Raw genomic sequence first — 113,402 nt, 5'->3', positions numbered from 1 at the left:
AGTATAAGCCAGCATAAATGAACAACAGATAAGCTAATTAATGTATTAATAATTATGGTACCACGAGGTGATGCATGGATTTTCACCATGACTTGCGCTTAACTCATAATATCATCGTTATCAATCAAATTGTCATCCCACTAGCTAGCTGTACGTAGTAGTGTGTGGTTTTAGAATGAAAGAAATTCACTCATCAAAGTCAACAACCAATATATTAAGCCTTACATTACCTGTTGTGTCACCACAATGTTCAAAGTTTATTCAATAAAACAAAAATACAGAAATGTAACAGAATATTCCTTCTGTAACATTGTTACACCTTCAATAGTTTCATACAGCGTTTTGTCTGTTGTCAAATTTTAATAGATAGAAATAATTAAATAAATGTTGGAAAAAGTGAACAGAAGCCGTCTTAGCTCAGTGGTAGAGCGCGTGGCTTTTAACCACGTGGTCGTGGGTTCGATCCCCACAGACGGCGTTCTTATAGTCTTTTTTTGTAAATATATAAATTTGTGGTCGTGGGTTCGATCCCCACAGACGGCGTTCTTATAGTCTTTTTTTTTTTGTAAATATATAAATTTGAACTTCCTTGTTACTATTACTAAGGAATTACTACTAAGGATTTAACTTGGTTGATTGAATTTGCAGTGTAAGTTTTTACATATTATAACCACGTGGTCGTGGGTTCGATCCCCACAGACCGCGTTCTTATAGTCTTTTTTTGTAAATATATACATTTGTGGTCGTGGGTTCGATCCCCACAGACGGCGTTCTTATAGTCTTTTTTTGTAAATATATAAATTTGAACTTCCTTGTTACTATTACTAAGGAATTACTAAGGATTTAACTTGGTTGATAAGTTTTTACATATTATAACCACGTGGTAGTGGGTTCGATCCCCACAGACGGCGTTCTTATAGTCTTTTTTTGTAAATATATAAATTTATGGTCGTGGGTTCGATCCCCACAGACGGCGTTCTTATAGTCTTTTTTTGTAAATATATAAATTTGAACTTCCTTGTTACTATTACTAACTAGTTTAGAGACCCGGCGTTGCCCGGGTTAGATATTAAATAAGTTTTATAAGTTTGTGTGCACGAATACACGTGTCAGTATATTAGATTGAATTTATTTAAATTTACAATTATAATAATATCATAAAAATAAATATAAATATTTCAAAAAAATTAAAAATAAATATAAATGATGAGATGAATGTCCAATGCAAGAATAAAAAGTGTAACAAAATCAATAATGAATTAGTCCAAGTGGTAATAGTTTTGGGTCCTTTAAACATGGACTATTACTTTCCCACCCTATTGCCTTCTCCCGCGCCCTGTAAAATTTCTAAAAATGCCCTTGTGCATTCCGGATTTTAAAATTCGGATTCATGTTTACTATTTCGGATTTTATAATCCGGACAAATCTTATGTATAATTAGTAATCAGACTCCCTCACATTTCAACAGTTTTGAGTTTTCCTTTAAAAACAACAAAAAAACTAAGTAAAAAATGGTAAAAACCTGTCAAATAATATCATAAAAATATAAAAATAGTACCAAAAAATTCTAAAAATCAAATAAAACTAATGGAAATTTTTTCGGATTTTTCTGAGAATATGAAAAATTAATAAAAATGAAAAATGGGTCTAAACGATGGAATTTTGGATTTTGAGGGGCGGAGTCCCGTAAGAAGTCCCTTCTAGGGGAGTCATGGCCCTTGAATTTTTTCTGATTTTCTGGGGATGTTTCGGAGCAATCCGATCAAGTAGCCCGAAAACCCGATTTTTGTTTAATAAAATATTGATTTTTAAAAATAGAAAAAATAATAAAAATATTGAGAATGAATGTGGAAGTGACATGTGGCATAAAAAACCTTACTTTATATATATACTATTGATCGATTGATTGATTGATTGATGTGTAGTTTGTTGAGATAAAAAATACTGAGTGCATAAGATCAAAAGTTTGTTGAGATATTTATGTTAAATAAAATAGAAAAAATAATAAAAATATTGAGAATGAATGTGGAAGTGACATGTGGCATAAAAAACCTTACTTTATATATATACTATTGATTGATTGATTGATTGATTGATGTGTAGTTTGTTGAGATAAAAAATACTAAGTGCATAAGATCAAAAGTTTGTTGAGATATTTATGTTAAATAAAATAGAAAAAATAATAAAAATATTGAGAATGAATGTGGAAGTGACATGTGGCATAAAAAAACCTTACTTTATATATATACTATTGATTATTGATTGATTGATTGATTGATGTGTAGTTTGTTGAGATAAAAAATACTGAGTGCATAAGATCAAAAGTTTGTTGAGATATTTATGTTAAATAAAATATTGGTTTTTAAAAATAGAAAAAATAATAAAAATATTGAGAATGAATGTGGAAGTGACACGTGGCATAAAAAACCTTACTTTATATATATACTATTGATGAATTACTAAGGATTTAACTTGGTTGATTGAATTTGCAGTGTAAGTTTTTACATACTAGTGTAACCACCCGTGCCAAGCACGGGAAATAAAAAACTTTTGTTTTATCAAATGTATAGATTTTATATTATTTTATCTTAAAGTTATAAGTGCTTGTAATTTAAATTTGATATGGAAAAAAATATCATATTAATTTTGTTTATTTTGTATACATTCTGAAATATCTAAACACTGCACATAACGATTAAAGTATTTGGAGTTATACTAATTATTTGTAGTTTAAGATGTTGATCAGCCTTAATCTCAGCAAACGTTAGATTTTTTTATATAACAGTCAGTGTCACATGCATAAACGTAGTCGGTAAATGCAAACGTTAAATTTTTTACGGGTGTGTATAAACACAGTTTGGGCTACAAAAACGCCGATTGTTATTTGTTTTTAATTTTTACAAAATTAATAGTCTAATGTAAATATTGTATTTTAGGGTAACAACGATGTAAAAAAAAGGTTCCGCAGACTGTTAAACCTGAAAAATGCATCAATTAAAAGTCAATGACAGAAGGATCTGCTTATATAGAAATTACATGTCCTGTAATGACCAGTACGACTTACAAAGAGATTTAAAAAAAATGATTTACAAACAATATGCAACTTTAGTTTTGTAAATTATAGCAACAACAATTCTAAAACAAAACCAATGATCATACTTTTTGAAAAACTTCACGATACACAACATTTGTGGTCTCCTTGCAAACATTATTATCTTCATCCAGGATGAGCAACTTCAAACCTTTTCTAGAAGTAACTCGAGAGACAGCGACATAAAGTTGTCCATGCGTGAATACATGCTTAGGAAGAAAAAACCCCCACGCGAGATAAAGATTGACCCTGACTTTTATTTATTGTCATTGCAAAACAAAGCGTCAATGGAAATTGTCTACGCCTGAATTTGAAGGGTAGTCCTGGATCACTCGGAATAAGATTCATCCTGGGAATGAATACCCTGGTACCTGCCCTTTTTCCTGTAATTACGGTAGCAGCTATCGTGCTCTTCCCTAGATGTGTAACTGTCAGCCTCGTACCATTACATAGTCCATTGGTCTGATCGATGTTTCTCATCAGCATAACTGGACATCCCACCTTTAGTTTCAACCGGTGATTTGGAATTCCAGAGCTGTTAATACCATTAAGAAATTCGGTTGTGAACCACTCGCTTTGGACATCAGAATTTTCACCCGATCGACAAACAGAATCAGAGCTTAAATACTCTTTCTCTTCACCTGGAATCAGCGACATCATATATTCGTTAACATGCTGAACTAAATCAAGCGTCGGTGTGAGTATTCCCCTTTCTTGGAAAAATAGCTGGTCGCCAAGGTTATCATTCAGATCGGGATACACAAAGTCTATAAGTGACATCAACGGATTTGTTGTGTCCGATATCAGCAAATCTTCAGGAATTTCTACCTTCATTTCACCATTCTCATCCGAAGCATCGTTGCCGTCTCCAATCGAGAGTATCCACTTGCCAAAATTAGCAATTTCTTCCTGCTCTGCAAGAACCGAAGATGCACCCAATCTCATATTAACAGTAAGCCTCAACACATTACAATAAGCCCATAACTTTGACGAATTGACTGAGGCATCAACAATATCTGGCCTCGTTGCCCCTCGGATAATAGGCAATATCTGCCTGAAATCACCACCCAAAACTAATGTCATTCCACCAAAAGGCTTAAGTGCGTTTAGGGGATCATTCTTGAACATGATATCACGCAATGAACGGTCAACTGCCTCGAAACACCATCGGTGCATCATTGGAGCCTCATCCCAAATTATCAACTTTGCAGCACGCACAAGTTCTGCCCTAGGACTGTCCTTTTCCATCGTAAGCGATGATGCCTCATTAATCTCAATAGGGATTGTCAGCGTCGAGTGCGCGGTTCTTCCACCTGGTAATAGAAGAGCCACTATACCGCTGGATGCAACATTCAATACAATTAACCCCTTCGATCTAACAGCAGCCGACAATGTTTTCCATATAAAGGTTTTTCCAGTACCACCGTAACCATATAAGAAAAAGAAACCACCGTCGTCAGAACCAACGGACTCCATGATCTTGTCATGCACACATCTTTGTTCATTAGTCAGCATAAGTAACATATCAGCGTGTGTCTTTTCCAGCTCATCTTTGTTGTAACTTAGCTCATCAACGATAAGCTTGTTTGTGAAAGTTGGCATGTCTGCTGCGTTTGGCCTTGGCATAGATTTGAAGTCAGTAAGCGACCGTCCGTTTTACTGAAGCAACATTTCAATTTCAATCAAACACAGGTTCTTCAAGTCATCGTCACCGATACGCAAATCTGCATGTTAAATGTAAAGTCACGAAATTATTTTTAACACCTGAAGAAAAATGATAGTAAGAGAATATATGCAATGCAACGGAAAAATGATATTAAAGTTACGACTCAATTCTTAATCGAAAAAAGCTCCTTTCAACTTAACTCAAACAAAAAAAATAAGCTTGTTTACTGTATGACTGCTGCTATGTGAGCAACAGTATCATTTCCAGAAAGTACACGGGCAGAAAGAACTTCTCTCAACTCTTAAATTTTGCTATTTTGGTTATTGTGATTACAAATCATTTTGATTGCATTGACAGTTATCACTATTGTCATTGGATGTGCATCAATTCGGTGTTCCTTTATTAAATTCTATTGCAATTTATTTTAGTTTCATTGACATTTATCAATATCATCTTTGATATCCCCCATTAGCTCATTGTTTATGTATGTATCTTTTGTTTGCTTGATCATCATCTTTCAAAGCAGTAACGTTGTCCTGATCCCTACATCAATATATTTCTTAATTTTTTGCCGAACTGTTGACAACATTTCATTCTCTTTTGATAAAAACTAACAGGATCCCATCGTGAAGGCCAGAAACAATTAGTTCCGCAACTGGTAGGTACTGTATGGGAAGCGTGTTCTGCCCTTAAAAAGACCCATACTTCAAACATTACAGCAATTGGGCGAGGAATGACAAAGTTTGAGGTTTCGGTGAAGGATGTTCTACGCGAGATGAAAGAACTGAAGCTAGTTTCTAGTGATGATCCAGCTGACACGGAGTCTGAACCATGCGATGATAATTCAAGGTCTTTATTTACATTCTCTAGTTAACATAATTTTTTACAATCTTCATAAGAATTTTTTCTTTCGAAAGAACATTGTATGAATCCTAAGATATTCTCTACATTCGATAGGGCTTTATCCTCTCCATCTAAATATTTTCATAAACAAAATTGAAAACTAATAATGATGAATGATGTTAGAGTAATGAAAGTTAAGCGCGTGTGTGCGCGTATATATATATATATATATATATATATATATATATATATATATATATATTAATTGAAAGCTAAACTCATTACCTGCCTGTTACTTCAAATCAGTGTCTCTCATCCAAAACACACCAAGTAATCAACATATCACTCATAAAGATAAAAGATAAAAGTGGATGACGGACTTTAATTAGGTTGAGTCTTCACTGTTACAATAGCTTATTTACGTATTGTGTTTGTGTGTATAAATATCACCTACATCTCCCAATATAATGCATGCAATATCATAATAAGTCTCTAGTTCAATTATAATACATCAGTGATTGCCAATACTTTCATTTCATTGTATTCAAATTTTGAAAATTCTTCATAAGATGAAGCTTTTACCAATATCTTGTTTAATTCTGTTCTTTTGTGTTTATTGTCACTACATAAATAGAGAAGCATAAGTTATTAAGATAGGCATACAATACTTTGAGAAACATTACCCGGAATATTCAGACGCTTCCTACGTTCAAATAAGATACCATCCGACAGTAACCGCCATGTCGCATCCCATACTACATCAGGGCTCGTCATTGTGCTAGTGGTTAAGAGATGCACAAACAACCAACGCAGTTGATGGCCTGAACCTAACTCAACATTTTCCGTGATACCATCTATGAACTCTTTGTCGTCATCAAGTAATCCCAAAGCAGAGCATGCTTCCTGGAACGTGTCATAGGTATGTCCATTAATCGTTTTTATGCACATATATCCCATGCAACCCTTCTGAACGGTCAATAGTATCGTCATGTAGTACAACTCCCTTATACCAGGCGGCGTGTAATGAAGCCTTCCAATTTGATATCCTGCTTTACGTGGCTGCCACCTTTTGTCTTTCTTCTTATAAGTAAACCTCGTTGGAAATTCAGCATACGTTAGATCGCGACCGCCTACATACTGACGATTTGCTTCAAACCACGCGAGAAACATGGTTGACGCTTCCTCGTTATACATCACCACGTCCTCAATGTCATGATCATCATCATATAATACCGATTGTTCATTATGCAAATGAAACGTTAGTTTGAGAACAGGAGGCCATTTATGGTGTATATCAAAAGCAAATATCCTCCAAACAGCCTCGCAAGGTGAAACATAACGACAATCGTAATACTCCTTTATTTCATCAACCGGCTTGGACTTATCACGATTATCACCGTCAATAGACAACTGCGTCAATGCCTCATCAGGGCCTTTGTTCACGTATTTGAAAAGTTACTTGATGGAGTTGGATTTGTTGCAATATTCCACATTTACATGACCCCCGTATCTGATGAGAAGATGTGGACTGTACGGGACGACATAGCGATTATCCAGTTGGACCCCCTGCTTGTCAACATGTATCCCAAAGTCGCGACATTTGTACCTCGGATAACCCTCGTCGTCTATCGTCGTAGTTCCTTTAAAATCCTTCGGATAATACTTCGTACATCTACCCCTGTCCATGCAAGGCGAGAAGGGACGTGCACCACCACATGGGCCGTGCATCATATAAGAAGAAACAGCATCATAAAGTCTTAGATAAAGTGTGCTGTCAGGCAGCTTGGCTGATATGATCTTATCAATGTCAGTACCTGTCTTCAGTTTGTTCTCTGAACTCAACCACACCAAGATATGAGCATGCGGAAGACCTCTTTTTTGAAACTCGACTGTGTACATGCCTGCCAACAAAAGAATAACCGTTAGTACAGTTGGCAATAACAACACAATAGGTCGCACTCGAAAATAACACGACTATGACATGTTTATTACGAAGACAAAAATAATGTCATAATTTATTTCAAGACGAAAATGGTGTAATAATTTATTTAATAAATAAATAACCATCAAGAATGTATACCTTCCTCAATTGTCTGATGCATAATCTGTTAGATTTAGCAAAGCCATCTTCTAATATTACTTTCTGCTGCATATTATTTTTTAAGCTTCCTACTATGTGGTTGTGACTGATGATGGGATTTACATGATTTTCAAAGTCAATTAGCTAAAAAATCTAATTAATATTCTGCTTTTATTGATGATATCCTACTATGTTTTTCTAACCGTAACTTTTGGCATCACATAGGCTAGTCCAAGTAACTCTCCAGCACCCTATGTATCCAATGGATTATTCGTTGCCATCTATTGATAAGGTTCGTTATGATTAACTCTGATCTCCTATTTTCTGGTCTGCCTATGTGCATTCAAAATGGTAACCAGTCTTTGTTGAATTTATAGACACAATGCCTAATGTGAACTTCTTGACTTGTGAAATAGTCATAAATATGTCAAGGATAAAAAGTGCCATTAAAGAAGTGCCTCGAGAAAGATAGAATATAACAGAATGCTTCAGAAAATAACACAGAAAAAAGTGGACCTTAAAAAACACGGTATTTGTTTTTTTTGAAGGATAACATGGTCTTTTTTTTAAAAAAGCTAAAAAAAACATGGTCTTATTTTCTTTAATAAAGCTTATGGAAATTATTGATATTTCATTGCTCATATTTTCAGTGCTTGAAAATGAAAAGAAAATACTACTAATATTACAGTGTATACCTGCGTCAACTTTGCCAAACAATTCTTCCTTCTTAAAATCGTCCATCAATTTATCCAACTTCATTTTGAACATTCGACAAACAATATCAGGTCTATCAGATGCCTTTAAGTTTCGTTCTTTAAGAAAATCTTGAATTTCTCGCAAGTTTGAATTGCACGTGATTGTTACGAACAGATCGGGATATCCATATTTCTTACAAATTGCCATTGCATCCTGGCAATTATTAAACATGTAACGCCTGCCACCTGTAAAGGACGGCGGTAACACTATCGTTCTTCCAACGTTAGATGCATCAGTTTCACCCCTATCCATTGCCTCGTGCAAACCATTCAGAATGCCGCACCTTATGGTCTTTTGATTTTTTCTAATGTACCTCAACCGTTGCGATTCAATCATAGTATGGCAATCAACAGAAAATTGTTGCAGCAATCTCCTCGAGTTAACAACGTTGCCATACTCAACGACCCTGTTTTGCATCCTATATGCAATCCATTCGCGCATGGTAACTGTTATCCGTGTCCGCTTCTGATTTCCATGATCAACGGATCTAATTGGAATATTTGTGCTAAAACCATCCTCCCCGCGAGGAAACAACAGAGGATACTGTAAAGGTATAAAATAAGGCTCGGTTTCGTACAACCTCTTATACTCCCCAGCCACATTTCTAGCAACAATATCTCTGCCATTCTCCATATCATTTGAATCACCAATAATTAGAGCAGCAACTTCGTCGCATGTCGGTAGATTGTGCATCCTCGCGTCTCGTGTACGTTTTCCAAGCAATCTAACCAAAAAGTTTGGTGTTCCGCCATGTTCCACATGATCCCGCACCTGACGAAATTTATTTGCATATTTATTAAACGCATCAACCATTTCCTTAAGTTCCTCCACCAAACCTGTGTTGATTTTATTAACAGAATCACCAGAACTGCAACAATTAAGTATAAGTTAATTTTATTAGTCTATTATAGATAGTTACTGGTAAAAAATTAAGGAGAGTAAAAATATACCTGAAATGTTTGACTCTATTGGTAGTCTCGTTACTTGTATCATATATATACAGTTGGGCAAACTTAGGAGTTGAACCCTGATCAGCCAACAAACCGCCCATCCGATGATAATTTTGGCCACGCAGTATGAACTGCGGTGGACCACCTCCGTCGTTTCTGTCACGCTCTATCTTTCCACCAAGAGAAGTAAAAGAAAACATGCTGTTGTAAGATCTAATATTTTGAAGATAATTTTTACTTTTTGCATGGTTCCCATTCATTAAATTGTACAGCAATTCAGGTGGTTTTTCAAGTATCGGCAAAAGGACCTTGCCCTTCATGCAGCACAAAGAGAATTTTGCATTATTAGCCGTCATATCCAGTTCCGCGCGTTCTTCAAACCAAACACGTGACTTACAATCCATGCATATCATCACTGGATCACCGACATCTAGAGACACTGCAAAGAAAATCATACGTCATAAAAATTTGAAAGCAGCAAAGACGTATCTCTTAAAATGTTGAAGACAAAAAAATATGTTCAGGATTACATTCGCATTCGGCCTTCTCGTGTATAGCAGAGTGATGCATTGAACTAAATTCCTCGCCCTGAGTCAGTTATAAATGTTAGTTATGGTAACTACATAACAAAAATTTCAATCGAACCTTTTCTTAAATAACGCTCTCAATTTCATATCGCTGTTTGGCACCTATATTCATATTACCTGGAAGAGGGCATCCAGTAGGATCTGTTTCGACCGCAAAGTCATCATCATACTCAAACCGGTAAGCATTGTTTAAACTATCACCCATGTCGGGACCAGCACCTCGGTTCATGTAACGGCCTACATAAATATTTAATAAAAAATAATAAGAAATACTTTTGAACGAAAAAATTGTCCATGTTAGCAATTCTTAATTGCAACAATATAACCATAACCATGTGTGTCTTGTATATTACCTGTACTGCATGTATTAGCTGTGCCAGAAGTTTCCCCTTGAAAAAAATTCTTCTTAGATGTTCCTAGTAAAATAAAATAAAATTAGCTCTAGGTAATATATACGTCAATTAAAATTTATAATGCCAGCAGTCAAATTGAACATGATCTATGATTCTTTGAAATTGAACATGATCTATGATTCTTTTAAATTGAAATAATACAATCTGCATATAGTGTTTCTCACCCGTGCATTCTAATGGGTAGTTTAGAGAGAAGGTGTAGAAAAATCTTACCATAGGAATTAGTTGTAATTTAATCACAACCATTAATTACTATTAAGATTAAGGGTTGAGATTTGGAGTAATTCAAAAGAGTTACTCTTGGAGTCAATAGATCCCTTATATATAAGGGATTCATTGACTCCAAGAGTAAGTATAAAAAGTTACTCCAAATCCTAACCATTGATATTAATATTAATTAATGGTTATGATCAATTGCAATTAATTCTTAGTGTGGACATTTTATACTCCCTTCTCTTGAACAAATACATGAGATACACCAGTGAAAAGGAAAAACGTATATCCCAATTTAGTTGTTTTTACCATTCTCTTATAAAGAATTCTACTTATCGAATTCAAGAAAAGATTGTTTTTTTTGTTTGGATCTCAAAAAGACTACAATTGAATGAGATATTTTTTATTCATAATCAAAACATCACAGTGCAAGAAAGAAATTGGATAAAAATCATAAAAGTGCAATTTTTTTTTAAGATTGTCGTATTACTGGTTCCTTTTTTTTGTTTTTGTTACAATTGGTACCGTTTAGAAAGAAGGAGCATATAAACCTAATAATGAGGATTAATAGCAATTGATCACAACCTTTAATTAATATTAAAATCAATGGCTATGGTTTGGAATAACTCTTTATACTTACTCTTTGAGTCAATGGATCCCTCCTCATATATATATATATATATATATATATATATATATATATATATATATTTATATATATATATAGATATAATATGATGTCTTTGTTTTTTTGACGTCATTTGCTTATTTTTCTATATTAAATATGAAAAATATAAATTTATATTTATGGGTTAATGCAGTGAATGAGGGTACATTTGAATTCTAAGTCAAGAAATTTTTTAATTTCACATAAACACTGAGACCCAAACAATTGCTAAGAAAAAAAAACCTTTTGGTTCAAAAAAAATAATTTGAAAATTTAGTCTCTATATGATTTTTTAAAGATTTTTCATATTTTTGCATAATTGTCGTATTTTTTACTTATTATTTTCAATGACGCGGTTATATCTTTTTTATTATTTTTTTTGAGTAATATCTTTTTTATTATTATCAAGACATAATTGGCTCTTTAATTATTGTGAACGATCAAAGTTTGCACATATAAGTAAACTTTAAGACTCATTAAATATATGTTTTCCTTATTTGCATAAATTGTGGTATGTAGTATAAAAATACTTGAGAATACAATAATGAAAATAAATGTTGACATTTTAAAATAGAAAGACTCGTTAAAATTATTGATCGTCATATTGATTGTTTGTTAATTGGACTTTTTCATCAATTAAAATGATTCTGAAGTAAATGTTTTTGAACAACAAATTCACATGAGACGGGGGCAAAAACCATGGACAGTTAAAACCTACATTTTTTAGCAACTAATATTTTTTTTTAAAATTAAACCGATATCTCTAACTCTATCTCTATCTTTATAATAAATATTTTACATTTATTATAAAGATAGAGATATTAGTTTTGATTATATTTACAAACGAATTATAGATTAACTTAATGTGTGTAAAGAAATTCAATTTTAAAGCAATTTAAATGTAGCTCTGAAATTGTTTATTTCATTTTACGTGGTATTCAAGGGCAGAGATACCTTTGACATTAAGTTTATTTGAGGGGAATTGGATTGGGTTTTCTTAAGCAAGGTTTGAACATAGTGAATGAAAAAAAATGAAGCTTCACTAAATGTAGTTCACACCAATAATATGATTAAAATTGAAAAATACCTTAAAAGCATATACAAAGGAACTCCCCCACTTAGATCTCTAAGTATGTTTCACACGAATAACATTTCTTTTTCCCTTCTTTCATTCACTTAATAATGTATTTCTCAATAATAACTAATGATATGACTATTCCTATCTATAATCTTGTATCATATTCTCACACAAATAGCATTTCTTCTTTCCTTCTTTTCCAAGATGCTTCAAGGAGTATATTTGGTTTATCACTTGTATCCAACAATCCTACAAAAAAATTAATCACTAAATTTTATCAAAGAATGCAACAAAATCACAAAAACCACAATTCATTAAGAAATTATAAACCAACAACATCTAGTGCATCAATTTGATGTGATTCAAAAATAATTAAAGGAACACTTGAGAGAGATGATATTTGTTATAATAAAGTTAAAAAAACGTAAGTCAAAATGAAATAACGAATAAGGGTTGGAACGCAAATGCAAGAGAGATACTCATAGAAGTGCAAAACATGTGTAGCTCCGGCATAAATCAATGGAAGACAATAACCAAATAAAATAAGAGAATTAAAGAAAAAAATGGCAATGCAACAAAGAGAAAAAAAAAAAGAATTTTAGAGAAAACTTTCAACAATATGAATTATGGATCGAAAGAGTGTTGTGAAAAGTGAGAACTAAAACCAATATTTATAGTCAAAGACATCAAAATCAAAATAATCATTCCCTTGATTCATCATGATAAAGTGAAAAATAATATTGTATTTTAATGTTCATCAATTCATACATATGAAATTAGAAACAAAATCATGAAATTTTAAACCCATGATTTTCTCTTATTGATTCTATTTATTTGACCTTTACACTTTTTTTAGAGGGACATCTACACATCTTATTTTTTTACCAAACATAGATATGTATTTTTTTTGACAAATAGATATGTTTTTTATTTATTTAAATTTAAACGTGTAACAAAAATAAATTTTAAATTATACAAATATGACATGTATTGTTTTTTATTTTATTTAGTAGATACTAAGTTATCTATTTCAATTTATTACTTCATGTGAAGAAAAAAAGTATAAGCAATGAAAGATATTTTAAAATTCACATGAGCGAATTCTAAATAAATTAAGGCAATGTTTATAAAAAAAAAAGTTAAAAATCTCATTAACCTATCGGTTGCGGCTCATCAGAGCATGTAAATGTTCGGTTTCCATATTGGTGCATTAAATACTCCTACAAATTTTAGCAAATAACATTTTGATGTTTATATGAAACAAAACATTAAATGCTCCTATGAACAAAAGGTTGCCACGTGTACTATCAAAATAAAATAGCTGAAATGTTTATAATAGAGATTCCATGTATACACCATGGTTAGTATCCAAAAAATGTCGCACACACAATTATTTCTACAGTTTTTTTTTAAAGAATTATTTGTACAGTTGTGTTTTTATTTGGCAATAATCAAAACATTAAAATATCAATTAAGACTTTGATTTTAATCCATATTTGATTGGTATTCAGTAATCGAAATTGTGAGGAGAGATTTACCATAAAATGCTTCTTAATATAGAATACCAAAAATGTATGACATCAGTTACTATATTAAAAATTTACCATATTATTATATTATTATGAAAATAAAAATAAAAATAAGATCATTTGCATTAATTGTCAAATGCATGATATGCATGACATTGTTTGATTTGGTTTATAGTGCTGAAGAAAAGCTTTAAAGAGCTAAACATTTCTATAAACGCATTAGAGGAAAATTCACAAATGTATAGTATATAGATAGATATAGATAGATATAAATAAAAAAAAATTGCAACTCCATGAATTTATAAAAAAATTGCAACTCCATGCGTTTTTGAAAAAATGGTCTATAAACTTCATTTTTTAAATATTCATTGTTAAAAAACACCGATAAGATAGATTCACATTTAGTTCTCTCCTTTATTTTTTTAATCAAAGAAAAATCAATGCCACAAATTAGCAAAAAAATAATGTATAAAATTATTAGTTTTTTTGGAAATTAATTTACGTCTTAATATTTATTTTAAACATGGAAACATGATCAATTACATATTAATACTAATTTAATTTATTTAGGCTTAATTACAATATTAGTCCAAATCTAAGTTCATGTTGACTTTCTTGAATTATATAATTTGTTAATGAGTATGTGATAGAACACAAAAATAGGCCATAATAATATTGAGATATGATGTTCATCTTGACATTCTTGATTCAATAATACGTTCTTCTGATCTATCATAAAATTTGTCGAGGAAAACACCTAAAGATAACAAAATCAAATGTCTTAAATTTATTGGTAAATTTGCTAAAATGAAAACAAAGTGACCAAATAGCGAAAAAGTTAGCATTTTTCTTCTTTTCTGAAACATAATAAGTTAGCATCTATCTAAATATTAAAACGAAAGTGAAAACAACAAAGGGAGACCCACAATCTAGTACTCATGATAGAAAGATTATATAAAAAAAATAGTTTTACAAACCTATGTAAATTAAACTACCAACATATGAAAGATTATATAAAAAAAATTAAATAAATTGAAATAGAAGATGAAACTTGAATAAAAATTGAACTGTTGTCGTTATGCCATATGCAATGCGTGCAAAACCCTTGCCAAAATCAAATAAAAAATATGTTAGTATACAGTTTCAACCAACTATTAACGTCCTTTCACAAAAATAACAACTAATAACGTAAAATACAAAAAATAAACAAAATAAAATACAAAAAAATACACAGAATTTCTTTATTAAAAAAGAAAGAAAAAATTAGTGAGCAATAAAAATAAAAATTGCGAGAACCAAAAGATCAATATTTGTGAAAAATGTGTACAATCGGAGGCTATATTTATAGTAAAATAAGGTTAATAGTGACATGATGAAAAAGATGCAATCAAAGGAAATAAGTAATTTTAATGCATATCATTGACCAAATCATCAAAATAGCAAATAAATTTAAAAAATTATTAATCACAATTATGTAAAGGATTACATTAGAGAAATATTCCTTTTAAGGCTTTACTGATTTAATTACAATCACAATTATCAAATGCATTGTTTTCATGATGCCACATGTCACGTTACAACCACAACTATCAAATGCATTGTTTTCATGATTTTATGATGCCACATGTCACGTTTCTATGAGGCTTCCATAGAAAAGGTCGTAAATTTATATTATATAGATTATCCTCCCATCAAATCACAATTATTGATATATAATATTACATTATTGACTAACATTTTTTTTATTACAATTATTGAATAACATTTGTTACTACTACAAGTCAACTTTGTGGAGTTAGCCCATTCAACCCAACATGAAAATATGCTAAATTGTAGGCTTTAATTTCGATTTTCCATGACTGTTGGCTACTTTAATCAAGGAGGTTTAAATGGAACATGAATGTAAAACCTTGCTGGAAGACACATACATACATTCCAAACTCCAATTGAAATACACATGTGCAGTATAATTCTATATCTTAATCCTTCTTTGCAGTTAAAATTACTAATAAATTAGAGTAAAAACAGATTAAACAGGCAATCACCAGTGAAAAATATTAATGATGTAAATCCCAATTGAAATACACATGTGCAGTATAATTCTATATCTTAATCCTTCTTTGCAGTTAAAATTACTAATAAATTAGAGTAAAAACAGATTAAACAGGCAATCACCAGTGAAAAATATTAATGATGTAAATCCGAAGAATGCAATATTTATGTACCAGCTACCGAAGGTTTCTTAAATGTGGGATGGGGAGGGAGTTATTGTCAGAAAAGGTTTATGTAATACTCCGTTAACAGGTAAAATTTAAACAAGGAGAAGAAAACAGATAAGTACTTTAAGCAAGGTTATGATCCACTCACAAACTTAGATAGATACTATTTAAAAATACAGTAATCGATGTAAAGTGTAAACCCATGTAGAGGATGATCTAGTGATATGCAAGAAGGATCAAAATGATCATTTCTTATACAGAACACAATAAAATGATTTTCTTTATTTCTAGAGCAAGTCTGCTGCATCAGTCCTTGCAACAAAACAAAGGAAATGAGCTATTAACTGGAGATTGAACTGAGGCAAAAAGGGGAGCTTATTGACTAGAGAAAGCCGCTTCGGTCCAACTGCTTTAACGTTCAGTATTTTGAGGTCATTTTTAAATTGTAGTTGCAAAAGGGACTTGCATGTCGGTGTAAGACTATTTTACATTGACAGTGCATCTCCATTAAACTCACGCTTGCACACACGCACACACACACATATATATATATATACACCAAGAAAATGTTAGCATGAAACACAAGGAATTTGAAGATTAATTTTAAAGAATATTATTTTATTTCCAAAATAAATAATGAGTTGAGTGGATTTAACACTCTGCTGTACAAACTTCATGACTCAACTATCAATACAACCTTCCTATTGCAAGCTCAATTGCTTCACAAAAAATATTTTGAATCAAAAAATGATTAACAAGGAACCCCAAAAAGACAAGCTCACCAACAACCTTTGTTGCCCTACAAAATTAATATGAAGCAGCTATGAACAATGAAATAATCCTATACATCAAACCACTACAAGGAAAAGTATGTGGTTAAGTATACTTGACTCAGAACAACTGAACAGCCATTTTGAGTTTGTTCTGTTTCCATTTTGGCAACTTGTAAAATTCACTCCTAGTCATTCCCAGTCTCTCTTGGAATTCATCAGGTGATAGATAAGCCTGCATGCCCCAAGCTCAAACATGTCAGAATGAAAATGAAATCACGATTTAATTATAAAATTTAACCTGCAAAGAATAAAGTAAAGAAAGAAAAGACAAGTTTATATGTTGACATTGTCATAATAGTATACCTCTCGTTTAGTCACGTCAATGTCTGGCATAGGATCTGTAGAATCTGTTTTAACACTTTCATATGGGTAAACTGGAAGACCTTCATTATCTTCAGGCTCACCCTCGTTCACATCTTCCTGTATAGTAAGAGATTCTTCTCGGCTGCCCGTAGAATTCTCGTTGTCACTATTTGTCTCAGGGTTTGATTTGGAAGTATCTGTGCTCCCATCACATCATAGCAGCTCAGAGAAGAGAATACGCATTTTACAAAAGAACAAATTCTAACATATAATAAAATCACAATGAACTCATCTACTCATACCTTTAAGTGACCGAGGAATCAATTTTTCTCGTGCTGATGGTGGTTCAAAAGTAGAAGCAAGATGAGATATGGCTGATGATTTAGGTGCCAGCGTTGCTGAATCTGGTGTCATGGATTTTGGGTACAGTTTTCTAATCATTGGAGGTGGAGTTGAAAGGTTTCTAACATTTGAGTTCTCGAAAGTAGCTGCCAATGCATTGAAGGCCGGAGATCTTCCTCTCACACGAACACGGTCAGGACTAACAGACATGCTGCGAGAGCGCTGGGATTTCTCTGGCAAACCACCAGACCTTCCCCCATAAGATACAGATGCTCTTCTTTTGGGTTTCTGAAAATGTATTAACAAAACATATCAATGCAAATGCAATCAAGAGTGAAAGTCCAAACTTGCTCTTGAAAACAGACATCGAGACCTATTTCAGTCTATGGTAAATGATAAGTATCGATTTGATTCTCAAAAATCTCAAATGTTAGGCTAAATTAGTCTTTTATATGTCCTTAAAAATCATCGTAACAAAGACTAACTTGACCCACATCTGTAATTTTTTAGAGTCAAATGAGTACTTTTCATTTTTCAAGAATAAATAGGTCTTTTGTATTTTTTTAGTACAAATATGGTTCTTTACTCTACGATCAAAATATTAATATGAAGACCAGGTGCTTTCCCTACAATTGTGTAAGTGGAGCAAAGAGTAATGTTAAAATCATCTGAGACAAAAGTCAGAAAAGTAATGTTAACTATATTATTATTTATTTAGGGGGAGGAACTAGACCATGCACCCTCAACGAGGATTTGAATTTTCAGTCCCTTCAGAAAACAAAGCTATGCAATCACCACCACTAAGCTAGCACACAACATGCAAGTGTGGTCTGATTTCGACAAACATAATACAAACACAATACACATGATTGTAAAGGCAGCATTGACTTGATGACTTACAACCAAAGGTGGAGTGCCCCCATTTTTCATGATTGCGAGCTTCCTTTGGTATGAGTTTCCCAGCATCTACCGTAAAAAGGAATTCTCAATTGTCAGAATTTTAAGACTATTGCAAGTCATATAATTACGCTATTGCACTGTAAAACTTACTGCAGATTTTGCAGAATCCCATTTAAAGAAGCGAGTGAAGAAAGGCGGCTCGCTGCCTTCCATGACAATATATATTGGAGCAGAACGAGATATTGTTTCTAGAAGAAAATCTTGTTCGAGAAATTTCTGTACAATTCCAAAATAATAAGTTAAGAAATATACATATGACTTCAGATCTTGTCAAAAAAAAAAATTACTCATATGACTTCAGAAATACTAATACGGAATAAAAGACATTCAGTGCTCTTATTTTGAGACAATAATTGCTTAATAGATTTAAACAAATGATTCCGCCAAGGAAAAGCTCTGCCAGACTTGCAGTTAAAATGCTTAATGGTGTTTTAACAATAGAAAAAAATGTCACAGTTAAATTCACACTAAAAAATTAAAAGGAGGAGGAATTAACCAAGGTGTAAGATTTTAGGTTGATGAAAAACTCTTCAAAGTATTAGTGACTAAATTATACCAGCATGTTTGTAAGTTCCAACCAACGCTAAACCAGTTATACCTCACCAATTGGTAGAGCCTGCATTCTACGTTTGGGGTCAACCTGCTGGCCAACCCACACAAAGATTTGAGAGTGACAATCCAAGATGAAAATATCTTCTGTCATCAAATCATCCTGGGAAAAGTTGTGTATCTCTATCACCTGTAAATAAACATTTCTTTCATACCATGGGATCAACTCAACACAAAATATTCAAAAATCGTGCATTTGAACAGATCAATGGGTGTACACACCTTTAAATTTCCTGCATGTTGACATCAGGCAGGGAAAGAAACCATCATAAATAAGTCAGTCACTATTTGCCTTGAAGAAGAAATGGGCGTGGGTGGGTGAATATCAAACAAAACTACCCAGCTAACAAGAAATTGGTCCTTACCTTCTGAGAAATTGCAAGAAAATAGGTGAGGATCATTTTCAGCTTCCCTCACAATCTTTTGACTGGAATATTCTGTTTTCACTCCTAACAATTCCCAAAACTGTTCAGTTTCTGCACCTTCCTTTTGTGGTCTGCATTGTAAATCCGGCTGCAGACAATTGGCAAGCATATATGTTGATAAATACACAGTTATATTTTTGCATAATTTCTGGGCAGGGTAATGTGGCTTGGGATAAATAATGCCTTCTGGGATCAAAACCAAGGCACTAGAAAACTGAGGCAATTCTATACAGTCCAATGGCAAGTTTGGCAATAACAAGTTATCTTGGGGATTCATAATCTCTTTTTTACATGTTTTTTCAAACACTTATACAAGTGTTTGTCTTAAGAAAGTCAAATAAGCTCAATATTTTCTTAACCATATATATGCAAACATATAAAATTGTTCAACGTGAACATGTTAGTCAAACATTGTGGTGTTTGTTTGGACTATTCAAATTTTTCACATTTAAGTATCTTGAAACATACAAACCTTAATTAAATCCAGCATTCTCTCAGCGAGTTCTTGGTCATCAGAGTTTGTAAGATTTCCATACCATGTAAAAACAACGGACTCACTCTGAAGTATGTAGCAATAAGAGGAATTCAAGGAGGAAGCAGCCTGGTTGACAAAGACAATGAAAAGAAAAATTGTGATTATTTTTATTTTATTATAAATTGCCCATACAAAATGAGGGGCTAGAATCGCCACTACAAACAGACAAGATGACATACTGAGTCAACTTGTATAGCTTGCATACTCTCTGGTCCAGAGCCCTGGATGCGGAACAATGCAACACCATCTTCCTTGTATGTCTCGTCTGGAATTTCATTCTCCGCAATGTAATTCTTATATGCATCACTAAGTCCGCCCTAATAGACAATTGAAATAAATGACCAGTATTAAAGAAAAAATAATTCAACCTATAAAATAGCTTTTTCTTAGTTACACCAATCAAAATCCAACAAACCTTAAAAACAATCAAGCTTTGGAGGATGGAATAAAATTGAATTGTTTCACTGCCTTCATAAATACGAGCCTTCAATCAATTACACATGGATAACATCAGTAAGGACATGAGAAATGAGCAGAAATAATCTCTCAACAAATTGAAAATATCAATTTAAGAAAGAAAAAAATACCATAGATGGAATAAACTTCATTGATTCGACCATTTTGCTTGCTAGTGAAAGAGATGAAGCTCTTTCATCCTAATTTCAACATAGAAAGCTTGTAAGAAACGCAGGATAATGCAATTTTATAACAAGACCAAATTAGTTTATGCATTTATTCAACACTTCCTGGTCCCAGAGCAGAGACCAATTTTGTGTATGGTGTAATAAAATTGATAAGCTATAATTCACCAACATAATTTTCAGCTCCAGGTGAATATCTTAAGACAGATTTTTAGATTTTTAGATTGAATAAATCAACACAAACACACGCATTCAGAAAGAACTAGAAAAAAATACTATCAATCTTTCACCTCAACACTGTTCTTTCCAATCCATGTTCCTATAAGATGCTCCTCCCTATCTTCTCCAGGATATGAATACTGAAAGATGTAGCAATCTCCGCTATAAAATTTTGACTGGTCAGTGGCTGCGAGAAGATTTTTTTCTTGACCATTCACACGCCAAACCTGAGAAGTTATGGTATAACACTTGTCAACAACACGAACAATTAAGCAAAATAAAATGTTGGAAATTAAGTCTATTATTAAAATCACAATCAATCCATCCAAAAAATAGGGATAAGTACAGAACATGTCTTTTGAAATTTCTCAAGAGATTTTGAATCCTTAAATCCTAATGTTGTAAAATGTGAGAAACTTAATTGGACTACCAAAGCAAAAGGACGCTACCCAGAATAGCTTTTTCAATCCTTAAATGAGGTTATATACCTATCACTAGTAGGAGAAATAAATCATTTTACAGTTGACTAGCTCCTAACTTAATCGCTAGAAAAAACCTAACATAGTCTGGCAGGGAGAAAACGTCCCTTTAGTTTCCACTGATTTAGTTTTTGACTGTAAAGGACAATACCTTACTAACTGGAAACTATAGGAACCAAACCTTTGTGTAAAATAGGGAACAATGGCTTATTGGGTAGAAACAATATCGACAAACCCAAATGGTTAAGAACCAATACTTTGATGTGTGGACCAAAACCCAAATTAGTGAAAATGTAGGGACTAGAAACCAATGTCTAGCAGGGAGCAAACACAAATGGATAAAACTACAGGACCAAAATCTTGTTTTAATAAAAATTCAATGTGATAAGAAATTGGCCCAGGGTTAATAGTTAGCAGATAAATCAGGTAAAACAAGGATCACAAGTTTGATATTTCTACATCCATTTTGTTTAGGAACTGTGAAGTGTGATGCTGGCTATTCAAAGCATATGATAGAGAATGGCTCCTGTGCTTTTAAGTTTCTCATTTTGATGATCATCTTTAGAATGGGGTAGAGTTTTGAGAATATACTGATTGGAATTCTAAAGATTCTCCCACTTTGAGAAATCAAATACATAGGGGATATAAGACCACTGAAATATTAAATATAACACTGATAAAAATTGCATCATGAGATATCAGTTGTGATGAGTTATTTGATATAAAATGTATTCGAGTACTTGTAAATGTCCCGTGCAGTCGATGTAGGGTTGAGGTTCTTCTTTTACTGGATCAGCTTTCACGAGGCCCTTGACATCCAATCCTTGACGTTTAAGAAGTGCTGGATGTCATAAACAAGACACAATATTAGAATAAGATAACAGTCAGGCAAATGATGCTGAAGAAACCTATTCAGGCTACCCCTCAACAAAAAAATCTTATTCTGGCTAGTTACATTAAAGTTTATTTAAAACTCACCTGCTACCTTGCCACGGCCATCTTCAGGCATTGCTGCATTAGTTGTCTGAGGCCAAGAATCAAATTTGGACCTGAACATCACTGTTTCAAATCCTTCCATTACGCGAATTATCTGGGATTTTGGTCGATTGGTGCTACTGACTAGTTCCTGTTTTTAGCCAGCAGAAACCCAATAATCATTAACACTCCTAACAAATGCTCAACAATACCGAGAAGCAAAGAAGAGAAATTACATCTGTAGATCCACTTGCGCTTTTCCTTTCATCGAGAGATGTGTTTCTTCCCATCCAAACAAACACCTCTAACCCACAATCTAAAATATAGCATTTGTTGGTGTCCAGAAATTCCTTTGTCAAAGAATTGGTTTCGACAGGCTCTGCCTTCCCCTTTTCCACACTGAAAAAATGATAATTTTATTATAAATAGAGTATTATAGAGTCTAATGTTTCGATATAATTTCATCGGTGTAGATGTCGCAATAATTAGAATTATTTCCAAGTCTTCTGAATTATCAACTTAAGCAACTTCAGGCTAAAATGGTAAATTTACTACTTTTTTACATTGATAAACAACATAAGTTTACAGAAAATGGGGAATTAAAACAATAGTGAAAGAGTAGAACTATAAACACACTCAAACATTAATGAGTTGCATCCAAATATCATTGCTAAAAAGTAAAGGAATAAATTGACAGTGTAAATGAATATATCAACTGAAAAACTAAAAGAACATATTACCAAAGCAACTTTGGAGGATGAGAATCAATTGTCTTATCATCATCACTGACTGTTTTACGCGGAAGAGGAGCAAAGCCACCAAACAAACCCCAGAATTCTCCAGATTCAGAGTCAGCCATCAACCTTCCATCCTCTTCATGGAAATACAAGTGTAAACATCCAATACACAACAATGACCTTTAGAACATCCGAATATACTAGTAAACTTACCAATAGAAGCCACTTCACATTTCCCATCATGGTAGGTATCCTTAATATATTGAACAACTTCCAATGCTTTAGCCCTTTCTTGAATAGATGAATTGGAACCATTAAATTGGAAGATTTTTGACTCAGTATCCAGAATAAAAATATCATCATGGTTGAGTGAAGATCGAGCAAAAGGAACCTATAACCAATATAAATATTTAATCAAAAGGTAGAAACTAGCGTTTATATTCGTGTTTGTGTAATTGTCTATACTAATAATGTGCAAGTCTGAAACCTCAATGAATCAATAAAAGGGGAATAATATCAAACTTGCCTCTTTGACATACACAACATGTTTCCCTTTGCATACAAACAACCGTGTCTTATGTTCTTCAGCTTCAACGTGCTTAAAACCAGAGGCAGCTCCACCTTCTTGTGGTATAATACATGGTTTGAAATATGACAGGAACTTCTGAGTTTCATGACCCTGTACTTCACGATACTGAACAGCACGTCCTCCTAGAACTGCATCCAACTCAACTGTTTTGATGGCTGCGGCACCAGCTTCGTCCTATTTTATAGTTATGATCACCATTGAGTAAATGGGAAAATTATAACAAATAGTGAACTAAAAACAGGCGAAAGGGGATGACAATATACGAACAACAAAACTTACCTGACTGGTGTCTTTACCAAGCCAATAATGAATATCATGGCGCAGAGCACCACTTTTCGATGCCGTTGTCTACGTGAAGATGATAGGGAAAAAGAAAAAATTAATACCAATGAAATACATTGTTGCATACACTATTACGAAGGAAGTACCATAAACTCAGAAAAACTATAAACTACTGGATTAACATAATCCACAAAAACCAAAGAACAACAAATAGTGTGAATTTAGCCTAATTAAGGGATACAGAGGTTTGAGATTTGAACCAAAGATTAATAAATTATATTTCTCAACAAGACAAAAATAAAACTTGTCTAAAGAAGCCATCAATGTCTTCATGTATATTTAAGACAAAATGTTATATTTTGTAAATGAAGAAAATCATTGTTGCAACCATCATTTTGTCCCAAAATTCAAAAGCATGAGGAAACAAAAGTTCCTATTAAATAAAACTGACCAAGGTGAGTTAGATTCCTGTATGAGTTATTTTATAACACAATTTATGTTTCCTTGTATTTCTTAATACATGATGACAATCAAAGGACTTGGCGGTGTAAATATTTAAGCTTCAGAATTTTCTCTGATATAATTGTTAGCCCCATAAGAACAATAATAACAATGTCGATAGCATGGCATATAAGTTTTGCTTTTTTTAAAATATCAATCTCTATATAACACAGTAATACTAAACAAAAATACAAATTTCTTGCAAATGTGAATACCAACATGAGGCGCATTATATGAACAAAAAATCATCGAGAACATGTGACTTACCTTCAAGATCACATATGAGTCTCCAGTGAAAAACTTTCCATGAGAAGACTGAGGGATGGGAACTGGATTAAAGTTCTCAATGCGCCATATTTCAAGTCCACTATATATTGTTAAGGAGAACAATGCAAAAGCATTCGAAACCAAACATTCACAACTAAATGAAGCATCAAGCTTGAATGAATTAATATGAGAATGAAAATATAATAAACCGTAAACAATGCAATACATTATTTTGAACTTGTACAGGATACTCTTTTTGTCCAGCTCCCTTGAGAGCTGGGTCCAAATCTCTCACAGAAATACCCATGTTGTTCTTCTATTGTTTGGTCTTTCACGATCTAGCAAACAATTGCCCTGAAAGGAAGCCACCAGTCATATAATCTATCAAGAAAAGTAAGAATTATACTACAAACAATGCATTCCAATTGTTGTAAGAATTTGGAATGTAAGATGCAATAGTAAATGAAAACGAAAGGGAAATGAAAATGGATAGAAAAGTACCTACCAATTTAGAAATCCGTAAATTTCATTGTTGTTTGTTCTTGGAATTTAGACACATTATTGTTTGTGAAAATTGAATTTTGAAAGAAAAAAAAATTGTGAAAAAGTAGAGGAGGAGTGAAGGAAGGAAATGAATGAGCGGAGAAAGAGTTGTGGTAGTGGAAGAGCGCATTGTGAGGATTGGATGCGAAAAACTAGAAAAACCGGGAATGGGGGACTGTCAGTTAATTTACCGCCCAATCTTACACCTACATATCATTCATTTCATTTCCACTAGACCATCGACCCGTGCTCCGCACGGGTCCTACCAGCTTACACATGCGCGTTTGAAGTTACGATTATTAGTCTCTTCCTATATTAATTGGTTATAACTGAATCAATATGTAAGTAATATTTTATAAAATTCCAATTACGATAAATATTAGTCGCATAATGGTGACTTTAGTAATATAATTTGTTGCTACCATTGGAATGCAATAAATCAAAATATCGTACAAAAATCATTGATTTTTAGCACAACTTATCTTACATTACGAAATACTTTTCGATATACTACATTTGAAGTCACATTGGCATCTTGAACATTTTCATCCATTGTAAGCATCTTCAATCCATCTCTGGAGGTAACTCTTGATATTGCAACATATAACTGACCATGTGAAAACACATGACTTGGCAAATATATCTCAACTTTCTTCAGAGATTGTTCTTGACTTTTGTTAATAGTCATTGCGAAAGAAACAACTATCGGAAACTGTCTCCGTTGAAATTTGAAAGGTATCATGACATCAGAAGGAGTAAGAGATAATCTTGGTATAAAAAATTTTCTTGCATATATTGCTTCGAAATATGACCTTTCCTTCAGGCACAAATTTACCCATTCTAGTTATGATTAGTCTTGTGCCATTGCATAATCTTGATCTTTGATCTGTATTCCTTAACCACATCACTGGAACACCAACCTTTAACCTGAGTTTGTGATTTGGAAGACCAGATGTATTAATTGTGTTGAGAAATTCAGGAGTGTGGACAACATCAATTGCATCGCCATTCGGGTTTGTTGCTAACGGCGAATCTTAACTCAGATACATTTTTGCTTCGCCTGGAATCAAATCCAATATATAATCGTTTATTTGTTTGACAATTGAATGCTTTGGAGTTAATATGGACTTGTCTTGAAAATAAGCTATATCAGTCATGCTATCTAATATATTTGGATAGGTGATCTTGACAATAGTCGCAATAGAATTCTTTGTGTTCATTATAACTTATAGTATTATTATTGCTTTCCATTAGTGATATCAGCAAAAGGAGTGCGCGGGCTTATATTACGACTTTTTTACCTCATATGAATACAATGATTCTCTTTAGAGGATTCTTGCGAAACTTTTTGCCCATTTCATGCTCAGTTTGGTTTTTTTTTTTCCTTATATGCTTTAGATAACAAAGTCAATGGTCCATTTTTTGCAATGACGATTAGTTGTCCATCAGTTAGGTATACACACACACACACGTGTGGAGTCCTCCCATACACATGCGGCTCATATCATAAGTACCGCACAATTATAGATGTAAAAACAGTGCATGCTTGCTGATATATACGTGCTTTGTGTATCTCAATACAATAACAACTCTTCGTTTTATGCATGATTGCATTTTGGATCCACCAAAGTTACATAACGGTACAACTCATAACCAATGTCTTTTGTATGGTGTGTACCCAAAAGCATATAATCATGCGACACATATTGCATAACAAAAAAATGCAATGTCAATTAAACTTCTCTAAATAGCGGCAAAAAGAGCATTGTAAACAAAGAGCATCAATAAACAATAAAAGCACAGAAACTAACAACAATATCTTATGACCTTAGTTTGTGAATCGATCTAAATAAATCTTATTTACTAAAGCTTAACCCGTAAAGCTAACCCTAAACCTAATTTTTCCCCCCCATTTTTTCCTCCACTTTTCTAAGTCATTGGATCTTGCGCATTTAGGCGCCATTCAATTTTAGCCATTGATCATATTATATTTATCTCTTCTATTTTCCGAAACAACTATTTCGTATTTATCTCTTCTATTTTCCGAAACAACTATTTCATATTTATCTCTAATTATAATTTTGGTCATATCCGAAATTTGTTATCAATTCACTTAAATCCGAAATTTGTGTCATTGGATCTTGCGCATTTAGGCGCCATTCAATTTTAGCCATTGATCATATTATATTTATCTCTTCTATTTTCCGAAACAACTATTTCGTATTTATCTCTTCTATTTTCCGAAACAACTATTTCATATTTATCTCTAATTATAATTTTGGTCATATCCGAAATTTGTTATCAATTCACTTAAATCCGAAATTTGTTTTGCTATAGTTTTGGCCATCCGAATCCTTATTTATTAATTAACCTAACAAATTTCCCTTTCAAAAAAAAATTAACCTAACAAATTTCATTCGTATCCTTCTTCTTTTTTTTTTTGAAACAAATATTTTCTACACTTTTACGATTGCAATCTTACTTACTAAAGCTTAACCCCTAAAGCTAACCCTAACCCTAATATTTTCCCCCCATTTTTCCCTCCACTTTTCTAAGCCATTGGATCTTGCACATTTAGGCGCCATTCAATTTTAGCCATTGATCATATTTCATATTTATCTCTTCTATTTTCCGAAACAACTATTTCATATTTATCTCTTCTATTTTCCGAAACAATTATTTCATATTTATCTCTTCTATTTTCCGAAACAACTATTTCATATTTATCTCTACTTCCGAAACAAATTGGCCCTACAACTATTTCATATTTATCTATAGCCCTATTTTTCCGAAACAACTATTTTATATTTATCTCTTCTGTTTTCCGAAACAACTATTTCATATTTATCTCTTCTATTTCCCCCAAGCTAACCCTAACCCTAATATTTTTCCTCCATTTTTCTAAACCATTGGATGCTCATCATTAAAGCACCATTCATTATAAACCATTGATCATATATCTTAATGCTATTCTCTTTGCTATCATTCAACTCCTCTCCCAATGCATGTTTCCAACGTGACTTTTATGTTCTCAATGCATATTCAAAATTTTATCATTTTCCAATGTTCCCTTGATGGTATCTACACACGGCTGTGTTCATCTCTATCATCTCATTTTTTCTGAAAATGATATCTTTCTTCTTCTCTCATCATTCCAAATCCTCTCTCTTTCTCATGGATCCTCTCCACCCTTCCCATTCAATTGATTTTTGTCCATCACTTTTACCTTAACCACGATATGCTTGTGAGTTCTCGCATGATCTTTTCCGAACTTCTCTCTCTTGCCATGCCAACCATCGTCGCCGTCACCGGTCACGCCTCCGCTACAGGTTACTTCCTCACATTATCTCACAACTATGTGTTAATGCGATCAGATCCTAGATTTCTCTACATGAGCGAACTTGACATCGATCATGTGATTCCGGCGTGGTTTATTGCGATTGTTGATGCGAAGGTTTGTGATGCAGCGGCGAGGAGGAAGATTGTGATGCAGGCTGCGAAGGTGACGGCGAAGGAGGCGGTGAGATTGGGGATTGTTGATTCAGCGCATGATAGTGTGGAGGAGACAGTGAGATTGGGAATCCTTCATAGATGAAATATGAGGTAACAAAGCATCAGATTTTACTTTTGTGTATTATTTGTTTTGCTTATCTTATTTTCTATTTCTTTATGGCTATTGTTTCCTCCCCACAACACACAGAAGGATCATGTATATTGGGAGGGTTGGTGATTATACAACCAATTTCTTAGTGAAATCAATTAGGAAACAACAAGATCTACATGTTTGTGCTAACTTTTTCTAGGTTATTGATACCTTTGTTAGACTGAGTCCCTTTAATCTGCTCTTATTATGATATGTTAATTTGTTTGGATCAGCAATTGAAAGAAAGTAATTTTAGGTTATGAATTCGTTTTCAGGTTTTTCTCACAGACTTTGTCGTGTTTCTGTTTTGCTTTGGAGTGATCTGGGCTGGTTTGCCTCAGCTGTAGCAGCTTCATGCAATTTTGCTTCTATTGTGTGGTTTTTTTGTCGCCTGCTGCATCAGTTTGTATTATTCAAGTCTATGGTGTTCTACTGCATTTATTTTGTGTTGTGATGCCTTGGTTTAGTGTTTTGATCGCAACGAATCTATCTGGACCGTTGTGCCAATTTTGTTTCTGAGCATGGGTGCGTGTGATTGATGATTTGGCTTTAGGCGGTGGTCTTCGGTCTGCAGATTTTGTACTGTATAATTATTTTTTTGTTCTCAATGCAATTCCCTCTAAGGCTGATGGTGTTAATATTTAGTGTTATGGATATGTAGCTTATGCGGAGATTTGTTTTGTTAGTATTTAACTGTTTAAGTATCTTCAAAATGAGGGTTGATATCAGATTGAGAGAATTTTATTCATTGGGGGTTCAAATGTAACCTACTAACAATTGTGAGTTCTTCCTTTTTGTTTGTCAATTTTCTGCAGTGGTTCTAAAATGATGGTGTTGGTGTTGTAGTTACAGTGTTTGGTACGAGTTGTTATGTAGCCATGGTATTATCATCAATTAAAGCTTTTGATCAATTGCAATAACATCAACTCTTTCATTTAATATGCTATAAAATTTGAATCTTCAAATGGCATTTGTCTTGCAGTTTTGCATAACACCGGAAAAGGAAAATTGTTTCTTTGTTGTTCATTTCCACTGAGATTATGAAAGTTACATAAGTTGTAATCTGGTGATGGAAGGAGGAGGATGAAAGCATATGAAGGATCATGATTTGTGGAAAAACATTTCACATTGTGTTTGAGGTTAGTATCTATGATCACATTGTTTGTAGTTTTCTTTTTAGAATACTTCCAATTGCAAATCACAGCTTTTTATATAAAAAGTTTGGTTCCACATTGCTTTAAGTTTTGTAGTTTTTCTTTCGACATTGTTCTTTTAACATGAACTTTTTATTGTTAAGAAGAACATTCTAATTGTCTTTTGATCAATTTTTCTTATTTTTTAATGATTTATTTTGCCAATCATACAAGATTTGGAGTTTATTTCTGATTCGCAGTTCACATAGTCATGGTCTTCACTTATCAGTTAATTTCGGATTGAATTTATACTTTTAGGTTGATTTCTTGATCTGCATACAATGCTTCAGTTCCTGTTGGATGCATCTCATTTGAATAGGCGTGGTCCTTTTGCCTGTCATCGAGTTGAAGTTCCTCAGTCTGAGTAGTGTGTTCCAGTTTTAGCAGTGTTGAGATATGCATATTGTTTTCGGATTTTGGCTGTTTAATTAGATTATTCAGGTCATCACAAGTAAAATTAAATTAATGTTACATATCTGATGATTGCTAATTTTCTTTAGAGGGATTCGTTTTTGTTTTATGAATAATGTTGCTTGATTGAGTTTCCAATTGTTATGTTGTCATAGCAGGTAAACAAAATGGCACATTTGAGTGAAAGATGAACATGTTCTAAAGTGGTGTTGGGCTTGCTTATTGCTCTGCGATTTTTATTGTGGTTGTTGCAGTGTGATCACTATGTTTTGGTTCAGCTATGGTGTTACCATGGATTATATTTTTGTATTCTCTTTTGGTTACAATTGGATGCATGGGCATAGTTTTTGAGGGTATTATGTGCAGCTATTTTTGGGTCCCTTAGTGGTTGTTTTAGGGTAGTTTTTATCTGGTTTTTGAGTGCATTATCACACAATTTTTTGATGTGCTTTGGCCGTTCTTTGTTCGCATATAGTATACCCTTTGTGTGTTGTTTTTGTGCATTATCAATGAAGTTTGGCTGTTTAAAAAAACATATAGATGTTGTTATATTTTTTTCAAGTTTCTATGTAAAATAAGGTCTCCACAAAAATGTGTTTTATATTACATCGTTTGATTTAATCAATATTAAAATGAAACATACTTATTCTAAATGTTGATTTACATGAAGTCCACAAACATGATAAAGAGAATAATCATCTCTATTGTTTAAATGTACTATTGTTTTGTTTCTTTTGTACTTTTGCATCCACCATATGTTAGATTTAATGCTTATGTGAACTTTCACCCATAACTTTGTATTTCAGCTAATGTCTTAAAAAATTGATTTTGAATATGAACTACTCATTATATCATAGCTCAATACATTGAATCATTAAGTTTGGTTTTTTAAGTGACAAGTTTTGGTTTTTTGCTAAAATAGGTTTTTATTTTTATATTCAGTTTGGTCCTAATGATCCTTTATTTTTTGTGCTTGAAGGACAAGCGATATCTGGAAGTAATATAGGTGACAAAGTGTTTATTCCAAGATTATCTTTAACCCCATCTGATATCAGAATTCCTTTTAAGTTTCAAAGAAGGCAATTTTCGATAGCTGTTTCTTTTGCAATGATTATCAACAAAAGTCAAGGCCAATCTCTAAAGCATGTGGGAGTATATTTACCATCGCCTGTCTTTTCTCATGGTCAATTGTACGTGGCATTGTCAAGGGTGACTTCAAGAGATGGTTTGAAGATATTAGTATCCAACGATGATGTTGAAGAGGCGGATGTAACGTCTAATGTGATTTATAGAGAAGTTTTTTGAATTAACCATGTTATAGTCCATCTCTTGGTATGACTTATGCAATACTGTATCTTTAATTCTAAACTTTTTCCTTAGTGTTGAGTGGTCTATTACAAGTTTACATATTTTTGTTAATTTTTACAATCGATATGACCTGTGCGGAGCACGGGTCTGAGTTCTAGTTTATTACTTAAAAAAAAACACGTCAATTAAACTTTTCTAAACAACGGCAAAAAAGAGCATGTAAAGGAAGTGCATCAATAAACAAAAACACCACAGAAACTAATGGAGAGCATTAGCATATGACCTTCATATGTGAATCAATCTAAAAGGCCCTAAGCCCCAAAATTTCTACAAATAAATTTTTTTACCGAAAAAAAACTATTTTTTTTAAAAAAAAAATTATTGGAAAAAATTACCGGGATTTTTTTTTTACTTGAAAAAAATATGAAAAAAAATTTTACCGGGAATTTTTTTTTACCGAAATATTTTTTTTTAAAGTAAAAAAATATTTTACCAAAACTTTTTTACTAAAAAATATTTACTTGAAATCAACATTAAATGATGGTACCAAAGCTTGCATAACACACCAAGGAGACATTAATGATGACATGTCCACACTTGGGAGGGAAATTCAAATTTGAAAACTTGAAATCAACATTAAATGCATCATTAAATGATGGTACCAAAGCTTGCATAACACACCTAGGAGATGTGTTTGGGAGGGAAAACACAAAAGCAATTAGGGTTAAGCATTTGCTTGACCTAACTGGCTTTTATAATAAGTATGATTAATTTATAAAATCATCTTAAATTACCAATTTAAATACTTCCTCCTCTCCCGTCCTTATGAAACAAAATCAAAAAACATCAAAACCAATACAATCCTTAATTTAATGAAATTTTTTTAATATTTTTACGAATAGATCCTCATAAAAAATTATGAAACATTAAATAAACCCATTAATATTAAAAAGATAAGGATTAAATGGGGGATAAAAAAGTCTTTTACGCAATAATTACACCTTCAAAGTTGTGACGTTTTCTTATAAATAGGACCAACTTTTTTTTAAAAAAAAAATCTTATACTAAGGACCGGAGTCTTTTAATGCATAATAGTTTTTTATTGTGCACTTCGTTAGTTAGAATAGTCTTTCAATATTAACATTAAGTCTTTTATATATGGACTAATAAGCTAATAAGTAACTATATTGAGAGGCTAATTTGTAAATTTGAGACTTTAAATTTACAAAATAAAATTACTCATTCAAATTGTCTGGCATTCGTCAAAATGCTCCTTTAAGAGGATTCACACTACCTACAATAAGAGTTTCATTTTCATATTATGATCTAGAGGGTGTGGGACTTCAACCGATCGATAGAAACTCATTGAAAACCGATCGATAGAAACTTATCTACAAACATATTAACGACAACAAAAGTTAAATCATATATCTGAGGAAGCAATTCAATTCATACATTATACTTTTATTGTTTCAAAAAAAGAAGTACATTATACTTTTATCACAACGACAACAAACAAGATTACAAGGCAACACATATGCTTATGAAATGAATATTGGTTTCCTTATACCAACATTGATACATATAATTCAATTAAATTTTATACTTATTTTGTTTAGGTTATTTATAAAGTCTAGAAGTACCCAACTTATTTTTAGTTGCTGCATGTATTCCTCCCTTTGATCAATCCATCCATGGATCACACAATGTCTTGGTAAAAATGCCTCTTGAATGCATTCATATGAACCTCTTGCAAACAAATAGCAACCAACAAAGATCCATCATCATCATAACTAGGAAGAAGCAAAGAATCTCCATCTGAATCATGTGTTCCTGGCCCCATATAAACTTCTTTCCCCCATCCAAAATCAAGTCCATAAATTGGCAATGTCAACCAACTAACCACTCCTAAATTTGGATTCCCATAAAATGGCCCTTTATCATCACTCCCCATTTTAGCATGAAGATCTTGAAACTTAGTCAAATCCTCTTGCTTCTTAAAATACTCGATTCCCATTCTCACATACTCATCATTCACTTTCACAATCGCTTCCCTTATCCTACTTGAAGCATACCCTAAAGGCTTATACATTAAATCCCCTGCAAGACTAGTAGCTACAACATCCAAAGTCCCATTCCCACAATACCCTTTTGGTAAATTAGGCTCCACACGATTCCTCCAATCAACACAAACACCAAGTGAAGTTGGTTGGTCATTTGCATGCCCTCTAGCTTTACTTGCACTTCTCCAAACATGACCCGTTAAAGTTTCATACCTCGTATAACCTCGACCATTACTAGGTTTTTCCCAACTTTCATTTGCTGTTTTTCTCAACTTTTCAACTTGTGTTTTACTCACTTTGAGCATAGCTACTGTTGTTTTTTTCTTCCTTTCTTCAACATTATTCGAATTTCCTAACAATAACGGAGGTTCATTAAACTCCCATTCATTAACATTAACATTGTTACCATAATTTGACCTTGACGTAAACACGTTTATATCAAAATATGGCATTGTTTTCACAGGCTCGCCACGCGCAAGCCGTGCCCACTCAGAAGTGAAATGCAATGCGCTTCGTCCATCAGCAACCGCGTGTGAGATTAACAAACTAATGCTAGCACCACCACATTTGAAATTTGTGAGCTGAACAATAACCAACGGAATGTCTTCAATTGGGCGTGTGTAATCGATGTGCGGGATAAGGTAAGGGTAATATTCACAAGAAGGTGAAAAGTCACCTAGTTCGGATAATGTTAACGACGATTCTGCTTCGATGAATTGAGCACCCAATGAGTTGCAATCGACATCAAAACGACCGTTTTCTTTCCATTGTAAACGACCAGCTAGTGGATAAAACGGCACAAGGACTTTGCTTAATGAGTCTTTCAAAGTGGTGGCGATTTTATTGGGGGAGGCAAGCCATTTTTGTGGGGGGCGGTAAAAGTAAATTGTTGAAACGTGTGTTATGTTTCCAATTTGATCCCATTCGGATAATGGTAATCGACCATACCATGTTGGTTCCATTGGTCTCACAGAGTAACAACTTTTCAATGTTACTTTTGAGGAGGAGGAAGATGATGACATGTTTGCTATCATATTTCCGTCACACTTTGTTGTTAGTTTAGTTTGTTGGATCAAAAGTTCATGGAGGTGTGTTATATATATACTAATTACTAAGAGGTTGTGATTAATTGGGAAAATTGAATAAATATGAGAAATTAAAAATGTTTGTCTTTGTTGCCGTAAATGGCGTGTTCAGTTGGATGAAATGAATTTCATGTGATGATGTTTTTGTTGCATGAAAGAGTCGGAATTTTAGCTTGAAATTAACCCATGCAATGTGTACATGATACATGCAGATTTCATTTATGAATTAATTTGACGTTGTTCTGATTGGATTATTCAATTGAAGTTGGCTTCTATATTTGTTCCTCACACGTAATTCACTTTTCTATGCTAAAGGAAACAACAGCATTTTCAGGGTCTACTTTTTTTTCCTCCTTTTCAATTGACAAATATTTTCAATCTCAACATTTTTTAATAGTTATTATTATTATAAGCAATTTTTTTTGGTGAGGTTTGAACTTTGAAACAAAGTTATTTCATAAGCTTTTCTGATAATTTTTTTTTTTTTTGGTGAAATACATGTCCGATTCTAATTAAGTTCTCACCCTGTAGTTGTCCACCCACTAAATCACATGCATTTTTACAAGAAAATATTGCATACTGCACTTCAAACGAAAACTACAATTGATTCTGTCAAATGACTTTTATATTGTATGCATATAAGTGAAAGATACCCATCCGTCCCAAATTATACGACGTTTTGATCATTTTATTATAAATAAGTTTACAAAATTATCTTTCATTAATAACATAAGAAAGAGAAATTAAAAATTTTAAAATGTATGACCCAACCTTATCCTACTTGATCAAAGAAAACAAAGATTTGAAAAAATATAAAATAATAAATAACTGAGGGCAGAGTACGAAAAATAAAATTTAATATTTTATTAGTATTGTAAAATGATTGATCATTTACGACAAATGATGTATAATTCCTAAAACAGAAATGATAATTAGACACAAAACTAGAGACAAATATACGACACCACCGTATAATTATACTGTTTTTCCTTCTTTTTTTTTTTTTTTCATTTTTTCTTTCCCTCTCCAATTCCATCTCCTCCTTCCGTCTTCTGTTTCTGCTCATGCTCTCCCCCTTGCATCTCTCTCTCTCTCTCTCTCTCTCTCTCTCTCTCTCTCTCTCTCTCTCTCTCTCTCTCTCTCTCTCTCTCTCTCTCTCTCTCTCTCTCTCTCTCTGGTAATACTTTGGTGACATAATGTCACCGTGACATTAAATCTGGGCCACACAAAGGGTTGTGTTGTGTGGCCCAGATGTGTTGTATGGGTGACATTAAATCTGGGTAACACAAAGGTGTGTGTCATGTGGCCCAGATTTAATGTCACGGTGACATTATGTCACCAAAGTGCCACCCCCCCTCTCTCTCTCTCTCTCTCTCTCTCTCTCCATTTCAACTTTCTCTCTCTAAGAGAGATGGAAAAACAGAATGGATTTCGTACGGCGTCCGAACAGATCTCGAACGGCAGTTTCGGATCTCCGGCGACGTGAGAGAGGAGAGAATGGCACCGACGGCCTGAGATCTACATCCGAGAGTGATGGTGGTTAGTGTTGGACGGAGATGAGGTCGGCGGTGGCGGCGAGGAGGATAATGGAAGAAAAGAGAGAGATGAAGAAGAGGGGGTTGATGGTCGTCACTGTTGAGAATGATGGTGGTTGTGGGGAGGACGGCGGTGAGGATAGCGGTGGGAGGATGGTGGTAGTGAGAGGAAAGTGGAAGAGTGGGTTCTGCAAATGGCACCCAGAGAAGAAAGGAAGAAGAGGGGTGTGATGGATTTACAACAATGCCCCTGGTTTAAGTTTGAAAAGTCTAAAATGCCCATGATATCTGTATTGTGTCAAGTAAAGTGTGTTCAGTTATCATTTCTCATTCCTAAAAAAAGTGATATAAGTATTTTTGGATCATGAAGTGTTCGGGTGGGTCCTTAGCCTTTTCTCTTTTCAATTTTTGTGTTGGATGAAGTTTTACTTTATTTTTGAATGGGGATTTACACAGCTTGTACGTATTGCTTTTTTATTTATTGTAATTTGTTTGCCGCTTAAAATAATAATTTAGGATCATGAAATTGAAATCAAACATATAAAAGTATTAATCTGTCATTAAGAGAAAATAATTCTAGTTTCATCACATCAAAATTGTTCAATCATTTTTTTTTTAGGAGACTAAGTAGCTCGCTAAAGTGCATAAAAATGTGGAATTGTTAATTTGAACCCTCGCCCTCAACAACATTGTTTAATCACTTTAATAGATCTAAATAGACTAAGTTATATTCAATTCACTTTTAATTATAATCAATTTATTACACTTTAGCTTCTTAAAAAAAAAATTATTACACTTTAGAATCAAACACAAACTGGTAATATGCATACAAGTATAGGTAGTAGTGGCGGAACCATGGTTATTATAAAGTCTGGGCAAAAAAAAAAATTGCAACACATTTATAGGGGTTTACATACGAAATTGCAAGCAAATAATCAAAAAATCTAAAGAAATTGTCTAATTTATCAGGGTTTATATGAGAAATTCAGAAAAATTTACATAAAAAATTGCAAAAAATTTTGGTCAGAGTCCGGGCAACTGATCTGGCTCGCCGGACCTTAGAACCGCCCCTGATAGGTAGTATATGTATTTGGATGTGTTCGCAGCTTTTTTAGTTCAATTGTCGACTGATACATGAAAAGTTTGTCATGTAATGTTTGTTGTAGCATTTTTTGTGTGCTATTGAGGTAAAATCACAATAACACGTAAGATGGAGTGGTAACAAATGATTAACCTTCACACATGAAAAATTATATAGTAGATAATTGAGATTGAGTCCAGAAGAAAGGTTAGATTTCCACGACGTATCAAATCAATATTCAAGTTTTAAGTGGAAGAGATATCCATATTTAGTGTATAATGCCCCTCAAATAGGATTACTTCGGGTAGGGCAAATCTGTAATAAACAAAAATAAAAGATATGGGTGCCAAACCCACATGCCTATTCGTTTAATCAGCTTAATCAGACCGAGTTGAAGTTTGAGATCGTACCACTTAAATTGACTCAAATTGACTAATCTCACTTAATCAGTTGAAAAAGTGTGACGATAATGAGCAAAGCGGGTCAGTTATTGGGTCAATTTAAAAAATCATGTGCTTTTTTCGATTATATTTTCTGCAACAATTTGCTTATTTTTTCACTACAAGTCAATAAACTTATAATTTAACCTCCCTAAAAAAAACTTATAATTTTACCGTTTATGTAATGGTTGTTCTAGTTGTCGGCCCCTCGACCGGTCGAGAGTCAATAGTTTCAACTTGAGTCATGTCTATTCGGAGCAATGTAATATCGGTAATTTTACATTTTTTTGTCTTAGTTTCTTTCAATAAAAAAAAAAAAACATGTTTTTTTAAAATAAAAAAAAATAATATTAGGCTTGGAAATTCGGAAACACTGACTTACAGAGTTGTTGGTGTCGCGGCGGGTAAGAAAGAGAGTGTGGGTTTAGGGTTTTAGCGATGGCGTCTCGACCGGAGCGGGTGGCACCACCTGAGATATTCTACGATGATACCGAAGCTCGCAAGTACACTTCTTCTTCCCGTATTATCGATATTCAGGTTCGGTTCTTCTCAATTTCCATTTCCTCTCTCTCTTCCAATTCAATTCATTTCTCATGATTTTGCACATGATCCCAAATAGGCCTCACTCTCAGAACGAGCATTGGAGCTTCTCGCTTTACCTGAAGATGGTGTTCCCAAATTACTCCTTGACATAGGTATTATATTTCAATTTCAATTTCAATTTCAATCCATTTCAATTATCATATACACCGCATGATTTGTGTAGGTTGTGGATCCGGACTCAGTGGTGAGACACTCTCAGAGGAAGGTCATCAATGGATTGGTCTCGATATTTCACCTTCAATGCTTAGTATGTTTTCCTTTTCCTCTATTCTCGATAAACAACTTAATTTGCAGTAATAGTATAAGCGTTTTTGTATAAGCTAGTTCTGTAACTAACGATGAAAATAAAAATTAAACTAAATTGCTTTATATAAGCTATTCGCTGTTTTCATAAGTGCTCCTTGACAATCACACAAGCGCTTATGTCGGTAGATAAGCTCAAATAAGTCAAACCAAACAAGCCATAACCATAAGTATTGTTGTTCCTATCTATTTTTTATTGTTCGTAATCTTATTTTAAAATTCTTAACTCGTAGACATTGCATTGGAGCGAGAGGTTGAGGGTGATCTTTTACTCAGTGACATGGGTCAGGTATTACATTCACCTAATTTCAGCTTTGTGTTTGTTTTTGTTTTTGCTTCTGTTCATGTCAGTTAAATGTTATTATGCAATAAATGCTTTCAGCTTCCTTCCCTTTCTGATTATGTCCATGTGCAATGATTAACTTATCCATATCTAACGACATTAAAATGGATGCTCTGCATCCTGCCTTACGGTTGTATCTTATACTGTATCTTTGGTTTCAGGGTTTGGGGCTTCGTCCTGGAGTTATTGATGGGGCCATCAGTATATCTGCCGTTCAGGTATGCTTTCGATAACTGAGAAAATCAAACTAGAAAAGATTACGAGAATGTGTTAGGCCTATAGTATGGAAGAAATGATACCCAGTTATAGTGGGTCAAGTTTAAAGTTTCGGAGAACTTTTTGTGCTACCACTTTCCCTATTTTGGACCGGGTGTTATTTAGTTATGTTTTTCCACCTTTTCTACCAAAAGTGATTGAGGTTTACTCATTTTCATTACTAATTTTGTCGACTCTTGTATGATAATGCAGTGGTTATGTAATGCTGATAGATCTTCTCACAACCCTCGGTTAAGATTGAAGTATGTTCCTTTCTTTATTTATTATACTACTTAGTTGTTTGTTTCAAAACCCATTTGTGTTGAATCTCTTTTAACTCCTCTAAGCATATATTCCACATTTCTCTGACTTACCATCTCTATTAAGATTGGATTATGCTTGAAATTTTCACTTTTACACTCACTCCATAACTATATAATTCATATTCTTTTGCAGGGCTTTCTTTACATCTTTATACAGATGTTTGGCCAATGGCGCTAAAGCAGTTTTTCAAGTGTATCCTGAAAATGTAGACCAGCGTGAATTGATTTTGAATGCTGCAATGCATGCTGGATTTTCTGGTGGCATAGTGGTGGATTTTCCACACAGGTATGAATAAATCTTGCAATACCACGGGGTCTCTGTTCCATCAAAAGTAATTTGCCTGAAAAATATGTTTTTATTCATTTCTAGTGTTTGTTTTATCCATCAGCATCCAGTATTTGGTAGGTGTCATAATCACTGGGGAATGGAGTCTTGTGACAGATTAACATTATAGTGTAAAAATTTATCCGGAAAAAAAAAAAAAAAACATTATAGTGAAAAAGGTTCATGTTATATTTGACCTTAATGTGATATAAAGTAAAATAATATTATGTAACTCGGGCGTTCTCTATGTCCATTCATCCATTCTCCTGTCACTGCTTGTTTTGGCCTAACATTATTTGTGAGAATCTATAAAGGCCAGATACTCTGAAATGGATAAAGTATCCACGACGTACTCGTGACATGCGTACATACTCCTGTATATGCGTCCAAGGAGTTTCATCCTATTTTTTTCCTTTTAAAAAAAGTAATGACTTGTACATTTAGGATACTTCTTCGTTACTTTGGGAGACAGATCCAAAAACATTTCAATGTATTTTGTACAACCTTGTTCTTCATGTTGCGAAAGGAATTGTAGAACATACTACAGACTCCTTTGTTCATTCTTTGAGGATATAAAAATAGACGTTGTTGTGGTATTTCAGTGTAGATGTATGTGATCTATTTGATGATAGTGGCACTTTAATTGGGAGAGTTTTATATTATGCATTTACATAAAACAAGTATATTTGTTTTAACATATCTCGGTCGTAGCATATCTTAAGTTCTTACAAATTTTCAATATTTGACTAATTATGTTGGTACTGTGCCCGTATCAATCAAGCCATAGGTGAGTTGAAATATATTAAATGTCTTTCTGAATCATCTTAACTTCCTCACTCTCACCTGAAAAAGTAAACCATCTTAGCGCCTGCTGAGATGAAAGATGGGATAAAGATCACAAATGTGTAATGTATCTGGTCATACATTGTTGATTATGTAACATGTTTAAAAGAAAATTTACGATAGTTCATTGTTACGTGTTTTTGTTTTGTTCGATTTGGTTTTTAGCATTGCTTTATTTTGAAAATAATTGTTGCATAGCCTTCTTGAGCATGGATTTCCACTAACTGGAGAACAATTGTCTTATGTTAGTTCTAAGAAGAGAAAAGAGTTTCTTGTTCTCGGATGTGGTCAACTATCAACGAAAGCATCCTTGTCCAAAGGTAAAACTGAAGATGAAGAGATGTTATCCGATGAAGAGAGCGAAGATGAAGAAAATCAGACAGTAAGTCTCACCACATCTGTGTATTCGGTTCAGGAATTTCCAATAGGCACGATGAATGTTTCTTTAAATTTCATCCTTCAAAGATCACTACCTATTCATTTTGTTACAACTTATGCTTTTATTTTGATTAGTTAGATTTATTTAAAGATCACTATCTATTAATAAAATGGACATTTCTCCTTTAAAGAGTGCAATTTACTTTACATGGTAATGTGAGAAATCTCAATTGCTGATGAAAAAAATAACATGCATATAATTTAAATTATGGATGTGTTAATATGTCAATTATTATTTTTCTTATAAGTGGTTAAGATAAGATGTCTTTACCATGTTAAGTGAGAGTTGCATTTCAAGGTGTTGAATTCCCATAAATTTATTTCAGATATGAAAAATGCAAAATATGATGATACATTGCTTATGTAGATGCAGCCCTCCTTTTTGTATCGAGCTTATATTTAGTTTAAAAAATACTGCAGGTGCGTTTGTCAGACAGGCATAGACCCTTTAAGAAGCAGAGAAAGAATAATAAGAGCAGCAAGGGAAAGGAATGGATACTGAGGAAGAAGGATCAAATGAGAAGAAGAGGAAACGATGTCCCTCTAGATACCAAGTACACTGGTCGGAAACGAAAGGGCCGCTTTTGACAGTTTTTGGTGTTTGCCTCAGAGTGTTGCATATTTACTTTGCATATTATTAGGTCTTGAAGTATGTTGTACGCGTTTTTTAAAAGATAGATCATAAAATCTCAGTTTTGATCGAATTGGTTCCTACATGTACACTTAAATATGCGCGGTCCAATTGTAGAATACAAGTAGGTTTTTTTTGGGTATTTATAGCTGTCTCCATTTTACATTTTATCAATATTTGGTCTTGCTGTACTTCTTTTCATGTTTGAGATTTATAAATTTCGTAAGTTATCTTTTTTTTTTTTTTCGTGATTATTTACTAGTGACTAATTTTATGATTTGGTTTATCAGCTTAATGATATATCACATGATGATTGTATTTTGCTATCCAACAAATCAGAATTATGTGAAACTCAGATTTAATGTTCCGAAAGGTTTTTTTTTTCTCTTCAATTCATGTGATTGTTGCTGGGGACATAAGGGATTACAAAAGAGAGCTCTGCTAAATACAGCGAATTGGTTTTTCTTGAAATTTCACAGGCGTATGTGCCTGTTTTTTTTTTTTTTTTTTTGGTAGTGTTATATGCCTTTGTTTTGAGAACCTGGAGTCATTTTATTAACATTTTTAAATAATTAATAAAAAGTAAATAAGCAAACTGTTAACTGCTTTGTCAATGTAATTCCTGAATTTGTGGAAATCAGCCGATAGTGGTGCTACCTGGTTTGGGATAACTCGGGATGATTTCCATTCGCGATATATAGCATTTTTCATATATAACATAATCAGTGATTAAACATTTAGTCAAAAAGAACATATAGAAATTAAATAGGATATTTCACTTTAGCTACCATTTATTATATTTATATAGTTTATATACCAACTAGAAAAAGAGTTATAGTTTAAAGATTAAATTGACAGCTTATTCTCAAATTTAAAAAAAAAAGAATTTATGTCTAAATATTCCTGAGTTACACATGAATGTTTACATCTGATAGTTTCTCAATGGATCTAACTTCTCTAAAATAACCAATTAACTTCAAAGAATAAAATGAATAATATCAACTATTGATTGACAAATTAAATACAGACATTGTAAGTACATCATAACAAATCATAAATTTAATAAATTAACAATGATTAATTTTCTTACTTTATACTTTAGTCACTTGAATGGAGGTTAATGAAATTTGGGAATTGGATTTTGGTATATTTTTGGAGGTGCGAAAAGTAAAATCCTACTTTGATTAAAATAGTTGTTTTCCTTTGGGCTAATGATAAAGTTAGGCCCATTTACAGTGCATTGCAAAACACGACAGTACCATGAACCCTAACTAGTTAACGAACTGTACGAGGAAAACCGTTCCTTCAACACAACACAACACAACAACAATCTTTGTCGATCGATGCATGCATGGCTGAAGTTTACACTCTAGTTGTCAGGAAACCCTGTTTTGATCTTCCAACTGGTTGCCCTCAATGTCTCTCTTCTCTCATCTATCTCAATTTCGCTCAAATTCCCTTCCAATTAGATTTCCACGTTAATCACCCACATTCCGGTAACACAACACCCCATTATCTCTTTTTCTCTTATTTTCCGTTTAAGATTCATAAAGTTTCATTCTTTATCTTTTTCTATTAATGGGTCTATATTTTTTTCAATACTAATATTTGTGTGTTTTTTTGTTCTGTTTTGTGTAGATAAAATTCCTTACATTGAGGTCGGTGATGATTATGTGGCGTATAATAATGAGAATGAAGGGATAATTGAGTGTTTAAAGAAAGATGTTGGTGTTGTTGATTTAGATAGTGAAGTTTCTTCACTTCCTGATTGGAAATCAATCAAAGCAATTCTCACAACTTGGCTTCATGATGCACTTACCTATGAACTTTGGCTTGGATCTGATGGTTCCTCTGCTTATTCTATCTATTATTCTGATCTTCCTTGGCCCTTAGGGAAGGTTCTCTATTCGCAGAAAGCGCGTTGGGTGAAGCTGAGATATGGGATTACTGATGACAATGCTGTAGTTAAGAAAGAAGAGGTCGGTTTTTTTTTTCTTCTTCTTAATACCTTAATTACAATAGTTTCATTATCTTCTCCTTCTTGTGAATAATAGTTTAGAGTTTAATTTGTATAAACCTGTGTAAAAGTTTGTTTTACACCATTAGTGAATCTCAACCAATCAAATGAATGACTTTAAAAGTAGTTAGGAATAAAGTCAAACGATTGTAACTGTCTAACGGTTATGATTGATTGAAAGTGTAAATCATCTTTACACTAACCTTGTAAATGAATTAAATCCAATAGCTTATAGTTTAAATATTTTATTTATGTATGACTTTTAGTGATGAACAGATTTATGCGAGGGCAAACTCTGCTTATGGTGCTCTATCTAAATTGTTAGGCGAAAAGAACTACCTATTTGATGAGAACAGGTGAATCTTTTGGACTAGAAGAATTTTGTTATAGCATTATGTTCATATGTTGGCAATACTTTGGTGTCATTTTCATTTTTTAGAGCAAATATTGACTTTGACATCTTGGTGATGCATTCAAATTCTTTTATTTGGTTTATGCAGGCCATCAAGTTTGGATGCAATTTTTCTTGCGCATGGACTTGTTGCTCTTCAAGCTTTACCGGTAAGTGGTGTCGTCAAATATCAAACAACTGTGTTTCTAATGTTCGTTTTAAGGTAGTCGTGGATTCACATATACTAATGCTGCTTGAGCTATACCTACCAATAAACTAAAGTTGGACTTAAGTGGTTTACGATTACGTTTTTGTGTTATACACTCTGGGAACTATATATAAATTGGTCGTTATACACTCTGGGAACTATATAGAAATTGATCAGATTCTCAGAATGTGAATAAATGTTTTCTATAGCGCTTTAGTGGGTGAGAGACTTTAGCCAATAGTTTGGTGAATGAGGGATGCTGAAAGAAAAGGGATTATGATAGGAATCCTTTTTTAGAGAATATGTGTATAGGAAGTCTGTTTCCAACAATTGCTTGGCTGCCAAATTTTGTCATTGAATAAATGATAGTTAAGTAAGAATAAGATTATTCTGAAACAGCCGAGGTTTATCTTTAGAAGTTCCATTCTTAATCAAAAAAATAGTAATGCTGGCTACAAAGTATAATCAGTCAAGACTTGGCTAAACAATGTGTTTTGATTTTATTTTACTTTTACTCTCATACTACTTGATTGTTTTCTGTTACACGTTAGGTTTAGAGTCACGTCGGGTCTTCGAGATTTAGTTTGAGAAAACTCTATCTCTGATTGCTTCTATTATGTACACATTAGGAATCTTCAACCCTGCGGATCAAATTTTCGGAACATGATAATTTAGTTAGATATGTGCAAAAATGTAAGACTGAACTTAAAGATGCTGGCACATCTCCCCCCTCTGCTCCATCTGGTTCCAGAAGTCAATCTACTCAGAGTAAGATATGTCCATGATTTTGTATGCTAAATCTTGTTTCTTTTAATAATAGCGAATTAACTATTCTCATTTTCAAAGTTATTTTTAATTTATATATCTATTTTGTTGGGGAATAAGGACATAATTGTACAAGTCCATAATGTGTCAGCTCAGTGATAAGAGTTTGACCTTATAACCTCAAGGGACAAAGTTCAAATTCCCTTGGGGACAATTGTAAAATGACCATTAGTGCCACTATAATTTAATAATAATTTCTTTATTCCCTATTTTTTTTTTAAAAAAGATTTAATTGTGCAAGTGTTTATTTTCAATTGAAACTTCAAAATTGACATGAATCACCATGTACACATTATTGCCTAAAACTAAATCAGTATTTTATTTTATTCTGCAAAAAAGGTGTTAAGCTAATTTTAACTTAGATTTGTGCCCATATTTTTATAATAAAACTAGAAATTGCTTATTAGTGCTCATAACTATTGATTGCCTTTTAATTTTTTTGACACGTCCAAAATTTCTTCATGTGGAGAGGATAATGCAATCTTCCGAAATTTTATCAATTCAAATATGCAAAAATATTTAAATTTCTTGTTAGAACACTAAAATTAACAGTGAAGTTGTTTCCTTTTTGATATGCTTGTATTTATTAAGTTTTTTGGGTTAAAAAATATTGTATTACTAGGATATACCTCCCTATTCATGAAGTTTAATTCATCAATTTTTTTTTTTTTTTCATTAGGACCAAAGTCTAAGAGCATACCCAAAAGGGAGAAAACAAAGGAGGAGAAAACCCTTAAAAGAAAGGGTAAATATTTTGTGGCAGCACAGTTGGTTGCAGTTGTTGTTTTTCTGACTCTTATGGTGACATTTGACATTACTGAAGGAGAGGTAGAAGATGTTGATGCTGGTGAATATTGAATAAAGATCCACCGATTTGTTTATCTTCCTCTCAATTACAAAGCATAAAACAAGTGTCTCATACAATTTTTTTTTACTGTGCAATTTTGAAAATGGTAAAATTATCATTCATTATTATTTATTACTATCTACATATGGTCTAATTTTTTGTATGCACAAGTTGGTTAAAACATACTCATCATTAGTTATGTTTCGTCATCCCAAAACTTGACATCTCTCTTCTTCCAAATACTCCATTTTATCACAGCAAACATGGTCATTAGATCATGAATTCCAAATATACCAAATGCTTGTTATCAGGGACATATCATCCCAATACACCAAATGTTCATCTTAAACCATGTAATCACTTATTTTTACTCGTACATTGCTAAAGTATGTAATCTCAATTGATGATTAAAAAAAATCAACAGTTTATATTATATACATTTGTATAAGAAGAAATATCGACCATCATTTCTTCAATAATAGTTAAGATATGGTATTTTAGTAGAGGCCACCACCCACACACAAAAAAAAGTCTCTAAAAGTGGGACCGAACAAGAGGTTTTTAATAATCAGAAAGATATTTCATTTTCTTTTTTATTTCTTTCAAAGAATAATAGTTTTGTAAATGCATCATTATTCTAAAAAGTTGTAAGATTTTGGAGCAATTTTTTTTCTTTTGTTCATTGTGGTCCTACCCACGGGATGGGATTTGCTGCTGTAGCAAAATCCCCAAGTTTCACGCTGTTATATAAAACGACGTCGTTTCAACTTTTGGAAATAATCTTTTAAAAAAAAGTATTATAAAGTCACTCCAGCTAAGCCAACATGTTGTCTTCTAGTACATAACAGAGGAAAGACATGTTGGGGGTGAAAGTTTGGCGCCAATGGGTACATAGACACACAAGAAAAATTGCTCGATTCCATTCTCAAATCGGTACCTCTTTCCTTTATTCTCTTCACTTTCTATCCTCTTTGCCATTGTTTTGTTGTAATTTCTTGTATTATTTACTTTTCCGAAATTTGTACAAAAACCCTTAAAAACCTTTTTTTTTTGACAAATGAACCATTTTTCTTTCTTAAGTTGATTGTGCTTTAAGAAATTAATATTGACATTGAATGATTGAGAGTTCTTATTATTTAACATGTATATAGCATCTTTCCTGGCATATTTGTTATTTGTAGCTTTGATATGTTTGTAACTTTGATTTACGTTTATACTGTACCTGGTAGATTTGGAAAACAATGGCACTTAATGCGAAACCGAGTGTTGGTTTGGAATTTGATAGCGTAGATACGACTTGGCAATTTTGGGTTGAATATGGTAAGAAATGTGGTTTTGGAGTTAGAAATGATTACTTGAACAAACGAAAGGTAGATGACTTGATTACATCCGGCAAATTTGTTTGTTCCAAGGAGGGCAGTAGGTTGAAAGACAAAAGATCCTCTTTGGTTAAAAAGCCTAGGGCTGATACAAGATCAGGGTGTCCAGTAAGAATTTCATTCCGTTTAAGAGATGGGAAGTATGTAATTATAAGAAGGTGTAATGAATGAAAAAAACTGAGTGTTCATTGAACTAGCTGCTGTAGCAAAATGCAGACATGTAGCTATCATGTTATTTGAAGAATTGAAAGATGTAGTATTTTGCACATGTATTTTGCAACTCAGTGATCATTTTGATTTAATATTTAGTTAGTTGTTATTTTGTGAGGGCTATTATGTAATTAGATGCAGCTGTAACAGTGGACAAAAAAGTCTTGTACTTTTTGGACAGTAAAAACTATAAAATATAAGGGATTTTAAAAAGTTGAAACGACGTCGTTTTATATAACAGCGTGAAACTTGGGGATTTTGCTACAGCAGCAAATCCCATCCCCCTACCCACCTCAAAGGTTCACTCTCTACAATTGTGCGTAGATGATAGCTGATTAAGAACAGTAAAGAAAATGATATGTTCAAAAATCGTATTGTGTTTGTTCAATTATTTAATAACAACAATTTAACGGAAAATGGAAATGGAGCGCAGGAAAGAGATCAAAAGAAAAAGCAAGTAAAATTGAGTATGATCCTTCAAATTTGAACTAATGAAGAAATGTCTTGAGAATGACATGAGAATTCATCATTTCCTTCTCCTAATTATAAAAAATAAATAATAAATAAAACTCTACCAAGGAAAAGAGATTAGCACAAAACCTTTCCCTCCTATTCATTTTCTTCTGTCTAAACCTAATCTCAAATAAATTATATTCACTAACACCATTGCTAAACTAACTAACTAAAATAGTAAAAGTAATCATTTGTATTCATTTTGCAGCCTCACAATTTTGCTGCAACTTCACATTCTCCCATTGTTTAACAAGTTCATTGTATCCCTTAGCGGAGTCAATAGCAAACTCTGCCATTGAGCTCATAGCACTTGACATTCCACCACAGAGTACCTTAACAGCAACCTCCATAACTTCTTCTCCAACCTTAGCAACTTCCACCATTTCCATATTCACATTGGATCCAACCGTTGTATTTTGTGCAGAATCTTCTCTTAACTGTTGTGCATAGAAGGATCCTAATTCAGCTGCGAAAAAATCTATGCTATCAAGCACCGCTGTTTCTTGTAAGGCATCTAGACGCCTTGACCACTGAACACAAAGGCCAAACAACGGGTGAGTAGAGCTAGACCTTCGAGGAGAGCATATTAACTTAGATGCATCGGGCTCACATCTCATGCATCTAAGAAGCCAGCCAGTTAGTGCGTGAATGTAGGATTTCTGAGAAGTGATCCATGACTCAAAAGTGTTTCGCCAGTTCCTCAATTCGGTTTCAAGATTGGAGGCTGAGCGTGCGAGCCTGTATGGATCAGTTATCGACGTAGAAGACTGTTTTCTGGCATCAATGCCGGCTATAAGAATCTTGGCTTCGTCCAATGTTTGCTTCTGTGTTTGATGGCATTCTGCCATCACTTTCCACATCTTTGCTAGCCTGTAGTTTGTATATATCAGAATTAGCTAGATATATTATTATGCCTAATTACAAGCCAATATAGTGTGATATATCTTATTTGCATTTGATATGTTCGACATAGAGTGTCGTCTCCGTTAAAAACACAGTATATTTTCCATGTAAAAATCAGAAACAAGAGATGAAGCATAACAATCATAAAAAGAATGTGCAGTTTCGTTTAGGTAAGAAGGGCACGATCAAAAGTTCTGCACCAAAATAGGTATATAACCTTCTAGGGTACTTTATGGACAAACAGATGCTGAGTAAATCTGATGACCCCAATTAATGCTATGTATTCTAAAAAGCAATGACTATGAAGCACTGAGACAGACACAAACATCAGATACGACACTTCCAAATTCCAATATGTGTCAGATACTCAAGACGTTTTTAATATGAAGTGTCGGTGCTACATTGAGTGATGATATGGGTTAAAAATAACATAAAGGAATATTAGCAGTGTGTTAGAAATTTGAAGGGGAAAAGATACTTATAATTTGACAGAATGTTTACTTACCCTTGCAGCAATTCAAGAAGCTGGGAGTGCAACTCTTCATCCCTCAAGGTTTCAATTCTCCTGGAAATAGCTTCAACTGAGTGTATTGAAACTGTTATCTGTGTATGTAGATCTCTAATAGCTGCTCTTGTTTTATCCACAGACGAAGGTTCCTCTCCTTTTATATCATGGTTCCTCAGTTGCAGACATTTCTTCTCGTATGCAAGCCGAACACGTGTTCCTGACTGTTGAAAAAGAAGGTGAGCATAGCATTAAGTTTCCTATTATTAATATAGTATGAAATCATAAGCACGATAATGAGCTGTAAAAATAATAAAGTGATAGACTGAAATAAAAATTACTGAAATAAATTCAATTGTTGAAGTTGGTCTCTGGTACATTAGAAAGATTTATACTCATCAGTTAGAGGCATTATGATTTTATTATTATACCTTGACTTCCTGGTAGAGCTTCTTCTCCCATGCATATAACCTGTCTAATGTTGACTGGTGACTAACAGAAAACACACAATGTTCCTCTGATGGATCATCATAAACTTCATCCCTAGTTTTTGAAAAATTTGTTATAATTTTTGACGGGGACGAGCGAAAAAGAGCTACTGGATTCAACAACTTTGATGCTGCAAAATAAATATAATTTGAACTTATATTCCTGAAAACTCACAAATAGATACGAGTGAACGCAAAATGGTTTACTAAAATCAAATGCAATGAGTTGATGCGTTGACCAAACGAACATCAAAGTTCTTGTTTTCATTCATAAATAAACATTTTGAGAATGAATAATATTCTTGAAACTTGAGACGTAACTCACAAGAACATATGAATTGAAAATATAAATTGAAAATATAAATTGCACACTTCCACCAAACCTGAAAGTTCGTTAGAAGGGGATAAGTATTGAGCTTTCTTGGCCTCTAACAATGCCGAGACATCATTGGCTGCATTGCAGACAACTGTGAATTGAGATTCAAGATCCTTTATCACTTCAGCCATATTTGCCGGCCTTCGGTTTACATAAACAGTAAAACCAGGTGTTTCTTCCTTAGCTTCTTCAGTATCGATTGCAATTTCTTTATGGCTAGATTCCATATGACCTGAAGATTGAGATTTTGATACTTGAAAACACTCACCGCCATTGATTTTCGAGTCTGATATTTTCTGCACAGTTTCGGTTTCAGCATCTGTTCCCTTCTCTTTCTCTTCCTCCTTATGTTTATCAACATCTTCAACCATGACTTCTTCTTTGGAGGAGTTTACATCAATTTTGGTTCTTTCTTCGGCTACATTTCTCTCTACAACAAAACCTTCTTGTTCATCATCCATTTCTTCCTGTTCCAGGTCTGGTATCCCTTCTTCTTCTCGAACCTTCCTCAGTCCTCGGTTCTCATCATCCATAACAATATGTTCAAGGCTACTTCCATTAGGGTAACCGAAATAGTCCAACGATGTAAAAGGATTCCAAAAGGAATCCCATTGAGAAGACTGAGGTGAAGCGGGAGGGATAACAGGCCTGTTATTCGGAGAATAAGCAAAAATTGACGCATTCATAGGCGGGGATTGCATACCAAAAAAACCATCCATACCATATTGGTACACTGGAGAATATGTCTCAACTCGAACCATTTCGGGTGACGGAGGCCTTTCCTCGACTGAAATCGGTGGATTACCACTTGGCCTCAAATAATTCACTTTCAAAGTTGTAGTATTAGGTCCAAACTCAATTGTTGTTGGAGAAGAAGAATGTTTCAATATCGAAATGACTGCAGGACTAGCTTTGTTCTTCGCAGGTGGAGTCACGAATGAATCGAATGAGAATTCAAGTGCCTCATTTTCTTTAAAATAATCAAGCAAAGCAGCTGATACTCTTTTGAGAGATTGAATGTATGCTATATGTCCATTTGCAAACTGAGTTCTATGCTCAACAGCCTCTTTTATGAATCTTTTTCGATCTTTACAAATCTTAACTGCTTCTTCATCATCTAATTTTGATTGAGAACATCCCATCTCTTACTTTCAAATTCAAACCCTATGAATAATATATATAATCTGAGGCTTGCATTTGTCTACAGAAACAGGAAATCTCAATATAAATATATTGAATTAAGGAAAAAAAATATAACAAAAATGAAATTAAACATTATTTTTGAGCTAAAGTAATAATGTATTGATCAATGTGAATAAAGTTTGATGCTTTTCTTTATTTTCAAGTAAAGATTTGTTGAAAAACAATACTTGGCCAAGTGAAAGAAGTAATAAATATTCCTGAATCCCAAAACCCCTTCTATTTTTTTTTCTATAAAATACTAAAACATTAACCAAGCATGAAACTTTAAATATGAGATTTTTCTTTTAACCCCAAAAAAAGAAAAATCAAAAGCAAAAACTATAAAAAGAAAGGTAATGAAGAGTCACATTGTATCGAATTATAACTAAAAGGGTCATAGAAAAGGTGATTAAAAAAAAAGTGAATAGTGATAGTAAGAGAAGATGCGGAATGAGAAAAGGTACTACTAAGGTTTGATTAAGGAAGAAGATGAACAGTGAAGTGAAGGTTAGAAGAATTGTACCTGAAGAGAGCTCGATGGAAGTGGTTTGATCAGAGAGAGTGTGAACGAAGAGAGACGTTGAGAAAAGCAACGGTCAAAAGACAAAAAAGAGGAACAGAACAAATGTGCTGTGTTGTGTTGTGTTTGGAATAATAAAGAGACAAAATTTAAAATTATAAAGTGTGTTCATTTGTTAGGAACAATAAAGAGACAATTTGCCCCTCAAAAAATAATAAAGAGACAGTATTTTTTTTTGGGTCTTGTTAACGAGTGCCCCCGGGGCACTCTTTAAGCATCCCTAATTTAGCAATTATTCCTTTAAAAAGTCAACCATTACAATTTCCAATACATTGATTACCCAACTTTTCATAAAAAACTTACTATTTAAAGTGCTTAAAGAGTGCCCCAGGGGCACTCGTTAACATTTCCTTTTTTTTTTAAGGGGAGTAAAGAGAGCATTTTCTCTAGGGTGAAAGAGACCAATTTATTTACCCTAACATTTTTTATGATTACGTCTTTTTGTTGTGAGCATGTACTATGTTTTAGTTTTTCCTTAAAAAAAAATGTATGTCTGAGATTATATTTTTACTCAACAAAAAAAAAAGTTTGTTTTAGATTTTTTAAAATATTATTTTTGATGTTATGTTTGTATTTATGTGTAGGTTATTCTCACATATTGTTTCATTTTTTCTCAAAATATTTTCTTGAAAAATGACTTTTATATTGAAAATGAAATAGCTATGCTACTTGGGTTTTAAATAAGATCATTTTTATTAGAAAAGGAGAAAAAAAATTAATTTAGGGTGTTTGTATGTTTTCAACCATATTAATGAAAACTATTTTAACATACAAAGTTTTCAACTTCTAAACTGGTAGGCTAGCTAGTGCATGAAATCTCAATGTTGGCATGAGCAATGCTAGCAACACTCTCTTTTGAACACTCTCTAATACTCACTCTCTTATAGGTTTTAATCATTTTGAGTCTACACTTTGAAAATTGGACCCACACAAAGTGGTGGAACATACTTTGATTTCATCCAATAAAAGAGTGAGTGCTAGAGAGAGTGTTGAAAAATGAGTGTTGCTAGCATTCTTCATGTTGGCATACTATGTTTGCCTAAATGGGTTTTAGATTTTTGTCCTGGAGTTCAGAAGCAAACTAATGTTGAGGTATGGATATATGTTACCAATCTTCCCCAAGAATATTGGAGTACCCACACTTTATTTGAAATTGCTTGTTGTATTGGAATGCATGTCGATTTAGATGATATGACTAGAAACAATGTGTTTGGCCAATTTGCAAGAGTTCTTGTAGATGTCGATTTATCGAACAGGCTACATGACTGTGTTTTAGTTGAGATGGAAGGTTATGCTTTCCATGTTGAAGTAGTTTAAGAAAAAATTCCAGATTTTTGCAACCAAAATCAAACTATTGGGCACTGCATTACTGATTGCTAAAAGTTGAATTATGTTGATATTGTTGGTGCTAAGGAAATAGGGAAATCCATACCACATGAAGTCAGGACTGGTAAAACAGGGCACCAAAAGAAGGACAAATCTAGTTTGGTGGGTACAACATTAAAACAGGGACGCGTTAACCCTATCGAGACACAAAGTACAGATGTTTGTATTGCATAAACCTCCTCTGATCAAGAAAATATTGATAAGAATCATGATGATGATTTAGAATTGGTTAATACTCTCTTTCGTGATGAGCATCGTGACGAAGCTATAACATATTCACCCCTTCGGGAAACATTGGCCAACAACTTGTAGTTTCAGCAATTCCTTATGTGGTCCAGCAAGATATAATTTTTTTAGGGAATCATGGTAATATGGCTCAAAATGATGTAGGTGTCAAACTGAAGGAGTCAGAACTTGTTGATAATCAACAATTTCAACTAGTAGTTCATAAGAAAAAGAAGGGCAAGCAGAAGTAGCAGTCTGAATCTAACAAAGGGAGCTACTAGGCTCAAGATGGGTGCTCCCAAAAATGTCTAATTGAAGCTTTGATTTTTATCTTTTCTTGAGGATGTTGAAGCATGAGACCCCCTCTGCACACAATCATTTAGAGAGTGTTAAGTACGAGTTGAGTTTTTTGTGAGCTACCAAACTAAGAATTGCATATGTCAAAAGTAAAGCATAAAGATAAATGATCAATTTGTGAAACAAGATTGATATGATTGATTGTGTGCCATAAAACATATATGTGTCGTGTTTTTGGATAATACTAGACATCATGGCCTACATAATTCAGCCTTCCAAACGTTCTTTTAGTCTACATAGTCTATAATGGTTGAAAGTTTGCTCTATAAGCCCTTCAAAATGCTCACGGGCCGTTTAAGTTTCCTAAGATACCCCTTTTAAACAACACTGAATCCTAACTCTCGATCCACGTGGTTCGGGTGTTAAGCACTGATTCTCTTGAGGGATAAGCATCGATCTTAGATCGAGACTTGGACTATAATAAGCCTGATGCACAAAATTGCAGAGTGCAAAGTTCTGTCATTTAGAGTGCATAAAATTAATGCAAAATTGTATCATTAAGATCTTGTATCTTCATGCATTAAATTCATATACTTGATATGTGTGGTATAGAGCAAGGAAATGTAGTGGTGATTCTCCCTTAGAAGTGGATGTTGTGCGGTGTTCTGACATAGAGCAAGGCAATCTTCTACGACAGAGGAGAATGGTGTCTGCAGACACGTTAGTACTCCAACGTTTAAGTTAGTATCAGAAAAGAGGGCGATTTGTGCAAAAAAGCGGTGAATGAATAATACTTTGAGTGTGACGTTGGGTCGATAACTGCCCCATGACTTGTGGCGTGATCTACGAAAACGATTAAGGATGACTTCAACAGTTGAAATTGATTTTGGACACACTCTTGTGTAGTAAGCCACATAGGGCATCTGGTGCACCTCCACGATATTGTCATACGAGTGATGTGGGCCTCAACTTGTTGGGCCGCTATCCTCAGGCTTTATGCCGGTCCAAAACAATACTAATAATTGGGAAAGTACAAAATGTTCATAAACGTTTTTTCAACTTTGCATAAAATTCACAAACATAACGTGTTCAATGTTGGGGTAACCGTATAAAAAATCATGACATGAAAACATCCATGACATGAAAACATCAATGTTACATGAAAAGTAGGGGTGGAAATGGGCTAGGCCGGGCCGGGCTTTGTAAGGCCTAAGCCTGACCTACTTCAAAAATTATAGGCCTGAGCCTGGCCTATTACTCGTCATAGGCTCATTTTCGAGGTCTGGCCTGACCTTTTTGAAGGCCTGATGAAGCCTGAAAGCCTATTTTATGCTAAGGCCTGACAACACATGTAAGCCTACTCCTAAATAGGCCAAAACTTATTAAGGCCTAAAGCACACAAATATGTTTGCTACTAAATAATGAATTCTTACGAAGGTCTAATCACACCAATATATTAGCTACTAAATAACCAATCATATGAAGGCTTGTGTTTGTGAAGAAAAAAAACTTCAAAAATATCAATAATAGAAGGTATATTATATATGAAAAGCTTAATAGGCCGGCCTGATGGGCTTAATAGGCTTTTTTGCAAGCCTTAGCCTGGCCTGTTTAGTTAAATAGGCCTTATAAAAAGCTTGAGTCTCGCCTTGTTAATAAACGAGCTGGGTCGAGTTAGACTTTAAATAAGCTAGGCCGTAGGCCCCTGTCGGACGGCCTGGCCTGTTCCCACCCCTAATGAAAAGGTCAAGATATAGAAAAGTAAAAAAACAAAAACATAAATATTGAGTCGTTTGGTGTGCAGTGCAAGTCTCGAGTAACTGTGTTTTTGAAATACACCATCCGATCACTATTATAAGCAAAAATCTACATTTTAGATTCATTCATTTAATGATGCACATGGTCTTTATTATAGACCACATACATCATTAAATGAATGAACCTAAAATGTAGTTTTTTACTTATATTAGTGACCGGAGGGTGTATTTGTTAGTAAAATGAAGACAAGATGCAAGGGTTTTGGACTTAAATTAGATGAAAATCAAAGATTGGATTAAGAAGCGTGTTTGAATGTGTTAAGAATTGAATTCGAGTTTCCTTGCAACAAAAACACATGTGAGAATATTGATTGATTCCTATCATCACGGTTCGGGTCCATTGATCGATAATAGTTAAGATCTGATAGGGTCGGATTGTAACTTCAAAGAGGGATATTTTCCGATTTTCCAGGGACTTGTAAGCAATTGAATGAGAGTACCAAATCTGAAGATCCATTTATGTAAGCTGGATCCCTTGCGGGTCTGGCCTGGACAGCTGTCTAATGTCTCACACACAAAACCCTAGCTCTCATTCGCTACTCTTTATAAGCACCTCTCTATACCTCCTTCTCAATTGTGTCGTGTCCTCACTCGGATTAGGGTTTCTAATAGCTTAGCCGCCGCCGCATTTTCATTGCTCCGATTTCCATCTCCCATATTCCCTTTTCTTTTTTAATCTTTGTTCCGTCGAATTTCAGTTCTTATTTAAAACAAAATTGATTGAATTTGAAGGTGACAGTGACGATTCTAATTAGGTCTCGTTCGTCGTAATTGGCCAAGTTGGCCTTGCCGACAAATCCTGTTATACTCTCTGAGTCCCTTCTTATTCATCATCCATTTATTTTTATTTTTAATATTTGTGTTTTCAATTGGCCAATGATTTTAATTAATCAATAGACAAGCATATGTCTGAATTAATTCATGTGGAAAATTTGATATTCTCTATGAGGCCATTTTGTTTGTTCATTTTTTTTTTATTATTGTATGATCTAAATTGTTTAATACAGTATGCTTTTGCAATCTTTTTACTTATTGGAGAGTCAAATGATGATTAATAGCATAGTTCAAATGATGAATTCGTGATTATTCAAATTTTAGTCTTTCGCTCCTATCTGATGACTCCATCCATAATGTTCAATGTTTACATGTTGCGTTTGTCAATGTTTTTTGCAATTGAATTGAATAATGGTAAACATTGATCACATTTGGAATAAGACCTTTGTATTTGAGTTGTATCGACGGAACTATTACATTTTTTTAAACCAGATCAATGGTTTGTTTTATTGTTGTATATTTTGCTACACATTTTGTTAATATCGTCTGTGATGATAATTCAAAGGCTTGTTTCTCAAAAACATTCGCAGTGGCCGCCCAAGAGCTTTCGCCTTCGCCAGGCTTGAGAGCTAATGCTGCTTTTTTCATTCCTTGGATGTCTGAGACTCCCTACTATGTGTAGAACTTCTAAATTTAAGTACTGTCACTCCAATTTCTTAAACTAGACCACCCACCCGTGCTGTCGCACGGGTCATATCGATTGGAAAGAAAACATGCAAATATATTGAAATTAATGTGCTTGCGGTACAAAATAAAATGTTGATAATAAAATTACAATGAAAAAAAAAGACCTTAGGTCGGTAGATTGCAGAAAATCTCCTTGTAAACTACATTCGAAGTGTTATCCATGCTAGCACCATTCTCATCAGTCATTTAAATCTTCAAACCACTCGTGGAAGTCACTTTGGATATTGCGACATAAAGTTGACCATGAGAGAATACAGGTTGAGGAAGGTACACAACCACTTGTTTGAGTGATTGTCCTTGACTCTTGTTGATTGTCATTGCGAAACATACAGATAGAGGAAACTGCCTACGTTGGAATTTAAACGGTATCCTTGTATCCGACAATGTTAGTGACAACCTAGGTATATATATCTTATCACCAATGCTGCTACATGTTATCACCTTTCCTTCAAGAACATATCTACCCATTTATGTAATTATCAATCTTGTACCATTGCATAGGCCTGCGGATTGGTCCAAATTTCTCAATAACATCACAGAGACACCAACTTTTAACTTGATTTTGTGATTAGATAGCCCGGATGCAGCAATGGTGTTAATTGAAGTAGCTGTGCATTCTAGAGAAAATTTGAATCAATCAAGATTAATAAAATTAATTATCGACAATTTGGTAGTTGTAGATGATTTTTTGTTACTTATATGTGTCAATGATTTCAGGAATCCTTGCTGGCAAGGCATGGCGGCCAATTATAGCAGGTATAGGCATTCATATTAACATTAGGTGCAAAATTAACATCTTAGAGCAATCAATAATTGATAGAAAACGTGCAAGGCATTGAGTTGAGTTTTCAGACTTAAATTGCTATGATCATATTCATATGCTCATATTATTAAATAAGGTATCAATAGAAAATTAAATTAAAATTATTCAAGCTTGGGTATACAGATACTATCAAATTATATCCCATTTCTATCAAAAACTATATTAAAATTCTATTATAAAACTCATTTTTTTACCTGTATACGTTTCTTGGTAAAAATGCTATAATAATATAATATTAATGCATGATGCAGTAAAAAAACAAAATATTCAAAGCTATTATAATAACTAATTATAGAGAAAAAACACACCATTCATTAAAAGTTGGAGTGGATTAAAGTAACTGGAGTACAAAATTGCAACAATAAAACAAAGGTTAAAGTAGAACAAAGATTGAATCCAAAATATAAACTAATGCTTGAAACCAACATCTCATCTAAAGCGCTTTTGATGAACTCCAAGAAACAGCATGTCAATTAAAAGTGATCCAAACACAAATTCCATAACCACTTGCAAATCCCCAACAAATTTAACTCTCTCGTCAATGATTCAACTCTCTCCATAGATAATGACACAAACTTCTTCACACCGTCTTTTGTCTCGGTCACATTATCAACATGTTCCTTAAACGTTTGTCCCATTTTTTTTTCCCTTTTCCAATGACCCTTTTGTGGAATCTTGAACATTATCATAAACATCATTAGCTTTATCATAAACTTTCTCTTTAGCATTATCAACTGCATCAACAACATTGTTAACAACTTCTTTCATTGCTTCTTTGTTTGAATAAACAATATCTCTCTTCTTATCAATTGTTTATGAGGCTTCGTCCTTTGCTTTCTCCATTGCGTGTTTGCATTTACCATATGCATCACAAATAAGCTCTTTAGCATTAGGATATCCAGGCCAAGGTGGACACAGCACTGACGAATCGCGGCGAAGGAAAAGCCGGTTTGCTTGGTCGGATCGTTGTTGAAAAGGGAGGACACGCCAAGGAGCATCACAACTTAATTAGGAAAAGCGTAAAAGTCTTGAACTTGAAATTCTTGTAGGAGAGGTTATGTGAGTTGTTGTTGTTTTCCTTTTGAAAGCATGATTGTGAATGAGTGAAGTTGAAGGAATAATAGTCCTCACAGGAATTGTCTCCATAAGACAACATTCACACATAAGATAACTAATAAAACACACATAGAATGAAAGATAGTTACACATCGGTTAAACAATAGTAAGAGTGCAGATTTTGGAAGTTATAGTGAGTCATAGTTTTACTCTTGTTGTGAGAGATTCGGGTAGAACAAAAGGAACTCATTTGTTCCATATATAGAGAGGCAGAGATTAGGTGCATTAGTAATTGTTGCATGGGCATTGGGTAGTAGTTGCTGCATATGGGAAATATACATCATTAAAAGATAAGTATTGGGCACATTGGAAAGACACAAAACATTAACTGCAGTTGTTGGAAGACAGATGGTTGGTGGCTGCACTGCACTCGTTTCATTGCAGGAATCCATAAAGATGGGATGTATTTATAGATGCATGAAACACATTCCATTGGTAAATGTTGTTATGGAAAAACGAAAACATTCAATGAATGTGATAAAGGAATATGAAGAGTCTGTAGAAATTGCTTAGAAAACCTAGTTTAGAGCCTCGTTAATGGGAAATATACATTTAATTGGCATCAAGAGATGCATTAAGAGCCTAGGCATAAGGTAAGAGGAATTTGAATTTTGAAAATCGCATTAAATGAATAGCTTTGCAAGATTTCCCGCTCAAACTAAAGAATTAGGGTTTTGCATATTTGTTTACATTGTAGCTTAGGATTAGATAATAAGGATAAGGATAAGGATAAAAATCAAAGATGTTGCTGCAAGATCAATCCAACGGTGGCTATAGTTTTTCTTTTGATATAATATTTATTTCTTAATATAAAAGGATGGATGGTGTTTAGAGTACTTTTCAATTGATTTTACTTCTAACAAGCATGCGCCCACTCTGTAAAATCTTAGTAACTAGTTGAGAGTCGATCTCTAACCAAAATCTACTCCAATTCTTCTTATAGCCTAATTTAATAACATGCAACAACCTATATAGCTTAACTTGAAAGGCTGTAGTGATATGCATATTGGCCTAAAGACGTCTAAATTACGAGCATAGTAAACCTGGGGGTCAAAAGCGGAGCCCTTTGGTGATACAATGTAACAAAGCATAATAAAACTTAAAAAAACTAACACTATCTTTGAATGTGAACTAAATTGATAGCCTCATTTGTAATAGAGACATACATAATGTGAATAAGGTCTATTGATTTCAAACAATCACTCTCGCACATGAAGTTTGTATAGTTGTGATCATATCAAGTTGCAATCCCAAATAGCATGAAGTTCCCCTAAGAATGCATCGCCACGAAGAACCCCACAAGCGCCTAGATGAGAACTTTCTTCAAAAAAGCTGCCATCCACATCTAATTTGAAATGACCATCACGAGGTGGTTTACAATGCTCTAATAATGTGGGAAAGTTGCTCTTCCCACATTATATTTTTTAAAAAACATGGAAATGACCTATGTAATCCTAACTGTAGTTAATTTTTAAAAAACATGGAAATGACCTAAGTAATCCTAATGATAGTTAATTGTTGTTCACTCTTTCCATAGCGGCAGTTATTTGCCGTTCCAAATGCACATATATACTGTAAAAAAAAATCCAGCAGCATTTAAGTGGTTCCAAGTTCCAATCAAATTTTCATGGTTGATTTTTTATTTTATTTTTTATATATGTATATTTGGAACGACAATTATGGTAGTATTCACCAACCAACATGGTTTTTATTTCGCAAAAGTCGGACTTGCCAATTTCCAAAATCACACTAAATAACTTTTCGCCCTTCGTCAATTGAAAATGTTGTCGTACTACGTAACAATGCTCCAAAATAATACTAACATTCTGTAAAAATATTTTTTCATATTTTTCACTTGAAAATATTGTGCACATATGTAAAACTTTTGAAATATACACAAAATTTTCAATAAAATTAATGAAAGTACATTCAAATTGGCTATGAGTCGGTCATTTTCCTTCCATATTTTTAAAGCCAACTACACAATGTCAATATACTCCCTCCGTCCCTTAATGTAACCTCCCTTTGCTTTTTTCACATTTCTTAAGAAAAGCTGACAATGTAATTATTATGTCTGTTTTGTGTGTTAATATTACCATATTGTCCTTTGTTTGTATATGTATTAAATTTGACTTTTTAAATTTCAAAACAAGTTAGTAGTATTAATTAGGGGTATGTTTAGGAAAAAAATAATAAATGCATCTAGTAATTTGAAAAGGGGTTTAGATTTAGAGACAAAAATAAAGTCAAATGGGTGGTTAGATATAGGGACGGAGAGAGTACATAGAAATTTCTTAAGTTAAAAGTAACCAAACTCTTAATTCTAACAATCAAACTAAGTTTTTTCACATATGGTCAATGGTCAAGAAAAATAAAAAATTCACAACCTTTAATTGCATTATCTTCGAAAAACTATATTTTTTTTATGGTATTTGTCCATTTCGACTATAAGTGGTCTTTGAAATGACCGATTCAACTACACGTTGACAAGTCTTTTGTAAGGTTGAAAAAAAATGTTGAATTTGGTGATAACTACAATAAATTCTTTACTCAAAATACGGTACTGAGGAAATGAGTCACTCTTAGACTTTATAATCAAACACGTAGAGGGCAACCTTGAAGCAAATTTAAAATTAACAATAGAACAAAAAAAAAAGCAAAACAAGAAGCTTTTTTTTTTGAGCAAAGGCAATATTAATTCAAAGTAGTTGGTACATAATTGAAGATATGGGGGCTAGGATGAGATAAGGATGCTCTGGCTATGCAATGAGCAACCCTATTAGCTTGCCTCCGAACACGCGACACTACAAAGTCGGGTCTATTAAGTAAGAGACTTCTCCATTGAAAGACAAGGTCTCCAAATTCATTTAGAGGAACCTTTGTGGAACAAATAGCATCTGATAGAGATTTGCAATCCGTTTCAAACAATACATTGTGCATTCCGTTTGATATGGCTACTTTGATAGCTTCCAATAAGCCTATGGTTTCAGCTTCTAGGATTGTGGCTGATGAGTGAAAATAATCTGATTTTCCAAGCAAAAATAGTCCTGTAGAGACTCTAAAACACATATCGTATCCCATGATGGCGTTATTGTTGAAAGCAGCGGCGTTCACATTACATTTAACCATACCGGCTGGGGGTTTGCTCCAATTATGATAGGCTTCAGCTTCATGTAATGGTAACTTTGCTCTTTGCATGAAACTCCACTCATTAAGTGTGTCTTTCGCTCGAGTAACAATGGAGGTCGGTGTCGTGTCAGAAGCTTCCCAAAGCTTTGTGTTCCGACTCTTCCATAGACTCCAAAGAGTCATTGCAACTAATATTTGTTGTTGTGATTGTAACCTGTTAAATAATTCAAAAAGCATAGTAGTGAAATCATTAGCATTTTGAAGCAGCTCATGTACAATGTTATGAATCCCTATCAATTCCCAACAACTAGTTGCTTTTGAGCAAACAAAAAAGATGTGCATATGAGATTCTGCTAATAGGTCGCAAGAGACACATGTATCATCACAAGGGATGCCTCTATGAAGAAGATTCATTCGAGTGGGTAAGCATTGATGAGCGGTGCGCCAAACAAAAGAGCGAACTCGAGTGACCAACACACTAATACAATTATTAGATCTCAAACTATAAAGTGGTGGAGTGACCAACACACAAAGTTTCTATGGTGGCTTACTAGGAGGGCGCTTGGAGGTTCTTTCTTCAATTGAAGTTTCAGTCATTGAATTTAGATTAAGAGGCAATGTTGAGGGTCGATCAAGCAACGAGGGATTTGTAGTGGTAAGGTTGACATAGGGGAGCACGAGACACACTGGTTAATGAACAAGCAACATATAATTGCAACGTGGGTAATGACGATGGTCAAGATCTGGGAAATACAACAATTGCAACGTGGGTAATGACAATGGTCGAGATCTGGGCATTGAACCACATTTGGAGGGAGGATCGATCGTCACTCACACACTATGAAGCCCGGATACTCCAAAATGGTGTCGTACCCGTGTCGGATACGTATCGGATACCGATACTCCGCGGATACTCCGGATACCGTATCCCAGAAGTATCGGAATTAATTATTTTAATTTAAAATATATATTTTATCGGATACTTAAAAGATACTCGACGGATACACACGGATACTTATAAGATACTTCACACAGACGTATCCAAAAAAAATGAAGTGTATAAAAATGAGATTGTGTTGTGAAAATTTAAGATACGAATCACTATAATTACTTTTCAATTAACAAATTAAATATTATGATTTTGGTGGATGAAAGTAACGAGAGAGGGGAGATTTAATCAATCAACATTAAACAAACTTTGTTTTGAGTTCTTTTATTGATACATTTGTTGATATTCTAACATATGAATGAAAATATAATATGATTTATACAAAAACTTTACATTTTTTATTTTGATCATATGTATTTTTTTTTTTTTTTTTTGTAAATTGTAACTTTTATGATTATGTAGTATGAGTAATCAATGTTTTTTTAAGTATTTTACACGCATATAAATTTTAATATAAATATTTTGTTAACGTATCTTAGCCGTATCGTATCCTAAATTTTAAAAATTTCGCGTATTCGCGTACCCGTATCGTATCGTACCCGTATCGCACTACGTATCCGAGCTTCATAGCTCACACATGTATAGCTACCGTTGAGGTTATTTAGATTATTTCCACGTGTTTTTTTTAGTTGGGAACAACAATTATATGCTTACATCAGTCAATTTAGTCTCACACCGTTAATTTTAACTCGAAATTTATTAAGTGGACCAACATTGTAATGGACCAACGGTAGACTTTATTAATCTTTATAGTATTTTTTTAGAATTTAAGCCCATTTTGTTAACACGCTTTGTTTTGTCACAATTACCAAAAAACGGTGCTAGGTCTCACTTTCAAGATTAGTGCTGTCCTATCGTTTGAGTTCATATTGCTATTCAAAACAAATTTCATTTGGACATTTTCTTGCTTCCAAGTAGATACGTGCGCGAGTGTGAAATGAAAGACAAGTTCCTTTAAAACCAAATCCTTGAAAAGAAATTTATGATGAACTTTTGTTACTTATATCAGAAAATAACTAAGACAGAACTAATTGTATATATAAAAGATAGAAAATGAGACTGAAAAAGAAATTTAGTGATTTAAGTTGTATAATGTTTTTAAAGTGAATGTATTTTATAATTTGGTGAATTTTGGTATTATAAAATAACTAAGAAAAAACCAATAGTAAACCGTTATTCAACTATGTCAAAATGAAGCATCATAATTCATACATACACTTTCAAACTAGATCATCGACCCGTGCTTACGGCGAGATATGTTAAACTTTATAAGTAAGAGATGTCAGTAGAGTAATATAGGGTGGGGTAATTCATTTCCAAACAAATAGCATAAAATTAGGAACATAATTTGACTTTAGATAAATATTAAATTCAAAAGTATGGAGCGGAAAAATTAGGTTAGTATAGCGAGACAGGTTAAACTTTATAAGTAAGAGACGCGTGCCTAACTTGTAAAGTAGTATCACTAACGATACATACATATATACACACAAAGTATGATGCTATGTTTGACGTGAATACATGAACCAGTTAGTGGAGTTTATGGAAATGAAGGGAGAACTATCGATACATTGGATCACTAACAAGTGGAAAATACTAGAGTGGACCAGGGACCAGATCCCATTGTGTGGTCACAACCAAAGAAATGGGAGAGAAGAGAGAGAAAATAGAAAAAGTAAAGAAAGAAAAAAAAAACTATGTGTGTGACCAAACCCAATTGTGTGGTCCTGGTCCACACAAGTCTTTCTCCTAACAAGTAACAACAATATCTTGTGTAATGATTGTTAGGGGGTGTTTGTTTGCAGGTTATAAAATTTATTCCTGGGAATATGAGGATGGGAATGTACTTTCCCATGTTTGGTAGAAGGTAAAAGAAAAATATACCTGGAAACAAATTATACCAAGGAAAATTATTAACCCATGATATCCCCATTTTTATTCCCATGAAAGAGGAGTTGGAATATTTTATCCCTCGGAACGACATTTGCTTTGATACGTGAAAACCCCACTATGTCCCCTACCACCATGTTTTTTTAACTGCCAATTAGTTTCTCCATATACTGAACGTGTTGATTTTTTTTTACATAGACTTTGTCATGGTGTATATTACTATTCAATCCATCTAATATTTCTTTATGTCTATTCAACTTTTCAACAATATTTTTCTATTCTTCCCTAAAAAAAATATTATTCTATTCTATCAATCAACTATATGAAAAAATAATTTTATTTTATGGTGTATTTTGACATGCTTCAAGTTATAATGAGAATAAAATATGGTAAAATAAATTCAAATTGACTTAGAAACAATGTAGGGGTATTTTTTAACTGTATCATGTTTTTCTAGGAATATATATTCCAAACCAAATACCAATTAGCTATTTCTGTGAACTTTTTTTGAAAATAATCCCGGGAAATTAGAATATTAACCAAACACTTTTTTACAAAATACCTAGGAATAAACTTCGCACTACTTTATTCCCAGGTAAGTTATTCCTGGGATTAATTTATGAATCCCTGAAACAAACGGCCACTTATTGTTGAAAAAAATTAAAAATTAAAATTGCTTAAATCATATTTGACTAAGATCACAATTCAACATCAAAATGAATATTGAAGTGGGTAAATACATCTTGAGGTGTATGTTCCTAAAAAACACCTTAAAAACTAGTGGTGTCTTCTAGCAACTTCTACATGCATTTGCTAAAATATAGCCACTAGTTTTTATGAATAATGTTTTAACTAGTTATGACTAAAAACTGGATAAATACACCCTAAGGTGTGTGTTGCCAAAAGACTTCTTCATAAAGACTAATGGGCAAGGTTTTGCAATTCGAGAGTTTATATCAACTCGTTTTGCCTAGCTAAACTCGGCTTGAGAACTCGTACGAGTTTACCTAAAATTAAATTTATTATATGCAAGACATATATAAGCTAATATAATACTGTAAATAGGTCAATAGTGCAAAATATGACTTAATTACAAAGGCAAATTATACATGTACTTGCAAAAGTACGGTGATAGAATCTAGGGTTTAGAATGTTTATTGGATGCCTTGAGATTGTTCCCAATGATGATATTTATAGCCTTCTATGGGCCAGTTTTGTGGTTACTTAGGCAGCAAGTAACGGGAGTGTTTTAGGTATTTAGGCGCATTCTAGAGAGCGAATAGAGGCGGTGTTCTGAGGAAAACACGCCTTTAAGCCTTTAGGCCCTTCTGGAGGGCGCTGAGGCCTCTGGGAGGGTCTAAAAGCCCTTTTGAAGGTCTTTTAGGTCTTTATGAATATATTGACTGTCCAATACCAAACTATCATAAAAAAAATGTTATGCTCAACTTAGCATCAAAATACAAAAATTAACGCACAAAATCATAAATTTCATAAGTCTTCAATCCATAAAACCATCCAAAAAAGCAAGTTTCACAAGTTCCTAAAGTTTTAACAAAACTATCTAAAAAATAAACTAGTTAATTTCTTCAAAAGGTCAATAAACACCGCCACCGCAACCCTAATCGGCGTCGCAATCACCGGTGTTGAAATATGGATTTTCATCGTCGGAATCGCAATTCTAACTGGTATGTGCTCCCCTGTTCATGGTTTGAGAACTCAGAAGAAAGAAAAAGAAACGTTTCATTTCAGGAACATGTTACTGTAAAGGTAACTATTCAGTAAACGTTTCGGTCTTTGGATTTGTAGAAAAGAAGTTGGGTTTTGAAAAAAGAAATGGGCAAAGAAGTGTCCCGTCGACTCCATTAGACCCCCCCCCCCCCCCCCCCCCCCCCCCCAACCCAACTAAACCGATCACCACACATTACCCGGAGGCAGCACAACCCAACACCTAAAATGGTTCTATTGCAAAGGCACTGGATCTAGGAGTTGCCAAAAAAACAACCGCCTTCAAAGGCGCCCACGACCTCCACACATTAGTTGAGGTTGAAATCACCTCAACCTCTAGACTATAGGGAACCATCGCAACTCTCTATAGAGATGCATAGGCTGACTTAACTGAAAACTTTCCACTAGGATCAAGAACCCAAGACTAGTGGTCCACCGAATCCGTCTTATGCTATATTGGTTAAAAAAATTGATTTATACTCCAAAATTACACTAACAACTCTTAATATTTTCCATTCGTTAGCTAACATTGAATTTGTTTTTGTATGGAATAATTAATCTTGTTTTGATTTGGATTTAAATATTCATTCATGTCTATAACTTTATAGAGCATACGATCTCTATATTTATATCCATTTATCACTTGTATTGTTCATTATTTGTTTTGCATATTGAAATAACGAATTTAATATGTACCTCAAAATTCATGCTTCAATAATGTAATATATGGTTTGACGTGGTGGAAAAAAATTACATTATCAAAGCATGATTTTTTATTAAAATTATAAAAAAAAATGTATAAAACATTTTAGCATTGTATTGAACTGTTCCCTCAAAAGATGAAAAAATGTGGGTGCAGTCAGTTTATCTACTGTTCATTTGTCTGTGAAATTCATTAATGAAATTTTCTTTTTAAAATAGATTTTACTAATATTTCATTTGTGTCTATCTCTTGGAGATGAAGAGTAAATAAGACTAGATAAACGGAGTAAATACAACTAGACAAAAAATATTTTGAACTTTCAGTCCTACCCACTAGATCTGTGTTTTATCACAACTCAACTCAAAAAATAGGCCGTGCGCATGTTAGATACGTTGTCTTTATCTTCTTGAATCCTGCTCTTTACCCAAATGGATTGCTCATTCCCAAAGTAAATTACGGATATACCCCTACACATTTTAACTCACGCTGGTACAAATGGAAACGTATGTTAACTCACGTTGCGTGACTTAACATGCGCTAGTGTTAGTTGCAGCATGTTGCAGCGTGAGTTAACTCACGTTGTCCTTTGTACTAGCGTGAGTTAACTCACGTTCATAACAGACAACAAAATCTGCATTAGTTGCAACCAGTTACTGGACAAACTTAGAAAAAGTCTAGAATGACCCGTAATCACGCCACATTCATAACTTAATCGAATTACGCCAGTTTAACAAGATTATCAGATAATTCGACATAATCGATCAAAATTACTTAAAAACATCGTTTTTCTCACAATCACGTAATCACACACAACGATCAAAACGGTCCAAATTTCACAAATTTGCTGGTAATGACCCGTAATCACTTAAACACACTTAATGACACGTAAACGATCTAAATTACACAAATTTGTTCATAAATTTCTAAAATGACATAATCTCACATAAACTGTCAAAATGACCGAAATTCATCGTTAAATTACGTAATGCGAGCAATAATTGGTGTGACATAACCGGCCACCAAAAAAAAATTCATTTCATATGTTTATATAATATATAATATTAGTTACATATTGGCCATAAATATCCAAATTACACAATCGGCCACCAAAAAATATGTCGGGGTGTAATACCACCAAAAAATAGGACGAACACCGACCGACGCAAAAATGTCATAACCTATCTAACTAGACTAGTGATAGTGCATAATCTTCGTCTTCATCCATGACTTCGAACTCTTGCTTTGGCTTTTTCGGAGTGTCCAAAGTAATATGATTGTGCTCATCTGTTGGTTTCTTTGGCGGCTTCGGCTCCTTAGACATGAGCTCATCGAAGGCGGTTTGTCTATCCAAAAACTCAAAAAGTCATTACTCTGCCTCACCAATCTTGTGAGTCATCCACTCCGTAGAAGGAGGTGGTATTAGACAATTTTTTTCAACTTCACATGAAGAAAGCGGTCAGGAATCAAGCAAAGGCGTTATGTTGGAATGTGGCTTAAGTGGTGGAGCACTCCGGATTGAAAAATATGTCTTACATGAACCACCCATTTTGGACAAAGTCAATAGAACAACCGCTCTATTGTAGCAACTAGCAATAATGTGACCCATATCCGGTGTAACATCCCAAAATTTGTAAAGATTATTTTATATTAATTATTTGATAGTTTTATATGATGAGTTATTTGTCATTATAAGTATTTGATTAAAAGAAATTTTAGAAATTGATTGTCTTACTTTTAGAAAGGGAGAGTGACCAAGTCAATTTTGACCAAACCAATTCTTCTAATTGTGCCACACGTGATGCTACTACTTGAGCATTATCATCCAGAGTTTTAGGTCATTAAGTTTCATTGTGTGCTCTTATCATAATTTAGTGAAATGCTCACACGTTCCATGCCCATTACTTTCAACTTAAACCCTCTTAACTTCCTTGTTGCCTAAAGAAAGAATCACTCATTCATAATCTCCATTCTCTCAATACTTTCGCCGATCTTTCCCTCCCACACTATTATTTTGTTTATTTCTCTAAACCTTTAGACAGTTTGTTTCATCAATTCTTGGTTCGCACTCAGCATACCAAATTTTTCCAAGTAGACCAATCAATTTTGTTCATCCTCTTGTTACTTTCGTGTAAGTAGTTATTTTATTCCTTTTCTCAATTTATGAAACTTTGATTCTATTCCATTTTTGCTTTCCCTAAACATATCGTCGTAGAATTGTAACTGTACCTTCGTTCATTGTCGGATCCTGTTGATTTCCTTACAGTAGGTTCATGATGCTTGGTGCTTCCTTTTGAATTGTTTGATCGTCCAATTAAAGTCTAAGTGATAGAATTCGTCGTCGCATTGCCGCTGAAAATTTGGGACTTGAAGTCATGTTAAGAAAGTAAAGCACCTTAGGTAAGGGCTTTTTCCCATACGTCCATACTAAGTGTTAGGGCTGTGTTATTAAATAGTGGCAGCAATTCTTGTCTTTTAAAAAGAAAAATAATTAAAATGTATTTTTACGGTAAAAATTAATCTTTTCTAAATGTGATTATTTTAATAATGTTTTATATGATAATTGTGTGATGTTGAACTGTATAATTATTTTATTATGTTTTATACGTTGTGTGATACTGAGAAAGACATGTTAGATGTTTGATGAATTAAAGAAAAGAGAAAGATGAAAATTTGAGATTGTGAAATGATTGACTTTTGGCTGTGTGTTTGATGATGCGTTAATATTTACCTTAGTGGCGGGTTAATATTATATATCTGTGTGGTGCCTTAGTGGCGGGTTATAATTATATTCTGTGTGGTGCCTTAGTGGCGGGTTAGAGTCTGCATTTTCATGATCATGCATGGCATATGCATCTGTGTGGTGCCTGTGTGGCGGGATATTTCTGTGTGGTGCCTGTGTGGCGGGTTATTTCTGTGTGGTGCCTGTGTGGTGGGTTATATCCGGATCATATAGTTATAAGAGCATGCATCTTACGCATCATTGCATTGAGTCTGCTGTATACATGTGATTGATTATTGACTTAAAACTATTTTATTGCAAATAAGATGTGTGTGAACCTTACTTTGAAGCATATGACTTGAATGTATTTTCTTAATTCTTTTTGATTGATAAGTTTTGATATTATCTATTTTATGACATTGTTTCTGGTGCTTTGAGTATGAACCAATTTGGATAAGGAAATTGACCCTTACATTAATATAATGTTGTAGGTACCAAAGATGATATATGAAGTTTGATGTGTGATGAAAGCGTACGCGGGGACAAATTGGGTTTTAAATTGAATTGTAATTTTAGATGTAAATTTTGAAGGATATTTAGTATAAGAATTTTAATTAAAGTATGTTAAGAATTTTGTATAGGTTTTGCTAGAATATATATATTATTGATGAAATAAATAAATAGTAATGTTTTTCAGAAAAAGAAAATGATTTAGACGTAATGTCTTGGATCAAAATTCGGGGCGTTACATCCGAAGTGGTCAACCACTTCTCTGGAGGCGCAATACCACTTTCACTTGTTGGAGAGTGTAAACCATCCAAGATAAGTTTGTAACGACTCTCGGTAGCATATATCGGCAAGTAGTCACTCTTGTGAGTTTTCAACTCATTAATAAGTGCATGATGAACCAACACATGATCTTCCTCATTCAATCCCATGTGCCTAGCTACGACCCGGAAACCACAATTACCATCCCCTCTAACATTCACAATGTCTTCAACGTAAGCTCTCATGAGATTTGGAATTTGTGAAATGTATGATATTTGCAAATAAGGTTTTGGTTTTGAAGTAGGAGTCGAAGCTTTTGAGCGGGACCAAGTGCCAAGACGTGAACCTTTACTCTTTAGAACATTACTCTTGCCATGTGAGCATTGACTATCGGGATTTTGAGCATCAGTAGTCTCCCACTTAGAGGGGATTGAACCCGTGGACCTCGTTTTCGATGTAGACTTCACCCTTTTAGGTGCCCCCTTAGTGGCCACTTTTCTCGGAGGTGGCTTCAACATTGTTTCCTCCAGAAATCCTAATTCACGCAACCTGTATTTGATGAAGAGTTTCATCTTGTAATGGGACCTTTTGATGCGTTCTTTAATGGCGTCCCATTCCTCCGTAATGGAAAAATGTGTGTCAACCTCTTGTCCAATTACCTTTAACCTTCGCCAATGAGGGTGAATTTCATCCAAAAGAATAGGCAATTTTTTCTTTCTCTTCTCGGCAAAAATACAAGCACAAGGTAACCCGAACGTTGCCATTTGCACGCAACCACAATCTTCTTTAGCAAAGCCGAATCTCCTAGAGCGTTCAAATTCGTCATCGATGAAACCCAAAGCGGCCTTAGAGACATACCCCTCCAACTTAGAGAATAACTTGTTTTTTTTTTTTTGTATTTGTGTACCGTGACAGTTATGCTCTTCCCAAAACTCCCTTGTATCTCACCAAATTGGTTTTTCAACATTTTGTCAATTTCATCCCAACATGATGTCAAATCTCCCACACTACTCGTCAAGTATCTTTTCAATTGTGCATGAGCCGATTCAACAATGTTGGTGCTTCTACACCCTAGATGCAAGTATTTATTCGTCCATTCCCTCACAAAATGCTTCTTAAGGGGCAAAACGGTTTCCTCAACATATTTAACAAACAATAGAAACGGTCTGCATACCTCATCTTTGAATGTCAACCATGCAATTGCAAATGAATCCTCCGTAGGAGAGTTAACCACATCTCTCCAAGCCCTCACTATTTTCTTAACAAGCTCACATTGCTTGTCATGATCCGCTTCCTTCGCATCTTTGTCAACAACTTTTCCTTTCGAAGGCTTGGCTTTGACTCTACAATCCTTGATGCACCTAGATTTGACATTCTTCTCATTATGAAAATAGCAAAGTACATTGTCCGTTTTAGGGAGAACTTCGGCAACGACTTTCATCAAAGCGGGGTCCCTATCGGTGACAATCACCTTAGGCATGTTGCGTTTTGATGTCAAAAGACCAACCAACATCTCAAGTGTCCAAATGAAGTTATTTTCTTTTTCAAAGGAAAGAAATGCAAAGGCAACCGAATAGGTCATTTTGGTAGAGGTGACACCAACAATCTCAAATAACGGCATTCAGTAGGTATTGGTTTTGTAGGTGGAGTCCATGACTAAAACGGTGGAAAAAGTGTTAAGCATATCAATTGAATCCGGACAAAGAATAAATCTTCAAGAGTGGTTTCCTCGCTATTTGCTCTTGTGAAATAGACATATTGATGCTTCTCCAACTTTGTAATCAAGTATTGCAACTCCGTCTTGTCCTCTCTTTGCCCCTTGCGCCATCTAGTTCGCGCATTATACACTTGCTTGATGAGTGTCAAACTTTCTTTGTTTTTTTCCATCAAATCCGTGAGAATATTCCTAGGCTTTGCGAAGCTCTTTGTCATGTCGATAACTCTTTGCTTCTCGTCCGCTTTTAGTCGACCCGCAAGAAGGTGTCCGGATAACTTTGGCGCCAAGTCATGGTTGTGAATTCCACAAAGCATTGCAATCCACCAATCTTGAGTTTTTTTTTAATCAAAAAAGCATTTCAAACTAAACGGACAATTACATTTCCTTGTGCCCGTGCCTTCAAGCTTCGGTTTCTTCCTCGTCTTAGGTGGCTTGTATTCACCACTCCTCTCACATTGCATCGTCATGTATGGCGATATTGTACTAGATTTATCTATAGAAATAGTAAATCTGGCCCTTGCCGCTTGTCGACGAACCCAACCAAGTAATTCTTCACGATCTCTCCATCTTTCAATTGTTGTAAAAAATGACCCGGTTGAATTTTCACATTAAACTTCACATCATTGGTTGGTTTGCCTTCGCCGGAACCTACGCTTACGCCGGAAGCTTTGTTTTTTCCCGGTTTCGGTTCAACGCATCCTCCGCCACATTTTCAACCATGTCACTCAATGCCTGGTCAATAAAAAAATAACAAAGAAAAAATAAATAACTTGTTCGGCAAGAAAAGCAAGTAAAAAAGTGGTGGAAAAATTCAAAATATGGGCAACACAGTAGCGTGAGTTAACTCACGTTATTGTTATCTTCCTGCGCAAGTTAACTCACGCAACACTTACAACTAAACTCACGCTCAACCCTATCACCTACTGGAAAAAAATGACGTAAGTTGCAGAAAAACCAGGAAAAAAGGATGAGTTTTGACGGTACATTACCTGTTCTTTGATGCTTGATGAGCGTAGAAACTTGTTTCCTGACGATTTGCAATGATTTGGAATGAAGATTTTGACCCAAAAATTCGCACTTTTTGAGTTTTTGGAGGTGGAGGGTGTTTTATCTTGGTTTTCGGGTGTCAAACATTGATTACGTTTGAACCTTTTTAACCGATGATATCTCATTTTTTCTTGGGAAGGGAAAAAATAAGCAAAACCCTTGAGAATCGAGGTTCGGGAGTTGTTTTCGCTACGGGAAGGTGTTAGGCACCCATAACGACTATAGTATCCTATAGGAACCGTCTTTACTTTCTACGCGCGCGCTTTATTTTTAAATGCTATTTGAAAAAGTGATATTTGCACCTAAGGTTTACTAAGTGAAGAATTGGAGGGAGAAGAAAGTGTTTGAATTTTTATTTTATTTGAATTGAAGGAATTTTGATTCCTTGCCTACGTACCCGTTTAAGGGATCAAAGCCACCGTAGTTCTCTTCCAAAAAATGTTTTTTGTTTTTGTTGGTTGATTTTAAGTTTGAAAATTGGAATTTTGAAGAATAGAGATTGAGAGGCCTTAAAGGCATGAGATTTTAAGAAAAAGTGAGGTTCGATTAGTTATTTTGAAAAAAAAAGTCAAGTATGATTAATTTTCATTGAAATTTGATTAAGAAAAATAAAGAGAAAATGCAAAGGAGTTTTGACTCCTATATTTTTTGGAAAAGGTTTTTAAGTGATGTTGTTCAAGTTTTTTGGAAAATTGATTTTTCTAAGTGTAAAACCTAGGCATTCATCTAAACATTCAATCCTAAACATATATCTAAACATGCATATCCTAGCCATACATCTAAAAATATCTATGTGATGTGTGTGCATGTGTCGGTGCTTGTGTCGGTGTACATCATTAGAGTCCATTGTCCTTTACATCATTGGCCTAGATACATTCTATGGTCTTGCAAGAATTTAAAATGGCATGAATGTAGAGTACAAGAACACCTAGGCCTTTACATGCTAAATCTTGGCAAAATTTTAAAGTGCAAGAAATAAAGTGAAGGAGGAGATGAAGTATGAAATGCTTATGATGTATGGAACATGAAACAAAATGGTTAGTGACATAAGGAATAATAGGAATTGAAAATTATAAGCAAAAGAAATACTACTAAAAAAACTTGGCAAAAGTTAATGAAATTTTTAACCTAAAAGTAGCTAAATTCACCTAAAATTTACCATAATATCAAGACAAGTATATGACCTATAATCCTCACATCATGACAAGGTTTCAAAGGCTTTATTGTAATCAATAAAGTGAGAATTATGAGGACACATTCAAGTCAAGAATTATGAGGTATCTTTTAGGCACACTTAGCACTTTATTTTCACAAGCAAGATTTACATGACTTATGAAACAAACAAGCACCCAACATTCAGCACAAACAATCACCAAATACCCTAAACTAAAGACAAGCATATCACCAAATTTGTCTATCAAGTATTGATCACCAAGGGACAAAATATTGGAACCAAAGTATACAAGAAAACTTCACAAATATAGACAAAAGGCACCACAAAGGTCACAAGCAAATTCACATATTTTTTAATCACTTTTCAACATACCAAATGTCATAGAAACAAGTTTTTGGTATCCATACTAATCACAAAAGTTGCTTCACAAGATTATAGAAGTTTTTAACAAATTTTTAACAAGATTAAAGGTATTACACTAATCAAGAAATCAATGTTTCTTCCTATATTTTCCTAACCAATATTAACAGGTAAGAATCACCAAAAATGAACAAGAAAACATCAAGAAAGCATTAAGAAAAATTTTAGGAATTGTTTTAGAAATTTTTGACACAACAGAGGTTCAAATAGCAAGGCTCAGAGGTGTATGTAGCAAGAAACACTAAAAAAACGTAGAAAAACAAAGAAACCTAAGGCCCAAACCCAAGAAAGAAGATCCAGATCACACAGGAAGCAATACAGGCCGTTAGATTGATCCAGGAGGTGAAACCCTAGATCTAACGATGGAAACACATGGTTCAGGTGGGAAACGAATGAACCGGTGTGGTCTAACTGAACAAAACGGTCCAACAATGTTTATATAAAGGCAATGGGACCGGTTCATTCATTTCTCCCATTCGTTTCTCTCTCTAAACTTGAAACTGTTGGAACAAAATGTGTTTAACAATAAACCTTAAAGAGTTTTGATGATAACAAGGTATTAAAAATTGTAAATTGGATTAGCTAATATTTGTTCAAGTGTACAGGACCATAATTATAAAGTTACATCATCATTGGTTCTGAATGAGCAAATAAAGAGCTATGGAAACAACAAAAATTTGAAGCTTGGACGCTCCTGAAGGCAACTTGCTCCTGAAGAAAAAGCGCTCCTGAAGTCAAGCTGCTCCTGAAGAAATAGCGCTCCTGAAGAATAGTGCTCCTGAAGACAAGAGGTCCAGAAGTCACATCATCAGAAGCTGCATCATCAGAAGCTGCATCATCAGAAGCTGCCTCATCAGAAGCCATTTCACCAGAAGCTGAATATCAACTGGATTTGCAAAGAATCAAGAATTGAAGAATCATCAATGCAAAAGCTGTCTATTGGATTCGAAAACACAAACAAAGGATTAGTGGAGCTTGCAACGGTCATTTCAAAGGTGTTTGAAGGTGTGTGTTTGCAATTTGGACGAAAGCGTTGACATTGTACTTTGTACGAATTGTACAACCACGTTCTCCACTACTCTGTTTTGTGTCTGCACTTCAAGACAAGAAAACAGCTCCAGAATACGGTCTCGCCTGCATAGATGTTCCTTTGGATAAGGAATGGATTTCAAATTTGTTCTTCATAGGACAACAACCAAATCAGGCAAAAGATCATTGGTGAAAGATCAAGCTTCAACAACGACTCTTTGGTGTGCTGGCAATTTCACAACGTCTCTTTCACACCTCTATATAAAGGAGTGAAGACCTAGAGAATTGGTAATGCAAGAACGCTGAACGAAAGACTCACAAGATTTTCACAAGTACCAAACCTCTGCTGAAATTGTTCTGCATTCACTTAGAATTTCTGTGTCTCAAAGTCATATCTTAGAAATTCTTAAGTCCATTGAGTCTGTATCTGATTTGTATTGTGAGCACCTCTGATTGTATATCAAGTGTTCAACCTTAAACAATTTTCTGTGTAATTTTGTTTAGTTAGGAAGTCTCTTGCAGTTGTGCTTGAGCAGGAAGTCTCTTGATTGTGTTCTTGAGCAAAGGAAGTCTCTTGCTTGTGTGCTTGAGCATTGGAAGTCTCTTGCTTGTGTGCTTGAGCATTTGTAATCAGATATTACTCATAGTGAAATCTCCTTGGAAGTGCAAGGGGGACTGGACTACTTCCGGATTGTGGAAGGAACCAGTATAATTGCTTTGTGTCGTTCTTCTTCTCTCTCTCTGTTTTATTCCGCTGCATTTAGATTCTGATCATCACTTCAGAAGCTGTCTCACTTAGCTTCTGATCAGTGTATTCAGTTAGTTAGAGAAACGAAGAATTTTTCAAAACACAATTCAACCCCCCTTCTTGTGTTTTTCTCACCTTCAATTGGTATCTAGAGCCTTGGTCTGTTGTGTATCACTTAACCGTGCAACAGTCAAAGATCTGAGAAAAACATGACTACTCCTCCTCCTGATGGTGATACTAGCTATAAAAATGTCTCACATGATTATAGTGATAGTAAGAAAACCAGTGTTGGAAAAGTTCCAAAGTTCAATGGAGATGCTGAAGAGTTCTCTTGGTGGAAGACCAATTTTTACAGTTACATCATGAGCCTAGATGAAGAATTGTGGGATATTCTGGAAGACGGCGTTGGTGGTTTAGTCCTTGATGAAGAAGGAGCTGCTGTGGATAGAAAGAAACATACTCCAGAACTGAGGAAACTTTACAAGAAGCATCATATTATCAGAGGAGCTCTTGTCACTGCCATACCCAAAGCAGAATACATGAAGATGAGTGACAAATCCACTGCTAAAGCTATGTTTGCTTCTCTCTGTTCAAATTATGAAGGGAGCAAGAAGGTCAAAGAAGCAAAGGCTCTCCTGCTTGTACATCAGTATGAGTTATTCAAAATGAAAGATGATGAAACTATTGAGGAGATGTACTCAAGGTTTCAAACCTTAGTTTCTGGTCTACAGATTCTAAAGAAGAGCTATGTTGCTTCTGATCATGTAAGCAAGATTCTCAGAAGCTTACCTGCCAGATGGAGACCGAAGGTGACTGCCATTGAGGAAGCTAAAGATTTAAACACTTTAAGTGTCGAAGATCTTGTTAGTTCTCTCAAAGTTCATGAGTTAAGTCTTAATGAACATGAGTCTACTAAGAAGAGTAAATCAATAGCTCTTCCATCCAAAGGCAAGTCATCAAAAGCTCTCAAAGTGGTTGAATCTGAAGAGGAAGAACAGTCAAGTTCAGATTCTGAACCAGATGCTGCAGAAATGGCCATGCTCTCAAACAGACTTCAATATCTGGCCAAGAAGAACAGAAAGTTTCTCTCCAGAAGGGGTAACTCCAGAAGCTCAAGGAAAGAAGATCAGAAGGGATGCTTCAACTGTAAGAAGCCAGGTCACTTCATTGCTGAATGCCCTGATCTTCAAAGAGAAAAGTCAAAGGACAAGTCAAAGAGGTCTACATTCAAACCAAGCAAATTCAAGAAGCAGATTAAGCAGAGTTTAATGGCAACCTGGGATGATTTGGGTAGTGAATCTGGATCTGATAAAGAGGAAGCTGATGAAGATGCAAAGGTAGCTGTTGGGTTGGTAGCAACAGCAACTTCAGAAGCTGGATCAGATTCAGACTCAGAAGATGAAAATGAGGTATATTCCAAAATTCCCAGAGATGAACTTGTTGAGTCACTTAAAGAACTTCTTACACATTTTGAAGTAAGAACCAATGAGTTGAAGGATTTAAAAGAAAAATATGCTGATTTGGTACAACAGCAAAAATCAACTTTATTGGATCTGAAAGCTTCTGAACAAGGACTTAGGGGCTTTGACTTCATGTGTAAAACATATGAAGATCAGCTCAGGTTCTTATGTCAGAAGCTACAAGAAAAGTGTAATGAAAAACCTTTAAGTAACCATGAAATTGCTCTTGAAGATTTTATTATATCTGGCATTGACAGAAGCAGAGTGGCTTCTATGATTTATAGCATTTACAAGAACAATGGCAGAGGAATTGGTTTTCCAGAAGTGAAACTGGAGAAAACCAATCTAAAGTCTTGTTGTGAATGCATCAAGGAAGGTCTGAAAACATTCTTTGTACCAGAAGGGGCTGAGTTGGAAACTGTTGTTCAATCAGAACCTGAAGCTTCTAGTTCTAAGGCTAAGATTACTTCAAAGCCAAAGAACTCTAAGTCAAAGGCTATGATCAAATCTGATTCCAAAACTTCAAAGGTTAGGATCCTGAAAAGATCAGAACCTATTCCTCAGAGTCTGGTGAAACCAAAATCTGGGGTTCTGAAGTCTAAGTTTCAGAAGAAGACAGTTACTGCTTCTGAAGTACCAAAACCTAAGGTGATGGTTAATCAGAAGCAACCCAACTCACAGCACAAGGTACAAGAAGTGAAGAGTAAAGCCTTAAGTACTAACCTTCCAGGACCCATAGAACAATGGGTACCTAAATCTAAAAATGTCAATGATGCAGGTATGTCTAAGAGCAGTGCCAAAGCAAAGATCATGGTACCTAGACAGTGGTTGCTCAAGACACATGACAGGAGACAAGTCCATGTTCCTCAGCCTAACAATGAAAGAGGGAGGAAATGTGAAATTTGGAGGCAACCAGTCAGGCAGGATCATAGGTACAGGAACTATTGGTAATTCCTCTACCTCAATTAATAATGTATGGTTGGTAGATGGTCTTGAACATAACCTTTTGAGCATAAGTCAATTTTGTGATAATGGTTATGATGTGCTTTTTGAAAAACCCAACTGTACAGTAATCAACAAGAAAGACAAATCCATTGTGTTCAAGGGAAAGAGAGTTGACAATGTCTATAAAATCAATTTTTCTGAACTGGCTGATCAGAAGGTGATTTGCCTACTATCAGTGAATGATAAGAAATGGATGTGGCACAGAAGGTTGGGACATGCTAACTGGAGGTTAATCTCTAAGCTTAGTAAGTTACAACTTGTGAAAGGGCTACCAGACATTGACTATCATTCAGATGCACTTTGTGGTGCATGTCAGAGAGGGAAAATTGTGAAATCATCTTTTAAAACCAAAGACATTGTCTCAACCTCAAGACCTTTAGAATTACTCCATATTGATTTATTTGGACCAGTGAGTACTGCATCCTTATATGGAAGTAGATATGGATTAGTCATTGTTGATGATTACAGCAGATGGACTTGGGTGAAATTCATAAAGAGTAAAGATGTTGCGTGTGATGTATTCAGTAGCTTCTGCACTCAAATTCAATCTGAAAAAGAATCAAAAATTTTGAAAGTCAGAAGTGATCATGGTGGAGAATTTGAAAATGAGCCATTTGAAGCTTTTTGTGAAAAACATGGAATTTTCCATGAATTCTCTTCTCCTAGAACACCACAACAAAATGGAGTTGTAGAGAGAAAGAATAGAACTTTACAAGAAATGGCCAGAACCATGATTCATGAAAACAATTTACCAAAACATTTTTGGGCAGAAGCAGTGAATACAGCATGCTATGTTCAAAACAGGATCTATATTAGACCTATTTTGGAGAAAACAGCATATGAACTCTTTAAAGGAAGAAAACCCAATATCTCTTACTTTCATCAATTTGGATGTACTTGTTACATTCTGAACAACAAGCTCTACCTAAAGAAATTTGATGCCAAGGCCCAAAGAGGAATCTTTTTAGGTTACTCTGAAAGGTCAAAGGCATACAGAGTGTATAATTCAGAAACACTCTGTGTTGAAGAATCTATGCACGTTAAATTTGATGACAAGGAGCTTGAAGATAAAACTTCAAAGCAGGGTGAAAGTTTTGCAGAGATACAGGTTCCTGAAGCTACTCCAGAACCTGATCAGATAGCTGAGTCTGAAGATAGTCCAGAAGCTGAACCCACATCAGAAGCGCAAGATGAAACTGCTTCTGATGAAGCACAAGATGGCTCACATCAAGAAGATCCTCCCAGAAACACATTCAAACACAAGTCTTCACATCCTGAGGAGCTAATCATTGGAAACAAAGATAGTCCAAGAAGAACAAGATCACATTTCAGACAAGAAGAGTCAATGATTGGACTAATCTCAATGATTGAACCTACAACAGTTGATGAAGCACTTTCAGATGATGGATGGATCCTAGCTATGCAAGAAGAGTTGAATCAATTTCAAAGAAATGATGTGTGGGATCTGGTACCCAAACCTCAGCACAAGAACATTATTGGAACAAAATGGGTATTCAGAAACAAGCTGAATGAGCAAGGTGAAGTAACAAGAAACAAAGCCAGACTTGTTGCACAAGGGTATAGTCAACAAGAAGGCATTGATTACACTGAAACGTTTGCTCCAGTTGCAAGATTGGAAGCAATCAGGTTACTTCTTTCCTATGCAGTTAATCATGGCATAATATTATATCAGATGGATGTCAAGAGTGCATTTCTCAATGGTGTCATAGAAGAAGAAGTGTATGTTAAGCAACCTCCTGGATTTGAGGATATTAAATATCCTGACCATGTTTTTAAACTGAAGAAATCACTATATGGCTTGAAACAAGCTCCCAGAGCTTGGTATGATAGACTAAGTAATTTCTTAATCAAAAATGATTTTAAGAGAGGACAGGTTGACACTACACTCTTCAGAAGGACCCTTGGGAAAGATATTCTTGTTGTGCAAATATATGTTGATGATATAATATTTGGTTCTACTAATGCATCTCTTTGCAAGGAATTTTCTGAGTTAATGCAGGATGAATTTGAAATGAGCATGATGGGAGAGCTGAAGTTCTTCCTTGGCATTCAAATCAATCAATGCAAAGATGGAGTCTATGTTCATCAATCAAAGTACACAAAGGAGCTTCTGAAGAAGTTCAAACTTGAAGATTGTAAAGTGATGAACACTCCAATGCATCCTACGTGCAACCTGAGCAAAGAAGATGAAGGAGCTAAAGTAGATCAGAAGCTGTATAGAGGTATGATTGGTTCTTTGTTATACCTCACTGCATCTAGGCCAGATATTTTATTCAGTGTATGCTTGTGTGCAAGATTCCAATCAGATCCTAGAGAATCTCATATGACTGCTGTCAAGAGAATCTTCAGGTATTTGAAGGGAACAACTAATCTTGGACTCCTTTATAGGAAATCCTTAGATTATAAGCTAATTGGATTCTGTGATGCTGATTATGCTGGTGATAGGATTGAAAGAAAATCAACCAGTGGCAATTGTCAATTTCTGGGTGATAATCTTATATCCTGGGCTAGCAAAAGACAAACAACTATTGCTATGTCTACAGCAGAAGCAGAATACATTTCAGCTGCAAGTTGTTGTACACAACTACTTTGGATGAAACATCAGTTGGAAGATTATCAGATAACTGCTAACAGTATTCCCATTTATTGTGATAATACTGCTGCTATTTGTTTGTCTAAAAATCCAATTTTGCATTCAAGAGCTAAGCACATTGAAATCAAACACCATTTTATCAGAGATTATGTTCAAAAAGGAATTTTAGATATACAATTCATTGATACTGAAAATCAATGGGCTGATATATTTACTAAGCCTTTAACTGTTGAAAGATTTGATTTTATAAAGAAAAATTTGAACATGCACTTCGTGTCTGATTAAATGTTTGCTTGCTCCTGAATAGGATTTTAGGTTCTGAAGTTAGTTCAGAAGCAGTAGTCCATCAGAAGCTCTTCATTGAGGTTCTGAGGAAAACTCGCTTCTGATGATGACATCAGCATCTGAAGTCCAGAAGCTGGATTTGTTGCTTCTGAATAGTTGAATAAGTGGAAACGTTGGGAGTTACTTTTTAAAGTAACTTCTGGCCCACTAACCTGGTAGTTACTCTGTGAACTTCTTACGTGGCCTGTATGTGTTGGTGTATAACTAAAAGGGCAATGATGATTTAAAAGCTTTGAAAGTACTTTTCACGCGCCCCCAATTTTGTCATTAATGTTATGTTTGTTTGTCTCTTTTGAATTGCAATCGTTTTACTTTTAACACTTTGTCAATTCACACACTACTCACTCACAACAAACACATTTGCTCTCAAACCGTTTGCGAAGTAAGCGCATTCTCTCAACCTTAGAACCCTAAAATCTTCATCTTCTTCAAATCTTCGTCAATCATCAAATGGCATCATCAAGCTCGCAACGAAAAGATTCAGTATCTACTTCAAGAATGGTCCCTGAATATGACTACAGAGGAAGAAGCATGAAATTGGAAGAATGGGATTTGCAAGTTCAGATAGAGAATCCAGTGGACTTTGATTCTCTGAATTTTCATAGGTGTTCTATCAGAAGCTACTATGAAGAGCAAGGACTCATGGATTATTTCAGAATGTTGAATGGACCAACATATGAAGCTCTGGTTAGACACTTCTGGGTAAGAGCAAAATTTTACAACAAAGCGGCATCCTTATCTGAGGAAAGTCAAATGGTGCTAATGTATCCTGAATTAGAAGGGAAAACAAGAGAAGAAATGGGTCTTGCGCCATTTGTTGAAGATGAAATCAGATCCAGCATCTGTGGTATTCCAATAAGAATTGCACAATGGCACATAGAGTATGTTCTCAAGGCTGCAGCCTCTGGATACTACTCTGGAATTGATCTTTCAGATGCTGCTGAAAAACGCATTTGGAAAAAGCAAGCCAACTTGGTGATTTACAATTCTGAGAAGGAGAAGAAATATGCTGAATTGAGCATGGAAACCAAGATGCTTCTGAAGATTCAGAATGAGACCCTGTTTCCAAGTGGTGACTGTGTGAAACCAAATCTAGCTCAGAAGGTCCTTCTCCAGCACTTCATCAAGAAGGAAAAGGTGAATGTGCCCAAATACGTGTTCAAGTACTTGGTAGAGTGTTTGAAGCAGAGTCAGCTACTGGATAAACCCTGGGTTCCTTATGGAAGACTCCTCTCAGAGATATTCTATCAAGGAGGTATCTTGAACAGTCTCAGTCAATCTCAAGGCTTCACAGATCAGCTACTTGACACAAAAACTGGAAAATTCATTAATGCTCATACTCTATTGAATATGAAGCTAATCAGTGAAGTCACCAAACTTCAAACTGATTTAAGTGAATCACTTGTTATGTCTGATCTTATGAAGGACTTTCCACCCATCTGCAAGAAGGATCCCATTGAAGTGCAATTGTACTATATCAAGGAACATTTTGAGGCAACCAATGAGAAAATCAGATTGGAAGATATTCCAGAGGAAATGTATGGTGGTGCTCTGCCACGAGCCAGAGGCAGAAAGTCAAAAAGGAAGATGACTGCAGAGCAATATCTAGAGGTTGAACAAACTACTAAAAAGGCAAAAGTTGCTGCTGACAAGCTCAAGATTGGTAGTTCATCAGCACCTTCTATTGAAGAAGCCATTGAAGACATGGACTCCAGGATGATCATGGGTGTTGACATTCCTCTTGATCAACCTGCTATACCAAAGAGGAAGAGAAAGCCAGCCTTGAGGAGAACCAAGGATTTTCCTCATATCACCTTAAGAGCTCAAGCTGCTTCTGATTTGAAGTTAAAAGAGTTACAAGAGAAGAAAGCAGCCGCTGAAAAGGTTCTGGAAATTGCTGCTGAGCTACGAGAGTCTGTAGTTTCAGAAGCCAAGCAACTGTTGCAGGTGTCCAGTGAATCTGCTAAAGAGGATTCTGATCCTGAACCAGAAAAGGTAATTAATATATCTTCAGATTCCGCATCCGCATCATTATCAGATTCTGATGATTCTGATGATGATGTACCCTTAGCTCAACTTTTTCAAAAACCAGTAAAAAGCCAATCAACATCAACCAAAACCAACGATAAGCCCTCTTCGTCAACTTCTTATGAACCAGTTGGCCACATAGTTAATAAGAAGTTAGCTGAACTGGCTGTGCAAAGAGAAAGAGTCATTGATTCTATCTTTCGCCTTAACCCTCAACCCCTTTGCATTCAACCTCTCAACATGATTCCTCCTGAAAATGTTGAGTCCACCTCAGAAAAAGCCTCTGAAACAACTCCAGAAGCAGCTGCTTCTGAAAATGGTGTTTCAGAAAACCCTCATCAACAAACACCTGAACCACAAAAACCCACAACACCCCCACAATCACCAATAGCCATCATTGACCCCCAACTCAACACTCAAACATCAACTTCACCACAACAACCACCATCTGAAACTGAATTTCAACCTTTACCTGAACACTCTCCTGAACCAACTCCCATGGATGTTGACATCTCTCTAGTCAATGTTCAAGCCTCAACCTCCACCACACACATTGATTCTGACCAGCCCTCATCTTCTAACACACAAACACACCTTACCATTCCAGTTCCTAACCCTATTCAAGACTTAGAAATCAGTGATTCTGATCTTGAAATCCTTGAACATCCACCCACAAACATCCTGGAATCTGGATATATCAATTCTGAGCTTCAGACAATCCTTAGTCAATTGCTTAATCTTGTGGATCAACGAAGGACAATTGATCTCACAAGTGCATATGAAGACTCCTGGGCATCACTTCAGAACCGGGCAACTGAGCTAATTGAAAGCTTAAGGGCTAAGTGCATCAGAAGCAAGGAAGCTTCTGTCAGGAAGTTAATGGAGCATCTGAATCAGAGTCTCAGAGTAAGAAGTTCTACACTGCTCCTGGCAAACCAGCCTTTCTTCTTAGAAACGGATTACTTGACCAGAGAAGCAAGGTTGTGTAAGCTTCTGAAGAAACAGATGGCACAGCAGCAGCAAGAAGCTAAGGAAAGGGAACAGGCTCTTCTCCAGAGGCAACAACAGCTTGAAGAACTGTTGCAGAAGAAGATTGAAGAAATGGAGGAGATGAAGAAACAACATCAAACCAACACTTAGTTGCACACCCTTGTGTTTTTCTTTTTGTTTGTTGTTTGTTTTGAATTCCTAGTCCTTGCTTCTGAAACCATTCTGTTTTAATTCTCTTTGCTTCTGAATGCTTACTGATTCTGACTGTTTAGCTGCTTCTGACAATTGAATATACATGTTTTTTTTGCTCTAATTTATTTAGTTCATTGCTTAGTATACTCTCTCACGTTTGAGTTTTTCTCATATCTTTTTGTCTTTTGTGCTTAGATTTATTTTATTTTTTTGATAATGACAAAAGGGGGAGTATATGTGACAAGTATTTAAAGGCTCTGAGCCCCATTAATGGCATTTGAAATTTTTGAAAAACTTCTATCTTTTTACCTTATTGGTATAAGCTATGAATGAACGAAGGAGTATCAAAATTCAAGTAAAGTTAATTGAACCATTCTTCTTATCTATAAGTAAATTCTTTCAATGATTCAATTTTGCTTTTAAGCTCTGATAATAATTATTGCGCGCAAAATGAATTTAATTAACCTGGATAGAACTTAGGGGGAGCTTACAAACCTCACCTTAAAGACTATCAGACTCAGGGGGAGTTTGAGCTTACAAACCTCAGATTCTGAGCTTACAAACCTCAGAACCCCAAAGTCAACTTGTTAATTAGATTAACAACAATTGATCAATTTTAAATACTTTTGTTTGTCATCATCAAAAAGGGGGAGATTGTTGGAACAAAATGTGTTTAACAATAAACCTTAAAGAGTTTTGATGATAACAAGGTATTAAAAATTGTAAATTGGATTAGCTAATATTTGTTCAAGTGTACAGGACCATAATTATAAAGTTACATCATCATTGGTTCTGAATGAGCAAATAAAGAGCTATGGAAACAACAAAAATTTGAAGCTTGGACGCTCCTGAAGGCAACTTGCTCCTGAAGAAAAAGCGCTCCTGAAGTCAAGCTGCTCCTGAAGAAATAGCGCTCCTGAAGAATAGTGCTCCTGAAGACAAGAGGTCCAGAAGTCACATCATCAGAAGCTGCATCATCAGAAGCTGCATCATCAGAAGCTGCCTCATCAGAAGCCATTTCACCAGAAGCTGAATATCAACTGGATTTGCAAAGAATCAAGAATTGAAGAATCATCAATGCAAAAGCTGTCTATTGGATTCGAAAACACAAACAAAGGATTAGTGGAGCTTGCAACGGTCATTTCAAAGGTGTTTGAAGGTGTGTGTTTGCAATTTGGACGAAAGCGTTGACATTGTACTTTGTACGAATTGTACAACCACGTTCTCCACTACTCTGTTTTGTGTCTGCACTTCAAGACAAGAAAACAGCTCCAGAATACGGTCTCGCCTGCATAGATGTTCCTTTGGATAAGGAATGGATTTCAAATTTGTTCTTCATAGGACAACAACCAAATCAGGCAAAAGATCATTGGTGAAAGATCAAGCTTCAACAACGACTCTTTGGTGTGCTGGCAATTTCACAACGTCTCTTTCACACCTCTATATAAAGGAGTGAAGACCTAGAGAATTGGTAATGCAAGAACGCTGAACGAAAGACTCACAAGATTTTCACAAGTACCAAACCTCTGCTGAAATTGTTCTGCATTCACTTAGAATTTCTGTGTCTCAAAGTCATATCTTAGAAATTCTTAAGTCCATTGAGTCTGTATCTGATTTGTATTGTGAGCACCTCTGATTGTATATCAAGTGTTCAACCTTAAACAATTTTCTGTGTAATTTTGTTTAGTTAGGAAGTCTCTTGCAGTTGTGCTTGAGCAGGAAGTCTCTTGATTGTGTTCTTGAGCAAAGGAAGTCTCTTGCTTGTGTGCTTGAGCATTGGAAGTCTCTTGCTTGTGTGCTTGAGCATTTGTAATCAGATATTACTCATAGTGAAATCTCCTTGGAAGTGCAAGGGGGACTGGACTACTTCCGGATTGTGGAAGGAACCAGTATAATTGCTTTGTGTCGTTCTTCTTCTCTCTCTCTCTGTTTTATTCCGCTGCATTTAGATTCTGATCATCACTTCAGAAGCTGTCTCACTTAGCTTCTGATCAGTGTATTCAGTTAGTTAGAGAAACGAAGAATTTTTCAAAACACAATTCAACCCCCCTTCTTGTGTTTTTCTCACCTTCAGAAACTAGAGAGAGAGGCTCTCCCTTCTCTCTTCATCTCCGTTCATCCTCCTCCGCCAGTTTCTGGAATGAAACGGCTGGAGACGATGAAGATTCATCGGAATCTTCATTGTCACCGCCGTGAATTCCAGATTCCGACGACACTCAAACTATTCCGATCTGCTTTGATCTAAACCCTAACTTGTTCTATTTTTTGTGCTGGTTACGAATATGAACTTGATTTTACGAAATAAACGGTGAATCACCCTAGATCTACATTTTAGGGTTTCGACTTTGAACTTTTTCAATTTTTTCCAGACTTTTTCGAAAGATCAGGTTGTAAAACTTGTTGATCTACTCTGTTTCATTGTTTATTTTTTATTACGAACTTTCGATGATGATTTGGAACAAAACGAGGAAAGTTTGTGTGTTTACCTGGCTTTTAAGTCGGAGATTCGAACGAAAGATCCTTGAGAAAGTTTTTGATCGTTCTGGTAAGCGTTGAACCGAAAATAAATCGGTGAAACTCTCTTCTTCTCCTTCTTCATCGGTTCAAAACTTGCTTTGATTCTTCTTCTTCTCTTCTCACACTTGCTTCTTGTGATCGTCTTCGACTTGAATTGCAAGAAGATAAAGGATATGGTTCGATGATGATGATTTCCGTAAGGAATCACTGAGAACAAGCACCAATCAAACCTAATTTGATAAGAGTTTTTCTAATTGAGACGGTGTTGATCTTCGGTTTTCTGAAAGTTTCTTTTGATTGTGTGTTTGATGATGAATTCTGATGGAGGATTGAGTTTGTTAGGGTCCTGGATTGAGAATTTCTGGAAAATTGACGATGAACTTCGATGAAGTTCTTCAATCTCTGTGTTTTGATCGTAACTAACTGGAGAGAGAATGTGTGATTTTGTTTGTGATGTGTTGGCACATTGTGATTGATCTCCCTTCTGTTGCATTGATGACACAACCTTATATAGGCTGCCATGTGGCCTCTGAGCCACTTAGGACCTGCCACGTATCTGGACTTGCTTTGGACTGGAATCTGACCTTATTGCCTTGAGGGACCTCTTTGCAATTTTAAAAGCTTCGGGGACCAATCTGCAATTTGGAAAAGAAAAATGGACTGGACTGCAAGCTAAATGGACTAAAAGGACTTAATTGTAAAAATTGAAAAAGATTTAAAGGACTGGAAGGAAACAAAAATTGACCAAAATGCAAACACAAAGACCCTAGGGACTAAAATGCAATTTTTAGAAGTTTGAGGACTCAATGAAAATTTAAAAAATAAAAATGAATTAAAATTGGTAAATGGAAAATAACGTAAAGTGAAACGATAAAAATAACAAAACGGACTAAAATGAACCAATTACCTAAATGAGGTACTTTAAAGTAACCTCTCTCTGCCCAAATTTCGCGTGAAATGACCAAAATGCCCCTGGGGACTAAAACGACTAAAAACGACTCAAATGCAATTTTAAGATGGATTTTTTTACATTGAATTAAGGTAAGAATTTACACAAGCAAATTAAAAGACTCAGAGACAATTCTTAGAATTTAAACAGAGTTTTAATACATGAAAAGACTAAAATGCCCCTAGGGGCTAAACTGACTCAAAATGATTTCAAATGCAATTTTTGAAATGGATTTTGACATAGAATTGAAGCAAGACTTATTCAAACCAAATGAAAAGACTCAAACAATTTTTAAAGGACTAAAATGAATTTGAATGCAGGAAATGACTAAAATACTCTTTTCCATGAACTTTGCAAATAACATTGAAATAAGATGCAAAGAAAGATGCAATTGTTCAGAGATGATTTCAAATGACTTGGAATGTAAGAAAGATGTCTTGGATGACTTGGAATGCAAGAAAACATGGACAAATACACAGTTAAAAGATTTGTAAAGCTAAGTTGAGAGATAAAGCAGAGTGAAATGTCAGTGTAAACAATAGCAAATTGGCAATTCTTCAAGAGTAATAGACATATATTAAAGATGAAAGAGAATTTGAACAAGTATTTTTAGGTCCAAAATTAGGGTATAACAGAGGGAAAGAAAAAATGGAGCTTTGTGGTTGCCGCTGGGTTTTGAACGAAAATAGTACCCAGCGTGAGTTAACTCACGTCGCGTGACTTAACTCACGTAGCGCATGTTAACTTACGCAAGGGCAATTCGGACATTTACTTTGGGAATGAGCAAATCTATTTGGTTAAAGAGCAGGATTCTATCTTCTTTATAAAATTTGGGGCTTTTATGAAAGAGAGATCCACTAAAAAGTTCCATCTTGTCTTCCATGTTAAGTACTGTACCTCATTGGAATAGGAATAGGAAAATAATGATTGTGAAGTCAAACAATTATTTAGTTTGAAAATGGAAGTACTACCCAATAGATTTCCAAAAATATCAGAATGGGAAGATGATTCAGCAAAATCCACCATATTAGTATGTGATGCGATGTGGTTGGATCTAAGTGTTCCAAATCCAGGCCACTTATAGTAATGCTACTATCATATCTTTGTCCCCATTTGCTTTCTCTGACACACAAATTTTAAGAACACGGCACGGTGATACGAGATAGTGTTGCTGGAACTGTGTTACCTTTGACTCTGGCAACCATAAAATGATTTGGTGATTGATTTTAAATGCTAGTAGAATCATTGCATTTCTAAATAAATAACATCTCCATTATAATTATAAATAATTATGGACTAAAAAATAAATAAAACAAGACTTGGATTAGCCCCAAATAAGTCTCTCTAACAAGGGTGTGAGGTGCCACATTCGTTTATCTAATACTAAATTTAGCCTTAAAATTTAGAAGAAAATAAAATACTTTATTGAACCGTCATACTCACATAAAATCGTATGTAACGCGCTAAACTTTTTTTTTTTTTTTTTAACAAAACGTGCTACACTTTTTTAAACATGTATTTCAATATATGTATTACTTTTTTTTTTTTCCACAACATTAGTATCTTTTCTTTAAAGCTAACATGAAAATATATTCTAAAAAAAATAAAAAACTAACATGAAAATATATTAAAAATGCGTTTAAAAAGTTTTTACGAATACCACAAATCTACACAAGATGGTGGATTGTTTTTTGTGAAGCTAATAAGAGATGGTGGATTAGTGAAATTTGTCCACTACACGTTGTTACTTGATGGACAATCATCATAGGACCCAGCATCGTAATAGTGCTTTAGAATCTTAGATGATTTATGTCACCAATTTCAATGCCACAACCTTTAAGAAAGGCTGTAGTTTGTCCTTCGTACCATTATGCTAATAGGCAGATTCAATTGGTTGAATAAGAATCTCCGTGGTTGGTCCAATATTATTTGAATCACAATCTCACTATATTGGGCTGTGTTGTTGCATTAGCAAGTGAGATGTAACTCATGATCATATGGTGTATTCATGTCGGTGATTTGATTCGCCGTAGCTGTTAGTATGATCTATCTTCATGTAAGTTCCTTGTCTAAGTAGGGGTGTGCCTGCAAAAGACACTTCGATGATAAAGTCAAACATTGTGCTAGCCAGTAGCAAAGAATAAATGAGAGGTGATTACGCCTAGGGCAAAACCTCCTATTTACAATGAAACTCAATGCCGGTAGACTCTAGTTTGTTGTTATCATCACTCCCTTGACTCTTACTCTCTCTGTTTCAAAATGAGTGTCGCTTTAGCCAATTGTACACATATTAAGGAATGAAATAATGTTGTTCAAAAATATGATATTTTTACTAAAATAGCATCGTTAGCTATTGGTGTATTTGTCATGTGAGAATGACATTCATTTTGAAACAAATTATTTTTGCTAAAGTGACACTCATTTTGAAACGGATGGAGTACTAAATAAGTGGAAGCTCGTGTATAGTTTGAATGAATTCTCATCGTTACGTGGAATAGTGGAAGCATGCTAGTGTTGCTAGATTCGTATATGTAGAATATTAGCTCGTTGGAGATAACATTTTGAGTTGCGTGATCATTTGTTGTTGAGGTGAGCACATATCAGATGTTTTATGTATCTCAACCTCATTATTAGACTCGTTTGCTCCTTTCGAAATGAGTTTTCTCATAGGATGATCTACATGATAATTGGGATAGAACCATATTATTATCGGTTGATTGAAAGTAAACTGAGTTTAATTGCAACTGATTTAATATAAAATATGCTAGTGAATGTCATAATTAGTATTGAGAATAACATGTCTAGGATAAAATTGCTACAATGACTTTTTAACTTAATTGCATATAATGATTCAGTCTTTTATCAGATCTTTTTCTTTCCATTTTAACGATTTACATTCGAAAATGCTAACACAATTATTTAGTTTAAATGAAAAGTCCAAAAAAAAAAAATCCACAATTTCATAACATTCTTCTTCATATTCAACAAAAGCGCGATCTTCTTCAAAGTCATCCAAAAATTATATTTCATTCTTTTTCTCATGTAACGGCTCATTTTGTTGACAACATAAGCAATATCATGGCAAGATAGGCTTGGTGGAGTGGATACAAATACTTACCCTTATGGTGGGTGGGTGGATACTCCGGTGGAGGTGAGAAGGGCGGTGGTTGATTATTTTAAAAATCATGTGGCGGAAGATAAGTGGGATAGGCCTACTTTAGATGGGGTGCCTTTCGATACGCTCTCCGAAGAAGAGAATAGAGCCTTAATTTTTCCGTTTTCTCTTGAGGAAATTGAAGTGGTAGTGAAGGAGAGTGATGGGAACAAAAGCCCGGGTCCCGATGGCTTCAATTTCGCTTTTTTCAAGGAATTTTGGTATCTCTTGAAAAATGAAATCCGGATGATGTTTGATCAATTCTATGCAAATGAAGTGCTCCCTAAGAGTTTCTTATCCTTTTTTGTGACTCTAATTCCAAAAGTCAATGTGTCGTTGTCTTTAAAGGATTATCGCCCTATTTCCCTTCTTGGTAGCTTATATAAATTTCTATCGAAGGTGTTGGCGGCTAGGCTTTCCAAGGTGATGAATTCTATTATCTCCGGTTCTCAATCCGCTTTCTTGAAAGGTAGGCATTTGGTGGATGGGGTGTTGGTGGTGAATGAAGTGGTGGATTTGGCTAGAAGATCTAAACGGGAATGTCTTATTCTTAAGGTTGATTTTGAAAATGCATATGACTCCGTAGATTGGGGGTTTTTAGAATACATGATGAGAAGAGTGGGACCTTGTGATAAATGGGTGAGGTGGATGAAGGCTTGTGTGTTTGGTGGGAATATGTCTATCCTAGTGAACGGAAGCCCAACGGAGGAGATTAATGTCCGAAGAGGGTTGAAACAAGGCGACCCGCTTGCACCTTTTTTGTTTCTCTTGGTGGCCGAAGGTTTTAGTGGTTTGATGACAAATGCGGTGAATAGGAATTTATTCCACAGTTTTGAAATTAAGAGGGGAGGGTCGGTCATTTCTCATCTCCAATATGTCGATGACACACTTTGCATCGGAGTGCCTGCGGTGGAGAACCTTTGGATTCTTAAGGCGATGCTAAGAGGTTTTGAAATGGCATCCGGGTTGAAGGTAAATTTCCACAAGAGCTCTTTGATTGGTGTGAACGTCCCTAGAGATTTTATGGAGGCGGCTTGTCGTTTCTTGCATTGTAAAGAGGGACGTATTCCGTTTAATTATTTGGGCTTGCTGGTGGGAGCTAATCCTAAAAAGCGTTCTACATGGGAGCCTATGTTGGTTAAACTTAGGAATAGGCTTAATTCTTGGGGGAGTAAGTATGTGAGCCTTGTGTGGTAGAATTGTCCTTCTTAATTCGGTCTTGAATGCTATCCCTATCTTCTATTTGTCCTATTTGAAAATTCCGGAAAAGGTGGTGAAAGAAGTGGTCCGTATCCAAAGGATTTTCCTTTGGGGAGGTGTGAGTGGAGGCCGGAAAATTTGTTGGGTAAAATGGAGACGGGTTTGTCTACCTAGAAGTAAGGGTGGTTTGGGAGTGCGTGATGTCCGGTTGGTTAATTTGAGTCTTATGACTAAATGGAAGTGGCGGCTTCTTCAAGAGGATTTGCCACTTTGGAAATTGGTGTTGAAAGAGAAGTATGGGGATTCTAGTTCCGATTTCCCTCCGATTGAGGGCACTAGATGGCCGCGGTTCTCCTCCATTTGGTGGAAGGATTTGGCGAGATTAGAAGGTGGCATTGGTGGTAATTGGTTCTCCAATAGGGTGGTGAAGAGGGTATCAAATGGTAGAGGTACTAGCTTTTGGAAGGATAGGTGGGTTGGTGACCGTCCGTTGGCTTCTATTTTCCCTAGGCTTTTCAACATCTCTTCGAATAAAGAGGCCAAGATAGGGGATTTGTGTAACTCAATTGAAGGCTCTATCACTTGGAACTTGGGGTGGAGGAGAGAACCTTTTCTTTGGGAGCAAAACTTAATTAATAACTTGTTGGCTTCTTTAGAAGGTTTTGTTTTGGGGGAGGCGAATGATAGATGGTGGTGGACGCCGGATGATGGTGGTGTTTTCTCGGTAAGTTCCTCTTATAAAGTGCTAGAGGGTATTGTGATATTGGAAGGCGACTTAGTTGCACTTGAGGAGAGGGTCTTTGATGATCTTTGGAAGAGCCCGACGCCATCAAAGGTGATTGTGTTCTCTTGGATGGCCCTACTAGATCGTATTCCTACGCGATCAAACCTTTTGATGCGACGTGTCCTATCCCAAGAGGACAATCAGACTTGTGTTATGTGTGGCCATAGGGAGGAAACAACAACGCATTTATTCTTGCATTGTGACTTCGCTTGGTTGTTTTGGCGTTTGTTGTTTGATTGGTTGGGGGTTAATTTTATTACTCCGCAAAATTTATTTATGCATTTTGCTTGTTGGAGTGATGAGGTTAATTCGAGGCGTTTGAAGCGAGCTATTTGGTTGATTTGGCATTCCGCTATTTGGACGATTTGGAAGGAAAGGAATGCTAGGATCTTTAAGAATCAATTTAAGCTTCTTGTAGAATTGGTGGACGAGGTCAAGGCTTTGTCTTGGTGTTGGGTGCTAAATAGGCTCCGAATAGCATATTGCCTTTACTATGAGTGGTGTTGGAACCCAAGGGAGTGCTTGCTTAGGAAGAGTTGATTGGTGCTTTGTGGAGGGGGGTTTTTTTGGCAGCAGCTGAGGTTTTTTGGGCAGTGTTTTTTCTGGTCGTTTGGGCATGTTTTCCGCTGGTTTTGCTGCTGTCTGCAGCTGTGAGGCCTGCGGTTTTGACAGTACCAGCTGTAGCTGGTTGCCCTTAGGTAGTGTCAGCCTTTGTCGCCTGCATTATGGTGTATCAACTTTGTTTTCCCCGCCTCTGTCGCCTGTATTATGGTGTATTGGTGTTGGTTTTGAGCTCTCAGCTGTTGTTTTCTTTCCCTTTGCCTTAGTCGCCTGCATTTTGGTGTTTTGGCTTTTGTAATCCTTGCCTTTAGCATGTCTTGTGCTTGGCTGTTATTAATATATGCTGCTTTCAAAAAAAAAAAATACTTACCCTTAGGACAAAACTCAAGTTCGATTTGCACTAGGAGTGCCCGGATTAGGTGTTTGTAAAATTTAGCGGGTTAATTATCACAAGTCTAGATCGCCGAATCATGGATTATTTTCATAGCAAGTGTAAAAGATCGAAGGTGTGGGGATCAATGATGTAGAAAACCCACTTAGAAATCAAAGATCTTATTTGTGGTGGGTAACAAATAATAATAATAATAATAGTAATCTAAAATTTAGTTGTTTTTGGTGCGTTTGATTCCCAAAACAACATGCACTAGACAAAATAGTACATGACAAACATAACTGAATGAGAGAGAGAGATAATATATTTTTTTTATGTTGAAAAATAAAAAGAATATTTTAATATTTTTTAAAGTTGTCTCATGATTAAGAGCCCGTTTGTTATAGCTTTTTTAAGGAAAAAAATCACTTTTTTAAACAGAATAATCACTTTTAAGAGTATTGCATCCGTTTGTTACAGAATTTTAAAAAAATCAAAATCTAAAAAAAATCTAAAAACAGCTTCAAATGAGAAGCTGTTAAGAGCAGCTTCTCAAATAATAGATTTTTTTAGAGGAGAGAGAAAATATGATTTAAAAGATTGAACTAATTTTGTAACAAAAAATCCCTTTTTTATAGTTGTATCCAAACAAACTAGATTATTTGTTTAAAAAAAGTGATTTTTATTACAGCAAACAAACGCAAAATAGATTCTGATTTTTCACAAAATCTCTAAAATATAATCTCTAAATTATTTTATGTCAAAATCACTTTTATTTTAATCCGTAACAAACAGGCCCTAAGTGAGAGAGAAGAATCATTTTTTGTTTAATTCCTTACTAATTTGTTATCTCCAATCACACGATCAATTTCTAAATTAAAGATGTACAAAAAAAATGTTGTTCAATCATCTAAATTTTAGCAAATCAAACACGGTTTTTAACATATATTAAAATCTATTGCCAATGCTTTTCAACTTGCTTTTATTTTGGAACGCCCGTGATTGATATGTTATTATCTCTCCTTTAGGAAGACCTCATTTTAAAGTTTGCTATAAAGCATATAAGTATATAATGTTTCATATAGTTCATTTTCTAATAACTTTTTAACTTAGAAAGCATCTTTTAAATTAAAGAACACAATAATTATCAGACGACTTCCACTTTACCTCTAAATCTTCATTCGGGCGTCCCACTCAACTCCTTTAGCCACACTGTACTCTTGTTCCGTTTCTAAGTTTCATTAATTAATATGATTAAAATCGCCTTAGAAGAAAATCAGTCATAAGCTGAGTCGATAACCATTGTAAATTCTGAAACCCTCCATATTGCTTGCAACCAACTTAGTTAGAAAATTATTGTAAAAAAAAAAAAACTTTGTTTGAAAATTAGCTTGTCAATAATTGCCCCTTAACATATGTTACTAGAGAAAAAGACATGGACGATTCTCTAACAATTGTATTTTGATGTCACTATTTATCAATTAACGTGTATATATTTAGATGAACGGTGAATTTTATAAAATCATACAACGTTGATTTTCCAGAAACGTAGGAATCTAACTTTTACTAAAATCATTGTAGTTCACCGTAATTCTGACGATCTAATATTCATGTCAATCATGCACTTAAAACCTTACCCTCTGAAATTCTCCCCATGTGACCTTTTAAAAGTTATCCCTTTGGCGATGCCAATCAAATCCTTAATTTTCTTCACCAATTTCATTCTTGAATTGAATAGATAGTGTACTAGATAATTGAATCCCGCACTACAAATTAAATATATTATCTTGAGCAATTCTAGACCCTTACAACTTTATTTATACATTTTCTCTTTTTTTTATTCCTTGAATCATCTCCACTCATCTTTAATTATTATGTTGGGGAAATAACGCACTGCCATACCTTTCTAAAGATCATTTTAAGTGGAAGATACTTGCATAAGAAAAAATAAAAAAATGAAATTAAATATAATAGATGACTCTCTGCTTGGCAAGTTGAGAACATGAAACATGTTTGTTTCCATCGTGCAGGCAGGGGAGCTAATAAGAATTCATAGTAAACTAAAAAAATTTAATATATGCTATACTGTGTGGGGTATTAAGAGACAATAAGAGACTTGACTTATCTTTTTTATATGATAAGCAGTTAGAACACTTTGAAAGGTAACATTACATATCAAATGATTTTTTTTTGACAAAATTACATTTTTAGTCCCTTAACTTAATTTCAGGTAACAATTTAGTCCTTTATCTTCTTTTTTTTTTTCATTTCAATTATCTCCTTTTTGGCCATTTGCATATATATTTTCAAACTTAAAATTCATGTTTTTATTTTCATATGTCCTCCCAATATTCAAATCTATGGTCTATCATCTTTTTCAAAAATCTATGGTCTTTTATCTATGTTTGTATATAAATGTTAGATTTGAAACTTGAAAATCCAAATGGAAATAGACCAAAAAGGCAAAATTGAAATGAAAAAAAGATAAAAGATCAAACTCTTACCTGAAATTAAGTTAAATGACTGAAATTGTAATTTTGTTTTTTGTTTTTTCTTTTAAAGAGTCTAGTATCGAATATAGATTTTGTTTTTTTCTTGTTAAAAAAACTAGAGGTCATCATATATCAAGGTCTTAAAAGTAAAGAATTAGTGGTTTGAACTCGCGTTCCATTCATATCACATGTCTATACAATTTTTATTTTTATTTATTATTTGAGTTGTATTTACAAGACCATGTCAAAGGTTTTTTTTTTTTTTTTGAACAACATGTCAAATGAATTTTAACAAATGAAATGACTATATATCTTCTCCATAACTAAAAATGAATGAAACATAAAATCACACATTTCTGAAATAGGTGACTTAACTGAGTTTTTATTTTGTTCTAAAGAAACTAGCGACAAAACTCACACATTGAATATTTATTCATCTAAAATTTTATTAATTAATGGATTTGTTTTGAGTGATAAGGAAGAGCCCTAAAAAAAGATAGTATGATACTAATTTTTTGAAGTCGACAAATCATCATCAAGAATAAAAAGTCTCTTCATATGATTTATTTTTTGAAGGAATCAAGTAGGAAATTTTTCCACTAAGAGGAGTATGCATGTCTACACATATATGCTTCCATCTAACATGTTTCTGCTAAGACAACGAGACATTTGCTTAAAAAATAATATCTATATTACAAGAGAATACATGTACATTTATACACTAATTATTACTTAATTTTTTTTTGCACAAACAAAAATGATATAAATTAACAACAACAGTGATACACCCCGCACAAGGCGTGCAAAAAGTGAATCACCGATCCAAGATTACAAAGTCATATCAATTGTTGGTGAACACCTATACAAAACAACGGATGTGTCCACCAATCATAATAACAATAACTGAAATTAGGGTGTTTTGCCTTTACCCACAAAAAAGAGTGTAACTTAACTTTCTCAAAAAGAGCATAAGAATTAGAAGCCGCATTATTAAAGAGGCGGTCGTTCCGATCCTTCCATATAATCCACATACAAGCAAACCAAATACCTTTCAAAAGAGATTGAGACCATCGCGGTAGACCAGGCAAGTAAGAAAACTGAAGTAAATGATCACTGATATCATTAGGAAACACCATCGAGATGCCTAGCCAATTACAAACCTTTGACCATAAATATTCTGCCTGAGCGCAATCCAAAAACAAGTGTCTAGCGGATTCCAAGATGTCACAACCACGTGGACACAAAGAACCTGTCTGTTGAATGATGTTACGCCTCAGCAAGTTGTCACGTGTCGGGATTCTATTGCGGAGTAAACGCCAGATAAACAAAGAAACCTTTGTCGGTATGTTCCTATGCCATATGTCAGCCACAAGATTTCTGTCAATGTGATCCACCGAATTTGTAAGAAAACGATAGGCATCACGCACCACATAACCATGAACTGGATCTAGACGCCACCTCCATGTATCAGTTACATTATCCTGCAAAATAGTGTTATGTAATAATAATGAACATTCCCTCACACTCTCCTCCTCCCATGCTAATAAACGGCGCCTCCACAAATGCGCCTCCCCACCTTCCCCCAATCCTATCCTAACCATTTCCTCCACGGAACATTCTTTATTCAAAGCCAAATCAAAGAGTCGAGGAAATTTGAACCGTAAAGGCGAATCCCCTACCCAATGATCAAACCAAAAAAAGGTATTACGTCCATCTCCCACAACCCGACGAACATTATCTTCAAACCAATTCCCCATTCCTTCACTGACACCCCCACGCACATTACACACCGTCCTCCACCAACATGATCCATATCTTCCCCCCTCCTTCAGCCGCCCCCCCTCCTCTCCGTAGCGTGCTTTTAACACACGATACCACAACCCCTCCTTATCTACTAACATCCTCCAACACCATTTTCCTAACAATGAAATATTAAACTCGCCCAGCCTCCGAACCCCCAACCCTCCATCCTCCTTTGGAACACATATAGAATCCCAATTTATCCAAGCTATTTTCCTAGAATCCTCACTCCCACCCCAAAAAAATTTTTTAAAAAGAGATTCAATAGAAGAAATTATACCTGCGGGAGCCTTGAAAAAAGAAAGAAAGTAAACCGGGAGCGAAGACAGGACAGATTTCAACAATATCAAACGGCCACCAAAAGATAAAAATTTGTTATTCCACACAGATAAGCGAGCAACTATACGGTCAACCACTGGTTTCCAAAAACTCAACTTTCTTGAATCCCCACCAATCGGCAATCCCAAGTACACAAATGGAATAGATCCCCTTCTACAATTCATTACCAAAGATGCTTCCGCCAACCATGTTTCATTAACATTGACACCTGTAAGCATGCTCTTATTAAAGTTCACCTTCAACCCCGAAATTTCCTCAAATAACAACAACACCGCACGCATAGATCGCACATTCCGCCAACTCTTTTCACCTATAATAAGTGTGTCATCGGCAAACTGAAGGTGAGTAATTCTCTCCACCTCTCCACCGCCTACACCATAACCCTGAAAAAGTTGCGCCTCCACCATGAGTTTCATCAATATATTAAAACCTTCAGCTGCTAGTAAAAAGAGAAACGGTGACAAAGGATCCCCTTGACGGAGACCCCTCTCTATTAAAAACTCGTCTGTCGGGCTGCCATTGACAAGCACTGATGCCTTTGCCGTTCCAACACATTCAGACATCCATTTGCGCCACAGTGTTGGAAAGTTCATGTTCTTCATAACTGAATCAAGGTACCTTAAATCCACAGAGTCATATGCCTTTTCAAAATCAACTTTGAACAGTAGAAGTTCCTTTTTCATTCTTTTAGCCTCGTCCACCACTTCATTTGCGATCAAAATTCCATCTAATAATTGTTTTCCTTTGACAAAAGCGGATTGAGAATCTGAAATCACACTTCCAAGAACACCACAGATTCTGTTAGCCAAAACTTTTGCTAGCACCTTGTACATGCACCCAACCAAAGATATAGGCCTGAAGTCATTGAGTTGTTGAGGACTAGACACCTTCGGAATCAGTGCTATAAAAGTAGAGTTCACTCCTTTCGTCAATTTACCGTTGCGATGAAATTCCACGATAAACTTCATAAAATCATCTTTCAAAATATCCCAAAATTGTTTTATAAAACCAAAGTTAATACCATCCGGGCCGGGACTCTTAAAGCTGTCACAATCCCAAATCGCTTGCCTTACCTCTTCCACCGTAAATGGTTTAATCAAATTGCCTGCTTCCCCATTAGATAACTTACGAAATGGCAAAGCATCCATACTTGGCCGATCAGCTGCATGTCTTTTGTAATGATTATTAAAATGAGTAAATACTGCCACCCTAACACCTTGAACCCCCTCCACAGTTGTACCTCCAACCGTCACAATATTGATAAGATTACGGCGTCGCCGATCAGACATAATACTATGGAAAAATTTAGAGTTTTCATCACCTTCTTGCAACCATTTAAGCCGAGACTTCTGCCAAGAAATACTATTGTGAACCCGAGACATTGAGTGCATTTTAACAGACAAATCTTGTAGCTCCCTCGCCTCCTCTTCAAGGAGTTCAGATACCTCACTTTTTGAATCAAAGTAAGAAATTCTATCTTTAACTTCAGCTATCTTACCCTCCATGTTTTGAGAGTGTTGTTGGTGCCATTCCTTTAAGCAAGATTTCATTAATTTAAACTTTTGTTGCATCACATAACCGCTCCACCCCTGAACACTGAAAGACCTCCATTTGTCACGAACATATTCATCATAACCAGGATAATCAGCCCAACATTTAAGCAATCGAAGTGGCCGAGGACCCCAATTAGATTCATCAACAGACAGCATCAAAGGAACATGATCTGATAGACCCCGATTATAAGCAACCTGTAAACAGTTAGGCCACACTTCACACCACTTCTCTGACAATAAGAAACGGTCCAATCGACTCATAGTAATACCATCACCGCAGTACCAGGTGAATAAACGACCACAAATAGGCAAGTCCACCAATAAAGTTTCATCAATGAAATTATTGAACTCGTCTGCTTCCCATTGTCTGAAAACCGTACCTCTCCCTTTTCGTTCCTCCGAACTTCGAACAGAATTAAAGTCACCACACAAACAAACACAAGAATCGCTTTTACTCATCACAAATGCATTCAGCCGCTCCCATAAAACATGTTTTCCCAAGGAATCACATGGCGCATACACATTAATAATAACAATATCTTCACCAGTAAGAATGACCCGACCATGAATAATTAAAGTATTTGCAAAACTTGAGGAAGCTCGCACTTCAATAAGAGAACTATTCCACACCGTTACCAAACCACCGGATGCCCCCAATGACGGTTGATAAGAGAAACCAAATGGTGTATCTCCCCAAAAAGACTTAATCATATAATCATCAACGTTACCTAACTTCGATTCTTGAATGCACAACACAAAAGGACACTTTTCTTGCACTAAACGGCGAACCTCCACCCTCTTCTCACCACCACCTAACCCCCTCACATTATAGGAAAGTATCTTCATTACAACCACCCTCCACCCCAACCCCTCCACCTCCTCCACCACTCAACAACCTTCAACACCGCCCTTAACTCCTTCTCCATTCCCTTCCTTCACATCAACTCCACATGCTGCCCTCCAACCTCTCCTCCCCTCCTTCGAAAGCAAATTGAATCTATTATTGGGATCACCATGATAAGTAACACCAAGAACCGTACCTAGCTCGTTAACATCTGCCTTTACCACATCCTTTTTCTCATGCATAACAACCCAATTCTCCCAATCCTTGTTAACCGTAGAATTAGAATTCTTGGAAGATTCCGAAGAAGAAGAAACAACATTCTTCGAATTATTATGGGATTTGCGAACCTTACTTCGCCTGTTTTGCTTCTTTAAAATTTTTAAAATTTCCTTTCTATCAACCAACGGCATACGAGCCACTTTTTTCAAAAAACCAGCTGGATGTTTGAACTTACTTGCACTTTTCTTATTATTAAAATTCTTGTTCGGTTCAGAAGTAGTAGTATTATCATCATGCACAATTTTACAAGTACCATCAAGTTCAGACTTAGAAGTATTACCGTGCTCAATGACATGAGAAGAAGGTAACCATTCAATGCTCCAAGGTCCATAGTTTGGCATCGGATTTGCTGAATTCTTAGCATCAGCTGCCATCACAATGGATTCTGCTTTTTTTTCAAAACTGACAACTGGTTCCAAAACTGTTATGCCTTCACTCTTCTGTTTCTTACAAGATGTCGGCTCCACCTCCTTGCTGCCAATGAACACCTCATTCAATTCCAAATCTGATTGTTTCTTTTCCTTCTTCCCTTCATGAGTGCTCCACTCCTTATGCAAATCAGTCACCAAATCGTCCAACTCCCACTCCCCTTGAACCTCTTCCAAACCAGTCTCGTTATTTATAAATGGTAATGTTTCCGGTGTAGATTCGGTTTCCACCTCGGTCAAAAAAGCATCTTCCCCAATATTGCATCCCCATTCCTCCACCATTTTAATGCTATAGAGACTGCCATCTATCATGAAATTAGATGATGTATTAATAATTTCTAATTGTGACGTAGAAATTAGAATTCGCGCAAAATCCAAGCGTGCTTTATCCTGCGTACATTCATCTAGTTGCACAAGCCTACCAGCATCCATAACACACAACTTGAAGAACTCGTTATTCCAAGCGTGAATGGGAACACCGTAAACTCTTAACCACGCCCCCCGCTCATACTTAACATCCGTTACCGACCACATATGAATATTACTAAACAACATGCCAAAAAAGTGTAACGCATCATTGAACACATGCCAAATATCATCACCATTATTACAATGCAAGAATACCTTATCACTTCCCATGGGAGTAACAATGACTGAATGAAAACCAGCGTCGTCTACTCGTTGTTGAAGAGATAAAGTTGAATCACCAGTTATCGCTGTAGCAACCATACCGGAGGATGCCCAAAGACGGTCTTGAGATGAAGAAGTATAACGTGGTATGTGTTGCACTACCTTGTTATCACGCTGGACAGTAGACTTTTGTACCTCATGCTTTCTGCCTGCACCAGGAACATCACCTTTCACCTTATCCTCCCTCACCTCCAGCTTCCCACTTGTACGACCAGAACTGTCTGCATTCCCTGAACCTTCCTCCTCCGCCTTCCCTTTCTTCCTGACAACAGCTTCGTCTTCTTTCTCAACCGCCCTATCCTCCATCGTTTGTTCAACTCCCTCAACACCAGCATGCTGCACCACGTTCCCCACCCTTAAATTTTTTACTCCCTCGCCTCTAATCCTCACCACAGCCTTCCCTTCTGATGAAAGTATATTTCGCATCAAACGAGGTAAGTATTTGTGTATCGTCTCCACAGGGAATAGTGCGTTATCAATGACAGTTTAACATCGATTATCATTCAAAGTATTAAGAGTACTTGTTTGTTTGAAATGAAATGTGATTATCTAAACTAATTTGCAAAAAGTAAAAGATGAGATAAATAAGGATTGAAACTTGTTAGGAGTAGCGTTCCTTAACCAAGCGTCACACGTAACCTAATGATCCATACGAATTCTAGCTTCATAAGCAACATTATCACAATCAATTCTAAACTACCCTTCGTGTCCAAAGTGATATAATTATTTCTAAGTTATCGTTTAAACATTCGTGTCCAAATTCCTTAAACGATAACAAAGTCGATCGAATAACCTAATCGACCGTGTCCAGCCTGGTTGAGTTATACGAAAGCATTTAGCTCTTGATTATGGTGATTATCACAAGATTAACAAAGATGTCAAGTAAGTTAACCTAAGATATATTGCTATTCTAGCTCAAGATTCAAGAGTTTGTGTCCAAATCATCTTGAATCTCATTGAAAGCATTAACACAAGAATAACAACAATATTGAATATAAATTGCTAGAACCATATTTTGCAAGATAAAAAGGATTACATGTTAAGCAAGATCAAGTACCTCTCATCCCAACAAAGGGTATTTAGCTACTCATCATCATGGAAGCCATGCAAGGATGGATTGAAAAGGAAGGATTCATTACACTTGTGATGTCTCAACAAAGTATTAAGATCCAACTTCCAAAACCAATCTCACTCTATAAAGAACTACCTTACTTCTCTCTATGAAAATATCTAAACTAAAACCTAAGAGAAGCTAAGAAAATATCAAGCTAAGATATGATAATATCCTCTCCAAAGAGTAGCAAGAGGCTATATAAAGACTTCTGCCCTGCCTCAACTCGCAGATGCGAGCTACACCACTCGCAGATGCGAGTTGCTTCTCTGGCCCAATAATAAGCTGCCACGTCATAAATGAAGGGATCAAACCGCCCTAACTCGCAACTGCGAGTTAGGGAACTCGCAGTTGCGAGTTACTCGCATTTGGAACTCGCAGATGCGAGTTTGGGTGCGAGCTGCTTGCTTCCAGGGACAGCTTCTGCCCAAATAGTACTTTTTCATGATTTTGCTTCTTTGATCAATGTCTTGGGCTAATTCCTGCACAAAAGGATAGAATAATGATAAGTAAAGCGTAATAAGGCATTTAACGCTTATTTCTCGGCTTTTCCTTCAATTACTTGCAAAGCAAGCAACAAAAAGTGCTTAAAATATAACATGAAATTAACACTTTTTAGCACTTATCACCTTCCTCCACCAAGAATCTCCTATCACCAGACACATCACGTGAATCAAACCTAGCAAAACGCGCCTCTCGCGCCCAAATACGGCACTGACCAATCCAGACGTTGTTTAACGCAAGGGCCAACTTGTCTTTGTTCTTGACATTCATGTATCGTAGAAAACCATAAGTCTGACCTCTATAATTTCTTTTCCGTGCAATGTAAATATCTGAAAGAATTCCACACACCTCGAAAAATTGTCGTAACTTAAACACCGGCATAAAGTCAGGGAAATTTGTGAAGTAAAAGACAACTTTGATGCCTGAGTCTGCTACTGTTAGCTGATTGCTTACTCCATATTCCTTGAAAACCCTAACATCAGAATTATGGGCACCATTACGAGAAGAATGATGCCGAGAATAACTGTCCCTTTCTTCAGTTGCTCGCTGATCCCTAACCCTAATCTGTCCCACTCCTCCATGCCGATTCGATACCGTTGACCTGTCCCGTCTTCCAGCTTCCGGTTGCGTCGCTTTCCTCTTTCTCGACCTAACCGTGATCCAATTTCCTCTATCCCCCCCCATTTTCTGCCACCCTGGCTGGACCCCAATCCCCCCCAATGTTTCTCTCTGCCGGCGATAGACTCCGGCGCGGTCGCCCTGAGGTTGCCCTAGGTTGACCGCCACTCACCACCTCTCTGTACGCTCTCATTTTTTCAATTTATTATTTCATTTTATTATACTTTAAGGGATTTATGTATTTAAGGAAATTTGTTTGAGATAACTTCAAGGCAACTAGTGTATTGTGTTTTTAATTATTACTTAATTAAAACCTATATTATCAACTTTTTTTAAAAAAAAAAAACGTTTTCAAATTAACAATGATAATTTCGTCTTTTTTTTTTTTTTACTAAAAAGAAGATGATTTCGACTTTTTATTTTGAAGAATACACTCTATATTTTATAAGTATTATAAATAACGGAGTTGTTGACACTCTCAGTTGTCCCTCTATATTTTTTTTATCAATTACTTTCAATCTTATGACTTTTTTCCTGAAAAATCCAAATGAACTTTAGATTAAATATATTTTTATTTCACGTTTTAGTTAAAACTTTCGTAAAATTTCGAATTGAACGTGTCAGCTTAACACTACATGTGATGATTCTACCAGTTTTATGCATGCATATTGTTAGGTATAGATAGACTCTTGATAAAGCAATAGATACACTCTTACCGTCCAAAAACAGGGTAAGGGTGTGAGTCATTCTCATAAAAATAAAATGAAATTACATTGCGTGTCATTTAATCACAACCTTGTTAATTAAATAAAAGATCGTATATGCTATAAATTTATTTATTTTTACTGGACTAACGTTATCAATATTATAGCTTTATTCACAATGCATCAAGACATACACAATTGATAAATTGAACCAAGGAAAAAGATTCCATTATACTACCTCCGTCCCGGTATAATTGACCTACTTTGGTTTTTCACACAGATTAAGAAAAGTGTATAAATAAAGGGGAAAGTGGAATATATTGTATTGGGAATGATAAAAGTAGTATTATTTAGTGTTATATTGTATTGAGAATGATGAAAGTTGTATTGAAAATTGAAATGGGTCAGTTATTTTGGGACACTTTTTTTTAGAAAATGGGTCAGTTATTCCGGGACGAAGGGAGTACATAATACGAGAGAATATTCCACATTAGTGGATTGCAAACCCAAGTCCACTATCCATTTGTCTGCAATAGAAGTGAAGTGATTTATGAAAGCATCTTTGTTATTGATCTTTTGGCACTATCCCCCATATCGGGGGTTGGGGGCTCCATTAACGAACGGGGCTAGCTTAAAGACGGCCATATAAAGTACTAATTTCTTCCCTAAAAAAAAAGTACTAATTTCTAACAAAGAAAATTAAATGTTGAAATTAATAAAGATCATGGTAGTGTGTTCTTTTATGCTATACTATTAGTTAAAGATTTCATAGTGTTGTTAGTTTCTTTTACAACTTAAAAAAATAGTTTCTCGTTCCCGTGAATTTAACTTAATTGATTGAACATTATATTATGTAGGTGTTAGGGTTTCTCACTTATTCACTTTTAAGAGGTAAATTTTTATCCACTAGTATAGTTGACAAATAAAACACTAGTTTCTCTTATAAATATATTATCTGAACCAAACTTTTTAAGTAGATTATGTTTCGAGTTGAATAATTAAGTTAATTTTAAAATAATTAAAATTATAGAAAAACAAAAAAATAAAATAAAGGAGCGGTATGAAAAAAACAATAAAAAAAACAAGTATTCTTGTATAAGTAAACATGAATATTTATTTGGTTACAAAAAAAAAAAGGAAGATTTGTATCCTTAAAAAAAACAGGAATATTGTAAAATAAATAAATAAATAAATGGGAATAACTTGTGTTGTTTTTTACTCAAATCCAAATACCTTGTTGGTCTCCAAAACTAGAAATACACACCGATAAAAGGTACATCTAAATTATTTTCAAACAAGACACTCATATGTAACCAAATAAAAAAAAAAAAAAAACAAGACACTCATAAAACTACTGTCTTGATTGAAAAATACACAAGAACAAAATATAACTTTTTTTTTACCAAAAAAAAACTTTTTTTTCCTGAGGATAGAACAAATTATAACATGACTTTAATTGCTGTCTGAAACTTTCAATTACTCTTATGCATTCATGGAACATATTTTTATTAGTGTAATGCTAACTTGTGTTATTATGGCACAAATTATCTCGTCATGAAAATTAAGAACAATATTAGAGGAAAATAAAAAGTGTTTTATTTTTCAAACTAAGAAAAAATAAAAAGTGAACGGTTTGAGCATCGTCGCTGTAAATTTTATTTAACTGTGTCTTAATTATTGACGAGAGACTTAATTTCTTGAAAATATTAATTATATTGTTTTCAAAACATTTTAATAAAAAAATCCCTCAAAAAAACATTCTAATAAAACTGTACATTTATTATATGAAGTAATGTGATAAATTGCACACTTCAAATAAGTAGATGATTATCCAAGTGGATAAATTTTATGAAAGAAAATAAATGAAATGTCGCTATTGAGTCATTGACTGTGGCATAAGATAGTGTACTCTATTGTTTAATCCGCGTCTCAGGTTTATAGTCACAGCAGCTATCATTACATGCCTTAATAATTGTCAAAAAAATTACATGCCTTAGATATATATATATATAGAGTTAGGGTCCGTTGACACCAAATCTTAACCATCCATATATTTTTAATGAAAGGCTCATATTTACTCATTTAAGACCTCATGGAATATCTAATTCTTACTGTACATGTGAATCTCGCTCTTTATTTCTTTTATGGTAAGTCAATCAAGCTCTATAATTATCATATTTTCAAACACAATCAATTTGTCATCTTCAAAACGTGGAATTAACAAGAGGGAATATGTTGCCATGATGCCACCATTTTTATCAATTTGTCATCAATTTAATATGGGTTTCAAATTTTAAGTCAAAGTGGAAAATGACCTGAAAATTAATTGATTTTTCTAGGTGTGAGCTTAGACGTAGTGCCGTACATTGCTGTAATAGTTGATCAATTTAAAATGGCAAATTAACATGAACGAAGGAAATATTGTAATAGTTTTTTCTTTTCTTAAGGAGACAATATATAATTACAGACGATTTGATTGCAACTTAAAATTAATAGTTTTGTTAATTCCACCTTTTGATTGCAATTACACGAAGGTAGTGAAAACTGTGATGGGCGTTGAAGAGAACATCAGTTTTTCAACAAAATAACTACCATGAATATTGATTTTACAAACATTAGTTCGCATCCATTTAGAAATCGAGAAAGAAAGCTCAATTATGATGATTTGTTTGTGTTTGAAATCAATCTTGTTCAGCACAGATTATTATAATTAAAGAGCTTGATTGAATTACCATAAAAGAAATAAAGAGCGAGATTCACATGTACAACAAAAATTAAATATTCCATGAGGTGTAATTATGAGCCTTTGATTAAAAATAGATGGAGGGTTAAGATTTAGTGTCAACGAATTCGTTGACACCTGGTGTCAACGGATCCTAGCTCATATATATATATATATATATATATATATATATATATATATATTTTTACAAATGGACGTGACAATCTTCATTGATAGGAATGTGATATTATGGAGATCGAATTCGTGGTGCATAAGCTCATACAAAATAATATTTGTGCCACCATCTGAGATGTATCTTGGGAAATGAATTAGACTCTAAATTTATAAAAGAAAAAAGAATCAGACTCTCATGTGTAGAGAATTAAAATTTGAATAAAGAAAATGTATTTATGTTTAATGTCCGACACACCTTGATTATAGTTACCTTATAATGGAACATATGCGAAACCAAAAAAATATCTAAGTCAAATGGTTATTAAAATCATAACATGTTATCTACATTTATTATTTGAAGCTTAGTACAACATGCTTTTTTAGTTTTATAGAAGGGATGTTGTTAGACAAAATTACAAAAGAACTCTATGACTAAAAGAACACCAGCTACATTTTACCGTAAAAGATTAACACAAGTACTCAACTGAAGACAAAATTATAGAAACTTTTTTTTTTTGAACAAGCCAAAATGGAATTATATACCAACACAAGTAGTAGATCCCAAGCACAAGGTGTGCCTAGTAACCCACTACAAAAATACAATGAGTTTCAGTAGCACAAAGTAAAACAAACCGGTGATTAGCCAATGCCTAAACAAGCCATAGGGCTTGACCACCACCTCTGAGTACCAAAAACAAACACAGCTTTTTTAGCCATAAGCCACTCTAAAGACAAATATTTAATCTTATCTAGCAGTTTGGGAACATCTGTTATAACATTCTTAAACAGGCGGTTATTGCGTTCGTTCCACAAAACCCAAGTACAAAGAAGCCAGATGAATTGCAGAAACGAACGCTTAGCTTTACCAACACCTGTCATATGGGTAAACTGCACCAAATGATCAGCAATATTAATAGTATCCGCCCCCACAAAGCCTATCCAAAGACGCACCTGCTGCCATAAAGAAACACATAAAGGGCATGAAATGAACAAGTGCTCAGCCGTTTCTATCTGATCGCAACTCGCAACACAAAATTATAGAAACTTGTATGTTCTTACTGCAAGATGATCGATGAGGGAGACAATCGAAACACAGAGATGTGATGTTGAACAACGTTTCACCATCAACGTCGGTGGTGAAAGTATAACATGCTAACTGTAGTTTAATCGAGTTTGTTTTTTTAGAATTAGTTCATTGATTTTACAAATATTTAGTAAATACTATAGTAACTCTTAATTTTCACACTTTACTATCTGTTAAAGTAGTCAAATTCTCGAGCTTAGGCCTTCTTTTTGCAATCAAAAAAGTCAAATTCTTGACAGAAAAAAAAAACCGTCAAAACTATTCATCTGTACTTATATCTCATCCTCCTATAATCTCTCCTTCATGTGTGAGCCTCTTACATCCCATACTTGTATCGTTGCTACAATCTAAAAAGCACGCCTCATAATTACACTGTTATAAAGACTTTTGATACAATGATCCAATACACTAGGATCCGCTCTTGCTCCCTAACCTAGTTGGATTAGAGTATGATACCCCTTGTTGGGTTCCAGGGAAGCATATGAACAACAACAAAGCAATAATCTAGGGCCATGAGATTAAGACACCACTTCTCCATCTCATACTTTAAAACATTAAGTAAATAGACAATCTCTCTTTATCTCGAACATATTCAACATTTAATTCATTCATTTTGATGAGGACTAATCACATAAACTTAAACTCAACACGTGCCACTCTCTAATAGACCGACACTAAAGGTTCATTCATATAAAGTTCATATCAATATATTTTTTAAATGGAAGTCTAATGAGCTTATCATATTTCATCCTATAAAATAAAGTTGTGGATGATAAACAAGACTATAATTTTTTTTTAAATGAAAGTCTAATGAGCTTATCATATTTCATCCTATAAAATAAAGTTGTGGATGATAAAGAAGACTATAATTTTTCCTCTAAAAAAACACTAACATTTTTGTGTTTTGATGAAAATATTTTTAATGACAATATGCAACGATAATTTTTTTTTTTTGTGGTGGTGGTGGCCAGGGTTCGAACCTCGGACCTTGCAAATTTTATGCATTGTCCATACCAACTGAGTTATGCTCACGAGGACTAACGATAATTTATTTAAGAATACCTGTACCATTTTGGAGTTTTAATTTAATTTTGGCTTATATATATATATATATATATATATATATATATATGAAATTTTGGCATATTAAAAAGATTAACACAAATCCTTTCAAAAAGAAAAAAAATTAACACAACTAATTACTATCATATTATTAGTTAAACTTCATATTACTCCTATATCATTTGAATAAAATATTCCAACATTATCTCTATAACATCATTGCCATTCTCGCATCTTGCAAGATTTCATAAGGTGATCACCCACTCCAAGAGCATATTCTCCACCAGTACTCTAATTTGGCAATGGTTTGGCTTTTATTCCATGTAAACATGATGTGGTGATAACCGAAAACAGCGATGAGAAATAACTTATTGCCAACTTTATGAAAGAACCCCTTATCTAATACTATAACTAAGAGAAGTGTTATGGGCACTCTCTCTAACATCTACTATCTTAAAGTGGCTCTCTTTAAAATGTGAGTATCATACATTGAAAATGATTTCACTTAAAGTGGTGAGATCCATGTTAGTTTCACCTAATATTAGTTTCACCTAATTATATGAGATTTATAAGCTGTTTGGTTTGGCGGTGGGAAAGCCAAACCCAAATCCAAAACAACTACTTTCGCAAAAATCCAGAAGCTTTGTTTCTTAGCTTTTAGGATACCTTGATTCCCTGTCGCACGTTTGATAAATAAAACGCCACTCTAAACACATGCTTAGTGTAAGAGAGAATGCTAGAAAGAGTATCAATTATTCACTCTCTTCCTATTTGTAAAACAATTTTCACATATATGTTAAGAAAATGTGATAGTGGAATCGGTGTGTGAAAATTACTAAATTATCATTTATGTATAAATACAATCAATGTGTATAATATGGTTTTGCTTACCTGTAATTATTTGTCATCTTATTTTAAAAACCGGTTTTTCGGTCCCCTCAACTTAAATTTTTCCTTGATTTTGATCCTTCATTCTAATTTGTGGGTCATTTTTTATTGATGTGGTATATTTATTTATAACTTGGTGGCGCTTATTGGACATGTTTG

The 113,402-nt window shown here is 34.6% G+C and overlaps 9 protein-coding genes, 3 long non-coding RNA genes, 4 other non-coding genes and 1 pseudogene across 22 annotated transcripts; 9 read left to right on the top strand and 8 right to left on the bottom strand.

Annotated features, from left to right (window-relative positions):
* The first annotated feature begins 406 nt into the window (after nucleotides 1-406).
* On the top strand, nucleotides 407-478 carry TRNAK-UUU (transfer RNA lysine (anticodon UUU)). The gene has a single exon. It is a non-coding gene; the product is annotated as a tRNA-Lys (tRNA).
* A 2,675-nt stretch (nucleotides 479-3,153) lies between these two features.
* Nucleotides 3,154-10,178, bottom strand: LOC146903102 (uncharacterized; annotated as a pseudogene). The gene is made up of 5 exons (XR_015023251.1): nucleotides 10,091-10,178; nucleotides 9,387-9,825; nucleotides 8,376-9,304; nucleotides 6,284-7,501; nucleotides 3,154-4,815 (listed from the first exon to the last, which is right to left on the bottom strand). The product of XR_015023251.1 is annotated as an uncharacterized LOC146903102 (transcript).
* A 2,110-nt stretch (nucleotides 10,179-12,288) lies between these two features.
* Nucleotides 12,289-15,461, bottom strand: LOC146903101 (uncharacterized). The gene is made up of 2 exons (XR_015023379.1): nucleotides 13,501-15,461; nucleotides 12,289-12,593 (listed from the first exon to the last, which is right to left on the bottom strand). It is a non-coding gene; the product is annotated as an uncharacterized LOC146903101 (long non-coding RNA).
* Nucleotides 15,462-16,689: 1,228 nt separating this feature from the next.
* LOC146903100 (villin-4-like) lies at nucleotides 16,690-25,511 on the bottom strand. Of its 2 annotated transcripts, none has more exons than XM_085733647.1 (23): nucleotides 25,295-25,511; nucleotides 25,041-25,143; nucleotides 24,790-24,889; nucleotides 24,019-24,087; nucleotides 23,677-23,913; nucleotides 23,364-23,541; nucleotides 23,154-23,286; nucleotides 22,650-22,812; nucleotides 22,417-22,564; nucleotides 22,179-22,279; nucleotides 21,031-21,186; nucleotides 20,687-20,755; nucleotides 20,515-20,583; nucleotides 20,279-20,416; nucleotides 20,037-20,165; nucleotides 19,505-19,652; nucleotides 19,362-19,372; nucleotides 19,129-19,269; nucleotides 18,621-18,746; nucleotides 18,471-18,536; nucleotides 17,531-17,858; nucleotides 17,229-17,425; nucleotides 16,690-17,097 (listed from the first exon to the last, which is right to left on the bottom strand). In XM_085733647.1, the coding sequence occupies exons 2-23, from the start codon at nucleotides 25,094-25,096 to the stop codon at nucleotides 16,984-16,986; spliced, it is 2,877 nt and encodes a 958-aa protein (XP_085589773.1). In that variant the 5' UTR covers nucleotides 25,097-25,143; nucleotides 25,295-25,511; the 3' UTR covers nucleotides 16,690-16,983. The 2 variants fall into 2 exon arrangements, with proteins under 2 accessions (XP_085589773.1, XP_085589774.1); XM_085733648.1 differs by having other exon boundaries at nucleotides 25,291-25,355.
* Nucleotides 25,512-28,289: 2,778 nt separating this feature from the next.
* LOC146903099 (uncharacterized) lies at nucleotides 28,290-31,958 on the top strand. Of its 5 annotated transcripts, none has more exons than XR_015022787.1 (5): nucleotides 28,290-28,935; nucleotides 29,251-29,856; nucleotides 29,958-30,114; nucleotides 30,427-30,609; nucleotides 30,738-31,958. It is a non-coding gene; the product is annotated as an uncharacterized LOC146903099 (long non-coding RNA). The 5 variants fall into 5 exon arrangements; XR_015022788.1 differs by having other exon boundaries at nucleotides 30,427-30,932; nucleotides 31,559-31,958; XR_015022786.1 differs by having other exon boundaries at nucleotides 28,324-28,661; nucleotides 28,800-28,935; nucleotides 30,427-31,958.
* A 1,347-nt stretch (nucleotides 31,959-33,305) lies between these two features.
* SHT (spermidine hydroxycinnamoyl transferase) lies at nucleotides 33,306-35,034 on the bottom strand. The gene has a single exon (XM_085736325.1). The coding sequence runs from the start codon at nucleotides 34,982-34,984 to the stop codon at nucleotides 33,587-33,589; it is 1,398 nt and encodes a 465-aa protein (XP_085592451.1). The 5' UTR covers nucleotides 34,985-35,034; the 3' UTR covers nucleotides 33,306-33,586.
* A 3,437-nt stretch (nucleotides 35,035-38,471) lies between these two features.
* On the top strand, nucleotides 38,472-42,390 carry RID2 (S-adenosyl-L-methionine-dependent methyltransferases superfamily protein). The gene is made up of 9 exons (XM_085736209.1): nucleotides 38,472-38,628; nucleotides 38,711-38,786; nucleotides 38,858-38,941; nucleotides 39,231-39,286; nucleotides 39,502-39,558; nucleotides 39,809-39,858; nucleotides 40,052-40,204; nucleotides 41,336-41,468; nucleotides 41,945-42,390. Exons 1-9 carry the CDS (start codon nucleotides 38,530-38,532, stop codon nucleotides 42,110-42,112), a joined length of 876 nt encoding a protein of 291 aa, XP_085592335.1. The 5' UTR covers nucleotides 38,472-38,529; the 3' UTR covers nucleotides 42,113-42,390.
* A 1,034-nt stretch (nucleotides 42,391-43,424) lies between these two features.
* On the top strand, nucleotides 43,425-46,660 carry LOC146903096 (metaxin-like protein). Its single transcript, XM_085732982.1, has 6 exons — nucleotides 43,425-43,651; nucleotides 43,794-44,134; nucleotides 44,449-44,528; nucleotides 44,673-44,733; nucleotides 45,401-45,539; nucleotides 46,276-46,660. Exons 1-6 carry the CDS (start codon nucleotides 43,507-43,509, stop codon nucleotides 46,452-46,454), a joined length of 945 nt encoding a protein of 314 aa, XP_085589108.1. The 5' UTR covers nucleotides 43,425-43,506; the 3' UTR covers nucleotides 46,455-46,660.
* A 1,024-nt stretch (nucleotides 46,661-47,684) lies between these two features.
* Nucleotides 47,685-47,993, top strand: LOC146903095 (protein FAR1-RELATED SEQUENCE 5-like). Its single transcript, XM_085737200.1, has one exon. The coding sequence runs from the start codon at nucleotides 47,685-47,687 to the stop codon at nucleotides 47,991-47,993; it is 309 nt and encodes a 102-aa protein (XP_085593326.1).
* Nucleotides 47,994-48,495: 502 nt separating this feature from the next.
* LOC146903094 (protein ROLLING AND ERECT LEAF 2-like) lies at nucleotides 48,496-52,678 on the bottom strand. Its single transcript, XM_085732981.1, has 5 exons — nucleotides 52,523-52,678; nucleotides 50,825-52,018; nucleotides 50,385-50,572; nucleotides 49,954-50,177; nucleotides 48,496-49,415 (listed from the first exon to the last, which is right to left on the bottom strand). Exons 2-5 carry the CDS (start codon nucleotides 51,957-51,959, stop codon nucleotides 48,743-48,745), a joined length of 2,220 nt encoding a protein of 739 aa, XP_085589107.1. The 5' UTR covers nucleotides 51,960-52,018; nucleotides 52,523-52,678; the 3' UTR covers nucleotides 48,496-48,742.
* Nucleotides 52,679-57,037: 4,359 nt separating this feature from the next.
* LOC146903093 (small nucleolar RNA Z43) lies at nucleotides 57,038-57,123 on the top strand. Its single transcript, XR_015024427.1, has one exon. It is a non-coding gene; the product is annotated as a small nucleolar RNA Z43 (small nucleolar RNA).
* Nucleotides 57,124-57,339: 216 nt separating this feature from the next.
* LOC146903092 (small nucleolar RNA snR60/Z15/Z230/Z193/J17) lies at nucleotides 57,340-57,428 on the top strand. The gene has a single exon (XR_015024428.1). It is a non-coding gene; the product is annotated as a small nucleolar RNA snR60/Z15/Z230/Z193/J17 (small nucleolar RNA).
* A 193-nt stretch (nucleotides 57,429-57,621) lies between these two features.
* LOC146903091 (small nucleolar RNA SNORD14) lies at nucleotides 57,622-57,745 on the top strand. Its single transcript, XR_015024473.1, has one exon. It is a non-coding gene; the product is annotated as a small nucleolar RNA SNORD14 (small nucleolar RNA).
* A 4,713-nt stretch (nucleotides 57,746-62,458) lies between these two features.
* Nucleotides 62,459-63,076, bottom strand: LOC146903090 (uncharacterized). The gene has a single exon (XM_085737198.1). It carries the CDS (start codon nucleotides 63,074-63,076, stop codon nucleotides 62,459-62,461), a length of 618 nt encoding a protein of 205 aa, XP_085593324.1.
* Nucleotides 63,077-70,007: 6,931 nt separating this feature from the next.
* Nucleotides 70,008-71,551, top strand: LOC146903089 (uncharacterized). Its single transcript, XR_015022295.1, has 3 exons — nucleotides 70,008-70,288; nucleotides 70,424-70,557; nucleotides 71,371-71,551. It is a non-coding gene; the product is annotated as an uncharacterized LOC146903089 (long non-coding RNA).
* Nucleotides 71,552-71,590: 39 nt separating this feature from the next.
* On the bottom strand, nucleotides 71,591-73,268 carry LOC146903088 (PKS-NRPS hybrid synthetase cheA-like). The gene is made up of 3 exons (XM_085737197.1): nucleotides 72,555-73,268; nucleotides 71,648-72,492; nucleotides 71,591-71,603 (listed from the first exon to the last, which is right to left on the bottom strand). The coding sequence occupies exons 1-3, from the start codon at nucleotides 73,266-73,268 to the stop codon at nucleotides 71,591-71,593; spliced, it is 1,572 nt and encodes a 523-aa protein (XP_085593323.1).
* A 35-nt stretch (nucleotides 73,269-73,303) lies between these two features.
* Nucleotides 73,304-73,831, bottom strand: LOC146903087 (uncharacterized). Its single transcript, XM_085737196.1, has 2 exons — nucleotides 73,744-73,831; nucleotides 73,304-73,692 (listed from the first exon to the last, which is right to left on the bottom strand). The coding sequence occupies exons 1-2, from the start codon at nucleotides 73,829-73,831 to the stop codon at nucleotides 73,304-73,306; spliced, it is 477 nt and encodes a 158-aa protein (XP_085593322.1).
* Between the last annotated feature and the right edge of the window lie 39,571 nt (nucleotides 73,832-113,402).

Source organism: Medicago sativa, chromosome 8 (assembly GCF_051527215.1).
Source record: "Medicago sativa cultivar Bolivia chromosome 8, Bolivia_mono, whole genome shotgun sequence".
NCBI classification, from domain to species: domain Eukaryota; kingdom Viridiplantae; phylum Streptophyta; class Magnoliopsida; order Fabales; family Fabaceae; genus Medicago; species Medicago sativa.
This window is presented reverse-complemented; position numbering and strand designations above follow the sequence as displayed.

Coding starts and splice junctions, on each gene's coding strand:
- LOC146903095 (XM_085737200.1), top strand. CDS start 47,685: ATGGCACTTAATGCGAAACCGAGTGTTGGTTTGGAATTTGATAGCGTA.
- LOC146903088 (XM_085737197.1), bottom strand. CDS start 73,268: ATGCCGTTATTTGAGATTGTTGGTGTCACCTCTACCAAAATGACCTAT. Junction 72,493..72,554: donor GGAAGAGCATAACTGTCACG/GTACACAAATAC, acceptor TATGTCTCTAAG/GCCGCTTTGGGTTTCATCGA.
- LOC146903094 (XM_085732981.1), bottom strand. CDS start 51,959: ATGGGATGTTCTCAATCAAAATTAGATGATGAAGAAGCAGTTAAGATT. Junction 50,573..50,824: donor CCCTTCTAACGAACTTTCAG/GTTTGGTGGAAG, acceptor TTTATTTTGCAG/CATCAAAGTTGTTGAATCCA. Junction 49,416..49,953: donor CTTCTTGAATTGCTGCAAGG/GTAAGTAAACAT, acceptor TACAAACTACAG/GCTAGCAAAGATGTGGAAAG.
- LOC146903100 (XM_085733647.1), bottom strand. CDS start 25,096: ATGGGTATTTCTGTGAGAGATTTGGACCCAGCTCTCAAGGGAGCTGGA. Junction 24,890..25,040: donor AAGGGAGCTGGACAAAAAGA/GTATCCTGTACA, acceptor AACAATATATAG/TGGACTTGAAATATGGCGCA. Junction 22,565..22,649: donor GCGCAAGTGGATCTACAGAT/GTAATTTCTCTT, acceptor GGCTAAAAACAG/GAACTAGTCAGTAGCACCAA.
- LOC146903096 (XM_085732982.1), top strand. CDS start 43,507: ATGGCTGAAGTTTACACTCTAGTTGTCAGGAAACCCTGTTTTGATCTT. Junction 43,652..43,793: donor CGTTAATCACCCACATTCCG/GTAACACAACAC, acceptor TGTTTTGTGTAG/ATAAAATTCCTTACATTGAG. Junction 44,135..44,448: donor CTGTAGTTAAGAAAGAAGAG/GTCGGTTTTTTT, acceptor AGTGATGAACAG/ATTTATGCGAGGGCAAACTC.
- LOC146903087 (XM_085737196.1), bottom strand. CDS start 73,831: ATGACGATGCAATGTGAGAGGAGTGGTGAATACAAGCCACCTAAGACG. Junction 73,693..73,743: donor AGGCACGGGCACAAGGAAAT/GTAATTGTCCGT, acceptor AAAAAACTCAAG/ATTGGTGGATTGCAATGCTT.
- RID2 (XM_085736209.1), top strand. CDS start 38,530: ATGGCGTCTCGACCGGAGCGGGTGGCACCACCTGAGATATTCTACGAT. Junction 39,859..40,051: donor AACCCTCGGTTAAGATTGAA/GTATGTTCCTTT, acceptor ATTCTTTTGCAG/GGCTTTCTTTACATCTTTAT. Junction 41,469..41,944: donor AAGATGAAGAAAATCAGACA/GTAAGTCTCACC, acceptor AAAATACTGCAG/GTGCGTTTGTCAGACAGGCA.
- LOC146903090 (XM_085737198.1), bottom strand. CDS start 63,076: ATGACTCTTTGGAGTCTATGGAAGAGTCGGAACACAAAGCTTTGGGAA.
- SHT (XM_085736325.1), bottom strand. CDS start 34,984: ATGATAGCAAACATGTCATCATCTTCCTCCTCCTCAAAAGTAACATTG.